The sequence below is a fragment of the Dama dama genome, chromosome 11 (genome assembly GCF_033118175.1).
Source record: "Dama dama isolate Ldn47 chromosome 11, ASM3311817v1, whole genome shotgun sequence".
Lineage (NCBI taxonomy): Eukaryota > Metazoa > Chordata > Mammalia > Artiodactyla > Cervidae > Dama > Dama dama.
In genome coordinates, this window is record NC_083691.1 from 92,986,795 (window position 1) to 93,130,676 (window position 143,882).

A 143,882-nucleotide genomic window follows, 5' to 3' on the forward strand; every position below is an offset into this window, starting at 1 on the left:
GGGTGAGCAGTGGCCTGCCATGGGGACAGGGGCTCTGGCTGCAGCAGACCTGGGTGGTGCAGCATGTGGCATAAGTTGTTTTGGAGGAGGTTGCCATTAGCTCCACTGTAGAGTCACCAAGCAGGCAACTCACCAACTGGAGAACAGTTATACCAAAGAAATTCTCATTGCAAAAGTTCTAGGGCCCACAGCAGATTTTCCAACCTGGGGATTTGGCAAAGGGACTGAGAACCCCCAGGGAATTTGACTTTGACGGCCAGTGGGATTTGATTGAAGAACTTCCACAAGACAGGGAAACAGACTCTTGGAGGGCACAAACAAAATCTTGTGCACACCTGGACCCAGGAGAGAGGAGCAGTGACCCCATGAGAGACTGAGCCACCCCATGAGAGACTGAGCCGTGTGTGTTCAGGAGTCTCTGGCGGAGGGGTGGGATGTCCTGGGAGGTGTAAGTCCTTTTGGAGGAGTTTGCCATTACCCCTACCATAGTTTGGCCTCAGGCCAAAGTACAGGGATGAAACACAGGTCCACCCATCAGCAGAAAATTGTATTAAAAATTTACTAAGCATTGTGTTGTCCACCAAAACAAGACCCAGTTTTCCCCACAGCCAGTCCCTCCCATCAGGAAGCTTGTAGTGTTGGAGAAGACTCTTGAAAGTCCCTCAGACTGCAAGGAGCTCAAACCAGTCAATCCTAAAGGAAGTAAACCCTAAATATTCATTGGAAGGACTGATGCTGAAGCTCTAATACTTTGGCCACCTGATGCAGAGTAGACTCATTGGAAAAGACCCTGATGCTGGAAAAGATTATAGGCAGGAGGAGAAGGGGAGGAAGAGGATGAGATGGTTGGATGGCATCACCGACTCAATGGACATGAGTTTGAGCAAACTTTGGGAGATGGTGAAGGAGAGGGAAGCCTGGTGTGCCACAGTCCACGGGGTTGAAAGTCGGACATGACTGAGTGAGTGAACAACAACCTTCCATCAAGAAGCTCACAGAAGCCTCTTGGCCTCATCCACCAGGGAGCAGACAGAAGAATCAAGAAGAACCACAATCCAACAGTGGAGGCCAGAACAAAAATCACATTACAGAAAGTTAATCAGGGTGAAAAAGCAGTAAGTTATGTCCCATATGAAGGGACAAGATAAAACCACAGAAAAACAACTAAATGAAATAGAAATAGGCAACCTCCAGAAAAGGGACTCAGAATAATGATAGTGAAGATTCAGAATATCTGAAACAGAATGGAGAAGATGCAAGAAATGTTTACCAAAGACCTAGAAGAACTAAAGAACAAACAAACAAAAATTAACAATATACTAGGAGGAATCAGTAGAAAAGAATAACTGAGGCAAAAGAATGGATAAATGACCTGGAGGATAGAATGGTGGAAATCACTGCTGCAAAACAGAATATAGAAAAATGAATGGAAAAAAAAATGAAGACAGCCTAAAAAACCCCTGAGACAATATTAAATGCACCAACATTTGTCTTAGAGGGGTCCCAGAAGGAGAAGAGAGAGAGAAAGGACTCAAGAAAATATTTGAAGAGATAGTAGCTGAAAACTACTCTAACATGGGGAAGAAAATAGGCAACTAAGTCCAGGAAAGACAGAGTGTCTCAGACAGGAGGAACACACCAAGGAGGAACACACCAAGACACATAGTAATCAAACTGACAAAAATAAAGACAAATATAAAATATTAAAAGCAATAAGGGAAAAACAACAGGTAACATACAAGGGAACACCCATCAGATTATCAGCTGATTTCTCAACAGAAACTCTACAAGCTAGAAGGGAATGGCACAATATATTTAAAGTGATGAAAGAGAACAACCAGTGAGTGAGTCAATTTCTAGGTAGGTTGATAAGATGTCCAGGGTGCCCAAGGAGGAGAAAGGGGGCCAGAGCCCTTGAGAAGGAGAAAGGGGTCTGGGGCTCTCAAGGAGAAAAGGACAAACATTTTTTTCTACATTGCTTTGTCTTAGTCAATGTAACAATGTATCTTGCTGGAGGACATGTTTCACCTTAACAAGAACCTTCTGGCTAATCTTGTTAATTTAAGACATTTATTGTGGGAGTGGGTCTGGTAAGACCTTTATATTGTTAGTTCTAATCTCGTTAATTTAAGATGTGTGTTGTGGGAATGGGTCTGGTAAAAGTACATAGTTCAGTTGCTCAGTCAGGTCCGACTCTTTTCGACCCCATGGATTACAGCATGCAAGGCCACCCTGTCCATCAACAACTTCCGGAGTTTACTCAAACTCATGTCCATTGAGTCAGTGATGCCATCCAACCATCTCATCCTCTGTCATCTCCTTCTCCTCCCACATTCAATCTTTCCCAGCATCAGGATCTTTTACAATGAGTCAGCTCTTTGTATCAGGTGGCCAAAGTATTGGAGCTTCAGCTTCAGCACCAGTCCTTCCAATGTTTTTGCTGACTGTATAGAGCTTCTCCATCTTTGACTGCAAAGAATATAATCAGCCTGATTTTGGTGTTGACCATCTGGTGATGACTATGTGTAGTCTTCTCTTGTGTTGTTGGAAGAGGGTGTTTGCTATGACCACTGTGTTCTCTTGGCAAAACTCTATTAGCATTTGCCATGACGTCACCAGACAGTCGACACTGAAATCAGATTGATTATGTTCTTTGCAGCCAAAGATGGAGAAGCTCTATACAGTCAGCAAAAACAAGACTGGGAGCTGACTGTGGCTCAGATCATGAACTCCTTATTGCCAAATTCAGACAGAAATTGAAGAAAGTGGAGAAAACCACTAGACCATTCAGGTATGACCTAAATCAAATCCCTTAAAACTATACAGTGGAAGTGAGAAATAGATTTAAGGGACTAGATCTAACAGACAGAGTGCCTGATGAACTATGGATGGAGGTTCATGACATTGTACAGGAGGCAGGGATCAAGACCATCCCCAAGAAAAAGAAATGCAAAAAAGCAGAATGGCTTTCTGAGGAGGCCTTACAAATAGCTGTGAAAAGAAGGGAAGCAAAAAGCAAAGGGGAAAAGGAAAGATATACCTATTTGAATGCAGAGTTCCAAAGAATAGTAAGGAGAGATAAGAAAGCCTTCCTCAGCAATCAATGCAAATAAACAGAGGAAAACAATAGAATTGGAAAGACTAGAGAACTCTTCAAGAAAATTAGAGATACCAAGAGAACATTTCATGATAAGATGGGCACAATAAAGGACAGTAATGGTAGGACCTAACAGAAACAAAAGATATTAAGAAGAGGTGGCAAGAATACACAGAGGAACTGTACAAAAAAGATCTTCATGACCCAAATAATCACAATGGTGTGATCGCTCACCTAGAGCCAGACATCCAAGAATGTGAAGTCAAGTGGGCCTTAGGAAGCACCACTAGGTTGATGAATCTTTATTAAGCTAGGGCCCACCAAGAGGACAGCTGGGGCAGGAGCAGGGCCTCCTGTAGGCTGGGGGCACGGGAGGCTCGGGGTGGGAGTTGGGGGGGCCCCCAGGGCGATGCCCGGGCGCTCAATGATTCTCGCTGGGGCACAGAGTCAACTGCACCTTCTCCACCAGCCCGGCCCACTGGCGCTGCATGCCTTCCACCAGGGGCTCGAACCAGCTCCTGAGGCGGGCCTGGAAGGCCTCGGCCTGCAGGCGCATCTGGCTGCCCTGCTCCTCGACCTTCGCGTGCACCTCCTCTAGCTGCTGGCGCATCTTGTCCAGGTGGTCCTGGGCCCGGACGCCCACCTCCTCCAGGCACCCGTGCAGCTTCTGGCGCCAGACCTCGGCGCGCTCCAGCAGCGGCTGGCCGGCTGGGGAGCTCAGGGTGGCGGCCCGCGATTGGCCCTGCTCCCCCAGGGGACCGAGGCGCTCGCGGATGGTGCTCACGCTGCGCTCGGCGCCCTCGCTGGCCCTGGCTTGGTAGACGGCCAGGCGCTTGTTCAGGTCGCCAGCGTCGCAGAGCAGCCGCTTGCGCAGCTTGCGCAGGTGGGAGGCCATGAGGGCCGCAGCTCCTCGGCGGTCTGGCCCAGCATAGCCTGCACCTCGCTTTGGTACTGGGAGGCACCACAAGCTAGTGGAGGTGATGGAATTCCAGTTGAGCTATTTCAAATCCTAAAAGATAATGCTGTGAAAGTGCTGCACTCAATATGCCAGCAAATTTGGAAAACTAAGCAGTGGCCACAGGACTGGAAAAGGTCAGTTTTCATTCCAATCTCAAAGAAAGTCAGTGCCAAAGGATGCTCAAACTACTGCACAATTGCACTCATCTCACATGCTAGTAAAGTAATGCTTAACATTCTCCAAGCCAAGCTTCAGCAATGCTGCTTTTAGAAAAGGCAGAGGAACCAGAGATCAAACTGCCAACATCCGCTGGATCATCGACAAAGCAAGAGAGTTCCAGAAAAACATCTATTTCTGCTTTATTGACTATGCCAAAGCCTTTGACTGTGTGGATCACAATAAACTGTGGAAAATTCTGAAAGAGATGGGCATACCATACCACCCGACCTGGCTCTTGAGAAATCTGTATGCAGGTCAGGAAGCAACAGTTAGAACTGGACATGGAACAACAGACTGGTTCCAAATAGGAAAAGGAGTACGTCAAGTCTGTATATTGTCACCCTACTTATTTAACTTATATTCAGAGTACATCATGAGAAACGCTGGGCTAGAGGAAGCACAAGCTGGAATCAAGATTGCCGGGAGAAATATCAATAACCTCAGCTATGCAGATGACACCACCCTTAAGGCAGAAAGTGAAGAAGAACTAAAGAGCTTCTTGATGAAAGTAAAAGAGAAGAGTGAAAAAGTTGGCTTAAAGCTCAACATTCAGAAAACTAAGATCATGGCATCCAGTCCCATCACTTCATGGCGAATAGAGGGGGAAACAGTGGAAACAGTGGCTGACTTTATTTTTCTGGGCTCCAAAATCACTACAGATGGTGACTGCAGCCATGAAATCAAAAGATGCTTACTCCTTGGAAGGAAAGTTATGACCAACCTAGACAGCATATTAAAAAGCAGAGACATTATTTTGCCAACAAAGTTCCAGTGGTCATGTATGGATGTGAGAGTTGGACTATAAAAAAGCTGAGCGCAGAAGAATTGATGCTTTTGAACTGTGGTGTTGGAGAAGACTGTTGAGAGTCCCTTGGACTGCAAGGAGATCCAACCAGTCCATCCTAAAGGAAATCAGTCCTGGGTGTTCATTGGAAGGACTGATGTTGAAGCTGAAACTCCAATACTTTTGCCACCTGATGCGAAGAGCTGACTCACTGGAAAAGATCCTGATTTTGGGAAAGATTGAGGGCAGGAGAAGGGGATGACAGAGGATGAGATGGTTGGATGGCATCACCAACTCAATGGACATGGGTTTGGGTCAACCCTGGGAGTTGGTGATAGACAGGGAAGCCTGGCGTGCTGCGGTTCATGGGGTCGCAAAGAGTCTGACAGGAGTGAGCAACTGAACTGAACTGAACTGCTTCATTCTGTACTTCAAGACCAAGTTTGCCTGTTACTCCAGGTGTTTCTTGACTTCCTACTTTTGCATTCCAGTCCCCTATAGTGAAAAATAAATCTTTTTTGGGTGTTAGTTCTAAAAGGTCTTGTAGGTCTTCATAAAACCCTTCAACTTCAGCTTCTTCAGTGTTACTGGCTGGAGCATAGACTTGGATTAGTGTGATATTGAATGCTTTGCCTTGGATACAAATAGAGATCATTCTGTCGTTTTTGAGATTGCATCCAATTACTGCTTTTCGGACTCTTTTGTTGATTATGATGGCTACTCCATTTCTTCTAAGGGATTCTTGCCCACAGTAGTAGATACAATGGTCATCTGAGTTAAATTCACCCATTCCAGTCCATCTTAGTTCACTGATTACTAGAATGTCGATGTTCACTCTTGCCATCTCCTGTTTGACAACTTCCAATTTGCCTTGATTCATGGACCCTACATTCCAGATTCCTATGCAGTATCACTCTTTACAGCATCGGACCTTGCTTCTATCACCAGTCCCATCCACAACTGGGTGTTGTTTTTGCTTTAACTCCATCCCTTCATTCTTTCTGGAGTTATTTCTCCACTGAGGTCCAGTAGCATATTGGGCATCTATTGACCTGGGGAGTTCATCTTTCAGTGTCCTATATTTTTGCCTTTTCATACTGTTCATGGGGTTCTCAAGGCAAGAATACTGGTTTGCCATTCCCTTCTCCAGTGGACCACCTGTTTGTCTTGGGTGGCCCTACACAGCATCAAAAATATATAACTTGATAAGACTAATGAGTGGGGCACTCCCCATCCCCCTTCTGATGTGTGTGTCAGAAGTGTTCTCTGTCCCTTTTTCACTTTAATAAAACTGTGCTACACAAAAGTTCTTGAGTGATCAACACCGGTCCCTGGTCTTAAACTAAATCTTCTTCAGAGATCATGAATCTGACATCGTTCACTGTAAGCTATCACCAGGAAGACGCTCATTTAGATTTGATGGAGAAATCAAAAGCTTTCCATACAAGTAAAAGTTAAGAGAATTCAGCGCCACCAAACAAGCTTTACAACAAATGCTGAAGGAACTTGTCTGGGCAGGAAACACAAGGTAGTAAAAGACTTACAGGAAATAAACCCAAAACAATTAAGAAAATTGTAATAGGATCATACATATTGATAATTACCTTAAATGTAAACAGATTTAATGCACCAACAAAAAGACATAGACTGGCTCGGCAGACGAAAACGTGTGCATGTACGCACTGCCACTTACCGCATGACTCTGCTTGACCACACCCCCATATTGTATGTAATTATTCATATTGTAGGAATTGGGAAGGGGTTTTGCCTAATGGTTCAGTTGGCAAAGAATCCACCTGCAATGCAGGAGACCCAGGTTCAATCCCTTGGAGGGGAAGATTCCCTGGAGAAGGAAAACGGCAACCCACTCCAGTATTCTTGCCTGGAAAATTCCATGGAGACAGCAGCCTGGTGGGCTACCATCCATGGGGTCACAAAGAGTCAGACACGACTTAGTGACTAAACCACCACCATTTTATATTGCTAGGTTAATCATGTTCCTATTATGGCTTGCAATTGTAATTATCCATTTTTTTTTTGGTATGGCCATTGATTATGAAAACTGATAAACATCTTTTACTTTTTCATTATGTAACTATTACTCATTTAATACCATTGTATCATGATTGGTCAACAGAAAAATAATAGAATTCTGTATCACCAAAACTACTATTTAATAGAAAAACCTGTAATCACTTTTTGAAATCCACATGCATTTCACAATTATCTTGGAATTTTTGAAAAATACAAATGCTCAGGTATTGCTTTGTTTCTCCAAAGCTCCAGATATGTTTCTAATGATCAGTCATGTTTAAAAACAACTGGGCTATATGGTGATCTTTTACTTTTATCTAGTTTGTTTCACTTTTTCTATTTCATATTCAGTGCTCCCATTTCGTTTAGTTTATGTTTTCCAATTTCTCCATCTCTTTTTTTGTTGTTCTTTCTCAAGCTTTTATCAAGTATAGTGGAAAAGCTTTTGTATACATATATACATACAGATAGTATGTATAATATGACATTTGATTCCACTTGTTTGACTTAGTATGAATAGAATGCTACTCTTCTAATTAAAACAATAGATATGCAACAAGCAAGAAAGGTTTACTGTATAGCACAGGGAACTACAGTCAATATCTTGTAATAACTTACAATGGAAAATAATCTCAAAAATAATATATGTGTATGTGTATAACTGAATCACCTTGTTGTGCACTTGGAACATTGTAAGTCAGCTGCACTTAAATAAAATATATATATTGAGAAAAAAATTCCTTTCAATGGCGTGTATCTGCCTGTGAAGTCCAACATCCAGGATAGGCATATCTCAATCTGCTTAGGAATTCATTTGTACACTGACGTTTAACACTTAAGAGCCACTAATGATGGTGGTACAATCTTAGAAATGTAATGAATGCCACTGCATAGTGCACTTAAAAATGATACATTTAATGTTACATGTATTTTATCACCTCCTGCCCCTCCCACAAAGAACCACTCAACTGGACTAAAGTATGTGATAAAAGGCAAATCTATATGTGGATGTGGGACATTTAAATAACTCCCTTTAACCTTCAGAAGGATGATGGGTGGTCAGTTTCGAAGAGTTCTTGGCTTGTCTGCAGGATTTATTACCTTGTGACCTTTTTCTTATTGAACTTTTTATTATAAAAATTTTAAAACACAGTAAAAAGTGGAGAGGATTGAACAACGAACCCACTTTGAATCTGGGTCCCAGCTTTAACAACCATCACCTTTTCCTGTTCTTAATTATATAGCCCTCTAGCTTTCTTCTCTTTCTCTCTTTTGGAGTATTTTAAAGCATTTCACAGGCATATTAATAGTTCATTCATAAACACTTCAATTTTCCCATTCTATTTTACCATTAAGTTTCATAGCTTAAATCTCATTAAAGGATTCACTAGCTGCTGTAAGGATTAAACAAATAAGATTAGGTTCAAAGTCAGCTCAGTTTCTAAATTAGTATTCGACTTATTCCATGTGATAGGTGGTCTGACCTTGAAAAACTTGACCCTCTACCTGAAAAAAATGAACCATGAATATAAAATAAAATTGTGAAAAATTAAAGGCTACAATCACAGAGCCATAAATGTCAAAGGGCAGCCAGCATAAATTCTGTAATAAGACTTGAATCTTGTGCATGTCAGCAGAGCAGGAATTCAGGAGAGTGGGCTGGCTCTCTGAGCCAAGCAGTTGGAGAGGTCAAGATAAGAAGATACCAGGAATGGGTCTGGAATCTGTTGCCTTGGCATTCAACATTTGGTGTTCCTCACAAGATCATTTGTAACTATAAGATTTACAGATCTACATTGCTGGTCTTTGGCTTTCAGATCCTTTGCTGAATACATTCTGTTCATTTCTCTTATAAACTTCTCACACCACTGGTCCCTACCACAAACTCTATTCAGTTCCTTCCTTGTTTCTTCTACCCCAGACTTTCAAGACTCTGCTCCCGCTGAGCACCAGCTTTTCTCCAACTTCCTGGTTCTCTAGTGGGGCTGTGGTGGAGCCCGCCACTGCTGTCTGAAACTGGTGAAATTTACTTGTGTTTTGGACCTGACCTAGACTGTGGGCCCAGAGAGAGAACATGATGGGCAAATCCATGAAGGTGGTGAGGGCTTTTTAGTGACTAAAAAGCAGAGGTAGGAGAAGGAAGAAAAGAAGGACAGGAGGAAAGGATGGATTTGGAGTCTAGCTGAGGGCGTAGAAGAGACTGCTGGCAGAGATCCAGGGCTCTGGGGGCCTGGGGCCCAACTCAGCTAGAACGAAAGCAGGGCCTCATCACTACCAGTTGATGGCCTCCTGGTCTGCCCAGGGTCTATCAGGGAAAATTCAAGCCAAAATTTAAGGCGAGGCAGGGTGAACCGATTCTGGAGGGAGACAGACGAAAGGTGAACTGAGCTGGCAACAGGCTGGTGTCAGGTAGGAGCTGCGCTGTGGGATTTAGGACCCAGCACTTTGTGACATCTAGCTTCCTGTTCTAAACACTTGCATTTACAGTATGATTTTTGGATTTAGAACATCTGTATTACTCAGGGGTTGTTAGCAGTGCAGAACCTCAGTCCTGCTCAGACATACTGAATCAGAAACTTTGGGGTGGGGATTCCTCGGCAGTCCAGTGATTTCACGTTTCCACTGCAGGGGGACCTGGTTGAATCCCTAATTGGGGAACTAACATACTACAAGCTGCATAGCATGGCCAGAAAAGAAAAAAGAAATTCTAGGGGTGGCATTCCTTGGCTTATGGCTACATCACTCTAAACTTTGCTTCTATTGTCATCATATCATTCTCTGAATCTGACACTCCTGCCTCCTTCCTCTAAGAACACTTGTGATTTCATTGGGTCCACCCAGATAATCCAAGATAATCTATCCGTCTCAAGATTCTGAACCGAAGCACATCTACAACATCCCTTTTACCAGGTAAGGTAATTTATTTGCAGGTTCTGGGAATTAGGATGTGACATTTTTGGGGGCCCACTATTCAGCCAACTACAGGAAGCCATTAGAGCAGTGACACAATTTGACACCCACTAAAAAAATAATTTTATTTGTTTATTTTTGACTGTGCTGGGCCTTCGTTGCTGCTCAGGCTTTTCTCTAGCTGGGGCAAGTGTTGGCTTCTCTTGTTGTGAAACACAAGCTCCAGAGTACACGGGCCCCAGTAGTTGTGGTTCCCAGGCTCTAGATCACAAGCTCAATAATTGTGGCTCACGGGCTTAGCTGCTCCTTGGTATGTGGGATCTTCCCAGACCAGGGATCGAACCCATGTTTCTTGCATTGGCAGGCAGATTCTTTATCACTGAGCCACCAGGGAAGCTCTTGACAAACATTTTAAGGGTAATTACGGCTGTTGCTTTAAAACTTGTTTTTTAAAATTTTTGGCTGTTCTGGGTCATCACTGCTGTGTTTAGGCATTCTCTGGTTACAGAGAAGTGGAGCTACTCTCCAGTGGAGGTGTGCAGGCTCTCATTGCGGCGGCTTCTCTTGTGAAGTACAGGCTCTAGGCGTGCAGGCTTCTGTAGCTCTGGTGCACGGGCTTAGCTGCTCTGTGGCATGTGGAATCTTTCTGAACAGGGGTCAAACCCATGTCTAATGCATTGGCAGGTGGATTCTTAACCACTGGATCACCATGGAAGTCCTGGTTGCTGTTTTGAAAATAGTTCTGTGGTGGCAAGAATGGGAACAGGAAAATTAGTTATTGGGTCAGAGTCAGTGTTTAACTTCTCAGGACCTTGTTGTCTGTTCCCATGAAAATGAGCATATGATTCTGTTATGGGCTGAATTTTGGCCCCTTAAATTTCTATGTTGAAGCCCTAATCCCTGATACCTCAGGATGTGGCCATATTTGAATATAGGGCCTTCAAAAATGTGACTAAGCTAAAATGAGCCTGTTAGACTGGGCCCTAATCCCTTGTGACGGGTTTCTTCATGAGAAGTGGAAACTTGGTTGAATGAAGAGACACCGGGGATATACATGCACAGAGAAAAGCCCCTGTGAGGACACAGTGAGAAGGTGGCCACCTATAACCCAAGGAGAGAGGCCTCAGGAGAAACAGCCCTGCCAAAACCAGGATCTGGAATTCCAGCTTCCAGAACTTAAAGAAATACCCAGTCTATGGTATTCGGTTGTGGCAGCCCTAGAGAACTGATGCAAATCCAAATTGTCTTCCTGAAACCAAGATACAGACTTCCTCCTAACCCCTCAGTTTATGACTCTTGCCAGAAAAGGAAATCATGTCAGAAAAGTAGCTGGCAGGTCCTTTATGAAGTAACCCTACGTATATACCAGGGGTAAACATTTAAAACAATCTTTGCTATTTAAAAGATGTTGTTCAAAAAAGGAAAAGAAAAGCCAAAGACTCGGAGAAACAGTTTGTAAAATACTTATCTGATAGAGGCTTGTATCCAGAATACATAAACCATCTAAGGAAGACATAGGCAAAAGATTTGAACAGCTACGTCACATTAGACAAGGTACAGATGACAAACAAGCACACAAAAGAATGCTCAACATCATTAGTAGCTCAGAATGCAAATTAAAACCATAAAGAGCTATCACTATATACTTACGTACTAGAGTGGCTTTTAAAAAACTGACAATACCAAGTGTGTGCAGGAGTTCAGAGCAATAGAAATCTCAGACACTGCTGGTTAGAATGGCCACCTGAGAAAACAGTTTGATAGATATTTATAAGGTTTAAGCATACTCTTATCATATGATCCAGCAATCTTACTCTTAACTATCAAGCCAAGAGAAATAAAAATGCTTTACTGAAGGACCTGGGTAGGGATGCTTATAGCAGCTCTATTCATACTGTCTCAAGCTGGAAGCAACCCAATGTCTCTCAGTTGGTGAGCAGATGAACAAGCTGTGGCATATCCACTCAGTGGAACACTCCTCAGAAAAGAGAAGGAATTATCATTACATGCAACAAAATGGATGATTCTCAAAAGCATTATGCTAGTGAAAGAAACCAGAAAACAAAAACCACACACTGTATACCCCATGACTTTTTGAAAAGGCAAAACTATAGGGATATAAATAGACTGGTGGTTGCCAAGGGCAACCCAGCTACCTGGGTGAATTTTGGAGGGGTGATATATAATTCCATATGATTGTAGTGGTCCTTACGTGACTGGACACTTTTGTCAAAATTCTTTAAATTGTACATTTAAAATTGGTAAATTTTAATAGGAGAATCCCATGGACAGAGGAGACTGGCGGGCTATGGTCCATAGGGTCGCAAAGAGTCGGACATGACTGAAATGACTTAGCATGCACACACACACAGGATTGCTGGATCATATGGTAAGAGAATGTTTAAACCTTAAATCAGTAAAGCTGTTTCTAAACAATATGTGGACATGGTGAGAGGATAACTAAACTATGACTTGGGATAGACACGGTCCTTGTGTTTGAGTTCTTACGGCCACTTCTGTGCGGGTCACTCTACCACAATGGTGGAGCACTGAACCCACAGCTGTCCTCGTCAGTGGAGGGGACATTGGGGTTACTCACAGGCAGCTGTGACAGTATCTTTTTCCACGAGGTGGTTGAAGAGCAGAGGAGTGATTTTAACGTATAAAAGAGTTTGAAAATCATTGGTTTAAAAGACGAGTCTTTAGCAGCAATGTATGTGTGCACACAGGAGGCGCTATCTCTGTGTGTATGTGTGTGTATCTGTCTGTCTCTTCTGTTTGCAGGAAGGAGGCTGAGGGGGAAGGAGTGGAGACAAGTGCAAGTAGAACAGGGAGGAAATCCATGAGATTTTAATATCCTTAGATAATCTGGGCCCAAACAACTTTGGGAGAGCTTAGAATTTGTGGATAACTGGTTACCTTCGGCTTCAACTACCTTCTCTACCATTTTTTCCCCTGTGACTCCAAAGCCTCTCCCCCATTAGAGGCTTATCCCTTCACCTTGGGCTTTAGGCACCTTGCTGTTTTAATGAAAACAACATTTTAATGCTGTTAATGAGAGTTGCTTAAATCCACTGCTCAGTTCCTCAATGTTGTACCCTATTATCATTCACCTTGAATGGATACAAGAACCTACAAAGAAATAGGAGTCTTGTCCCAGTTTACCCAGGGAGTAAGTGGGTAGCTTTGAGGCCTCCAGCTCCAGCATCTCCTGGGCCAGATGGCTTCCATAATTTTCCACTACCCCTCACCGTCCAAGAGTCTATTTCCTTTGTGACCACCAATCAGAGTGAGGAGGGAAAAGGGTGCTGGGGTGAGGGGGACTGGCAACAGGGCACAGAGGTGACCAGGAGAGAGTGACTTGGAAGGGAGGGTTTTGAGCTCCCTACAGTTTCTGCCTTGGGGCATTTGGCTAGGGACTGTGAGGGGCAGAGCTGGGGAAGTTATACCTATGCAAGAGAAAAAGCTGCTAGAAGGGGCAGACGGTGTGACTGTAATTGTCATGAGACCACCTCAGGAAACGGACAACACACGGTGGTCACGAATATGAGACCTTGGTAGAAAACCTCACCATGCGGGAAGAGCAGAGCCTGGAGCTGGGAGACCAGGATTTCTGTCTGGACCTATGCTTATTAAACCTTGAACAAGTTACAGACCCTCTTTCAGCAAACAACACAAATAAACATATTCCAATGTGTTTTAAAAATGCTACACAGGAATGAGATCTGATTCCAAAAATTGGCAAACCTTCATTAGAAGAGCAGTCCTTGTGAACTGAAAGAAATGAATGAAAGAAAGTCTTGCGCCACCTTTCCTGAGGCAACGCGCTGCTGCTCTACACTTGAGTATTTAAAAACGGGCACTTCAAAGATTTATTTGTGACCTCTGATCCAAAGTAACTTGCTGGCAACTCAAGATTCTAACCAGGTCACACCCAGATGTCAGTGTCAGTTATCTCTTGGGTAGCAGAATTACAGAAGAATTCTTATTTTACTTTTTATATGGTTCTGCAATTAAGAAAACAAAGACATAGACATGTGAAATAGTGGGGAGGTTTGGGGGAACTACAAGAGGTCAGGTGTGTCTGGAAGTTGGGGTATTTGCAGAAGGAGATAGGGCAGGAGTTTGAGGACAGCCATGCTAGGGACTGTGCTTATGGATTCCTCTTTTCAAAAGCCCTTAGCCTACTCTGCTCTGGGTTTAAAGCTGTGGCCCTCAAAATGTGATCTCCAGACCAGCAGCATTTGCCTTGCCTGGGAACTTGTTAGAAACACAAATTCTTAGGCCCCAGCTCAGGTTCAGTTCAGTTCAGTTCAGTCGCTCAGTCGTATCTGACTCTTTGCAACCCCATGAATCGCAGGACAGCAGGTCTCCCTGTCCATCACCAACTCCTGGAGTTTACTCAAACTCATGCCCATCGAGTCGGCGATGCCATCCAGCCATCTCATCCTCTGTCGTCCCCTTCTCCTCCTGCCCCCAATCCCTCCCAGCATCACAGTCTTTTCCAATGAGTCAACTCTTCGCATGAGGTGGCCAAAGTATTGGAGTTTCAGCTTCAGCATCAGTCCTTCCAATGAACACCCAGGACTGATCTCCTTTAGGATGGACTGGTTGGATCTCCTTGCAGTCCAAGGGACTCTCAAGAGTCTTCTCTAACACCATAGTTCAAAAGCATCAATTTTTCGGTGCTCAGCTTTCTTCACAGTCCAACTCTCACATGCATACATGACCACTGGAAATACCATAGCCTTGACTAGATGGACCTTTGTTGGCAAAGTAATGACACTGGGGCTAGAGCCCAGCTCTGTTTTAATAAGCATGCAAGTTGAAGCCTGAAAACTACTGGCTTAAAGTGAAAAAAGCTAGCTTAAAACTCAACATTCAAAAAAGCAAATATTATGGCATCTGGTCCCATCACCTCATAGCAAATAGATGGGGAAACAATTTAAACAGTGACAGACTTTATGTTCTTGAGCTCCAAAATCACTGCAGATGCTTGAGCTCCAAAATCACTGCAGATGCTGACTGCAGCCATGAAATTAAAAGACGCTTGTTCCATGGAAGGAAAGTTATGACAAACCTAGACAGCATATCGAAAAGCAGAGACATCACTTTGCTGACAAAGGTCTATATAGTCAAAGCTATAGTTTTTCCAGTGTCATGTATGGATGTGAGAGTTGGACCATAAAGAAGTCTGAGCACCGAACTGATGCTTTCAAATGTGGTGCTGGAGAAGACTCTTGAGTCCCTTGGACAGTAAAGAGATCAAACCAGTCAACCCTAAAGGAAATCAACTCTGAATATTCATTGGAAGGACTGATGCTGAAGCTGAAGCTTCAATACTTTGGCCACCTGATGGGAAGAGCCAACACATTGGAAAAGACCCTGATGCTGGGAAAGATTGAGGGCAGGATGAAAAGGGGGTGAGAGAGGATGGATGGTTGGATGGCATCACCGACTCAATGGACATGAGTTTGAGCAAACTCTGGGAGTTAGTGAAAGAAGGGAAGCCAGGCATACAGCAGTCCATGGGGTCACAGAGAGTCGGACACGACTTAGCGACTGAACAAGAACAACAAAACTGGGCCAGTGCTGCTTGCTCTTGGTGAAGTGGTAAGAAAGAGTCAGTTGCCTCAATCATCTGTTAGCCCACCCTATCGTGTGGGGTCCCATGGATTGTTTTTCCAAGTCCTAGAGAGGTCCTCTTCTCTGACATAAAGGCAGTGTAGATGAAGCCTTGTTGTTGAATAATTAGCCGGGATTTTATTTACAGTCAGAGAAGTGTCTGGGAGGGACAGACCTCACAGTGCTTTTGCAAATTTAGTTGCTTCTCACTTTGGGTTAAGGAAGGTCTGGAAGGAACCCAAAGGAGGTCCTCAGAGGCACTGGGTCATCTAGTTCTGGGGTGTTACCATATGTTCCTTGCTGGTTTTTCTGCTGTTGTTCCCTACTTGTTCTCATTATCCAGGGACAGAGCCTCCCACCTGGGCCTCCTGGCTGAGAACAAAGAGGCCAGGGGTGCATTGAATGTGCTATAAATCCCTCAGGGCCAACAGCTCCAACTCCTTTGACTCTCAGATCCCTCCACTGGAAACAATCTATACTTTATCTGCACTTACTTTACTCTGAAACTCTTACCCAGAAATACAATTATCCCTGTGGATCTTATCCTCCTTACAGTCGAAAGTGCCTAGTATATAGTAAAGAGTGCAGTAAATACTAGTTACAGTTATTGTTATTATTATTTTGTGTTAAATGGGGAGAGAAGAGGTAGAGGGCATCCCAGTCAGAGGAAACAGCAGGGTTGGCTGCATAATTTGCACCATCATCCTGCAGGAGGACTGGGGGCAACAGAGGACGAGAGGGTTGGACGGCATCACCGACTCAATGGACATGAATTTGAGAAAACTCCAGAAGACGGTGAAGGACAGAGGAGCCGGGTGAGTTGCAGTCCATGAGGTCACAAAGAGTCAGACACGACTGAGCGACTGAACAAGAACAATTGAGAGGAGCATTGTTAGCCAGGCAGAAGTACTGGCAGTTGAATTTTAGAAAGATGATAACTTTAGAAATATAAGACTTCCTTTTGGACCCAAGCCTAGCTAGTCTCTACAAGCTCCAAATGTCTTTCACACTCAGAATTCAAGACCCATTCCAACATGTCTCTGGAACCACTGGTTATGGTAAACAAACCTCCTTATAGCCTGGATATCTTTAAAAATAAACAAAGAACAAACAACAAAACCTTCCCCTGCCTTTTGGAAATCCGATTCTCTCCAGAGAGCACTGGGCTGCTCATTCACCAGCTGCCATCTGAGGAGCTGGGGAGCATTGTCAAAAGTCTTCTAGCATTTCGCTGCTCTTCCCCCCAAATTTTTCTTTATCTTCTTCTAAAACCCTTTCTCTTTAGGAACAGTACCTGCCTGTCTTAGCAGTGTGCTCTGTGGTTCCTATTCCTAGTCCTCGAGGTTCTAGAGACCCAGCTCATTGTGCTCCTGCCTAGCTCACGTTCTGGGCCATCTTGCACTACTTTAACCGTAAAGTCGACAGACCTATATCTGGATTCAAAGTTTCCTGATCTAACGATACGTTCAATAGATCTATTAATGTGTTAAATTTTGTACCCTATAAACAGAGAATACACTGTATTTTCCAGAATTCCTGTTTTTTTTTTTTTTTTAATTAAACAGGAAGCAAAACTTATCTTTGCTCTCCAAAGTTTTTCCCTAATATATTAGTCCTCTGCTATCTTTTTTGTTTTTCAGAAACCAACTCTTTTGAGAACCATGTCTTTTTTGTCCCTTCACTGACATTGATGGTTTGGACAGGTGACCTGGATGGCCCCAACAGGGCTCCTTGCTCAGAGGGGCCCCGTACTTGGCTTAATGATCTGCTCTTGCCATCTTTAAATTCTTAATAACTTTATCTTTGAACTTGTGTTTAGTAAGTGATGTCCAATGAGACGATGGAGCATGAACATGAACAGAGAAGATACTCACAACATGTGTCCACCATTCCTTGCTGCCCATTCATATGGCATTCACAATGCCTGATGGGCACATAATTTTATTTTATAGCCCCAGAGGCCATATTTTTTCATTTCAACTAGAACTTGCTTCAAATGCAGAAAAGAAGGCATTTTAAGAAACAGAAACAATTGAGGAACCCTTTCATATCCTTTCTTACTGCCCGCCACTTACTCTGAAAATGATGGCAAAGAAAGCAAAGATTGGTTAACCCATAGTTCCTTCTTACAGTCCTCTCTTACTCATCACTAAGCCTAAGGTAGGTGGAATTGTATACATTAAGAAGTAAAGTTAAAACAGGTGAGTTAGTTTTGTTCTGATAAGATGAAATGCACATTCTGTAGCATGTACCAAATACAAAATATAGATTCTGTAATTTTAGTCATTCTGCATATGAGTTACATGAATTAAATGCTCTTGTGTTCACATTTAAATTGACATTGCACATAAAGATGAACAGTAAAATTCATACTAATAAGTTAAATATTTTATTTTTTGTATTCAGAGTGACATTAAATAGCAAATGAAAAACATCATGGCAAGTCAAGAGAGAATGTGGGGGAAAAGATAGCTTTATCAATTTAGGGTCATGGCCCATATGAATCCTCTTCACCTAGCATCAGGCTCTGCAATTTCAACATTCATTTGGTTGAGTCACAGTCCAGAGATATATGTTTTGGAAAAAGACAGTGTATTATCTTAAGATAAAAACTTGTATATTCATGAAAGAGTTAGAAAAATTGACCTATTTTAGATAAGAATGTTTATTCTAATACTTCTTACTATAGTAAAAATTTGAAACAATGTATATGGAATATAATGTATATGGAATGGAACATCAACTCTTCCCTGGGTCTCAGTCCTACAGATTTCAAATTTGCCAGTCCCAACAATCACATGAGCCAATTCCTTAAAATAAATTCCTCTCTTTATCCACAGACATCCTATTGGTTCTGTTTCCCTGGAGAACCCTTACTAACAGAAGTTACTACACTTTTATTTGCTTGTGCATTTCTGTGACTAAATCTAGACCATGCCATGATCAGAAGGAGCAGGATTGCCCCCTACCCATTCAGCACCTCAGATGCCACTCTTCTCTTACTCATAGACTTGCATCTACACACCTGTTTCTTCAGTCTCATTGACATCTCTAGTCCTGTCATCCTTGTATCTTCTCACCATCCATCTACCCTATTCTGATTGACTCCATTGTCCTTCCCACCTGGCTTAAGCTTCCACAACCTATTATTTCAGTCACTCTCATGCCCAAAATTTCAATTCCCTTAACTTTCCCCTTTTTCTCCAACTGCCCTTGTTGTTGTTGAGGCACTCAGTTGTGTCTGACTCTTTGTGACCCCATGGACTGCAGCATGCCAGGCCTCCCTATCCTCCACTGTCTCCTGGGGTTTGCTCAAAATCATGTCCATTGAGTTGGTGATACCATCCAACCATCTCATCTTCTGTTGCCCCCTTCTCCTCCTGTCCTCAATCCTTCCCAGCATCAAGGGCTTTTCCAATGAGTTGGCTCTTCGCATCAGGTGGTCAAAGTATTGGAGCTTTAGCTTCAGCATCAGTCCTTCCAATGAATATTCAGGACTGATTTCCTCTAGGATTGACTGGTTTGATCTCCTTGTTGTCCAAAGGACTCTCAAGAGTCTCTCCAACACCACAGTTCAGTTCAGTTCAGTTCAGTCACTCAGTCGTGTCCAACTCTTTGTGACCCCATGGACTGCAGCATGCCAGGCCTCCCTGTCCACCACCAACTCCCAGAGTTTACCCTAACTCATGTCTATTGAGTTGGTGATGCCATTCATCACCAGTGATCTCCTTTAGAATGGACTGGTTGGGTCTCCTTGCAGTCCAAGGGACTCTCAAGAGTCTTCTCCAACACCACAGTTCAGAAGCATCAGTTCTTTGGCATTCACCTTTCTTTACAGTCCAACTCTCACATCCATACATGACTACTGGAAAAACCAAAGCCTTGACTAGATGGACCTTGTTGTTAGCAAAGTAATGTTTCTGCTTTTTAATATGCTGTCTAGGTTGGTCATAACTTTCCTTCCAAGGAGTAAGTGTCTTTTAATTTCATGGCTGCAGTCACCATCTGCAGTAAAAGCATCAGTTCTTTGGTGCTCAGTTTTCTTTATGGTCCAACTCTCACATCCATACATGATGGCTGGAAAAGCCACAGCTTTGACTATATGGACCTTTTTCAGCAAAGTGATGTCTCTGCTTCTTAATATGCTGCCTAGGTTGGTCAAAGCTTTTCTTCCAAGAAGCAAGTGTCTTTTAATTTCATGGCTGCAGTCACCATCTGCAGTGATTTTGGAGCTCAAGAAAATAAAGTCTGTCACTGTTTCCATTCCCCCCGCCCCCAACCCCATCTATTTGGCACAAGGTGATGGGACCAGATGCCATGATCTTAGTTTTTTGAATGTTGAGTTTTAAGCCAGTTTTTTCACTCTTCTCTTTCACTTTCATCAAGAGACTCTTTAGTTCCTCTTAGCTTTCTGCCATTAGGGTGGTGTCATCTGCATATCTGAGGTTATCGATGTTTTCCCCAGCAATCTTGATTCCAGCTTGTGCTTCATCCAGCCTGGCATTTCACATGATGTACTCTGCATATAAGTTAAATAAGCAGGGTGACAATACACAGCCTTCACGTACCCTTTTTCCCAATTTTCAACTAGTCCATTTTTCCATGCCTGGTTCTAACTGTTGCTTCTTGACCTGCATACAGGTTTCTCAGGAGGCAGGTAAGGTGGTCTGGTATTCCTATCTCTTTAAGAATTTTCCACAGTTTGTTGTGATCCACATGGTCAAAGACTTTAGCATAGTTGCCCTACCAGTCCCTAACTCTGAATCATCCTAGCCAACTGCTGCCTTCACTCCTTCTCTTCTAGTCTTCCTCTGGGGGATATCAGTATTTTTCTCTTATGGACTTCAATTAATCAAATGACTATAAACAGTAATCTTCTTTACTCAAAGCCTATTGATTTAAATGTAATTACATTTAAAAGATAGTTTGACTAAGCATCAGGATACCATAGCCTAGTCAAGTTAACACATAAAACTAACAATCACAGCGGGGCAGTTGCAAAAACTCACATTTTCATTTAGCAAATATTTGTTGAGCACGAAGAATATGCTGTGTAACGGAAACACAAAGCTGGATAAAAGACATCTTCCCTATTCCCCCAAGGAGTTCATCGTCTCTTAGAGTGAAGTAGATATAGAAGCAAACACATTTGTAATGCGAGGAAGTAAGTGCTATGATGGAAAGGTATATAGAGGAATTATCTGTTTGGGCTTCCCTGGTGGCTCAGTTGGTAAAGGATTTGCCTGTAATGCAGGAGACCTGGTTCAACCCCTGGGTTGGGAAGAGTCCCTGGAAAAGAAATGGCAACCCAGTCTGGTATTCTTGCCTGGGGAATTTCATGGACAGAGGGGCCTGGCGGGCTACAGTCCATGGGGTTGCCAAGAGTAGGACACAGCTGAGTGGCTAACACACACACACATCTGTTTGTAGGATACAAAATGTGATAGGGATCTATTAAGTCAATGAGAAGATCAAGAAGTTGTGAATCTAGACATAGCATGAATCAGCCTCATGGTTGAGGTTGTTATATAGGATGACACAGAACTTGGGCTGGACAAAAAGGTGGTGACTGAACTGCATCTTAGACTTGTTTCAGAGAGGAGACTAGGACAGGTGAAACAGAGAGAGTGATGAATACAAACTTAAGTAGTCTGCACTTGATCCCATGTGTAGTGAGGCTTGATGAAAGTGACAGTGTGGTTAAAAAAAAGACTCCAGATAATATGGATATAGGCACATTTACTAAAGTGTAGGGCTTCTGAGGGTGGATTAGGAGACAAGGGCTTTGAATGAAAAGCTAAAGTTTGAAGTTTATCTTTCAGGCTAGCACTTTTCAAAAATTTTGAAGCAGTGAAACTCTTTTTTTCCCTGAAAATAATCTTAACAGAAGTCCAATATGTTAAATGGATACAATATATCAAATATATCACTGTTTGCCTGGTTTGAAAGCCCCTGATGAAGGTGATAAAGATCTGGGGAGTTGTAAACTCTGATGTCCATATAGGACCACATTGGAAGGGAAAAGGGTGAGAGCTGAGAGGAAGGTTAGAAAGAGAGGAGAGTGTGGACTATGGAGGAGGCAATAGAGATGAAAGGAGCGGGTAGATTTGAAGGATGTCGGAGGATTAAGCAATGGGTGTGGGAGTGGTGGAGGAGAGAGTCCAGTTACATTCAGGAGGGAAGAAGGTGTGGTGGTGGGCTGAGGCTCTTGGCTGCCATCAGGGGGGAGAACTTAAAAACATCTGGTCCAGTTGTATGGCCACTGTCATTATTCTTGTGGTCATTATTTCTTGTCCCCAAAACTGTTCAGTGCTGGGATGTTTTAGAAGAACTTTAGAAAGAAGTTTTTGGATTTATTCTCATGAATAGTGCAGTACTACGTATTTGTTCATGCAGTCTGACAATCTGAGGAAGTAAAAGAACTACATCTGGGCTGTCAGGAAAGTTTTATTTGAAAGACCCAACATAATTCTTGATATCGCTAACACTTTTGTTAAGTCCTGTGCTAAAACTGCCCTTGCAAGTGCCCAATAGTCAAGAATACTTAAAGGTTTGAGATTTTACCTGACTTCAAAGCTACAAGACCGCCTCATGGATGCTGGCAGAAGACACAAGATTCCTGGGTCAGAAACAAAGGACAGCTTATTACTCACAGCAATAGTAGTAGCTACAATTACATCCTTTTTGCATTGGTTAATCAAAACCCAATTTCCACAGGATGACATGAAAAAGCCAAGCAATGCCTGAACATGTAGTGGGTACATTTTAACAGAGGAACCCCAAGTTTGGGGAACTCGGATCTCTTATGGGGCTTTCCTGGTGGTTCAGCAGTAAAGCACCTGCCTAAAATGCAAGAGATGTGGGTTCAATCTATGGGTGAGGAGATCCCCTGGAGGAGGAAATGGCAACCAACTTCAATATTTTTGCCAGGAGAATTTGCATGGACAGAGGAGCTTGGCAGGCTATAGTCCATGGGGTTAAAAATAGTCAGACACAATGATCTTTTATAATGAATAGCAAGCCTACCTTAACTTTGTCCTGAAGGGAGACAATATCCTTTTTATTTTTTAAATTAAAAAAATTTGTATTGAAGTATAGTTGATTTACAATATTGTGTTAGTTTCAAATGTACAGAAAAGTGATTCAATTATTTTTTTCAAATTGGTCCATTGTACTTTATTGCAAGATATTGAACATAATTCCCTGTGTCATACAATATATCCTTGTTGCTTACCTATTTTATGTATGGTGATTTGTATCTGTCAATCCCATACTCTTAATTTTCCCTTCCCCCCTCTCCCCTTTGATAACCATAAGTTGTTTTCTGTGTCTATGAACCTGTTTCTGTGTATGTGGATTTATTTGTATATTTTCAGATCCCACATATAAGGGATATCATTTGTCTATCTGGCTTACTTCAACTAAGTATGACATTCTCCAGGACCATCCATGTTGCTGCAAAAGGCAATATTTCATTCTTTTTAAAGCCTGAGTAATATTCCATTATATGTATATATACATCACTGCTGCTGCTGCTAAGTCACTTCAGTCATGTCCAACTCTGTGCGACCCCATAGACGGTAGCCCACCAAGCTTCCCTGTCCCTGGGATTCTCCAGGCAAGAACACTGGAGTGGGTTGCCATTTTCTTCTCCAATGCATGAAAGTGAAAAGTGAAAGTGAGGTCGCTCAGTCGTGTCCGACTCTTAGCGACCCCATGGACTGCAGCCTACCAGGCTCCTCCGTCCATGGGATTTTCCAGGCAAGAGTACTGGAGTGGGGTGCCATTGCCTTCTCCGATATACATCACATCTTAAGCTAATCATTGGTTAATGGACCCTTTGGTTATTTCTATGTCATGGCTATTGTAAATAGTGCTGCTGTGAACATCGGGTTGCCCATATCAACAAATTTGCCTCATGCTCTGGAGGAGACACCATCTCTGTCTTCAAGGTTGTTTGCTATATAGACATCCTTGAAAAGATATCTGGAATAAAGGCAAGTAGAGCTCTGATCCCAAGATACGCAGAAATGCCAGAGAATGTATAGACTTGTTCCCTGACATGACAAGGCTCAGATAATGATCAGCTAATGGGGTGATTAATTTCCCTTCACTTTCTATCTCTTTCTCCTATTGTATTACTCTTTCTCCCATTGCACCTATAATACACAGGTGACTTTTCCAGTTGACCTAAAAGGTCAAACCTTCTTCTATTACTGGCATTCTTTTTTTTTTTTTTTTCATTTATTTTTAGTTGGAGGCTAATTACTTCACATATTACTGGCATTCTTTTGACCACTATGTATCTGAAGTTGTCTCCTAAAGGGACGTTCAAATGATCCTTCACTGATCAATTCCTCAAGCTACTTTGCTTTGTCTTACTTCAAAGCTCTCACGTCCTTTGTTAGCTTGAAATATGGTAAAATTTGATCAGTTTTATTTACTTAGACTCAAATCTTGAGCTTATAATTAAGAGATGTATAAGGGATGTTCAAAAACACTTCTAAAGATTTTTTTCAAATTTGAGAGAAATAAAATGCATATAGAACTTGGCGGAAAAAGAGTTGTAAAACAGAGCAATACACCCTGATGGAAGATTTTATGAGGTAGTTGGAGAGAGTAAGCTTCACACCTGGAATGTCTTGCTAAATCACTGGTCTGGACATTTTATAATCTCACTGGAATGGAGGTTCTCACTCTGTCACCTTCAGATGAGGGTGAGTTACAGCAACAGCCCAGACTGATGCTCTAAAGGAAGGTATATCCTCAGCCTCTTTTGAGGCTAGAGGGTTAAAGTGGAGGCTGCATCTGGAATTGGTCAACAGCAAATGAACAATCTTCCATCAGGATAATGCAAGACTACATGTTTCTCTGATGACCACGCAAAAGCTGTTGCAGCTTGGCTGGGGAGTTCTGATTCATCTGCCATTTCACCTTCAGCTTTCCCTTTGTTTCTGTCTTTACAAATTTCTCTTGATGGAAAAAACTTCAATTCCCTGGAAAACTAAAAGGTACCTGGAATAGTTCTTTGCTAAAAAAGAAAAAGTTATGGGAAGATGGAATTATGAAGTTGCTTGAAGATAGCAGAAGGGAGTGGAACAAAATAGTGAACTTGCTGTTTAATCAAGTTCCTGATGAAAATGAAAAACTTGTCTTTCATTTTTCCTTAAAAACTGAAGAAACGTTTAGGCCAACCCCATACGTTGAATCCTGTCACTCACTTGCTTAGCACCCTTTGGAACTTGGACAATATTTCCTCTCGTAGCCCTCCAGAGCCTCATCTCACACTCCTTCCTTCACGCTGCCCCCATTCTGTACTTCCCTCAGGGACTTGTCCTTGCCAAACTGTTTCCTATTCTGTTGCCTTTGAGCATGCTGTTCCCTCTCCTGGAAGGCTTTTTGGCTCCACTCTGCCTGGTGGCATCTGAGATGCCATGCACATTATGCAGTGTCTGCTGAGGCTGGCACCCAGGCAGCCCTCGTTCCTAATCACACAAGTCAGAAAGGGCTGGCAGCTTCTCAGTTGCAGAGCACCACACTCTTCCCTCATAGCATGTGTCATCACTTGTATTATATACATACTTCAGTTTTTGCTTTTTAACTGCCTGGAGAAGGGGGTAAGTTCCATGAAGGTAGAAATCATATTTGACATGTTAACCACTCTCTCTGTGGGCTTAATACAGTGCTTGGTATAGCAGGTACTCAATAAATTCCTGTTGAATGGATGGATGAATAAATGAAAGCCAGCAGGGTAAGGGGAAGAGGGTCTTACAGTCTGGGTAATGAAGAATTAAGTGGCAGGATGGCACCAATACTGAGAGAACCTGAAGCATGAGTAACATCCTGGGTCTTTCTCTTGAGAGTCCCATCTGTCAAAGCTCTTAGAATGTGTACTGATCATTTTCTAAATGGGGATAAATATTAACACACCTTTATTATGCTGAATGTGAACTCAACCTGCACAATTCTAGGCCTTGTCTCTCGAGATGATCACCAGACACAAATGGAGAGAGAGATGGGTATATCCCCCCTTTTTTTTGTTTTTTAGCTGAGACATTTATTTATCCAGTATCTCTTTAGCCTGAAAACAAAACCATTAATTAAAAAGACCAACTTTTTAGGATACAGAGCCGGGTTGATATACCATCTGGGAAACTGTGTGTATCTGTGTCAATTTCTGATTACTAAGCCTCTGGAAATATCTTGAGAACTAACTCATGCCTACAGAATAGGCACAAGCTTCTGGTGTCATCAGGACTCAGCCACCACCAGTGGATGGCGGCTCTCTTCCATGTCAACATGACTCTCTCCCAGAGCTCTGTTCTATAACTTAATTCTATTAAACCTAAAACTTCATCCACCCCATGGCTCACATCCCCACAAATTATAGTCACTCTCTGTGGTAGTCATTAGTTCTAGTCACAGAATATTTCTAGTTCTCCAAGTTCACAGCAGGATTGCATAACCTCATCCCTTTAAATTTAGATGTGACCATGTGACTTGCTTTGGTCAATGTAAAATTCAGCAAGTGTACACCAAGAATTGAACTTTGGCTATATCATGGAAAGACAGAGACAGCTTCTGTCAGCCTGGATCCCTAAGTGAAGATGACAGGAAACAGAGGTAATGTCAACCTGTAATGTAATAATTAAACACAAAGATAAAATTATTAAGAACTTCAAGATGACAACAGCAGATCATCCAGCCACGCAGAATCTGCCTTTCCCCCTCCTCTCACACCTCCATTCTGCACCCTGATAGCTTGATGTCCCTTCAAGCTGCTGTGTTCTGCCTTTACTACTTACTTACCTTTTTGGTGCGCTCCATACCCAGAAGGCTGCCCTCTCTTTTTGGCCCCTACATTGCAGGAACATTCTGACCCTTTCCTAGGGGATGACTGCTGAATCAACTCTGTGCTGAGACCTTCCCTCAGGGCTTGCTGACGGCTGGAGCGTCCTCACTTCTTGTCTGCCCTCACTGGCCAACACTGCTCTCAGCAACAGTATGTCAGCTTTGTGTCCTGACACCCACTCTCTAAGGCTACATTGTAGCTGTCTCTGATCAGGGAGGGAGAGCTATTCCTTATGCTCTTGTGGATTTAAAAAAGCAGGTATTACTTTATCACTAAATGCCTAGAGAATCCAAATCCCAGAATAAAAACAGAACCCTCTCTATAGTCTCTTTCTACTTCCTTAAAATTTTTTTAAATTTTTATTTCTTTTTTTCTACTTCCTTTTTAAACTTCCTTTTCTTTGTATCTACAGTCAATAGAAAATTAGAACCATAACTCAATGGACATCAAAGTTTCTGCTGAAGAAACTGGTAGCATTTGATAATTTATCATCATTTAAAATTGTAATTACATTTTATAATGATGTGCATGATATAAAATTTAGTGGGTGTGAAAAGGTAAACACAAAATGTTAAGTCTCCCTCTCCTGCTCCCACTGCCCTTACTTCCTCTATGTCAGGTTCTGGAATAACCTTCTGGAGATCTTCTATGTACTTACAAATATACAAATATTTTCGCTCTCCTTCCCCTCCCCCTACTCTTACAATGTTCTGCAGCTTTTTCTTTACTCTGAACATGCTCTGTAAATAATCCAAAATCTTTGCAACTTTTTATAGCTCTTTATAGTATTCCCTTATTTAGGCAAATCATAATTTGCATTAATAAAATGATGTATAATTTCATACATATTCAAATGTATTTGTGAATACTTTCCTAGAAGTCAAAGGGTATGTTCATTTTTAATTTGATATAATGTCAAATTGCTGTCTGCAGTAATTTACAAGAGTGCCTGTCCCCATACATCTTTGTTAGTATAGTTTCTAAAATCTTTCAAAGTTGTCAATTGATATGAGCTGAAAAATGTATCATCATTGTAACTCTAATTTGCATTTTTAAAATTATAGTGATCTCAACTATGTTTCCATATATTTAGAGCATTTATGTTTTCTTTCCTATGAACTCTTCATATTCTTTCCCATTTTTCAAATAGGAGAATGCTCTTCTTACTGATTTTTAAAGAAGTTTGTTTATAGCAGGTTTGACTTGAGGAATTAAAAATTTTTTTTTAATGTAGCTAAATTCATCTTTCTTTTAAGGCATCTGGGTTTTGTGTGATGCTTAGAAAAGCTTTAATTGGAGGTTACTACAAAATTTTTCCCACAATTTTTTCTAATAATTTTTAACATATAAATCTTCGTTTTATCTGGAATTAATTTTGTAGTAAGCACTAAGCTAAGAATCCAAATTAATTTTTCTTCACTGATCTTCACCCTGATGTTCCAACACCATTTATATATTAGTTAATCCATTTTTTCCTCACTGACTTGAAAAACCACCTTTAACATATACTAAGCCCCTATTTGTCTGTGGATCTGTTTCTGGATCTATCTCTGGTCTGTCTAATCATGATCTAAACTCTCTAACTTCTGTTATTATGTCAAAGGGGTTACTACAGTATTTTAGGCTAGTGTTAGGGGTGCTGCTGGTATATAGCAAAGCTAACTAGGCCATATGGAGACAATTCTTAATCCTGGCCTAAATCGTTCATCATCTAGCTCTTTGCCAACTACAACAAGGGAGCGTCTGACACTTAAGGAGCAATGGGTTAGGGATGTCTAGACACCACATCCTGCTCTCCGTTAAGCTCACAACCACCCTATGAGGTAGGGTGCTCCTTGAGTTATTTTAGTCACAAGAAATAGAGATTCTCTGGAGCTGATTCAAATAATAAGGGGGTCATTCTTTTCCTATATAAATAAGGGGGACATGAATCTCAGCCACCTCATCAGGAAAAGCCCACAACAAGATCTCCCAGGAAGATCTCAAGCTTTTTTCTTTGTAAAGTGCACATCATTTATGTAGTTTAAAAACATAAGCATACACAACTCACCTTCCAAGGTTGAATGCATGCATACTTAATGACTTATAGCAAACATACTAGAGTGCTGGCCTATGACAAAAGCTGGGGAGGAAAAAGTTGCAAGTATCAAGATGGAAGGGTTAAAAAAATGAAAATGAAAAGAAATAAACTGCAAGTAATGGGACTTTTCATGAGCTGATGTGAGTGTGCTATGCATTGAAGAATTGTGAATCATTTGCATTTGAGATTCTTTTAAACATTAAAAGTCATAAGTCTGTTCTCTATAGCTGCATCTCCATTGCTGCTCTGCACATAAATATCAGTAGCATCCTTCTAGATTCCATATATATGATATCTCTTTTTCTCTTTCTGACTTACTTCACTCTGTATAATAGGCTCTAGGCTCATCCACCCCATCAGAGCTGACTCAAATGCATTCCTTTTTGTGGTTGAGTAGTATTCCATTGTATATATGTACCACAGCTTCTTTATCCATTCATCTGTTGATGGACATCTAGGTTGCTTCCATGTCTTGCTGCAATGAACACTGGGGTAAGGGTGGGGGAGAAGAAGAGGGTGAGATAAATGGAGAGAGTAGCACGGATGCATATACATGAACATATGTAAATAGACAGCCAGTGGGAATTGCTCTGTGACTCAGGGAACTCAAACCTGGGCTCTGTAATAACCTAGGGGTAGGGGAATGGGTGGAAGGTAGGAGGGAGATTCAATAAGGAGGGGACATATGTACACCTATGATTAATCCATGCTGATGTATGACAGAAATCAAACCAACATTGTAAACCAATCAGCAATTAAAAACAAGTAAATACTAAAACAACAACAACAAATTAAAAGTCAAAATGTGAAACTCCAGGCAGTTCACTGGAGTCCTTAAGACAGGTCTCCATTTTGGGGGGCAGGTTATACAGGGATTGATTAGAACTCAAAGAGGCAGTGGTGAGCTCTTCTCATAGGAAGACTAGAAAGAACAGGGCAGCCAGGTCTCATGGACACTGAGCTCCTTGTGTCTCAAAGTAAGGTCCATGAACCGGAAGCATGGCTCTCACCTGGGAACTTGTCAGAAATGCAGAATCTCAGATCTCACGCCAGACCTGCTTAATCTGAGTCTGCCTCTTAACAAGATACACAGGTAACAGGAAGAAATCATTAAAACTTGAGAACCTCTGCTCTAGGCTATAGTTTGGGAAGAGGAATGTTGCTTAGGATCCAGTACAACCCAACCTACTGAGCCATTTCTTTGTCCATCTGTGGTGGTCCTCATAGCTTTTACCGCAGAAGGGAAACAAGTTTGAGAGGATTCAGGATGTAGCCTCAAGGAAAGTGATCAGAATACAAAGAAGACAGAGGTCATTGGATTTGGAAAGGACTAGAAGCTATGAGGTCTGGAAGCTACAGGCCAGGGCGTTTGGTAGCTGTCCTTAGGGCCATTGAAGTCTCCCAGGATTCTGCAGGACTTGGAGAAGACAAGAAGACTATATTCCAGGAGCCCAAAAGGGAAGGATGTCAATAAAATGAAAGACTGGGGGTGACCCAGCAGGAGGCCATGAGTCTTAATGGAGTGGGACTTTTACTCAAGGATAGAGCCATCACCGGCCATGGGAATGCCAATCTCACTTACCCACCCTCAGTTCTGAAGTGTGTGGGAAGAGAAGCCTCTAGAGGAGAGCTAGGATTCAGGTAAGGTCCAGTGGTAAAGGACACATTCTGTGGGGAAGTTGATGATGCAGGAGAATTTCCTGGTACAAAATGGGGCTCCACAAGGCATACTGTGGATACTGAGATTTGAAAAGAGAGGTAGAAAGTTAAATGGAGGACAGCAAACTTGGAGTAATCCAAGGAAAATACGTAGGAGGAAACGGCTGGAGGGAAGCCAATATTTGGGGAATAGCATCAGTCAGGATAAAGTGGGTTACACTCCTTAACCCCAACATTACAGGTTGACATTACCTCTGTTTCCTGTCATCTTCACTTAGGGATCCAGGCTGACAGAAGCTGTCTCTGTCTTTCCATGGTATAGCCAAAATTCAATTCTTGGTGTACATTTGCTGAATTTTTCCTTGACCAAAGCAAGTCACATGGTCACATCTAAATTTAAAGGGATGAGGTTATGCAATCCTGCTGTGAACTTGGAGAACTAGAAATATTCTGTGACTAGAACTAATGACTACCACGGAGAGTGACTATAATTTGTGGGGATGTGAGCCATGGGGTGGATGAAGTTTTAGGTTTAATAGAATTAAGTTATAGAACAGAGCTCTGGGAGAGAGTCATGTTGACATGGAAGAGAGCTGCCATCCACTGGTGGTGGCTGAGTCCTGATGACACCAGAAGCTTGTGCCTATTCTGTAGGCATGAGTTAGTTCTCAAGATATTTCCAGAGGCTTAGTAATCAGAAATTGACACAGACACACACAATTTCTAGAGTGGTATATCAACCCGGCTCTGTATCCTAAAAAGTTGGTCTTTGTAATTAAAGGTTTTGTTTTCAGGCTAAAGAGATACTGGATAAACAACTGTCTCAGCTAAAAAACAAAGAACAGTGATGTATTGTTCTGGATGTTTTAGCTGATACTTTAATCTCGACTCCCTGAACTCCCGTGTCTCCTTGAGACATCAACCAGTGTTGCAAGTTGGAGCAGCCAACCACACATTTTCTCTGATGGCTAAAATCCCATCGAGTGATGTCACACTGTCTTCTCTGATATGATTTAGAGAAGCAAAGTTTTAATGTTCTTGGATTGACCAACGAGCAAGGGTCTGTGGCTATTTTGAGTGCCAGCCTACTAGTTCTGCAGAAATATAAATATTAAATCACAAATGTTAACCTCTCTGGGTTCTGGGACTATAGATCTATATAATCTGTTGTGATTAGGCCATCAGTTTATAAATTTCCTGTTTGGATTACTTTGAAGGAAGCAGATGCTAGACCCCAAGACCTTTGAAGCAGTCAGATAGGGGACATTGTTGGCTGTCTATCACATCTTCTTTTCCCTAAAAAACCTGATATTGTTTGGTCCCCCTAGTCCATGAAATGACTAGGGGAAGGTAACCCTGTCATCAGCTCCAGGGATGAGCCCTGACTGATCTAAGCCAGGTGTCTCAGTCTTGGCACTCTTGACGTATTGGATTGGATAATTCTTTGTTGTGGGGACTTTTGTGTGATTACAGGATGTTGGGCAGCATCTTTGCTAGTAGTATTTCCAGCCCTAGTTGAAACAACCCAAAATGTCTTCAGATATTGTCAAATGTCTGCTAGGAGGCAAAATCACCCCCCTAGTAGAGAACCACTGATGTAAATCAGCCATGATAATCTTACTCTTCTTTCAAGATAACTGAGTTTAGAATGGGTATATGGCAATTTGACTAATGAAATTAAGGGAAAAGAAGGCTACTGGGGAGTTTCAGGATATGTTTTATTACCTTATAAGAAAGAGACCCAGGAGGAGACAAGTCCTTTCTCTTTCTCTGGATTTTGTAGCTTGTGGATGAAATCTGGATACGTTGTAGCATGAAGATGAAACAAACTCAGAGAGAAAGACAAAATCAAGAGATTCTCGGAGAAGTGGGGCAAGAGCCCTGATACACCCACCAGGAGCCCAGCCCACCAGTGGGCAGATTTTTCTTAGAAACAACAAGTATTTTTATTGTTAGAGCCAGAGTGTTTTGTTCCTTGCACCTGAAATCATCTGAACTGAAGTCATTGGGGAGAGTGGCACAGAGAGAGGTAGGGCCCTCCCTCATTCCTGCTGGGACAATTGCCTTCTTAATTAAAAGTAATAGATTTCCCATAATGGCAACCCACTCCAGTACTCTTGCCTGGGAAATCCCATGGACAGAGGAGCCTGGCGGGCTACAGTCCACGGGGTGGCGAAGAATCAGACACGACTTAGTGACTAATCCACCACATTTCCCATCATTGAAGCGATAGGACGTTAGGAAGTTTGCTCGGATTTTTGGCAAGTTTATAAATAAACTGAGCTCCTACTGTCTAGAGGACAGGGATAAGGCAGCTACAAAGATAAGGACTAGACGATGCCGGGCCAGGAACAGATACAAACATCAGAGAAGCGCAAACGGGCCAAGCTGTGCTAAGTAGGTGGAGGAGTCAGATTTCAATGCCGAGACTGACGCAGGCTCAGCTGATCCCCCAGCACTGAAGCCAAACCCCCAGGTTTGCTTATACCGTGCTTTTTTTTTTTTTTTTTAACCATTGGCTGCACATTGGAGTCACTCATGGAACTTTAAAAAATATTGATGCCTGGGTTCCCTCCACCGTCCTCGCAAGCTTCTTATATAATTGGACTGCTGTGTGGGCTGAGCATCATTTTTTTAAAACCTCAAACCTTTCACAGTTGGTGGATTCAGGTGTCTAAGCCCCAGTGCTTTCCATTCTAGTGTGTTGCCTTTACACTCGTGGGTACGTTTCTTATTTCTATCTTTGTGTGTGTGTGAATAGATAATTCTTGCACCTGGTGCAAAAGACTACACAAACACACACAAAAAGCCTACACAATACAGTTTCTCTCCCATGCCTGTCTCCCAGTTACCTACGTCCTCTGTCTAGAGGACAGTTTATGACTGTACTACACAGGCGTATGTTTATTTTTGGTTCTTTTTATACACTAATGATAATTTTGTATGCATACTGCTCTATAGCTTGAGTTTTTGACTTAACTGTATCTTATAGATCATTCGATATTAATACCTAACCTCTTTGGTTTTTATTATGTGACGACTAAGTAATACCCATGTATGGATGGGCTTTAATTTACCTAACCAGTCCACAACTGATAGGGCTCAGGTTGGTCCTGCCTGGCCTTACTATGACAAATTATGCCCCAGTGTATAAACTTACATGCATATGTAGGTATGTCTGTAAGAAAAATGGGATCTCAAGATCAATGGGTAGGAGTGCTTGTAATTGAGACCTGTGTTAAACTGACCTCATGGAGGCTTTGTTCTGTTAGCAAATGTGCTGGAAGAAAGAGCACCTCCTAGACTTGCCTGGAGGTCCAGTAGTTAAGATTCTGGGTTTGATCCCTGGTCAGGGAACCACAATCCCACATGCTGTGGTCCGTGCCACTCCCCTCCTCCAAAAAAGAAAGAGTACCTCTGTCCCTGTGGTAAGGGGTGTTATCATTATTTGATTTCTACTGAACTGATGGGTAAAAAAATGGTACAACAATATATTTAAAATTTGCATTTTCACTACTCTGACTGATGTTAATCATCTTTTCATATGCCAAATAGTCATTTGTTCCTTTCCTATGAACTTCTGTTTGTATCCTTTACCTAAGAGTTCTTGATTTCATTTTCTTATTAACTTAAAGAAGCTCTTTATATAGTCACCACTCTTTCAAAGAGCAGTCCAAAGGTGAGAATCACTGTCTTAAGAGTTTTTCCTGTCTCCATCCCTCACATTCAATCATTGATCATGTCCTGTTTGGGCTACTTCATGCTCTTATCACTAATTTCACATCTTGTCTTCTGTCATAAGCCTAGTAGTGGCATTCAGCATCTTTCTCCAGGACTCTGGTCTCACTTCCCACCAATCGGTCCTCCACATTGCTTCCAGCCTTGGTGCTATCCTTTTGCGTGCTGATGGGATTCTATTCCTTCCATTTTGTCTGAGCCTTCTTTGCCTAACTGCCCAGCTTCCCTCCTGCCAATCCCCACTGAAATCTGCTCTCTAGACCAGAGCATTGCATGCCATTCAGAACAAACCAATCCTTTCCATGACTCCAAGACTTGGCATTTGCTGTTTCTGATATGTGGAATTTTCTTTAATCACTGAGTTCTTATCAGATAGAAAACTTGATATTATGAGTGATGTGCTTAGGTAACTGGTATTCAAGATCCACCACATATGAGGCTCTGAACTTTAAAGTCTTTGCATATCGTGTCTCATGATCTCCACTTTGCAGATAAGAAAAGCAGAGCTCAGAAAGTCTTGAGACCACACAGTGTTCCCATGTCAGTTTCAGCATGCTGCCATGCTCTTCTCAGGCAAACTGTTTGGGGGATAAAAGCCCTGTGGCCTTCAGGATAAGGGGATCAGACACAATAGCCCTCACATTTAGAATGGCACTGCACGGGGGCTTCCTGGCAACATTTCATAGTGGCCTTTTCCCCATTTACTGTTGACATTGACTGTATCTGTGGACAGAAACTGGGTTTCAGAGTATTGTGGACAGGGTGAATTTTCCAGCCAGGTCAATTCATTTATGGTTAGTTCTCCTGCTATCATTTAGCCTACTGACTACTTTCTTCTTCCCATTGAATATAAATGTCCTATTTTTAATGTTCACTTGCTTTTTAGACTTCCCTGGTGGCTCAGACAGTAAAGAGTCTGCCTGTAATGCAGGAGACCAGGGTTTGATCCCTGAGTCAGGAAGATCCCCTGGAGAAGGAAATGACAACCTAGTCCAGTATTCTTGCCTGGAAGATCCCATGGATGAAGGAGCCTGGCTGACTACAGTCCATGGGTCACAAAGAGTCGGACACGACTGAGTGACTTCACTTTCACTTTCACGATTTCACATATAAGTGAAATCATACTGGTCTGACTTATTTCACTAAGCATAATACTCTTCAGGCCCATCCATGTTGTTGCAACTGGGAAGATTTCATTCTTTTTTTTTTTTAATGGCTGGGTAATATTCCATTGCACGTACATACATCTTCCTTAACCATTCATCTATGGATGGGCACTTAGGTTGCTTCTGTATCGTAGCTATTGTAAACAATACTGCGATGAACATAGGGATGCATATATCTGTTCAAATTAATGTTTTTGTCTTCCTTGAAAAAGTAACCAGAAATGGAAATAGTGGATCCTATCATAGTTTTTAATTTTTAATTTTTTGAGGAACATCCATACAGTTTTTCACAGCGACTGCACCAGTTAACATTCCCACCAACAGAGCTTGAGGGTTCACTTTTCTTCTCACATCCATCAACATTTATTTGTTGTCTTTTTAATGATGGCCATCCTGACAGGTGTGAGGTGATATCTCACTGTGGTTTGGATTTGCATTGCCTTGATGATTAGTGATGCTGATCATCTTTTCTTGTGTTTGTTGACCAGATGCATGTTTTCTTTGGGAAAATGTCTATTCAGGTCTTCTGCCCATTTTTAAAATGGATTGTTTGTTGAGTCGTATGAATTTTTGTGCATTTTGGATATTAATCCCTTCACAGATATACTGTTTGCAAATATCTTCTCCCATTAACTAGATAGATTTTTCATCTTGTTGATAGTTTCATTCACTGTGTAAGAATTTTTTAGTTTGATGTAGTGTCATTTATTTTTGCTTTTGTTTCCCTTGTGTGAGGAGACATATCCAAGAAAATATTGCTAAGGCTGACACTGCCTGTGTTTTATTCTAGGAGTTTTATGATCTTACACTTAAGTCTTTAATCCAGTTTGAGTTTATTTTTGTATATGGTGTGAGAAAGTGGTCCAGTTTGATTCTTTAGCAAATAGTGGTCTAGTTTTCCTAACATCATTTATTAAAGAGGAGGTCTTTTCTCCATATTATATGCTTGCTTCCTTTGTCATAGATTAATTGGCCATGTAAGTGTGGTTTTATGTTTGGGCTCTCTATTCTATTCCGTTGATCTATGTTCTATTTCTGTGCCAGTACCACACTGTTTTGAGGACTGCTGTAGCTTGTGGTACAGTTTGAAATCAGGGAGTGTGATACCTCCAGTTTTGTTCATTCTCAGGATCATTTTGGTTACTTAAGGTCCTTTGCATTTCCATAGTTTTAGAATTTTAAAAAATTTTAGAATTTTTTATTCTATTTCTGTGAAAAATGCCATTGGTATTTGATAGGGATTGCACTGAATCTACAGACTGTTTTAAACTTTACAATGTTTCACACTTAGTGACTACTGGGTGTGGTGAATGTGTTGCCAAGCTTTGGGCCTGCCTAGCCCCTTTGAACACCCTTCTTAATTTAGGACTTCTCCAAGTTGTGACTCCTGACCCTGTGGGCCTGCTTCCCCAGCTTCCCTTGAATCTAGGGCATTAGTATGTGGCTCAGGCTCTGGCAACCAATTGTAAGATGTCACTTCAGAGGCAAATACCATAAAGAAAGGGGTGCCACACAGATTTCCTTCTAGCAAGGATGCTGACAGATCAATATCTAATCATCAAAGATGGCTGTGGCATATCGCAGCTGTAAAACCCTATGCTTATCATCAGGTGTTGGGCAGAGAAGCCGGAGCCCGGTAGCCACAGTAATAGCATATTCACCAGCAGAGTTTGATGGTATAATCTGCACATTATGCTTAGCTGGCTAGTCTCTGAATTTGATTCTCTGATCCTCCTGAAGATCCTGAAAGGGACCACAGATTCTTCAATAAACTCTTTTTCTGCTTAAATTAGCTTGACGGTGTTCAGTTTGCAACTGTGACAGATAAAATTAGATTGTTGTGTACCCTGTGGCTTCAATTTTTAAATTGCAACTGCTTTTAAATGAGTCTTTTCCCCAATCTCTCAAATTCATACATTACCAAAAAAAAAAAAAATTTCGCACATTACAATTGAACTATGAAACATAAGAAATTTATGCATACCATTAGGGCCCAACATTAAAGACAACACAAAGCAAGTAGTCCTAAACATTTATATTCAGGGCAGGCCCGCTCTCAGTCTTAATATTCTCTAAGTAATCCCATTACTTACAACCTGATGCAAACTTGATAAATCCCAACTAGTTCAAAGGAATATTTGACAAAGAGAGTGGCCTCTTGCCAAAGTGGTCTCTTCCCAGGGCAGCTCCCTGAAGCCTAATGGTCAGGCTCAGGTCAGCCCTGTGTGAGGCAAGAGGCAGCCTTGTATAAAACCTGGCATCGTATCTATCAGACATGCCTTTGCTGACTTTGGCCTGTGGCTCTGTCTCTTCCTCCTCCAAAACTCCATCACATATAAACACACGCATGTTTTGCTCTTGAAAGTGAAAGTGAAGGTCGCTCAGTCATGTCCAACTCTTTGCGACCCCATGGACCATACAGTCCATGGAATTCTCCAGGCCAGAATACTGGAGTGGGTAGCCTTTCCCTCCTCCAAGGTAATCTTCCCGACCCAGGGATTGAACCCAGGTCTCCCGTATTGCAGGCGGATTCTTTACCAGCTGAGCCACAAGGGAAACCCAAGAATACTGGAGTGGGTAACCTATCCCTTCTCCAGCGGATCTTCCCAACCCAGGAATCAAACTGGGGCCTCCTGCATTGCAGGTGGATTCTTTACCAACTGAACTATGAGGGAAGCCTCTTTTGCTCTTAGTGATAGACTTTTCCATTCTGTAATAATCTTTTTATATCTTTGATTGAACAGTTAATCCCTCAGAGGTAAGAAGCACATTTTGTGTTTCTTTTGTATTTCTCACAGCACTGAACAGACTGTCCTGAACATAGCAAGGGTTTGTTTAATACATATTTGCTGATTGATTTCTCTTTGGGTTATGGAATGTAAATTACATGGATGTGTCATGAATCTTCAACGTTTGTGTGTGTTTGTGTGTGGGGATGGGATCGAGGATCAATAAATAATAAATTCCACATGTAGAGTTTGGAGCCAGAAAAGCTGAAGATGTAAGTCCTGGCCTTGAGTGAGCAATACTCTTTACTTTGTCATGCACGTGTGCAGGCTTATAATAATACCCACTCCAAACACCTCCCAGGATTGGGAGCTTTGTGAGATAACAGGCACTTGAAGTACCTTGTGACTGTTATCTGGTCCACAAGAAATGGGACCAGAGAGGGGAGTGGGGAAGAGGCTCTACAATTACGGTGTGGAGAAAGAATTATAGATGACATGACCTGCTGGGCAGATGGTGACTGCAGCCGTGAAATTAAAAGACGCTTGCTCCTTGGAAGAAAAGCCATGACCAACCTAGACAGCATATGAGAAAGCAGAGACATTACTTTGCCAACAAAGGTCTGTCTAGTCAAAGTGATGGTTTTTCCAGTGGTCATGTGTGCATGTGAGAGTTGGACTATAAAGAAAACTGAGCGCCAAAGAATTGATGCTTTTGAACTGTGGTGTTGTGGTGTTGTGAACTTGAGAGTCTCTTGGACTGCAAGGAGATCCAACCAGACAATCCTAAAGGAAATCAGCCCTGAATATTCATTGGAAAAACTGATGCTGAAGCTCAAACTGTAGTACTTTGGCCACCTGATGTGAAGAACTGACTTACTGGAAAAGACCCTGATGCTGGGAAAGACTGAAGGCAGGAGAAGAAGGGGATGACAAAGGATGAGATGGTTGGATGGAATCACTGACTTGATGGACATGAGTTTGAGCAAGCTCTGGGAGTTGGTGATGGACAGGGAAGCCTGGTGTGCTGCAGTCCATGGGGTTGCAAAGAGTCGGACATGACTGAGCAACTGAACTGACTGACTGGGTTTGGTCCCACCTGCCTGGGGCCAAAAGGTTTTGTAGCACTGTACTACTGGGTTTCTAGACAGTATTTCTAGGCAGCAGGCACCCTCATCTCCCACTCCTAGCCAAAGCCATCAAAACCACCTCAGACTTTAAAACACCTAACCCTATTGCCTGACTCCCTAACCTACCTTTACCTTGGTTCAGGTCCTGACACTGTCTTACAGCTTCAGCCTCTTTCTGCCTCTGGTCTCTGACCTCCTTCCTCTGTATCCAATGGAGGGCAATTATTGCTATAAAAAAGCAAATAAGATCACATCACATTTCTAAGAATCTCTGTTGGATAGCTAAACCTATTTATCTGTGGCGTTTCTATATCTAAATGGTTATGAGACTCTTGCTGTCCAGTGAGAGATGTTGGGTATATGAATTGTTACACAAAATGTGGACAATGGTTATCTCTAAATTTTTTGTATTCATTTATCAAACAAATATTACATGCCTACCATGTGACAGGCACCATTCTAGGCCCCGTGGACACGAGCAAACAACACAGGTACAAATCCTGCCTTCTTGTAGTTCACAGTACACAGAATGGTTTGTATTTTATAGGTCACTTTGGCCCATGAGTGAAGAACTGACAATAGGGGTTGGGTGTAGATAGGCATGAATGGAAGCAGGGGGCAAGGCAGGACAACAAGATATTGGCTCCGGCTGAGTTGTTGGTGGCTTGGCTATGGGTCAGATTGACTACTCGCTGACAGACTGGCTGGATATGAAGGTGAGTAGTAGGAAGGAATCAAGGATGATTTAGGGTGGATGATGATGCAATATGCTGAGACAACTGGGAAAGGAATAGATTTGAAAAGACAAGTTGAGTTCGGCTTTGGACATGTTAAATGAGAGATGCTAGTCACTTCAGTGGGAGATGACAAATGGCAGTTGGAGAAATTAGTCTGGAACTCCGGGAGAGGTCCTCGCTGCAGATCTACATTTGTGAGTCATCAGCATGTAAATGATATAATAGTCATGGGACTGGCAGGGAACACCAGGGAGAGAGTGTAACTAGATCAGAGAAGAGGGTGAAGGACAGCCCTTGAATATGCCAGCATTTACCAGTAGGGAAAACAGGGGCTAAGGAACCTGGAGTGAGGTTCGAGGGAAACCAGAAAGGTAAAGCTTCCCTGGCTCAGTAGAGGAAGGTGTGTCCAGATGAGGGATTTGGTCAGCTGTGCCCAACATCCCTGAGAGATGGAGTAAGACAAGGGTATAAAAGAGAAGAGAAAGGACTGGATAACCAACAAGGGCCTACTGTATGGCACAGTACTCCATATTTTGGAATACCCTATCAAAGAATATGAAAAATATACATATATATATAATTGAATATATACAGAATAGTTTATATATATATGTAAATATAAAACTGAACCACTGTGCTATACAGTGGAAACTAACATGACATTGTAAATCAACTATTGTCGCTAAGTCGTAGCCAACTCTTTGTGACCCCATGGACTGTAGCCCACCAGGCTCCTCTGTCCATGGGATTTTCCCAGGCAAGAATACTGGAGAGGGTTGTCATTTCCTTCTACAGAGGATCTTCCTGACCCAGGGACTGAACCCATGTCTCCTGCATTGGCAGGCAGATTCTTTACTGCTGAGCCACCAGGGAAGCCCATAAATCAAATACATGTCAATAAAACATTTTAAATGATAAAAAAGGGATAGGAACAGAGGATTTGACAATATGCATGTCATTGTGGTGACTACGACCAAAACAGTTTTGGACCTAAGCCTGAGTGGAATACAGGGAAGGAAGGGTGAGAACGTGTAGTTGGCAAGAGTATATAGCTTCTGAGAAGTTTTGCTGAGAGGCTAGATCATCGATGTTTTTGTTTTTTTCTGTATATTTGTATACAGCAATTTGTATATTTGTATACAAGTTTGTATATTCTTATTTCCCAAGAATGAACATTTAATACTTCTGTTTTATTATTATTATAGATTGCAGATAGCACTCCCCTGTTTATAAGAGAAGGACAAACTCCCCAGTAGAACATTGCAAACCCTCATCTTCCCTCTTCTGTGATCTTTCCAACCTCAGGCTTGCTGTTCTCCACAATCACTGATCTCCCATAGGCTGCAGTCACTCTTGCTGGCTTCCATCATGAATAAAAGTCTGGTACCAGCATACAATCCGGCAATCCCACTCCTGGGCATATACCCAGACAAAACCGTGGTTTGAAAAAATACATGCACCCCTATTTACAACAGCCCAAACATGGAAACAACTTAAACACCCATCTACAAATGAATGGATAAAAAGACATGGAATGTATATATAATGGATTACTTAGCCATCAAAAGAATGAAATAATGTAATTTGCAGTAACATGGGTAGACCTAGAGATTATCATACTAAGTGAAATAAGTCAGAAAGAGAAAGACAGAGAGAAAGACCAATGCTATATAATATCACAAATACCATGTAATGTCACTTATATGTGGAAGCTAAAATATGACACAAATGAGACAGAAAGAGATTCACATATACAAAGAATAGACTTGTGGTTGCTAAGCAGAAGGGCAAGGGGAGGGAAGTATTGGGAGTTCAGCATTAGCAGATGCAGACTATTATATATTATATGGATAAACAATAAAGTCCAACTGTATACCACAGGGAACTGTACTCAATATCTTGTGATAAAGCATAATGGAAAAGAATAGGAAAAAGAATATACATGTATAACAGCATCACTTTGCCATACAGCAGAAATCTACACAACATGGTAAATCAAATGTTATTTCAATAAAATTTCTAGAAAAAGGAAAAAAAACGTTTGATGCTGGACATTAGCTGTGGCTCCTATTTGTTCCAGAATCCCTAAGCCACCCCACTCCACACACGGCCAGGGTCATTTGGTTACACACTTAGCATCCACACAGTTTCACTCACGCCATCAGTCCCACAGCTGCAGACAAAAGTTCTTTTCTCCTTTCCACTTCCCGGCTCTTAGAATGGCAGGATGGGATAACTAATAGAGAAAAGAATAGGGCCTCAAAGTCAGAGGGACGTGGGTTCCGTCCCTTATCTGTCACTCATTAACTGTGTGATCTTGGGCAAGTTTCCTAAGGGCTCTGTATCCTCATCTGTAAAACAAAGTCAGTAAAACTCACATCCATTCAGTTTTGTGAAGCTTGGCATAAAGTAAAGCAGTAGTTGTGGCGGCTAACTTTGTGTCAGCATTGCGCGGACGCCAGGAGCCACAATAGGTGAGAACTAAGATGCTTCAGAAATGTGACCCGGTAGCAGGGGCCCCTCACATGACCCCGAGATGCCAGACAGTGTCTCTCTCCCCGCCCAGGGCGTGTGCAGGTCCGCTGACCCGTCTTTCCAGTCACCCCACACTCCGGGTCTGTGATCATGCACCCCCCACCCTTGGCTGAGCCTGACGCGGCGTTGGCTCATGCGCCTTTGCGCCGCAGCCTCTTGCCACGGACCACACGTCTCATCCTCGGCGCCTGGCCCCGCCCCCCGCCCCAGGCGCGCCCCTTCAGCTTGCCCACTCCTGGGCTGAACGGCCGCGCCCGCGGGCCGTGAGCTCCGACTGGCTGCGCCGCCGCGGCGGGCGGCCCGTAGGCGCACACACCCTCCCCGCGCAGCCAATGGGCGTGCGCGCGTCACTGACCCGGCGGCCCGCGAGCCGGCAATCCCTCAATAAGCCACATTGTTGCACGAAACTCCAGCACAGGAGTCCCAGGCCGCCGCTAGCACCGCCGTGACACCTAGCCGGGAGGACCCGCCAGCGAGCGCAGCCCACGTATGAGCCGGAGAGGTCCGGTCGCCCTAGTGAAGCCGGACTTCGATTCTTTCTCAAGTTGAGCCTTAGTGATCTTGTGGCTGAAGTTAGTACTTGGACAGTGGGACATCCCAGCAAGTCGCCGGGAGTGACTCTCGGTCTCCTTTCAGCAGTTGCGACTACCAAAACCTGTTTTTAGAGACCCGAAACCCTCCAGCCGGGCGCGCCATCGTGTGCTTTCTTTGTGTGCCTCCCGGACTCACCAATCCCGGCCGCCAAGCCCAGGTACAAAGCGGTCCGACCGCGCCGCTCTCCTACCCCGCACGCGCTCCGGCCTCGGTTTCCCAACTCTGTTCCGTCGGGAGTTGGCAGGATGATTGCCTCTCATCTGCTCGCCTACTTCTTTACGGAGCTCAACCACGACCAAGTGCAGAAGGTAAGTGGGCGCGGGAGGGGCGGCTGGCTCTCCTCTGAGGACCTTACTTTGTCCGCGGGTCTCTTGCCGGGTCCCGGCCGGCTAGGAATCTCCTCTTGGACCGTGCGGGGACCCGCCTTCTCCCCATTCTGGGCAGCGGACGCGGAAAATACCAGGACGGCGGGGAAAATCCCCGGGCTGGAGGAGCCACGTCCGCTAGGCACCGGCCGGCGTGTGCGCGCGTGCGAGGCTCCGGAGCTCGCGCACCGCGCGCCGCTCCCTCTCTGCTGTCCCGAGCGCGCTCGCGCTCCCCCCACCCCCGCCCCTGGAGGAGCGGGCCACCCTGCACGTGGTCTGTGACTGCCGGCTCCACGTGGGAGGAACCCCCCTTTCGCCGCCTGTGTTCCGGCCAGAGCACGTGGGGAGAATCGTGGCGGCTTTGGGGGAGAAGAGTCGGCTCCCGCGCTAAAGACGGCATTTCGGGGACCTACGATTCCCTCTAGCGTTCCTCACGGCCTCGTGGGGAAAGACCACACGGGAAAAGGCTGGGAAACGGGCAGAGGAATTTCGCCCGCCGCGCCCCTTTTCCGGAACTGAGGCGCCCGGAACCGAGGCTCCGCTAGGGACGTTCGCCCCCTCCTCCGCTCGTCCCCCAGCGCCGGGCTCCGGACCGCCCCGCCTCGAGTACCCTAGCCCCGGGCCCGCCTCCAAATGGGGGGCGGACTTCGGGTTTTACTTTTGGTGTTCCCAAAAGTTTCTCCAAGAGGACCAACTCCACAACCCCCTCGTTCCTTTGCCGTCTTCCTGGGGATTTTTGTCGTTCTAGAAAGGAGCTTTTTCCAGTTGTAGGCCTCGACCTGTCTGCCCACTTTCTCTCTCAGCAGTGCCCCCAAATCCGAGCTCTTGGCGCGGGCCGGGTCTTCTACCTAAAACGAACCTCCTGCCTCGCCGGGGAGCCTGGCTCTCTGTTCCTCTGGGTATGGAGTGGGGGTGGGGCTAGCCAGGGCCCCAGGCGCTCTCTGGGGGAGAATTGAGTTTCTGAAATGCTGGAGATTGCGGGATTGGCTCCTGCCCTGGGCCTCAGCTAGGATTTGAGACGAAGGGGTGGGCGGGGGTGGAGGGTGTCCAGATCTGTGAGTCAATGACGGAACGTTGCTCAATTACATACTTGAAATTTCTGTCTTAGTGGGAACACATTTTGGGGAAAATGTTTTAACATTATCTTTCTGTGGGGTGACCTGCTCATACTCTCTTTCTGGTTGATCCTGAGAGCGAAGGAGAGGATGGTGGGTCGCCATCTCAATGTTTTCAGAGCCGTGGCAGATGAATTCCAATATAACATGAAGTTTCCTAGCCTCAAACTGGAGTAGGGAGCAGATGGCAGCTGGTTTAGTTGAGTTTTACTTTGCTTATAAGTGACTTGCTCTCTAACTCAATCCTCGGATGAGGCTCAGCACTTTAATTTAAGTACCTGTCTGTCAGAGGCAGGATCTTAGCCTTGGACTTATTTGCCCAAGAAGTGAGTTAACCCTTGTGGAAGACTACCATTTCTTGGCAAGTCCTAGAATTCAAAGCTTGGTGTTTAGTCACCCAAGTCGTGTCCGACAGTTTGCAACTGCAGGATGTCAGGCTCCTCTGTCCTTCACAGTCTCCTGGAGTTTGCTCAAATTCATGTCCATTAAGTTGGTGATGCTGGGGCTTCCCAGGTGGCTCAGTGGTAAAGAATCCGCCTACCAATGCGGGAGACGCAGTAGATGTGTGATTCCTCTAAATTTAGGTAATTCCTCTAAATTACCTGAGTCGGGAAGACCCCCTGGAGGAGGAAATGGCAACCTGCTCCAGTATTCTTGCCTGGAAAATTCCACGGACAGAGGAGCCTGGTTGTAACCTCATAGGCTACAGTCCATGGGGTAGCAGGGTTGGACACGACTGAACAACTAAGCATGCACGAATTGGTGATGCTATCTTACCATCTCATTCTCTGCCACTGCTTCTTTTGCCTTTAGACTTTCCCAGCATCAGGGTCTTTCTGATGAGTTGACTCTGCATCAGGTGGCCAAAGGAGCTTCAGGTTCAGCAGCCCGCCTTCGGATGAATATTCAGGGTTGATTTCTTTTAAACTGGAGGGTTATTAATTCAGGGGCGGTCTTCTCAGTTGGGTGAAATATTGCCCCAGGACTTCTAAATTTACTCACTCCTTGTACAGAGGATGGAACCTAGGTCCACAAATTTACCCTCCCCCAAGCCAGAGGATGAAAGCTAGGGCTGGAACCGTACTGGCCTGGAATGGGGAGTGGTCATCCCTTTAGTCCCAGATTGTAAAGAGAATACCCAGGATATGTAGAAATGAGTTCTAATCTCTGTTTTGTGGTTTATTAACCACAGGACCCTGAGCAAGTCACTGTGCTTCTTTGGACCGCCAACTTTTTTTTTGTAAAACAAGATGATAAACCTCAAGTTTCTCCACTTTAGGAAGTTGTGATGATTAAGCACAACAATGTAAAAAGTTCTTTATTGTGGTTTTCTCTGCACTTGCAGCTAGCTAGCTACCTTTCAGCCGGTGAAGTGCCTCAGGGACACTTGGGTGTATTTCCTGTAAGTTACCAGTGGGGGCAGAATTGAGTCAGGCCTTAACTCAGCAGTTGTGGAAGCTGGAATTTAGTCTCCCAGTTTAGCTGAGCAGTAAAAAAGTTGGAGAAAAAAAGATGAGAGTGAAAAAGTTGGCTTAAAACTTAACATTCAGAAAACTAAGATCATGGCATCCAGTCCCATCACTTCATGGCAAATAGATGCGGAAACAATGGAAACAGTGAGAGACTTTATTTTCTTGGGTTCCAAAATCACTGCAGATGGTGATTGCAGCCAGCATATTAAAAGACGCTTGCTCCTTGGAAGAAAAGCTATGACCAACCTAGACAGCATATTAAAAAGCAGAGACGTTACTTTGCCAACAAAGGTCCGTTTAGTCAAAGCTATGATTTTTCCAGTAGTAGTGTATGGATGTGAGAGTGGACTATAAAGAAAGCTGAGTGGTGAAGAATTGATGGTTTTGAACTGTGGTGTTGGAGAAGACTCTTGAGAGTCTCTTGGACTGCAAGGAGATCAAACCAGGCAATCCTAAAGGAAATCAGTCCTGAATATTCATTGGAAGAACTGATGCTGAAGCTGAAACTGCAATACTTTGGCCACCTGATGCAAAGAACTGGCTCATTGGAAAAGACCCCGATGCTGGGAAAGACTGAAGGCAGGAGAAGAAGGGGACAACAGAGGATGAGATAGATGGATGGCATCACCAACTCGATGGACATGAGTTTGAGCAAGCTCTGGGAGTTGGTGATGGACAGGGAAGCCTAGCGTGCTATAGTTCATGGGGTCAGAAAGAGTTGAACATGACTGAGCAACTGAACTGAACTGAACTGAACTTAGGTGAGCAAAGCTATTTGATTCCAGCTGCATTTAGGAAATAGGAAGCGAATCAGAGACAGTATTTTGGAAACATCTTTTAAACCATGTCTCTTACATCTCCAGCATTGGCAGGAAGGTTCTTTATCACTAGTGCCACCTGGGAACATAGAGCAGTGACTCTTAAACTCTTAAAAGTTGATCCTTGAAGGAAGAATTAGGAGAGAAGTTTGAAGCTTGAATTTTAGAGTTTTTTGAAAAGGCCTTGATTTGAACTCTTCTGAAATCCCTATCATTTTATATATTCTGAGCTGTAGTCTGAGGCAGGGAAAGTTTAGGTTCATCTGCCCAAAACTAGCCCCATCGGAATCACTTGTCTCCTGATAGACAAGTCCAGTGTTTTGTGCTGTTAGGAGAGGAAGGGTTATTTGCTCACTTTTGCTAATTTGACAGTTTGAAACTCAAGAGCAAACACACATAGCATCTACTGTGTACCAGGCAGTTTTAAGCTCTTTACATCTGTTATCAGCATTTGCTCTTTACATCTGCTCATTAACATTCACAGCAACACCATGAAGTAGATACTATTATCAGCATTCCTGTTTTACTGGTAAGCAATTGAGGCACAGGTGACTTGTTCAAGGTCACTAACTTTTTCGTAAGAGCAGGGAATTGAAGCCAAGCCAGTTGGGATCCGCAGGTCCTTGCTCATGACCATACTGCCTCTGCCTCTGGGACTTGCCTCTGGGACCATTAGGAGACTCCATCCTGGTCTATGTCTGTGTTCACTTTTGGATGCTGGCAGCACCTTCATCCAGCATGTCCCGGAATGCAGCTAGCTCTCCTCTTGGTCAGATTAATGGCACCAGTGCTCTCTGACTTTTCTGGTTGGGATCCCTGGGGTCATTTAATTGCATTTCCTTTCTGATTGCTATACCTTTGTCAGCTGGCCTCTGGGTTACTTCAGAGGCCTCGTGGGGCTTGTTTCTAGTCTCTTTCTAGAGTTGGACTAGATCATTTCGGAAGTCTTTTAAGACCTTGTACTATAACTTTATATGTGGAACCTAAAATATGACACAAATGAACTTCTTTATGAAACAAACAGACTCACAAAGAACAAACTTATGGTCACCAAAGGGGGAAGGGGTGGGGAAGAGTAAATTAGGAGTTGTGGTTAGCAGATACAAACTATATATAAAATAGATAAACAAGGTCCTATTGTATCGCACAGGAACTATATTCAATATGCTGTAATAGGGCTTCTCTGGTGGCTCAGTGGTAAAGAATCCACCTGCCAGTGTAGAGGACTTGGGTTTGATCCCTGATCCCCTAAGACGCCACATGCAGCAGAGCAACTAGGCTCATTCACCACAACTGTGAGCCTCTGCTCTAAAGCCCGGAGCCGCACCTGCTGAGCCCATGTGCTGCAGCTCCTGAAGCCTTCACGGCCTAGAGCCCGTGCTCCGCCACAAGAGAAGCCACAGCGATGAGAAGTCCACATGTCCACATACTGCATCTAGGGAGTAACGCCTGCCGCCTGAAACTGGAGAGAAACCTGTGCAGTGTCAAACAGCCAGCATGACCAAAAATAAATATATAAATTTTAAAAAATGCTTTAAACAATATCCTATAGTAAATCATAAAGGAAGAGAATATGAAAAAGAATATATATAATTTATCTGAATTACTTTGCTGTATACCAGAAACTAACACAACTTTGTAAATCAATTATACTTAAAAAAAAGATTGCACACTGATTGCCCTCTGACCCCAGCTCCCACATCAGCCTCATCTTCTCTATCTCCCATTCCCCAGAGATGTGCATCACCATTCCTCTTGAGTGTCACACCTGTTCACACTAGGTGCTTTTGTGTGGCATTTGTATCATGCCATTGTACACTGGAGTTGGTAGTTTCAGAGAATGGAGACTCCTAGCCGTTCACTTTTATAGCCAGTTTGTAGCCACTAGTGAGGTGCTCAGTGAATGCAAGGATGAAGGAGTAGACCTTTCTGGAAAGAGAACCTGAGTAACTGCTGCAGGAAGTGGAGGAGGGTGAGAGGCAGCTGGGGAGGTGCTGCTACTGCACTGAAGGGGGGTGAGCCGATGGGTGGACTGTTGGATTGTGAGCTATTCCCTCATCCAGGCCTGAGGTGTGGTGTGAGGCTGATCCCGAGAAGAAGGGGTGGCAGGGAGAGATGGAAGGAGAAAGAGGGTGCTTCCTGTCTTCTACCTGCTGCTGCTGCTGCTGCTAAGTGGCTTCAGTTGTGTCCGACTCTGTGTGACCCCGTGGACGGCAGCCCACCAGGCTCCTCTGTCCATGGGATTTTCCAGGCATACAGATAGTTAGTTTAGGCTCTTCACTAGATTAATGAGGGGTAGCTTTCAACTCTGAACTTAGATGAGAGGGGGAAATATCTTGGAAGCAGAAAGGTCTAACAGAACCCCCGAGAGATAAGAGTTTAATGTTTTTTGAGAACCTGCTGTGTGTACAAGGCCCTCTAGATAGTATGTCGAAAATTGAGATTAAGACACCTTTCAGCTCTCTAGTGAGATAAGGCTCCAGAAATAGATACTTTACTTCCGCTGAAGGGTTGTGGCAGTTATTTCCATGGGATGGGGAGTTGACTGGTATTTTTTGAGCACCTACTCTGTGTCATTAATCTTCAGATAGGGGATGAAAGTGTGGGAGCAAAAAGATTGATTAAAACCTTAATGGCTCAGCAGTAAAGAATCTGCTTGCAAAGCAGGAGACATAGGAGATGTGAGTCCGATCCCTGGATTGGGAAGATCCCCTGGAGAAGGGAATGGCAACCCGCTCCAGGATTCTTGCCTGGAGAATCCCATGGACAGAGGAGCCTGGTGGGCTGTATATATAGTCCATGGAATCTTGAAGAGTCGGACATGACTGGAACAACTTAGCACAGGCACACGAAAGATTATTTTTGGCTGAGTTAACTGACATTGACAGGTAGGTACAATTTGGCCCATTTGTTCAACTTTAACTTAGTACTTAGTATCTTAATACTAAGCTCCTTTCCTGCTCAGAGGACAATCGATGCTAACAGGAATGTTTTGTAACTTTTTAAATATGCTTTTAAAATTTATTTAAATATTTTTTGGAAAAGATTTTTACAATGTTATTTTGTAGCTTTTATTCATCATCCATTTGTTTTGTATTGTCAAATTTATATTTCGGAGAATGGCCAAGAAGCACGTTTTTCTTTACCCCTAAATGAGTTCATATTCTCTCTGAGCCTCCTCAGACAAAGCCAATATATATTTTTATGTATCACTTTTCAAAGTTGAACTTTTCTATCACCCTGAAGAGTCTGAGGGCAGGCAGGGGCCCTTTTCCAGGGGGCCTCAAAACAGCACAAGCCGTAAGAGTTTTCTCAAAAACTAGCAGCCTTAGTAAGGAAATCTGGTACATTAAAATAACTCAGGAACCCCAGAAAACTGGCTTCCTTTGTTCAGATACTTCCGGTTTAAAAGATGACTTCTGATAACTGGTTCCTCTTTATCACTGTTAAGTTTTTAAGTCAGCGAGTTTGGTTTGTTTTCCAGCACCACATGTTGTCTGTCTTTGACTTTCCAAAGCGGTTGGGCTGGAGACGTGTCAGAGCAAATCGCAGAGTTCATTGGCTGTGACTTAGTGTCTCACACCATAGATCACAGGTGGCTGTTTCTGCTTGCTTTTAAAGCAGTTCTCTCAGCCTCAGTGCTGTTGACATTTTGGGCTGAATAATCTTGTGAGGGGCTACCTAGTCTATCATAAATAAAGAGCAAGAGTTTTTCTCCTAGTCCAATTTACAGGGGCAAAGCTGTGTTTTTTGTTTGTTTGTTTTTAAACTACTCCTTTAGAGCAATGGTTTTCAATTATTAGTGATTTTGTCCCCCAGGTGTACTTTGGTGATGTCTGGAGACAGTTTTGGTTGTCATAAGCAGGTGGATGAAGATGTGTTATTGCATCTAGTTAGCAGAGGCAAAGGATGGTGCTAAACATCCTACAATGCCCCAGACAGGTGTCCCACCCGGCCCCACCCCCCCCCCCCCAAAAAAAAAAGTTTTCTGGCCTCAAATATCTATGGATTGAGAAGCTACATCAACAGAAGCTGCATTAAATGGAATAGTCTATCCCCCATTCTAGGATTGCAGTGCATCGCTAAATGGTCATAAAGCTACTTAGTAGCTGTGATGAAGACCATAGTTCTTAGCTCTCAGTGTCCCATATCGTGGGGTAGGCATGGGGGGAGTGGCCTTTTACAAAAGGTGAATTTACAGTGAGGTCTGCAGACCACAATAATTAACAGATGTCCATGGCCCCTGGCTGAAGTGTGGGTTACCTGAGTTACTGTTTTTCTGTCTTCAACTGGAAAAATGTGGGCAAGGTGAGCAGTCCAGGAAGCCACGGGAGAGAAGTTAGCTCAGCTGACCCCCAGAGAATCTCACCCTGACTTTCGCTGGGGTCTCCCTGAAGGCCAGGCGTTGCCAGGCTTCTGAGCAAGGCAGGCATGTGAGAAGGTGGCACTACTATCGCTGGGAACAGAGGAAAGGGGCTGTGGGTACCCACTGAGGGACAGTCCAGCAGTCTCGGGGAGGGTCTCCATGGTGACCAGTAGAGCCAGGCTTCCTGGGGTTGAATCCTGGCTCCTCACAAGCCAGCTGTGTGAACTTGGGCCAGTTATTTAACCTCTCTAGACCTCAGTTTCTTCTTGTGAAGTGGAGAGTGGATAACACCTTGATAGGTTCTTTGTAAGGATTTAAGAGAGTGAATATATGTGAAGTTCTTAGAACTGTACCTGCCGGAGTCAACACTCAATGTGTCAGATATTGATGGTGGTGGTTTAGTCACTGACTTGTGTCCTACTTATTGCTACCCCATGGACTGGTTCTGTTCTTCAGCCATCAGATGTGAGTACACAAAGACATTCTCAAATACCCAACTGTGTTGCCCATCTGGGTGGGAGCAGAAGAGGCCCTGTTTCTTTTTTCCTAAGAGCTTTCAGGGCAGGTGGGTTCTGGCCCATTTATGTTCTCTGTCTGATGTCAGGTTAGAGCAGAGGACAGGGAGGATAGAAGGATGGAAAGTTCCTAACGCTGAGGAATGAGGAAGCATCCTCACTGCTTCCTCTGACTTCTAAAAACCTTCTCTTTCCCGGGCAGAGGACCAGTTTTGAACTCTTCTTCTAACTTGCTTTCCTCCTGATCCTCTGGGAAGGAGGTAGCAACCCCATTGGGAGGGTGGGTCTTTGGGATGCCTGGGCTGTTTCAGTGCACCTTAGTTGAAGTGTCCTCCTTGGGAAGTCATGCGAGACACAGTTGCACTAAATAGTCATAGCATTAGTTCAGCCTCTTTTCCTTGTAGAAGCCTGGTCCCCTCCCCATTGGTACCTCCCCTGGAGGGCAGAATTGCAGAGGCTCCAAGGGCAGCTGTTGAGGCCACTTACGCTGAAGTTGGCTTGTGAGATTGCTTGCTCACACTTCCTCACATCTGCCGCAGACTCTGGCTTCCCACTGGGGGAACCACTTGAGGTGTCTTGTGCTATTGAGTCATAGGGCTGGGTCATAGTAGGTTTCAGTCCCACTGACCCTGGAGTTTTAATGAAGTGAATGGTCATTCTCCCATTTTTTTTTTTTTTTTTTTTGGCACATTGACTGTAGAGTCTCTGGCCATCTTGGTTCTCAGCAGAGAGCTCTTTGCCCTTCATATACAGACTCTGGGCTGTCCAGTTTGGCCTCTTCTGACATTAGGGTGCCTGGGGTTCTTGACAAAGCCAGAGAGGACCTCTGTGTGGGACCCACGCTCTGCCTCCCATTCCTGTACAGCCCTTGTCTTGTCTAGATTGTCATGGCTGGACAATCTCCTTTTCCCCGGAAGTGTCATGCTTTTACTTTTGTCTGGATCTCTAAGCACTTCCTTAATAGTCCTTCCCTGGAGCGGCGTTGTTGTTCAGTCGCCCAGTCATATACAACGCTTTGGGACCCCATGGACTGTAGCACGCCAGGCCTCCCTTTCCTCACCATCTCCCTAAGTTTGCCCACGTTCATGTCCATTGCATTAATGATGCCATCCAGCCATCTCATCCTCTGATGCCCTCTTCTTCTGCTGTCAATCTTTCCTACCATCAGGGACTTTTCCAATGAGTTGGCTATTTGCATCAGGTGACCAAAATATTGGAGCTTCAGCTTTAGCATCAGTCCTTCCAATGAGTATTCAGGGTTGATTTCCTTTTAAAATCAAAGATTTTATTTGACTGGTTTGATCATCTTGCTGTCCTAGGGACTCTCAAGTGTCTTCTCCAGCACCACAGTTCGAAGGCATCAATTCTTTGGCACTCTGCCTTCTTTATTGTCCAGCTCTCACAACCGTACCTTACTACTGGGAAGACTATAGCCTTGACTATATGGGCCTTTGTTGACAGAGTAATCTTGGAGTTAATGCAGAGAGTGAGACTCTGGGAAATGCTGGTACCTTCCCACCCAGCCTACTTCCTTCTCCTCAGCTTAGCAGCCCTGTCCTGGAGGCTTGCATATGGCCTATGTTCTTGGAAGGCTTTATTCCCAACTTCTTCCTTCTGGCATCTCCATATTGTCTGATAAAGGAATGAAGCCAGATAAGCTATTGAACAGCTTTAATTTGGGCTAAATAAAGGAATTTGAAGCTGTCACTTTTTTTCCCATTTGAAGGGCTTTTTCCTCCCCAATTTTCCTGTTTCAACCCCTTCTAATGAAGTCTTCCAGCCATTTCCCATCAGCTCTCTCTTCCCCTCAATTCCCAAAGGCCTTAAAATAGCAAACATGTGCACCACTTACTAAGTGCTGGACTCTGTCTAGGAACTTGACCACAAGTCAGGCCACCCTCAGGCAGCCTTCCAGGATAGCCATTATTACTGCCTGTTAGTCAGATGGAGACATCGAGACACAGAAAGGGACAGTACCTTGCTCAGGAGCAAGCCAGCATTCAAACCCGAGGTCTGATTCCAGAGCCCTGGCCTTTAGCCCCAGCATGGGGCTGCCTGGGACAAGTGGGGATGGCCAATTGTCTTTCAGCTTCATGGGGTTATGAGACTGGTGTCCATTGAAAGAGACCTTTAAGCTCATCTAGTCCAAACCCTTCGTTTTACAGTTGAGGAAACCAGGTGTCTTGTGCTAAGGGACCAGCAGGGAACCCCGTTTCACGCCCTGGCCCATCCTGTTTCCTTTCAGCACCATTGGTATAGCATGAGCTCTTCCCATCATTCGGATGTGGGCTCCCCAGGAACCACAAGCAGAATTTGCTCTGTGGCCTGTTCCTATGATAACCCCGTAATTTTTTTGTCCAACCGGATCACTTGAGAGTAAAAGGGGACGTTGTTAACAGTTATGCTGCTACCACAGTGGGCAGATTATCCCGGGCAAACTGGGATATATGGTTGCCCTGCTTATGGTGGGTGTGACGAGGGTGGGTGGGAAGGTCTGGGGCTGGACATGGTACAAAGGGACAGACCCAGGGGGTTTGATCCAGCAGGTGACAGAGGGCAGCTCACAGGAATGGGAATTTAGATGCCCCTGTGGGAATCTGGGCTCAGGCGCAGAGTCTGGTCCCTGGCATAGGGCTGTCCCGAGGAGGCAGGGTAAGGGATCTGGGGTATAGGCCGGGGCAGCCAGGTAGATGGAGAGGAAGCTCTGCTGCCAGGGGCGCATGCAGTGCAGGCCCAGGCCTGAAGAGCAGGGCCAGGCTCTGAGCACCTGGGCAGTCTGCAGGGGCCAGCACTTCTGTTACTCTTTCCCCCCTCTCCGTGGTGCTCCCCTTGCCCTTTTATGTCCCCGTAACATGTGTCTGGAGCACCTGCTGTCTCCAGACACTGAAATAACTCTGAAATAACTGAACTAACTCTGACACTGAAATAACTCTGGTGTCACAAATACGAAGTTGGGAACCTGGAGTCGGTGCTTTCATTCCTCTGGGACCAGTGACAGCAAGAGACGCTTTTTAGTCAAAAGTGTGTTAGTATAACCAGCTGGGAATTTGGGGAAGATATCTGTGATGAGGCCACTTGTATTGGGCCTGAAGAACAACTGGGAATTTGTTAGGCCAGAGTAGGAGTACATTCTAGGTACGGGGTCAACACACAGCTCTAACCTTTTCAAGAAAAAACAAAACAAAACTCAGAATTGTATTGATGTGTGCGATTTAAGTGATTGTGAATCTATATCTTATTGTAGTGAAAGAAACTGCTTATTGTCTGTCCTTACTGTTTCAGTTTGTGATTAGTTGTTGACATATTTGCCTCCTACTGATAGTCTGAGCATTTGCAGGCAGAAGGATCTCCTTTGTCCCAGTATCCTAAGTGCCGGGCGCACTCAGTTTAGCAGTCAGTATGTGTGGGTGGAAGAACTGTTGCAGGGTCATGCACACCTGGGACATGTTATTACTTTGAACTGAAGTCCTGTAGTCTGAGGATAGGAGGGTCCCAGGACAGGGGTCCCAGAGGCCTGTCTCCTGGACCCTGACAGGTGCTGTTGCCTGTGGTCTGTCTGGCTGTAACTTGATGCAGCTGAGAGCAAGAACTGGAAGAACAGGAAACCGTGTGACTCACGAGCCACAGGATCCTGGAGGAGTGGCCTGTGAGCCTCGCTCCACACTCACCCTGCCCTCCAGGGTGTGTGAGTGTGTCGGCTGGCATCTCCCTGAGGTGGCATTGTGCCCCTAGCGGGGGTCTGCTCTGTCCCATCTGAAAAAAGTGTCAAGGCAGATCTGTAGCTTTTGGTTAGCTTCATTTCAGAGGTCAGGAGCCTTAAAGAATCCAGAATCTACTGTGTCTTTTCCTCCCCAACTCATCCTTTTTTTTTTGTTGTTGTTATCTTATCGAGACCATCTGGCCTTGGCTTGGCAACTTTACAGGATAAACCTGCTGCTCTTTGTACAAACTTGGCCCTCCCAGGAGGAGTCTGTGAAGACATTAGTATTAATGAGGTCACAGATAGCAGTTACCTAGCTTTTCCCTGGATGAGCGCACACCTATGCCCCAGGTCAGGGCATTCATCTGGCCTGGATGTTACGGGACCTGTTAGGAACTTGGCCTATGGTTTGGGGAAGCTTCTTCAGACCTTGGTTTCTTTGTCAAAGATTTGCAGCAAAACACTGGCAAAGGAATAATGTGAAAACATGAAATTCTTTTGAAACTAAGTTGCAAGTGTATATATTAGCACATAGAGTCACTGGAAGGCTTTGTGTGGCTGCATTTAGGTTATGGCTTTCCCCTCTGATTTGACCTCTTTGGCCCTACAATGTGCCAAAGACTAGGACCTAGTCAGTACCTTGTCATTATTCCTTCCTTTATTTTTAAAGTGAAGTATAATTTGCAGAGAGAACTGCAAACACTAAGTAACCACCACCTAGATCCAGTAACAAATTATTACCAGCAGTAGCAAGTATGCGTGTGTGTGTGTGTGTGCTAAGTCACTTCAGTCATGTTGGGCTCTTTGTGACCCTGTGGACTGACTGTAACAGGCTTCTCTGTCTATGGGACTCTCCGGGCAAGAATACTGGAGTGGGTTGCCATGCCTTCCTCCAGGGGATCTTCCCAACCTAGGGATTCGACCCAGGGTTTGAACCGGAGTTTCTTGTGTCTCCTGCATTGGCAGGCAGGCTCTTTACCACTAGCGGCAGCTGGGAAATCCCAACAGCAAGTATATCCCCCACTAAATGTAATCACTATCCTGACTTCTACTTGCGTAGATCTGTTTCTGCACTTATTATAAACGGACTCATATGATCCGTTCCCTTTTGTACCTGGCTTCTTTTACTCAGCTTTGTATTGTGAGATTCACCTATGTAGGCGTGTAACGACAGGATGTAACTATACAGCATTCTCGTTGCTGTATAGTACCCTGCCCCTGCCCCTCCAGCCCTGTTTTAACTGTAGTTGCGTTAAAGTAGATGAACCTAGCCAAAGTCCTTCACTTCAAGGGGGCGTGGTCCTTCCTAACTTTCTTCCTAGGAGACTAGGTTATAGAGCCCTGGAGTCTGCCCTAATATATTATTTAATATATATACACCAGATTATATCTTTGGTACAAATATAAAAGGGCCAGGAAAGTTGAAATTCAGTCAGTTGGTTTGCTTGGGGACTAGAAGAATCTAAAACATAGGAATTAGCTAGTGTTCGTTCAGCAGCTCCTGGAGAGAAGGTTCTAGGTACTAAATCAGAAATACTCAAAGACTGGAGAAAGCAGTTTGACAGGACAGCAGTACCTCAGGGTGTCCTTGTGTCCTCGGCCCAACTGTGCTTATGGAGTTGCTTTCTTATCCAATTTGGTCACCTGAATTTGCCCTTCTACCAGGAGGGTGTATCTTGTAGGGATGACTGAGCATTTGCTTGTTCATGTATTATTTATTTTCTGCCTGCTTACTAAAAGGATTAGATGATATGGTTTAACTTTCATTGAAAGGACTTCTAGAATAAGAGTCATGGAACAGGCAGGAATGATTTAAAACTTCGTTCATTAAAGTTGAATACAGAGCCCTGAGCTTCCTACTAGCCAAAGCAAAACCAAAAAACAACAACCGCCAAGACTGACTCTTCCTGAATCAGTTGTTTTAATTTCGTTGGCCTGTATCAGGAAGTGCAGTGACTCTGGGCAGCAAGACTTTCTCTTGACACTAAATCCAGGGAATTGACTGGCCAGTGAACAACACAGCAATTTCATGCAGTGGGGTGATCTTTATGATTCTCCCTTCCTGTGACTCCTTGATTAAAGGTAACTAGGATTAAGTCATACTAATATGAAGGCATTGCATTAGGCAGCTAATGCAGGGTAGTGAGGTGAGTGGCTTTCTGGTCATAAAGTTCATAACCTCCTTTCAGTATCCTGGGCTTGCCCACACCTTCTGAGCCTTTTCACATGATCTCTCTACTGTCTCCATGTCAACATACATCCATTGACATGTATGTTGGATACGTGTTTTCTTAGCCCAGAAGCAATCTCCTCTGAATGCTAGTCTCATAGGCCATTTACTCATAGCTGTGACACTTCCCATGGGCCATTTTACATTAACACCCATCTTCCATTCATTTCAGAAACATTGAGTCTACAATGAGTTGAGTTCTGTGCTATCTTATAAAGTCCTAGAGAACAGGAATCTTGATTTCTTAAAAAAAATTTAAAAAACATTTGTGTGCATCAGTTGACCCTTGAACAATATGGGTTTGAACTGTACGGGCCCATTTATATGTGGATTTTTTTCAGTAATAAAAATGTGTTATAGTTCTATATCACTGCATTATTCACAGTCGGTTGAATCTGTGGATGTGAACTACATACAAGGAGTGCCAACTATGGAGGCTTAGCACCCAACCTGTGTGTAGGTCAAAGACCCACTGTATATATATTTAGAGTGTACAGTTCAGTGGCATTAAGTACATCACATTGTTGTACAACTATCACCACTATCTCTGCAATTGATTTCTTTTAAAATTATATTCTTGTATACTATAGCACTTTGCATGTAATTGATTTTCAACAAAGACTTAAAATGAGAGAAGCTGGGGTCAGGGATTCAGCAACTGAATGATAGAAAGGTATCTTACAGATTTAGATGTTGAAATTTAAGGTTTCTTCGATACTTTCTTTTGAGACCTCTTAAGGTATTCAAGGTAAGATTTATGGCACTTTATGTAACAAACTGTCAAAGTTGGCATATTGTTCTTTTCTGGATGTAAGTAGTTTGATGAGGACCATTTCTTCTCTGGGACTTGTTAGGATGGCCTCAGGGAAGGCCACTAGTCATTCAGTTGAAATTGGCCTGCAAGATGACGGTAGGTTCCTGAGGACACTTGGGGGCAGGATTGTCATTTACTATTTCTGACACTATAGTAAGGGATCTGGGTGATCCAGATTCTGGTTTCAACTCTTGTGACCTTGGTCAAGACTACTCCCCTGACCTCAGATCCGTGAGTTTCCTTTCTGGCTCTCACCTCCAGGCCTTTCCTTTCTGGGCTTCCTCATACCTGGCTGGGGCTGTGTCTGCCACGCCCGAGCCACTTCACACTTTGAATTGGAGCCTCTGCGGCAGTGTCTTCTGCTCCATCCATTCCTTGCATTGTTGCTATGACAGTTTCTCCTTTTAGTGCTAGTCTAGAGGAAACTGTGGGCACTTAAGGAGATGAGCTTTCCATTTGGCTGTGTTGTTCAGTCGCTCAGTCATGCCTGACTCTTTGCGACCCCATGGACTGCAGCACACCAGGTTTCCCTGTCCTTCACCATCTCCTGGAGCTTACTCAAACTCATGTCCATCAAGTCGGTAATGCCATCCAACTATCTTGTCCTCTGTCATCCCCTTCTCCTCCCGCCTTCAATCGTTCCCAACATCAGGGTCTTTTCTAATGAGTCAGTTCTTTGCATCAGGTGGCCAAAGTGTTGGAGCTTCAGCTTCAGCATCAGTTCTTCCAATGAATATTCAGGACTGATTTCCTTTAGGATTGCCTGGTTTGATCTCCTTGTAGTCCAAGAGACTCTCAAAAGTCTTCTCCAACACCACAGTTCAAAAGCATCAATTCTCCATCACTTAGCTTTCTTTATGTGTCCAACTCTCACATCCATACATGACTACTGGAAAAACCACAGCTTTGACTAGACAGACCTTTGTTGGCAAAGTAACGTCTCTGTTTTCTAATATACTGTCTAGATTGGTCATAGCTTTTTTCCCAAGGAGCAGGCATCTTTTAATTTCACGGCTACAGTCACCATCTGCAGTGATTTTGGAGCCCAAGAAAATAGTCTGTCACTGTTTCCATTGTTTCCCCATCTATTTGCCATGAAGTGATGGGACCAGATGCCATTATTTTAGTTTTTTGAATGTTTAGTTTTAAGCCAACTTTTTCACTCTCTTTCACTTATCTTAGGCTGAGCCTGAAGTTACTATTCTCCACCTAGATGGGGGCTTAGTTCTTGCAGAAAAACTCAGGAGAACTCAAGAGATAATTGTTCCTGTGTATCCCTTGAAGAGGAACCAGGACCCTGCTTTATTCCTGCACTGTTATTTCTTGGCTGCTCCTCCTTCATTTCCAAATTCCGTCGCTTCCCTAGTTAGTAACTGTTTGAGTTAGTTTAGAACTCCGGGGAAGTCTAGGAGGTCGATGCCTTTTTCCTGCAAACATAAACCAGGGGCTTAGAAAGGCTTTTGTACCTGGGAAGGCCCCACAGGGTCTTGCTTGTTTTCAGTTGCTCTTTCAAACTTCCCTTGCCGGAACCCACAGTTCTAGAGAGGAGGCAGGCATGGACTAGTGTGTTATGTGAAGAAAGAAATTGACCAAAATTGCCCAACGAGGAATTTCTAATCTTGAGATTGCTAAATAGATGTGTCTAAAACTACTATCTCTCTTTAATACACACCCTTGCCTCTGGTTAGGCAAGTGACCTTCTCATACCTCAACCAAGCCTTGCTTCTGGCCTGCCTCTTTATCCCCAGTCTGGAATGCCCCCTCCTTTCCATCTTTTTTCCTCATAGAGATTTAAAGAGAAGTAGTCCAGGGTGATAGGCCACACGCACACCACGGAAAGAGAGGAAAGAATTTGGGGAAACAGCTCCTGTTTTGCTAACCCCAGTGTGACTAAGTAGGGTTAAGAAATGTCTTTGATCCTCTGAAGGTGCCGCTTGGCACAGGGGAGTCTGGGAGGAAAAGAGGAAAGGGGATAGACAAAAAGGTTAGATATTAATAGATAGCTTTACATTTGTCACCTCATTTATGCTAGTGACTCTGTTGTGAATGCCAGCCCTCCCATTTTCTAGGGAGGAAACTGGGACTCAGATGCCTGTACAAATGCTAGAGCCAGGATTTGAACACTGATTTTTCTGATGCCACAGCCTACAGTTCCCCACCACCACCTACTAAATAAGGGCTAACCTGAATGATTCTACTTTGATAGCTTCCAACAACTGAAACTTTTCCCCAACAAGTTTCAGATTTGTCTTTCCAACTCTCAACACCCAGGATTGATGAAGGATTATTTCACAGTTTAGCCTAATGTCTTAAGTACCAAATTTCAAAGATCCCAGGCAGAAAGTGGTAACAAATGACCTTGAGCAGTGTTGGCTAGAACACAGTCCGTTATTATCACATTATTGGTAAGGTAGATACCAACCCAAGGAAAGGGGAAGATGTCTGAACATCCAGACAGTAATAAAGGTGTCAATTTAATTAGTCTGGAATGGGTCTTTGGGATTCTTAATAGGTCATTCTAACATGTAGCCAAGTTCAGAAACTTTTATCCCAAGTGGCAGAACAAAGACAGAAGTTATCAGAAAGTAGACTTATCTCAGAGAAAAAGCTTTCTAACAACTAGAGCTGACCAACAGTAGAAGCTAACCAATTTTGAGAAGTGAGGAGCCTGTCATGCTTGGAAGCATTCAGATGTAGGCCTGACTATTGGGGTAAGAGGGACAAACAAGATAAACTCAAATGCTGTCTATGTTCAATGGGATTTTGAATTGTCATTACCCCAAGGTTCTCTCTAAGAGTTAGTATTTTTAGCCATAGTGTTACTGTGCTGTGTACATTTGGTAGCTCCTAAATGACATTCTCCTATGACTTTGGGCCTTCGCTGTGTTCCCTTCCTCTGGTTGCACTGTGAGTGAAAGTTGGCAGGATTCTGTCAAGTGCATTTACTTCCTTCCCAACCCAGGAAAAAGGTCTTCCTCTGGAGGCTGCTTCTGTTTCCGCCTCCTGCTTCCCTTGGCTACCCTCAACTCAACGCAACAGTGCTGGCCAAGGCTGGGTGGGCCTCAGTGGTGTGTTAGGAAGTTATAGCATCAGCTGATTAATCATTCCTTCCTGAGTGGCCCTAAGAAACTCAGGGTGGATACATCATCATGTCCATCATTATGGCCCAAAGAGAGGAAGTTTGGGCCAAGGTGCTGTAGTTGCATTTTTCATAGCTGTCCCGTATCCTTTTTCTTGGTCTCATCTGATGGAGAGTAAATCAAAGCACTGAGGTCATCCAAGAAACTGCAGAGCAGAGAGTTCCCACTCAGATGAGGAGGGTCCTCAGGAAAATTGAGGGTGGTAGTCCTAAGGGCCTAGCTTTAGAGCCAGACACCTGTGCTCCTCACCAAGTGATCTATAAAATGGAGATGTAGAAGTTTTGCAAAAGGACAATGGAAGTCATGTCAGTAAACTTGAGGGTGGGTTTTGGGAGGTAAGAAATGCTTGGTAAATGTTTAGCTGCTATAATGGTGATCATCATGATCGTTTTCATCTGTTACTGAACACTGAAGAATGATTATAATCTCTTGGGTAAAGGGCAACATGATTTGAGTAAAGGCTGACCCTTTAACTTGTTAGGTCCTTTTGAGAGTTAAGGATGAGGAGTGTTGACTAGATTTCTGACAAGCCTTATAGCAGCTTAAACATCAAAGTTAAATTAAGCATGACCACAGTAGAATTATGGCCATTCTATCTTGGTCTTTTGTGTACATGACCTCACACTCCAAGAAGGACCTCACACTCCTCACACTCCACAGGGCGGCTCCTTAACAGGGCAGCACCACAGGCTCAGCTTTCCCACAAGGGAACATCTGGAGCCTTTGCAACATCTGGAGCCATCTATGGAGGCGGGAGTGGGTGGCAGCGAGGCTTCTGAGCCTCTCTTCTTTTTGGGAAAGTAGTAAGGCAGGAGCTCCAACTTAGTCACCTGTCAAACCCATGACAACGTCCAGAGATATGTCTGCTGCCCTCAGACCTGCCAGGGCAGCCCTGTGCGTGTCTGTGTGGCGGGATGACTGGTTCAGAAGATGGCCTTTTAGTGGATGTGACCAGCCTGAATGCACTGTAGTGCCATTTGAGCTGCATAGACCTTGCTGCTCAGGGGCATTCATCTAGTGGAGTGGACAAGAGCACAGTGGGCTGCCTGTCCAGCCCTGGCTTAATCTTTTGCATCTGTGTGATTTTGGGCATGTTGCCTTCCCCTTTCAGTTGAATGGAGAAAATAACACCTCAACGGGTTGGATTCAGTGAGTTAATGGGTATAAAACCTTGAGAACAGGTTTTGCTGAAGGGTTTGCTGTTATTACTATTGATTATGAGGTTGTACTTGGATGTGGCTTGGCTTTATTTAGCCTTTGTTTGGTCTAGTGGCTGGGACTTGTACATTAGCACTGAGATGCGTTAAGCCCTAATGTAGTGTTCCTAGGCCAAGCTGGGTGTCACTGGGTCTGAAGCAGGAGACCTCTGGGGTGGTTATAGTTGCTCTGGGCCCAGAGTCTCCCGCATTTTGCCTCCCACTGTGCCAACAGAGAGAGAACTTGTCTGAGCCTATACACTTTTTCCTCCTGGGAGCCTCACGTGTCGCTGTAGGGGAGGCCAACCTCCTAAGGAACACCCTGGCTCCCCAGTATTGTAGGAAGCCCACATCAGTGACCCCGCTCAGGGCAGGGGGCTAGTGCCCCACAGACCTGAGGTACCATGAACCTGAAATTAGGACATACAGTGGATGATTGAAGTCTTTCTGATTTAGACCAAAGGAGTTAGATGTCTACGGTAGCTCTCTAATAAATGCTGGCAGCAAGGGAACTTGGGGATATCCTCATTTCTGCAAATTTTTTTTTTTTTGGTGCGTTGGCCGGGAAACGAATCATTTCTGCAAATTTAAAGCTCTCTATGACAAGCCTCGTCCCTCCGCTGGCTGGGGAGGGAGTAGAGATGTGGCTGAGTGGCTTTCACTGCTCTAGGCCTGCTTTGTCCTTTTCCATCCCATCTGAGGACTGTGTCTGTCAATTTTGTTCTGTTTTAACCACATCACAGTGACGGAGAGGGGTGGGCTGACTAACCACAGTCTCTTCTTTGTCTTGCTTACAGCTTCTTGCAGCATTTTATCCAGTTTCTGATCTTTCAACTTTTGGGATTTTAGAAGAATGATGAAAGATTATTAGTGGTCAGGATGTTTGAAATGATCCGAGAAGGGCCAATCTCATAATTACTCAGGAGAGAGGGATGGACCCCAAATCCCACAGGGAGTTAGGATGTGGCCTGGAAGAGAGAACATGTGAGTAAGAAGACTGACTGTTTCTCTTGCTCTCTGTCTAATTCTGCAACCCTGCCCCACCCAACCCAAAAGAGGGCAATGGGTCTGTTCTTTCCTTAAAGTATTAAACAACTTTTGCCATTTCTCTGGAAATCTCAAGCTTCAAAATTTGGTTAAAAAGCTTTGGTTTTAACTTAGAACCAAAAAAGTTTGGTTCTAAGAAGATCTGACGAAGAAAAAGTGCTGGAAAATAGAATAGTCTATTAATACTAATGAGCCCATTTGTCTGGGAAAGCTAATTGTAAATGTGTATGCTTCTTGGTCAGAGTTGGGCAAAGGACAGGTGGGCGTTTATTTGTGTTTCCCACAGGAGTAACAGGGGTAGTGGTCGTCAGCCAAGCCAAGCCGGTCAGGATTCCCAAGGGAATCCTGAAGTTTGGGGGCGGGGAAGAACAGGGTCTCTTCATCCCCCAGTTTGCTGGTGAGGCTGGGAGTACCAGGTCCACCACCCTTGTACCTGGAGGGCACAGCTGTAGCTTGGTCCAAGGGTCCCGATTCTACCCCCATCTCCGTGGCCAGCAACCCAACCTGGCCTGGACATTGCTGCTGAGAACAGGGATATTGTGGAAACTTGAGTGCCTCCTTGGATGGACTTCTAGCAGATCTTTTTCTGATCGAAGGAAACTGGGAATATCCACAGCCAGAGCAGACGAGAGCCTTCAAGAAGCAGACTGTCTGAGGGGGACTCCTGTTGTTTCTCCTTCTCCCAGAGTTAAATCTGGGAAAAGTTCACATAAATTTATGTTGAGAACAAGATAAGTGAAATGACTAGGGAGAGCCGCCTCTGCCTCTGAGGATGGGGGAGGACCTTTGCTTTACCACATGTATCAAGCCTCTGTCAGTGTGTCACGCACTGTGCTAGGCTTCAGGGATGCAAGCATGAATAAATAGTCATGGTTCTTGCCCTTGGTGCTTATGATTTGGACACTAATGAATATATATTACCAAATTGAGGTTGGTGATGTGAAGGGAAAAGTCTGAGTTCATAGGAAAAAACAGGGAGGCCTGATTGTTTTATTAGGAAGATCAGAGAAGGCCTCTGTGCAGAGAGACCTGAAGGATTGGTAAGGGATCTGTAGATGAAGAGCAGAGTGAGGTGCTGTGTGGCTTGTGTGAACAGTCGTACCGGCAGGGAAGGGCAAAGTTGGTGTGTTGGGGGATGGAGCCAAGGCTGGTCTGCACAAGGAGTGCAGAGGCACCCGGTAAGATGAGGAGGAATGGGAGAGGCCAGGCTGTATGGTAGGGCCTTGGAAGCATTTCAGATTTGGTGCCGATGGGAAGTCACAGAAAGGTTTTAAGCATGGGAATAGTGTAGACTCTGTCTGGGGATGGAAAATGGACGGCGGGAGTAAAAGTAGAATCAGGGACTCTTATTAGTCTAGGGAGGAGGCGACGGCTGCTTGGCCTGTGGTGAGGGGCAATAGGGTTGGCACGATTGGCCTTGAGTGTGGAGGACAAGAGATGAGCCTTTCCCCTAGCTGGCCTTTCCCCTGGTCTTCACCATTCTCCAGAAATAAAATTAGACCATTTTTCTAATTTTAATTTTTAGTTAATTTTTTTTTTTTGAGACAAAGTCCTGTCACAGATTCTGGTTCAACAGTCTTTAATAATAACCTTCTGTACCTAGTAGATTTTACCCTTTTGAGAAGCTGAATGGTGTTCCATGACATAAATGAATACCATAATTCATTTAGCATGTATGTCACTATTCACGTTCCCGTCTTTCAGGTTGACCAGTATCTCTACCACATGCGTCTTTCTGATGAAACCCTTCTGGAGGTTGCTAAGCGGTTTCGCAAGGAGATGGAGAAAGGGCTTGGAGCCACCACTCACCCCACGGCTTCAGTGAAAATGCTGCCTACGTTTGTGAGGTCTACTCCAGACGGGACAGGTACTGTACCCACGGGGAGGGGTCTGAGAGCTCCTTTGCCTAGGGGAGGCTTGGGTGACTTTGCTCAGGGACCCAAAGAACTATACACATCAGTGACAGTTCTTTGGTTTTATGCCTCAGAAGCCAACGCTGGCTAATTTAAGCATGTAGGGATTTGAATGGAAGTCTATGGCATGGGATAGAGGGAAGACTGGGAAAGGAGGCAGCCCTGGCAGTTGAGGGAAAAGTAAATCTTTGTCCTTCCTGCTGGGGTACTGCCATCGGCCATTTGATTGCATCCCCTGGCTCAGTTTGGGATTTTTATACCTTCACAGAGACTGCATACAGTGCGGGTCATAAACAACAAATATGCTTAAGATGATTACGGCCATACGCCAAGGCAGTCACTCTTGAGCCCACCTAACTGGTACATTCCACAGGCTTGCTGGAGAATCATTGCGGTACAGATTGTTCTAGATTGTTTCTTGAACTCCATGAATAAAGACCACTAGAAATCCAAATAAACTTGGGATAATGTAAAAGAGACGTGGTACATAGTAAGGTATGAAAGTCTCTGAAATTGTGCAATTAGAACTTGTCAAGCTTTGTTTTACCCCCTTATTTGGATGCAGTCTGTATTTCATGATGCACCTCCCCAAAAGTGATTTAACTGAACTGGAGAAAAGGGTCATGGGGAGACTGAAGTCGGAAGGTGGGTTCCGGCTAGATTCAGAAACCTTGCATGCATACCTGGAACACTGAGTCTTTCTTCAGTAATACGCACTGGGGAGTACTGAAAGTTTTCGAGAGGTGTGAGCAGAGCAGAGTGGTAACGCACGTTGTCAGCAGCTTGTGTAGAGTGTGTGTGGGGGGGGGATGGGTGGTTAGTAGAGCACGGGGCATGGCCCTGGTGGAATGTAGTGGGCAGAGACCAGAGAGAATTCAGAGATCATACCAGGGTGTGGAGCACAACTGTCCCAGGGTGGCCGCATCCTCAGGGAAGGGAATGGAACTAAGTTGTACCAGCGCTTTCTGCAGACAAACTAGCCACGCAGTTTGTTTCATTTAATCTTCATGTCAACCCTCCATTTTAGAGATAAAGTGTCTCTGGGGCCACGAGGAGTGAAGGGGGTGTGATGGCTACCTGCATATAGAAGGTGAGAGAGAGAGAGCCCCGAGGCAGCTGCCAGGGGAGTGGGGGAACTAGGAAGTACAGAGCCTGAGCCGCCCGAGAGAGGAGACAGGCCAGGAAGCCGATGGTTGGTGAAGATCCGCATTTGCAGAGACACTCCCGGGGTGGGGAAAGTCACGGGATAGGGCTTGTTTATGCACGACGTGCGTTCAGAGTTTCCATCATGTCTGTGTCCCTGAGGCTCACCTTTCTACAGTTCCTAAAAGAAGTATGTGTTTGCTAAAACCTTGGGTCCCAGCGCTGAGGGTGTGACCTTGCTCAGGACTGCTCTGAGTGAGTGTGTCTCAGCCTTTCGGAGAGCTCCTTGAGTGAGGAGCCTCCTCCGGTTCTCATGTATCTCGTGTGCCCTGTGGAAGCGCACGTTTACTCTACCTGCCACTTCCTCTGACTGGCAGCCACACCCGCTTTTATTGCTTTTATTTGACATTCTGATAAATTTACTAGCTCTTTTAGTCCAGGGACCTTGTCTTTGTCTCAGGCACTAGCACTAAGCAAGTATCCTAAATATTTTCTAGATATATGTTATGGGCTAAGGGATTTTTCTGAGCACTTAATGTAGTAATTTATTTACTTTTCACAAAACCCTATAAGATGTGTACAAATTTTACCTTTTTTTTTTTTTTTTTTTTAAGATGAGGAGTTGGGAGCCTGAATGGTCAGATAATTGTCTACAGTCACAGCTAATGAGAAGCTGAGTCAGGATTCAAACTCATAAATGCCAAAGGCTAGGCATCAGGGCTGCTGCCCTTGATCCATGATGTGTGTACGTGCACGCATGAGCTTGTCCACTCAGCGACAGAGCACACTGCACATGCTCAGTTAAAATTTTTTGAAGCTTATTGGGGAGAGCTAGGTATGGGGCCAACTTTTTCTGTTCTTGTTGCTTTCCTGAGATTGGAGCATGGAGATCTCCCCTTGCCTCTTAGAGTTTGAACCCATTGCTATAGTGTGTGGTCACAGATTCTACCGTGCTAATGGAGACAGCAACTAACATGTAAAAGGGATACTGTGTATTACGTTAGTCGCTCAGTAATTTCCAACTCTTTGTGACCCTGTGGACTGTAACTCACCAGGCGCCTCTGTCCTTGGAATTCTCCAGGCAAGAATACTGGAGTGGGTTGCCATTCCCTACTCCAGGGAATCTTCCCAACCCAGGGTTTGAACCTGTGTCTCCTGCATTGTAGGCAGATTCTTTACCGTCTGAGCCACAAGGGAAGCCCCAGCTGTGTACTGGAATGTTTTATTCACTTAAGCAGAGCAGGTGCCCCCTAGAGGACTGGAGACCAGACTGTAGGAAATGGGGTCCCCAGCCCCATCATTTCTCATTTCCTATTTCCTGAGGTGTCCGTGGGCCAGCTCCTCACCCCAGCTGTCTGAGACTCAGCCTTTTCTCGTTTGTAAAAATGAGAGGTAGATCCAGCAGTTCCGGTGTGTGTCATTGTGCAAAGGTCCTTGAATTACTGTAATGAAGGAAAAACCCATAATGTTCATCAGCTGGGCACTGGTCAATTAATGCAGAAAACAGTCCTCTGTAACCCAGCATACACCATGAGACAGTTTTATCTAAATTCATGGTAAGATCATATATATATGTGTGTACAGGTGTGTAAAGTCTCAAGGACTTGTATTAAGTTATTGGTAGGGTTTGCCTGGAATGTGAGGTTGGCAGTGACTACATATACGTGTGTATGACAACTCAGCAATTCTACTTCCAACTATACCTTAAACAAATTTCTATATGAACTTGAGGAGACATGTCTGAGAATGTTTATGGCAGTGCTGCTTATAATTTATAACAGTGTATTGGGAACCGTTTATAGACTGTCCATGATGGGATACTATACAGCATATTACCCCCCAAAAAGTGTATAAATATGGATACATCTGAAAAAAAAAATGAATGAAAACAGCAGGATATGTACCTCACAGTAGTCGAATGTAATTAAAAAAAAAAAAATCCCTTCAAGCATTGCTATATGTTGCTCATGCACACATCCTAAAATTGTTAGGGTATAAACTGGCAAATATGTACCAGATAAATGATAGGGTTGCTTCTGGAGAGAAAGAAAATTGAACTGGGGAGGGGAACATGAGGGAATATACTTGAACGTGGTCAACATCAAGGCTTTGAGTGTTATGTTTTGTTAACTGGGGGCTGTGAGTTCTGGAAGGTGGCAGTGAGGACTGCTAACTCTTCAGTCAATAAAACTTGCCGAAGTGAAGATTCTTCTTTGTTATTGACACCCCAGGAAAGTGCTGAGAGGAGAAATGAGGGAGAGTTGTATGCAGGACCGCTGCCTTTCTCCAGACACAGTCACAGAGCCTGTGAGGCTTGGCTGATGCGCTTGCTTGCTGGTCAAGGCTGCAGTCCAGACACTGTTGCTGCTGGCGGCGACTGTGCTTCTCTGCTGCAGAGGGCTCGAAAGTGAAGTCACTCAGTCGTGTCTGACTCTTTGTGACTCCATGGACGGTAGCCTACCAGGCTCCTCCATCCATGGGATTTTTCCAGGCAAGAGTACTGGAGTGGGTTGCCATTGCCTTTTCCAGGGGGTCTTCCCAACCCAGGGATTGAACCTGGGCCTCCCTCATTGCAGGCAGATGCTTTACTTTCTGAGCCACTAGGGAAGCCCGCAGAGGACTAGAGGCGTTGCGCAAGTGGTGCCTGATCCAGGCTAGCCTTCTTCAGCACCCGGATCAGCCCTTTCCCATGTTACTTTTCTAATCTGGGAAATTAAACCTCAGATCTAAAGCTGTGATCTAGAGGGATGCAGTCAGTGGCTTTCTAACTTTTCTGGACTACATACTCACAGCAAGAAACTCATACATAGGAATGTTGATAGACAATGTTGATAGACAAACTCATAGAAATGAGTTTCAGGAATTAATGTTTATTCTTAAATGTGACACAAATCTATTATCTTCTACACTTTAGAACTGTCTGTAGTCAGGACTTAACTAATTTTTTTTTTCAGCTTGCAGTGTGAGAGCCACTATCTTAAATGCTCCTCACCCAGTTTTGTCCTGGTCAGGCCTTTGTAAAATTGGCTGTTTCTTGCCAGGGGTAAGATGTGGTTTCAGGGCAGTGTGTGGCAAGGGGCAAAGATTAGAATTCTAGGTTTAAAAGAGTGTGAATTCAAGTGGTAGGCTTTCGAGTAGCTCATTTATGCCCCATTCCTCCGTTTCTCATTTGTAAAAAGGAGACGCATCAGAGGGTTGGCTCTCAGAATTAAGGGGGAGTCATCACGTAGCTTTCTGTGTGCTGTAAACCCAGCCCTCTGCAGCCACGGCAGCAAGATGCACGCCCAGCACTGATTTTCGTTGCTCAGGGAGCATGTGTGCGGGCTCATCCCCATCATGGGTGGTCCTGCATTTCGGAGCACGGACCAAGTTCCAGCTTTCATAAATCAGATCTTAGCTATCTAATGGTAATCAGAGGCCTGGTAAGAGAATGTGGGAGAGACTTCAGGAAGTTTCAGGCCATTCATTTATGATGGAGGCCTCCATTACACCCAAGAAAAAAGAACCTCCAAATTATGGTTTGAGTTCTCTGTGAGAAGGAGGGGAATGTCAACAGCCAGAACCCCGTGGCGGCTGACTCGAAAATATCTGTGCTTCATAGGTTGTGTAGGCCATGCAGTGCAAAGAAACATAATTGGGACAGATAAAAATGAAATATTTATAAATGATCCAAGGATATCTTTGTTGTTGTTCTAGCTGCTAAGTTGTGTCTGACTCTTTTGGAACCCTGTGGATAGTAGTCTGCCCCTGTTGACTCAGTAGTAAAGAATCTGTCTGCCAGTGCAGGAGATGAGGGTTTGATCCCTGGGTTGGGAAGACCTCCTGGAGGAAGAAACGGCAACCGACCCCAGTGTTCTTGCCTGGGAAATCCCACGGACAGAGGAGCCTGGCGGGCTACAGTCCATGAGGTCACAAAAGAGTCGGATACAACTTAGCGACTAAACAATAACAAAAATATCTTGCTTGGTGACTGAATTTGGTGTCAGCAGGGTATGTATATGAAAAATGCTCCTGATTTGTTTTTTTTCTCTAAGATAGTTTTAGGAAGTTGAAAGACTAACATAATGAACATCCATATACAGACTTCCTAGAGTCTACATTTATATTTTAACCAAATCTGTTTTTATCACATTCCTCTATCCTTTTGTCTCTCAGTCTAGCTTGTTTTATTTGAGGCATTGCAAAGTAAATTATAGAAATCAGTTCATTTCAACCCTAAAACTTCAGCGTACTCATTATTAACTAGAGGTCAATGTTACCCTTTTATCTTTTGATGTAAAATTTCGTACGAGATGCAAACCTTAAATATCATCTGATGAACTGACAAATACATGCACCTATTTAATACAACATCTATCAGGATAGAAAACATGGTAATCAGCCCAGAAGTTCCCTGGTGCACTTTCCCAGGCAGCTCCTGTCCCCAACCCCCAGAAGCAGTCCCTGTTTTAAATCCACATGTATTACTAGTTTTTCTTGTTTCAGAACTTCTGTTATATACAATCATACGGTAGTTACTCTTTATACAAGGCTTCATTTACCCATCATAATGCAGGCTTTATCCATGTTGTGTATATCAGTAGTTCCTTTTTGGTTACTGATTCTCTGGTGTGACTGGAATCCTATATGACATGAATTCTATGGACACCTGGGCTGTTTCCAATTTTCCCCTAAGGTGAGGAAAGCTACTATAAACATTGTTGCATAAGCCTCTATGTGGAAATATGTTTCCATTTTCTTCGTTTTCTTGAGTAAACAACTAAGAGTGGCATTTCTGGGTCATAGGGTTTGGGATGTGTTTTAATTCATAAGAAACTCCGGGACCAAAATGGTTTGAATTTTGGTTTCCAAAGTGGTTAAGCTATTTTATACTCCCAGCAATGCTGTATGAGAGTTCCACTTGCCCCAGTAATTACTGTCTGTAACTCCCCCTACCTGTTTTGCTTTTGGCAGTGCAGAGTTGAATAGAGAAACTGTTTACTTGTATCTGCCAGGAATCTCACCATCTTGAGCTCCCAGTAGGCAGCCCTAACCTAAGCTTGGCTGTGCATGTGATTGCACAACCCCAGATACAGCCCGACTGGGATCTACTTATGCCTCACAGGGATATGGCTTTCAGGGGCAGTTTCATCTTGAGAGGAAATGCAAGAATAATTGATATCATTTCATGATCACCCATGATGTCTGTTTATGTAAACAATCTATTTTATGCTCCATGCAAACTCTACAAGAGAGATATTCCCAATTTAAAAATAAGACAGCTAAGGCTAAAAGAGATTGCCAAAGTCACCTGAGTCCGTTAGTGACAGAATTGGACTTTAAGCAAAGGTAGTCTTGACTCCAAGGCCACAAGATTCATGCTTACATCGGCTCATGTTGCTGAACAGAAGTTTCTAAAGCAAATCAAATTATTGTCTTTTAAAATTGACCGTAAACATGGATTTGCTTTGTACCATTATAGTAAGAAGCTCAAAAAAAAAAAAAAAAAAAAAAAAAAAAAGCTCAAGTAGAACCCAACTAAAAGTCTACAAATGTTCCAGCATTCCAATTAATTATTTGTTAAATAATTTACATTTTTAGCAAGTTCTTTTTACCCCACCCAGCATTCCAACTTAGAAACAAGCAATCTTTGTAGTGTGTCTTTATTGCCCTTGTTGTCTTAGCAAGTTTGTTTAGATACAAGCATGTCTTAAGGCAGAGTAGATGAGACGGTTGGATAGTATCACCGGCTCAATGGACATGAACTTGGGCAAACTCTGGGAGAAGGAAGGGGTAGGGAGGCCTGGGGTGCTGCCGTCCGTGGAGTTGCAGTCGAACGTGACTTAGCAACTGAAGAACAACAACAAGGCGGAGTAAGATGAAGGTTTTGCTCTATTGATCTGTTGATACTTCCCCACTTACCTGAATTGTGAATTGTTCATTACAGATGAGTATATCTCTACCCTCTGAAAAAGTGAAAGTGTTAGTCGCTCAGTTGTATCTGAATCTTTGCGAGCCCATGGACCGTAACCTCCCAGATTCCTCTGTCCACGAAATCCTTCTCTAGGGGATCTTCCCAACCCAGGGATCAAACCTGGGTCTCCTGCATTGCAGGCAGATTCTTTACCGTCTGAGCCACCAGGGAAGCTTCAAAAATACTGGAGTGGGTAGCCATTCCCTTTTCCAAGGGGTCTTCCCAACCCAGGGATCGAACTCAGGTCTCCTGCATAGCAGGCAGATTCTTTACTGTCTAAGCCATCCTCTAGCTAGACTTAATTTCCTCCAGAGCAGGGAATGATGATGATGATGAAGAAACTAGACTCAGATTAGGCAACTAACCTAAGTTGCATAGTGAGCAAATTGAAGCATTGGGATTTGAACCCAGCCAGCTGTGTTTCAATGCCTGGGCCGTTAGGCATATCGCTAGTGCTGCATTTGTGTTTATCTGCCCCCAACATTCTGGCACAATGCATCCATTCTTGTGTTAGTAACTTAGGCCTAGCTATTCAGTTCATTAATAGCGTCCCCACTGAGTCTGGTCCTCTGTGGGGCAGCCGTATGCTGAGCTACCCTGTGTCCCATCTTTGAAGAGTGAAAGTTATCCTGGGGACATAAGGCTTGAACAGATGAAATGATTACTCAATGATATGGGGTCACATAATGCAAGCACATGATGTGATAAAGAGAGACTAGACTGCGATAGGGTACATGGAAGCTGGCACGGAACCCTGTCAGGGGCTCTTATCTTGGTTACTCAGCATTGTATCAACAGCTGTGTAGTAAAGACATAGATCAATAGCTTTCATACATGCAGTTTAATAAGTGGATTTATATGGTACCTACAATATAAAATGAAGATTGTATTGCTTAGCCTCCATATAGTCATATAATCATATAACTGGAGTTTATTAAACATTTACATGTGCCAGGCATTGTGCCAAACACCTTACGCCTTCATTGCATTGATCCTTGACCAAAAACTATGTGTGTCTGTTTGTCTTTATCCCCGTGTCCTAGGGAGAGATGGGGAGGTGCTGGCTAGATAGGATATTATTACTGTCCCTTTTTAACAGATGATGAAATCCCAATGTCAGATTTCTAATAATTTGCCCAATTATATGGCTAATAATATGGCTAGATGTTAAAATGGGATTTGAACCCAGGTTGGCCTGCCTGAAAACCTTTACACACTCAGTGCCTACACATTATTGTAGCAATCATATTTGAATCCTTTGAAGAGTGGTTTCACATCTTTCACAACTAGTATAACAGCTCTGAGTTTCTTAAGAAACATTTCCTGAGTATAAAAGTACCAGAGTGGTGCTCTCTGATGATATTTTGGCAGTTCTGGGGGGCACTTAAAAAATGTTATGTGCCCCAGGCCCTTTAATTGGAGTAGGGACCAATTATGCTTCTCTATTGATACATTTTTGCATTCAGCATCCCAGTTGGTGTGCTATAATGAAGTATCTGAAATCTTGGAACTTAAAAAGAGACTGCCAGATGTGGTAATGACTGTGGTGTTTCCAGGTATGTAGGAAATACGTGCCTTGAAATGTTTGTCTGGCAAAGTTAGTTTTGCTGGCTTATATACCCAAGACCTGGAGATTTTTAGTTGTCATCTCAATTGGAGTCCATGCCATACATTCTTAGAGCAGTCCGTCATGGCACCATGCCACCTTCTAGGATCCTCAGAGCTCTGGGAACACAGCATCGAAGCTACTTATTTAAAGAAAGCTTCTGGAGCTTGTGGTTCTGAAGAAGACGGTTTAGTCATCTGAGGAAGCCCTAGGGTCGGGAGGTGGGCCCAGTTTTCAGCCTTAACAAGGCAGGGCATTGCCACTTCTGAACACAGTTGCCTTTGACTAAAGGGTACTGCTACTTAAAAATTCGGAACAAAACCAGACCTGTTCTATTTGCAAGTCACCTTTTATGCACTGGTTGGCACACTGCTCTGAGCTCCCTATGGGAGGGGCAGGTGGTGATCTATTTTAATCAGTGGCAAGTACCTGGTGATTGAAAATAAACCGTTGGGAAATCCAACTGGCTCTCATCCCTCACAAATTACGTGGACATTGGGAGTGGGTGACTTGAACAATGCAGGAGTTATGGCCTGCTCAAACACATTACTGATGTCCCATCAGCCGTGATGATGGTGAGTATCACGTTCAGGCCGTTAGTTACTCAGATGCTGTTTTAGGCCTCTTCAGCCTTTCCCTGGGATGGGTGAGTTCCCAGGAGAAATTGAAATCCCTTTATCTTGCTGACCTTATGTATTTGATAAGAACCTCACTGAAAGTGGGGTTTCCCTGGTGGCTGAGACGGTAAAGAATCTGTCTGCAATGCAGGAGACCTGGGTTTGATCCCTGAGTCAGGAACAGGCCCTGCAGAAGGAAATGGTAACCCACTCCAGTATTCTTGTCTAGGAAATCCAATGGACAGAAGAGCCTAGTGGGCTACAGTCCGTGGGGTCACGAAGAGTCGGACACGACTGAGTGACTAACACTCGCTGAAAGTGGGCACAGTGGTAATCCAGGATGGGAAATGAGTCAGCAAACAAACTCTGCCAGAGGGGAAAACTTGAATCTTAAACCACTGGGCAGTTTGATGGAGGGTGGCAAGACCTAATACTCTATTGCTAGTTCCCTTTTTTTCTTTTTTTTAATTTATTGATTTGTCCACATCAGGTCTCAATTGCGTCATGCTGTGGCACATGGACTCACTAGTTGTGGCCCTCGGGCTTCAGTGATTGTGGCATTCAGGCTTCCCAGCTACAGTGCTCGGGCCCTGGAGTGCGCGGGCTTAGTTGCCCCATGGCATGTGGGATCTTATTTCCCTGACTAGGAATCGAACCTGCATCCCCTGCATTGCAGGACAGACTCTTAACTGCTGGCCAGGGTTCAGGAACAGGGAAGCCTGGCTGGTTCCTCTTCACTATGAGTTATTTTCTTCTGATAGAGGGTTGTTACCCCTTCTTTTGTCTGTTTTCGGAGGGGCATGCTCTTAATTAGGAGGTTCTTTGTCGGAGAGGACTTGGGGAGTGTCCAATAAGTTGGGAACAGGAGTTTGGTATAATTGTGTGAGATAGCACCAGTTTGTGGCTAGCAAAAACACCTGCCTCAGAAAGCTTTAGTAGGTCCTGGGTTCCTGTGAGGACAAGGGTGTGTCGCTTCTTGCCAGTGGATGTCTGTCCGCCACTTCCCACTCAATTTTGAGATCATTAGGCCCAGAGGGATGGGCCAAGTTACTGATAGAGATAAGGGTGTTTTTGCTTTTTTTTTTCAACACTTTATAGTTTGTTTGCTTCCATCCTAGACTCTGCGTCAGGTAATCCTCAGCTTCAAGGAAACAGCACCATGAGAAATATGGGTGAGGCACATAGGGGCTGGTGTGGGTGTTGGGGTCAGATGAACTTGGGGTCAAATCCAGCAGGCCTTTACCCTGGAATGATTTTAGCCAAGTGACTCAACGTCTGAGCCACACTCTCCCTTCCTTCGCCACCCCAGCCAGCTCAGAGCCTCTGGGTTTTATGCTCTTGACATTGATAATGAAGAATCCCACCCTCCCATCTCTTCCCACCCCCTGCTTTTTTGGCCGCACCACACAGCTGGTGGGATCTTAGTTCTCCAACCAGGGATGGAACCCAGGCCCTCAGCAGCGAAAACTAGAGTCCTAACTATTGGACCGTCAGGGGAGCCCCATAATGAATAATTCCTTATTTGAGGATTTATAATTTTCTCATGAGCAGCCTCCTTGCTCACTACAATAGAAAACTTTGCTGGAAAACTAGACCTGAATTTAAATCTTGGTTTTAGTTTTTCTTGACTTGAGCCTTGGTTTTCTTATCTGGAAATGGGGGTCATTGATGATTAATGAGATTATGTTTATAAACATCACTTAACATGATAATTTCTATTAAAAATATATACATGTTGGGCCTTAAATTAACTGAATCTCCTCCACACCTGCCTCTGTCTTTTCATTGTTTTATTACCACAATAATTCAGATGCAAGTAGGGAAGTCTGAGCTGTGTCCCAGACACCAGAGATGAAGGGAAGGTTCTGGGCTCCAGTTTTTCGAAAAAGTCACATGAGAAAGTATAAGATGAATTTGATCTTTCAAATAAACCTATAGTGAAACCTCGCTTCTTTGATTTTTTTGTAGTGGTGGTGACACCACTTAGAAGTAACTGGAGAGAGAGACTTATAAAGGAGAGTGAATGCAGACATACAACTGGAAAAAAAATTGCAGATATACAACCAATAAAACTATTCTTTTTAATAAACAAAGAGCTCTTTTACTGTTATTAATAAAATACAGAATACATATGTTTAAAAGGCAAGACATGTGAGTAGGAAATTCATGGAAAAAAGAATTTACACTGCCAGTCAGTAATTCAAAATGTCTAATCTACACAAAGTAAAGAAGTTTAAAAAATGAGGTGCCTCTCTGACCAAGAGGTTGGCAAAGATTAATTGTATGTGACATAGGACACTGGTGACAGTGAAACCCATTTGTTGGATTATCTGGAAAGAATTTTTAGGAAGATAATTTGATAATATCTTTGGTTTTCCTGGTGGCTCAGATGGTAAAGAATCTGCCTGCAATACAGGAGACCCAGGTTCTATCCCTGGGTTGGGAAGATCCTCTGGAGAAGGAAATGGCTACCCATGCTATTATTCTTGCCTGGGAAATCCCACGGACAGGTCACAAAGAGTCAGACACGGCTGAGTGACTAACACACTTGGTGGTTAAAAACATAAATCCTTAGAACCAGCCATTCGAATCCTTTTCATAGAATGTGTCAGCCAACAGTCTTGTCTGTTTTTTAAGTAATTTTATTCATTTCTTTATTGTTGACTGTGCTGGGTCTTTGTTGCTGCGAGAGCTTTTCTCTAGTTGTGGTGAGCGGGGGCTCCTCTCTAGTTGGGGTGGGGGCTTCTCATCGCGGTGGCTTCTCTTGTTGTGGAGCCCGGGCCCTAGGTAGGGCGTGCAGGCTTCAGTAGTTGCAACATGTGGGCTCCGTAGTCGTGGCTCCCAGGATTGAGAGCACAGGCTCGAGAGCACAGGCTCCGTAGTTGTGGCGCAGGGACTTAGTTGCTCCGTGGCATGTGGGATCTTCCTGGACCAGGGATCAAACCTGTGTCTGCTGCATTGGTGGTCAGATTCTTTACCACTGAGCCAGCAGGGAAACCCTGTTTGGTTTTTTGTTATTGTTGTTGTTTGTTATTTTTAGTATTGATGTATTTATTTGGCTGTGCCAATTCTTACCTGTGGCACATGGGATCTTTCAGTTATGGCACGCGGGATCTTTAGCTGCAACATATGGGATCTAGTTCCCTGACCAAGGATGGAACCTGGGCCCCCTGCACTGGGAGCATGAAGTCTTAGCCACTGGACCACCAGGGAAGTCCCTAGTCTTCCCTGTTTTTATAGTATAAATGTATCTAAGGACACTCAGGGCTTCCCGGGTGACTCAGTGGGTAAAGAATCCACCTGCAATGCAGGAGTCATAAGAGACGTGGGTTCAATCCTTGGGAAGATCCCCTGGAGGAGGGCTTGGCAGCCTACTCCAGTTTTCTTGCCTGGAAAATCCCATGGACAGAGGAGCCTGGTGGGCTCCAGCCCATAGGGTCTCAAAGAGTCAGACATGAGTGAAACGACTGAGCACACACAAGGACACTCAAGTGACATTAATAATGGTTGCTTTGGGGATGTGGAGAAGAAAAGAGATGTCTGCTTTTCATTTTTTCCCACTTTTGTACTGTTTGAACATTTTATTTTATTTTTGTTGTTTGAATATTTTAAAAATCAGATGTTAAAATTGTTTTCTAGACATACCAACTTGCTTAACAATAAAATAAACCTTACCTCTGGTCTTAGGATCTTCTTAAATTCTTTGTTTAACAAATGAACCGTCAATGTGCAGATGAAATATGAGATGTTTTCTTAATCCATTGCCTCATACACCAAATATAATCATTCAGCAGAATAATCTTGCTGGGCCTCACTGGGTCCTACGCCCTGTGGCTGTGTACTTAAGAAACCAGCTATAGGTTTCTCCTGTAGGTTCTCCTGCCCCAGAGCCTTGCTCTTACCCATCCAGTCTGACTGTCCCTGACCCACAGATACCATCCCGTTTCATACCACATCACATACCCTCTGCTCTGCACTTCTAGGATGTCTGGAAGGTAAACAGTGTTGGTAGGACTTGGGCCAGGAGTAGGATAGGAGTAGGCAAGAATTAGAGGGGCTGAGAACTAGGAGAGGAGCTGCGTAATCAAAGAAGCAATGACAGTGACGGCAGTAACTGCTTATTGATGATTAACTGGGACCTGTATATTCAGTTTTAATGTGTTCTGTATTTTGTGTAAGCTCATGAGCCCTGGGAAAGTCAGCATTGTGAGCCCTGTTCTGCAGGCGAGGTGACATGCTCAGAGAGTCCATACAGGTACTGAAGCAGCTGAGCTGGAATTCAAAACAAAGCCTGCTGCTGCTCTGTGTGAGCAGCTCACGCGTGGTGGGGAGGTGGGCACTAGGGAAGGGGTCCATTCACTGTCTCAAGGGGTCACCTTAGAATTTAGCTCCAGGCGTCCAGATGCTGGGCCTGTCTCAGAGATATTGGACTCTGGAAGGACTAAAGTCTTCGGCTGTGTTAGTTGTGATTACGTATGTTTGTGGAGGGGCATCAGGCAGGAGAGATGAGGAGGAATGTCTGATCTGGCGGAGTCTGAAAAGAATGACATTCCTTCTTGGGAACGGAATTGTCAGCGGTACTTTATTATTTGTGATCTCCCTTCAGTCCATCAGCAAATACTGCAAAACCACCATTCTTGATGGAGCTGTCCCCTCCAGTGAATCCGGCTGGGCTAGCCTTGAATCGTGACCAACCAGGGGCAGCCTCGGCCGCCTCAATCCCCCGCGGTCGCCGATTCAGCAGATTCATGTATCCTGGGCTGCAGAATGCTGAGGCAGGCGATTCATCTTTGATTTTCCTTTTCATCCCCCATGAGAGCCTCACATAGTTTTCCCTACAAACTGGCTGACGTCCCACTACCAGGGGAGGCTCAGAACTGGTATGCCTGGAAAAGTCCCCCATGGCCACAAGGGGAGCAGTCTCTCTAGATGGTGTTGAGGTTGCCCTAGCTATCTGGCAATGGTGGCCAAAGGGCTGGGGGACTGCTAGATGCCATGGAAGGGACAGAAAATTAGTACCCCCTGAGGAGGAGTGCTGAAGTCACTGGCAAAGATTCTGGTGGCTTTTCTTAGACAAATGTCTTCAGTCTCCCCTCAGAATGTTGCTTTTACTTTTTTTCAGTCTGAGAGGCAGCCCTGATGCTGGGCCTGGGAGATGCAAGTGTGAGTATCAGGCTGTGTTTGCCAAGAGCCTGGATGGAAGGTTCTAGTCCTCTGTGAGTGTGTTCTGAGTTCTTGGTATTGTGCTGGGTACTTGAGGCGTGTTACCTGGTTTTCCCCTCACCTTAGCCACATCAGGTAGGAAGCTCCTGCTCTGGAGATGAGACAGCTGAAGCTCAGAGGCTCAGGAATCTGCCATGGCCCCAGAGTGGCTGGAGTTCTGGTGTGGGTAATGTGGGCGCCAGAGCCAGTCTCTCTGTTACCAGCAGGACCAGGGTTGTGTGGAGGTAAGGCCCCATGTAATCTCAGGGGGATGATGTCCACTTCAGGCTGCCCCTCTGGATGGTAGGGGCTGTGTTGGTAAGTGCCCTCAAGGTGCTGGGCAGATGCTGGCTTTTCTCAGGACCAAACAGTCCTTGCTGCTGAGAGCATGTGGGTCAGAATAAACCCTTGTTTCTCTTAGTCAGAGTGCTTCCCAAACCCTCTGGTCCATTCTCCCTTACTTCAGTGGCAAGTCTCCCATCAGGAGAGGGGCTGAGTATTGACAAACATGCCAATAAGTGCATCCCCACCCCCCACCCCAGAAGTGATCGTGTGGCAGGGCCCTGGAAGGCTGTGGAGCAGGCCTGGTTGAGGAGACTGCTCAGGGGACGAGTCCACCTTGTTCCCAGTCCTGGCCTGCCCCCTGAGCCCCAGCCCCGGCCTGGCCTCCACGCCTCTTCAGCACTTCCATTCTGTACCGTACAATGGTGTGTGTCCCCGCAGCCCCTATTGTCATCTGGAATCTGGATGTTTCCTGTTCTCTGCTTATTTCCTGGAGGGACTGGACTATGCCTTCCCGTGACACCTGGAGCCCTCGACCCACTTGTGTCTGTGGAGTCTCCCTCTCTCCCCTCTCGCCCCCGCCCTGTGGCTTGTCTGAAGGCAGGACTCTTGTCTCATATACTCTTAGATCAACATTCTCTCACACTTGAGTAAGCCTGGGTTTTTTGTTTTTTTGTTTTTTTTGGCAGGGGGCACCTGCTAGACTTATTTATGAGGCCTCTTAATTTATAGTTAGCTGGATCCCATTTTACTCCCTCATGTGACTCTCATTCCTGCTGAGGGATTTTGCCGTCACTGTGTACAAACACTAAAGACTGCGTTTTGTTCAGAGGTCCCAACTTGGCAAAAGGCCCAGGGGGGCCACAAGCTTGTAGCAGTGTGTTGGGTGTCCTGGGGGCATGAAGAACAAAACTGAGGCCTGGTCTCTTGATGGGCCCTGTGAGCTCAATGGGGACTTTGATGAAAGCCCTTGGGAAGTAGTGCTTTTGTGAGGGGGTGGGCACCCCATCATTGGATATGAAGCTGATTCTTCATGTGTATCCTAAAAGTAATATACAAGTGCTTAGCATTAAGAAAAATAATAAGGCAGTACATAAAAGTGCATAGAAAAAAGTAAGACGTACTTTTTTCACCCACATCTCATCGCCCAGAGAATGACCAGTGTTGATGGCAGGATTCTTGGGTTTTAAGTTTTGGTCTCTGTGAAACAGTTACGCCTTGTCTTTCCTGAACTAATAGTGGCCCTTCTCTCTGCAGAACATGGAGAGTTCCTGGCTCTGGACCTGGGAGGGACCAACTTCCGTGTGCTTTGGGTGAGAGTAACAGACAATGGACTCCAGAGGGTTGAGATGGAGAACCAGATCTATGCCATCCCCGAGGACATCATGCGAGGCAGTGGCACCCAGGTATGAGCCTTCTCTTGGGGTGGCCACGGGGCTCTGGGCCCTATAGGAGCGGATAATGCTTCTTCTCTGTGGTCTTGGAGGGAGGAGACCTCGATTCCCCTCTTTGCCGGATGATGCCTCTCAATGCCTGGAGGCTAGGTGGGGGCCTCCGTCGGGAGAGGTACATGAGGCCAGAGAACATATGCACGAGACCCCAGGGTCTGGATGTGCTTTAGTGGGAGGGATTTTGATTTTTGGTCTCATCTGAGCTCTGCTTGCATGCACTGGTGATTGAGGAGTCTGATATCAGGAGGCTGGGCCAGTATACCTGGATACCTATGGTTAGTGGTATCATTGAACAGCAAGTCAGGAGAATACATAATTGTGGCTTCACACTGCCACCTGTCACGGTGATTGTTCTGACTCACCATTGTTAGCCTAGCAAAGCATGAAAATGGAACCTGCTTCTTAACCTTTTTGGTTATTTGCTCTCCCTCTTTTTGACATTCTAAAACAGAAGAGGTTTTACACACAGGGATGGGACCCTGTTGAAAAAATCCAGCTTTGGGGTGTCTGTTCCACTTGGCACTGCAGTGGGCTCTGTACTTCCACACTGGCCCCAAATCCTGCTAAGTCATCCCCACATCTCTGTGACCCCAAGTCACGCGTTGTACTCAGCATATACAATAGAAAGAGTGGTTGGAGAAGAAATGTGAAATCCAAGTAAGAGTTGTCTCAGTAACAGCTAGAAGAGAACAAGCAAGGATGGACTTGCCATCCCAATAGTGTCTGAACATGTGTTGAACATCTGCTGTGTACTGGGTCATGGATCCTTGCTGGGAATCAAAGTCCTGGTCTACGCTTTCTGTTATTCAGATCCAACTGGACCACCAAGACACACACATCGGCCCACAGAAAGTAATACATGTTGTGCCGGAGGAAGAACTGACAGGTGTCAGGCAGAGTAAAGGCGCTTTGTATGGATTTCTTCTTTTTATCTTCACACTAGCCCTAAGGCTGGGTGCTTCTATTCTGTCCACTTTTAGATGTGGAACTGGGCTTTGAAAGATTGAGTGACTTGGCCTTAGATTACAGGGGAGGGAGGGGCCAGAGGCAAGGCACAAAGCCAGATCCAAATGACCAGAGCCTGTGTTTGTCTGATCCTAGGAGGCTCCATCTGCTCTTTAGGCCCCATGATGTGGTCTGTGGGAATGGTGCTTCCTGGAATTAGGCAGTATGGTGGTCTAGGGTCCCTACTGCCTGCCCCTGCTTCCAGAGTAGAAAGCACTCCCCAAAGGGGCTAGTGCTAACTCTTGGGGGCTCTCTCCCTCTCAACAGTTCCCCCAGGAGAGCCTTCCTACAGAGGGCACTCATTGCCACCACACCGGAAGTATCTGGTTGGTTGGTGGGTGATGGCCACAGGTTCAGCCATTGTTCTCTGTTTTTCGGTATCCAAGGACAACGGTATTCCCTTTCACCTGCTCTGCAGGTAAAAGAAGCTTTCTTGGGATGTTCTTTCTCCTCCTACTCTAGCTGCTCTCAGTTCATGGAGCGGAATCACCAAAGACATTCCTGGATACTAGCACAGTTATAGGGATCACTCTTGAGTGCTGGCTATTCCTGCTGTGTTTATTATACCTCATATGTACTCAATAGAAGTGTGAATGGAGGGAGGCGATATCTAAGGAAGGGGCTCATCTCGCATGGTCATCTCTTGAACCTTGGAGCTTGGAAGAGGTGGAAACTTCTCACTTCTAATGCATTATTCTTCCCACCACACCTGACCACCTCCTGGGAAAGAAATTTCAGACCATGAGTAGGACATGTAGGGGAGACAGTTTTAGACCCTTTGTGTGTCCTTGGGGATGGCCCTGAGGGTAAACCTGCTTTCCTTGTTTTAATGCTGGAGTTGGGCAAGGGAGTCTCTGGGACAGTAGGATTTGAGCTCCACTGAGGTTGTCATGTGGCTCCAATATACAGAAACTAAACGTGTTAGTCCAACAAATCTATGAAACCCATCTGAAAGAAATTATGACTCGACTGCAATATAAATGCTTCCAATAGATTTTAAAAATGCTGTATAAAAATGAAACAAAGAGTGCTCGCTTCGGCAGCACATATACTAAGGTTGGAACGATACAGAGAAGATTAGCATGGCCCCTGCGCAAGGATGACACGCAAATTCGTGAAGCGTTCCATATTTTTAAAAAGAAAAAAAAGAAAAAAAAAAAATGAAACAAAGAAAACTAGAAAATACAGGTGCTCATTTCATCCCAAGGAAGGGAAGGAATGCTATCATTGTAAAAATTGCAGAAAACACTTGGTAAAAAGATTGGAAGGAAATTCGTAGTGGCTATTTTAGTGGTAGAATTATTGGTGGTTTTCCCCCTATATTTTCCTTTTTCTTTCTTTTTAAAATATTATCTATCAACCTTTAATTATAGGAAAACAAATGGATTTAAAAATAAAATTTAGTTAAAACCATGACCAAATCACCATACTCAAAACTTGAAAAGGCTTTTAAAGATCTGTGAACCCGGGTAGTATGAGTCCTGGACAAAGTCTGTCTCATGGCCCATGAACTTCCACTTGGGAGCAGTGAATTACAAATTTTAATAGCAGCCAGTTTAGATTTTTTTAGTGTTTCCTGTGAGAAGGGGAGTGAGCAGAGTCTCAGACCAATAAGGGAAAGGAAGCCTTTCTCCCTTCATAAAATAATGCCCTTTGAGCCTTTTTATGGCAGGAAAGTGTTAGCTCTTTCTCCCAGTATCTTATCCTTAGATCATCAGCTAACAGAAAAGGAGATAGTCTTCCTTTAAAGGAAGCAGATGGTCTCCTCCTCCCCTCTTTTAAAGAGCTGCAGGTTCTTCTAGCCCAACACTGTCCAGCAGAACTTTTCAGAGTGGTGGAACGGTTCAGTATCTGCCCTGTACTGCGAGGCAACCACTAGCTACTTGCAGTATTGAGCACTTGCATATGACTAGTGTGACTGAGGAAGTGACTTTTTAATTTTTAAAAATTCTAATTAATTGAAATAGCTACAGATGGCTGGTGGCTACTGTATTGGGTAACACATTATCTAATGCCTCTTCACTGCCTCTCTTTTTTTCCTGCCTACCCATGTTGGTAGTACAATTGGAAAGAGCAATGATCAGGGCTGGGAGAGGGGAAACCATTTCTCTTTCTTCAAACCCTGCCCCTATCTCTGATGATTGGCCTTATCTCTTTGCACAGCTTCTGTAACTTCCTTTTTTTGGGTAAAACTATTGTACTAAAGATAATTTTGATTAGAGTACCAGGAAGAAGGTGCTGGGAATTTGTTTAACCCTATTGTAAATTGTGTCACTCATCAGCTTGCCAACAGAACAGAACTTGCTGAATATCTATCCAGAAACCCTATTTCCACATTAAAATCCTTGATCTCTGCTCAAGGGAGAGGCACTTAGGCACTGGGGATCCTCTTAGTGAGAGAGCTCTGTCATTACCCAGCATATACTCTTGAGAAAGTTTTGGCTTGGAAATTGAGTGTTTCGGCGTTACCTGAGGTTAATTTTACACATGATCAGACAGAGACAGGATCCACTGGGAAGTTCAGTTAGAGCCAGCCCCCTTCTAGAAGGGGCTGGCCTTGTTTTCCTAGATTCTTCCCACTGACTGAGCATACCCCAGACATCTGGGGGGCCAGTGCACCTCTTAACCTACCCTGTCACCCCAAGCCTCTCAGTCCGTTTGTAAATGCACATACTTTGGTGGTTTAGTGCAGTGGTTCTCAAACCGCTGCTTCAGGATTACTTCGAAGGCTCTACCACCACCACCTTCTGATTCGGGAGGTTTCAGTTTGGACGTGATGCTGTTCCTGCTCCTGCTGCGGACTATACTTTGGGAGTCCCAGGACTAGTGGAATCTTCCTTGTTTCTGCCTGGAAAAGAAAAAGAACATTGTCTTCCTTTATTCCTCTTGGCTTTTAGATTTTGCCATCTGGTCAACCTGGCTCTTTGAATCTGCTCAGTCTTTTGGACCTTTGCTTACTTTTTGCACCAGAATGTTCCTAGCCTCAGCCTCTGTGTCGAAGGGGTCACCAATTTCTCTTTGAGGATATTGACTGGTGAAGAAGGAAGCCAAGGGGCTATGGGCTTTGGGACCAATTGAAAGTGGATGATTTCTTGGACTTACAATTTTTCTTAGGGGCTTCAGATCCTGCCTACAATAGTTATGGTTATGAGGCTGCCCATCCACAGACCCTATTTCTTTATCAGTGCTCTTTGTGACTCACTTAGTTTCTCATGTTGAAGTTAGAAAACAAAGATAACTTCTTGGAATTGCCCCCAGAAGGCTGGTTTTCTAGAATGGAGGATAGATCTAAGAGTTACTTTTGTTAAGTTCATTTATAGAATGCCAACAGAGAATGTCCCGTCCCCTCCCGCAGTCACAAGAGACTGGGATGCTAAAATACTTGTTGGCAGTCAGATGGGTTGCCCTTTCTGGTAAGATAATCAGCTGTGCATCCGTGTCAAGGGAGGTTCTGACAGAGCCACTAAAGGGTATTCTGTTCCTAGGGCTTGTGATGACTTTCCGACTAGCTCTGGCTGCAATTTTCCCCTGCCTAATGTGGTTATTTTGATAACTGCATTGTGGTTTGGATAAATGGTCTAAGTGGAAGACAAAATTTAATAATCACTAACTAGTGTTAAGTCCTTATATGTGTTGACTCATTTAATCCTTTTGGTAACTTGTGAGCAGGTCCAGTTATCACCCCTGTTTTATAGATGAACAAATTAAAACTTCAGAAGGGATACACATCTTGCATGTACTCAGCCATGCTAGGTCCCTTTCTGAGCCCCAAATCCGTGCTCTTAACCTCTATCCTTTCTGCCTCACTGCTCATCTTCCTCTGTTGTGCCCTTAGCTGTTTGATCACATTGCTGAATGCCTGGCCAACTTCATGGATAAGCTACAAATCAAAGATAAGAAGCTCCCTTTGGGTTTTACCTTCTCATTCCCCTGCGTCCAAACAAAACTGGATGAGGTAAGATGAATCCTTCAGACATTTTTGTTGCTTCATTCTTTGGAATGGGAGGACTGGAAAGAACTCTGAGCTACTTGCTACTATGGTGATGGAGCTTGCTCTGATGGATTACATGGACAATGTTTGAGTATTGGGAGATCTGTCCTTCTAAGAGAGTGTGTGTAGGTGTATGTGAGAGGGATGGTAAAGAGGTTTTGGAGAAGTGGAGAGTCTTAATCACTGTCCCCTCAGATGACTAAATGCAGGCCGACATACATTGCACATCAGCCTTATCCCTCTTAGGGAAACAGGAGTGAGAAATTCAGGGACTCCTTTGTTCTAAAGTGTCATAATAAACATCCTTGAAAGTTTACAATATTAGGATACAAGAATCCTATTTTGGCAGTTCTATAGCCTGCTTCCTGGGGACAGTAAATCATTCGTTTAACCTCCTTACTTGGTCTCTAACATAGTTTCTCCTTCATAGGCTAATAAGGAAGACCTGTATAAATTCAGTCATGACTTTAGTTTAGCCCCATGGCAGAGGTCTTCTAATGATGAGGAGTATGGACTGAGTTTTGTGGGAAATCAATATTCGTTTGTCCTTTTCCAGAGTTTCCTGGTCTCGTGGACCAAGGGGTTCAAGTCCAGCGGTGTGGAAGGGAAAGATGTGGTTACTCTGATCCGGAAGGCCATCCAGAGGAGAGGGGTGAGTGGGGGCAGCCGAGGGAGATGCAGGGGCTTGGGGTCTGGAGGCCCTTTACATTCTTTTGAGTCCACTCTGAAGGCTTGCCTTGTCTGTCCTCAAATCGGCATGAGGATTTTTTGTGAGTCTTAAGGAGAGGTTTTCTTTTCTTCTTCTCTGTTATGTTACCCCAAAAAATCTTTGTTTTTTCCCCAACTTTATTGAGAGTTAGCTCAATGTATAGTATGTGTGTATATATATATATATAGATAGATAGATAGATAGATTACATTATTATATATTATATATATATTATAAGTTTAAGGTGTGCTGCATAATGACACACCTGTATATTGAGAGACAATTAGCACACCAGTGATCTTATATATGATCAGATGCCTTTGGGCTCTTTAGATTAGCATGATGGACAAGTGATCTTAGCCTTGGTAAAAGAAAAACCCTCATTTTCAAATGAGACGTTTGGGGTTTATCTTGGTATCAGGGTGGAATGGGGCAGAGAAAGGACATGATAAAGGTCTAGTCACAGAAAGGCAAGACCTACTGGGAGGGAGGGAAAGAAAGAGAATGAGAAGAAGACAATGACAACAAGACAGGCTCTTCTTTTTTTTTTTTTCCTTTATTTTTATTAGTTGGAGGCTAACTACTTTACAATATTGTAGTGGTTTTTGCCATACACTGACATGAATCAGCCATGGATTTACATGTGTTCCCCATCCTGAAGCCCCCTCCCACCTCCCTCTCCATCCCATCCCTCTGGGTCTTCCCAGTGCACCAGCCCTGAGCACTTGTCTCATGCATCCAGCCTGGACTGGGATCTGTTTCACACTTGATAATATACATGTTTCGATGCTGTTCTCTCAGATCATCCCACCCTCACCTTCTCCCATAGAGTCCAAGAGACGGGCTCTTCTTAGCGTAGTAATGGCTGTGAACTAAACTGCAGGCCTGCTGTCAGGGAAGTCCTCTATGATGAAGACCAGTGGGGTGGGAAGTGAGATGCTGCCGTGAGACTGGATCTGGACCCAACTTCCGGCTGTAGCCCTGCACTTGAGCTGTGTGTCTTATTACTCTTCATCGTCACGTCTGTAGTCTTTCTGTGACAGTGAAAGTTAGGGCCCCCCTTGTATCCCTGCAGGACTTTGATATCGATATTGTGGCTGTGGTGAATGACACCGTTGGGACCATGATGACCTGTGGCTATGATGACCAGAACTGTGAGATTGGTCTCATTGTGGGTACGTGAACTCTGGGTGTGAGCATTGTGGGTGTGTGAATGCAGTGCTGGCCGATGGATTGTGGCAGTGGGCTGCCAAGAGAGGAGGAATCCTTGGCCTGGATCTTCTTTTGTACTTCCTGTCAGAAGATAATGGTGTGGTCACTTTTGAGGGCTGAGCCAGGACTTGAGGAGTTGTGGGTGGTAGTGGGTGGAACCGTGTCGAGATGCCCCAGGAGTCTGCAGGGAGGAATCCCAGTCACACTGAGCAGTCTGAGGACAGTTTTACGAGGGAGATGGGGGCCGGGGGCTGGGGGAGGACAGTGTGAGTGGGTGCTGAGCATTCTCTTGTTTTGTCCAGGCACGGGCAGCAACGCTTGCTACATGGAAGAGATGCGCCACATCGACACAGTGGAGGGCGATGAGGGCCGGATGTGTATCAATATGGAGTGGGGGGCCTTTGGGGATGACGGCGCGCTTGATGACATCCGTACGGAGTTTGATCAGGAGATCGACATGGGCTCTCTGAACCCCGGGAAGCAACTGTGAGCGGCCCTCTGTGTGCAGTGGGCTCAAGGGTTGGGCTCAGCAGCTGAGGTGGGGGCTGGCCAGGGCTAGGGGGTGGTTCTTATTTTTACTTTGCAGCTTTATATATAGCCCCTAAAGTTGCCAAGGCACCCACTGCTTATGGAAATGTGCTTATTACCTATATTGTGACTATCAGTTGTTGAGAGCTGTCTACAAAAGATAGAGCAAGTGGACAAACCAGATTATGGCTAATAATCTGACTCTCAAGAGTGGTCATTTTAGAAGATCGTATTCTAAGTGTGCTGCCCTGCTCTTTCTCTCTGCCTTCAGTCTGTACGTTGTCCATAGAAACAATTTTTGCACCACATAAGAAAAGCCATTTTGAGATAACAAAGATAAGGTATCTGAAAGCTCATTTCATAGCTCCTACCTCTGTCCCTGCCCAGGGCATGAGGCTGAGAGTTGGCTCCTAATTGCTGCCTATTATGAGCTAGGCTGAGTGGCAGGAGTCCCAGGGCCTCTTGCTATAGCTGTAGGCAGACTCAAGGCCTGTAGAAAAGTTGGTTAAGGAGCCCCTTTGGCCGCCTTCTCTGGACCTGTGGTCCAACCAGGGTCCTTGAGTGGACTGGAGGAGGGGCTCTAACTTTTTTTTTTTGGTCCCTGGGTGCTATATTCTCCAACCTGGTCAGACTTGGTTTTTAGTTACTTTTGATTCTTACAAAACGTTATTTCAGTCTCACAAGCGTTTGCCTAATGTCCTTATTAAAGATCTTGAAACAGGGATTGCCACAAGCTCTAAAGGCAATTACAAAACGTTTTGAGCAATCAAGTCCTCTCTGGCCTTTTTTTGAGCCTTGCGGGATCTTAGTTCCCTGGCCAGGGTCTAAACCAGGGCCCTCAGCCCTGAAAGCTCAGAGTCCCAACAACTGTACCACCAGGGAATTCCTAGGCCCTCTATGGTCTGACTGGTGCTGTGACTGTTGTAGGAGATCTAGTCCTTATCCCTGCTTGGAGGGGAAAATCCAGCCTATAAACCAGCTTTATAAGAGAGGCTTTTGCTTTCCAGCGGGGGTGTCCTTGCTTCCTCAAAGCACAGCTTATTTAAGTCACAAGCTTCTCTCACATATTCAAAAGTGAGTCCATTCATAGAATACTGGCTGTGTCTGCCATGGCTGGTGAGAAATTGATGGACAGAAAAAACTGCTCAAAAAACAAACAAGCAAAAAAGGCTGGGAAGACATAGTACCAATGCATCAGCTGTCCCAGAAGTTATTGCTGGGCTTGAATATGAACTTTTTTCTCACTGGTTGTATTTCTAAATAAATGTGTTCCAAACACTGACTGAAACTCTAAAACCTGAGATAAAAACTTTTACCACTCACACTTCCGAGCCCCACTGGCCCCCTCCATTACCTCTCACAGAACCAGCTATTTTGGAGACGGTACAGAGTAGACACGTGAGTTCCTTACTGCTGAAGCTGGGCTGCCTCTCAGGCAGCGTGCCTGTGCTGGTGCTTAAACATTTTAAACATACCTCCTGTTCAAGCAGTTTTACCAGCTCTCCACTTAGCTCTAGTTCTGCCATACCTGTTTGTGGGTCTTGGGCAAGTCACTTCCTGAGGGCCCGGCTTCCTTTCTTGTAGTTTGCAGCAGGTGACTTCGGAATTTCTTCCACACCCTGCTCTGGGCCTTCTCTGAAGGCCCTGTGTGCCTCTTCTCTCTAGGACCTAGATCCTTTCTCAGATACCATGAAAGGGCCTTTTTTTGGCTAGAAAGAATTGTAAGGGCTTGGTTTCTCCTGTCATTTATCTAAGCCAGAAAGACTGCCTTATGGAGACAACAGTGTCACCTAGTGTTGAAAAAATAAATTACCCAACTTGCCTCTCGGCTATCTTGTCACCTTCCTGCTCAGAAATGGCCAACATGTCTCACTTCCAGATTCCCCAAACCAGGTGACACTTAGAGCTCCTTCTCATCTGTCCCGACCTGTCCTTCTATTCTTGTCCAATCCCTCTTCCATCCCACGTTGTTCTGTTTTCTCAGGAAGCCACAAATTGCCTGCAGGGAGAAGGAAGTTTGAAGTGACGAGTTGCTAGCCCTGTGCTCCCAAATTTAATTAGAGTGACTTTTTTTTTTTTTTCTGCTTGAAATAAATACTGAGGTTTTACATAAGAATTCATTTAAAAACAGCATTTCCTTGCTAGAGAAAAAGTTAATTAAAAATTGCTACCCTACCACATAACCCGCTTCCCCTCAAATTCAAGCTTTGGTAGAGTGTCCCACACTCCCTGGATGTTTGGTTTGGCTGCTAAAGGACCCTCCTTCTCCATAGTTTAAGGCCCACCCGCCTGCAGAGACAGCCTAAGCTCCCAGTGCCTCCAACCCCATTTGTGCCCGCCTGTCACTTCGATTGGAGAAGGAAATGGCAACCCACTCCAGTGTTCCTGCCTGGAGAATCCCAGGGACGGGGGAGCCTGGTGGGCTGCCGTCTGTGGGGTCGCACAGAGTCGGACACGACTGAAGTGACTTAGCAGCAGCAGCGGTCACTTCTCTACATGTCTCACTCCTGGTCAGTGCCACACAAGTTTGCTTAGCTTTGTTCTGCATAGGCACCATGTGTACGTGCTGCTTCCGCAAGGACGTGTCAAGTTTGCTGGCAGCAGAGACTTATTTTGTTTGTATTTTGTTTGTATCTCTCTCTGCAGATTTGAGAAGATGATCAGCGGAATGTACATGGGGGAACTGGTGAGGCTTATCCTAGTGAAGATGGCCAAGGAGGAGCTGCTTTTTGGGGGGAAGCTCAGCCCTGAGCTTCTTGCCACAGGCCATTTTGAGACCAAAGATGTTTCAGATATTGAAGGGTAAGCTGTGGGTCCTTTTCTGTTTGCTGGGACCTCAGAAGGGTGGACAGATGGCTGGGGAGTGAGGAAGAGGCACAGGCTGTTGACCCTTCAGATGTGGACAGCAGGAGGGTCTCACCCAGCGAGAGGCTTGGCCTTACATGGCAGGCCTGTGGCTTGATGTCACTTGCCAGATATTTTCCACTTGTGTCTGTTTTGAATGTGCTGACTACCAGAGTGACTCATGGGGAGTCATGGGGAGAGCTGGCCCCCATACAAGGACTTTCACTTTTACACTCATGTTCCTGTGTGGCACAGGGACCTCAGCTTTATGCTAGAGGCTCCCTGTTGACCCTTTAATGATTCATTTTCATCTACTTCTCTTTTCCTGGAGCCCTGGTATTTCATACCCTTTTGTTGTTTAGTCGCTAAGTGGTGTCTGACCCTTTGCGACTCCATGGACTGCAGCATGCAGACTTCCCTGTCCTTCACCATCTCCTGGAGCCTGCTCAAACTCATGTCCATTGATTCAGTGATGCCATCCAACCATCTCATCCTCTGATGCCCCCTTCCTCTCCTGCCCTCAGCCTTTCTCAGAATCAGGGGCTTTTCCAATGAATTGGCTCTTCATATCAGGTGGCCAAAGTATTGGAGCTTCAGCTTCAGCATCAGTCCTTCCAATGAATATTCAGGACTGATTTCCTTTAGGATTGACTGGTTTGATCTCCTTGCAATCCAAGGGACTCTCAAGAGTCTTCTTCAGCACCACAATTTGAAAGCATCAATTCTTCAGCACTCGGCCTTCTTTATGATCCAATTCTCACATCTGTACATGACTATTGGAAAAACCATAGGTTTGATTATATGGACCTTTGTCTGCAAAGTGGTATCTGTGCTTTTAATATGCTGTCTAGGTTTGTCATAGCTTTTCTACCAAGGAGCAAGTGTCTTTTAGTTTCATGACTGCAGTCAGCATCTGCAGTGATTTTGGAGCCCCAGAAAATAAAATCTGCCACTGTTTTCATTTCTTTGCCCATCTATTTGCCATGAAGTGATGGGACCTGATGTTATGATCTTTGTTTTTTGAACATTGAGTTTTAAGCCAGCTTTTCCACTCTCCTCTTTCACCTTCGTCAAGAGGTTCTTTAGTTCCTCTTTGCTCTCTGCCATTAGGATGGGGTCATCTGCATATCTGAGGTTATTGATATTTCTCTTGGCAATCTTGACTCCAGCTTGTGATTCATCCAGCCTGGCATTTCACGTATGTACTCTGCATAGAAGCTAAATAAATAGGGTGACAATATATAGTCTTGATGTACTCTTTTCCCAGTTTTGAACCAGTCCGTTGTTCTCTGTCCAGTTCTAACTGTTGCTTCTTAACCTGCATATAGGTTTCTCAGGAGGCAGGTAGGTGGTCTGATATTCCCATCTCTTTAAGAATTTTCCACAGTTTGTTGTGATCCACACAAAGGCTTTAGTATAGTCAGTGAAGCAAAAGTACATATTTCTTTGGAGTTTCCTTGCATTTTCTATGATTCAACAGATGTTGGCAATTTGATCTCTGATTCCTCTGCCTTTCTTAAATCCAGATTGTACATCTGGAAGTTCTTGGCTCCCGTACTGTTGAACCTAGTTTGAAGGATTTTGAGTGTTATCTTGCTAGCATGTGAAATGAACACAATTGTATGATAATTTGAGCATTCTTTGGAGTTGCCCTTCTTGGGACTGGAATGAAAACTGACCTTTTCCAGTCCGGTGGCCATTGCTGAGTTTTCCAGGTTTGCTGGCATATTGAGCCCAGCACTTTAACAGGATCATCTTTTAGGATTTGAAATAGCTCAGCTGGAATTCCATCACCACCACTAACTTTGTAGCGATGCTTCCTAAGGCCTATTTGACTTCATCTCTAGGATGTCTGGCTCTTCGTGAGTGACCACACCATCATGGTTATCTGGATCATTAAGACATTTGTGCGATTCTTCAGTGAATTCTTGCCGTCTTTTTAAAATCTCTGCTGCTTCTTTTAGGTCCTTGCCACTTCTGTCCTTTATTGTGCCCATCTTTGCATGAAGTGTTCCCTTGATATCTCCAGTTTTCTTGAGATTTCTAGTCTTTCCCAGGCTATTGTTTTTGTCTGTTTCTTTGCATTGGTCACTTAAGAAGGCTTTCTTCTCTCTCCTTGGTGTTCTCTGGAACTCATTTAGTTGGGTGTATCTTCCTTTTCTCCTTTGTCTTTCACTTCTCAGCCATCTGTAAGACCTTCTCAGACAATCATTCCCTACTGGCGATTTTCAGAAAGGGCTCTATCCTGACTCCTGTTTCATAACAGAAAAAGAGGTCCTTGGACGGCCCATTAGTTCCAAAAGTTAGAGTTGAGGCCTGCATTTTCACAGAGCAGCGGGAGTGGGAGTGAGCATGGCCTGATTTTTGTTTTTCAATCAACGATATCTGAAAAGTTGGACTTGGTTTCCTGTTTTTTTTCCTTTTAAACTGCAGCTTTTTTTATTTACTTATTTTTGACTGTGCTGTGTCTTCATTGCTGTGCAGACTTTCCTCGAGTTTCAGTGAGTGGGGGCTGCTTTTCATTTCTGTGCATGGACTTTTCATTGTGGTGGCTTCTCTTGCTGTGGAGCGTGGACTCCTGGGCTTCAGTAGCACGTGGGCGAAATAGCTGTGGTTCCTGGGTTCTAGAGCACAGGTTCAGTAGTAGTGGCACACGGGCTTAGAGTGTCTGTGGCATGTGGGATCCACCCAGACCAGGGAACGAAGCCGTGTCTGCTGCATCGGCAGGTGGATTCTTTGCCACCGAGCCGCCAGGGAAGCCCTGGTTTCCTCTTCCTGAGACTTCCACTTATCACTTGAGGAGGCCTTGTTTCAGGCACCAGATGGTGGAGAGGAGATGATTTTGGGGCTAACAGGAGCGGTGAGACAGTCCCAATGACTTTGTGTTTAGTGGGATACTTGAATGAACTGTACCTGCTTGTTAAACTTGGAGGAGATGACAGTGCTCGGTATTTGTGGACACTTAGTTCCCCTAAGAAGAGGGCTATTCTCAAAGCATCAACCCTTGACCAACATCTCTAGATGCAAGTTTAAGCAGTGCCAACTCCATTGTGAAGTGCAACCGACTGACTGCTTGATAGAGAGAAAATAGGGTGGGCTCCACAGCTGGGTTCCTGTGGTCAGAGATAGTTGGTGGCAGGGACAACATTCCCACTGTCCTGAGATGAGCAAACTCATATACACACAACTTGGCGTGTAAAGCCCCAGGAACAGGGCCTTGTCCTCCTGTAGTGTGTGCATAAGGAATCTTGGTTGTTCTCACTGGGGAAACGGGGGCACCTGAAGGACTGTGTGTATGGGGGGCGGCGGGGGGGAAGGAAGACCTCAGCTTGTGCCTTCCTCGCCTCTTTCTTCACCCCACCCCTCCATGGGTGGGCAGAGCAGTGAGGCGGGTGTCTGCCTTCCCTGGGACATGGCACTTGCTGGGGCCGAGGGCTCTCTTTGTGGGCACACATCTTCCCTCCCACCGGCTATGGTAGCTCACATGCTGTTTCTGTCCCCCAGGGAGAAGGATGGCATCCGGAAGGCCCGTGAGATCCTGGTGCGGCTGGGCCTGGACCCGACACATGAGGACTGCGTGGCCACTCATCGGGTCTGCCAGATCGTGTCCACACGCTCAGCCAGCCTGTGCGCTGCCACGCTGGCGGCCGTGCTGCGGCGTATCAAGGAGAATAAGGGCGTGGACCGGCTGCGCTCGACTGTCGGGGTCGACGGCTCCGTCTACAAGAAGCACCCCCAGTGAGTCAGCACGCGGGGCCTCTGAGAGGCCTGACCCCGCAGGGACTCTGCGTTGCACTGTGGGGGTGGTGGCGATGGACCACGGCGTCGAGGTTCTTTGTGGAATGAAAGCTCCCCGCTGGGCAAGTGGGAGCGGGAAGTGTGTTTCCTCGGCATGGGTGGAGGCTTTCCTCGGAGCTCTCCGGGCTTCTAGGGGCTCTTTCCTTGTACTTTCTCAGTTCCAGCTTTATCTGGCTCACCTGGGTATTGAATTAATCCTGCCCTGCCGTCTATGTTTTGATCCCTTGGTCATAAGTGCTTAAATATTCAAATCTCAGTTGGGACTTGAAAGATATTTTTCTATGGTACCCACTTAGCTCATCATTTTCACCTAATAAGAACGCCAGGTCAATGCCCTTCATTAACTGAAGGGGAGTGTGAAGGGTCTCAGCCCTTCCATGCCCTAGGCTCCTAGTCCAGTGCTTCAAAAACTTTAAAGTGCACACAGATTACTAGAGGATCTTGTTAAGCGGCAGATCCTGATTCAGAAGGTCTGGGTTCAGCCTGAGATCCTGTGTCTCTAGTAGCACCCCGTGATGCTGCCAGCCCATGGGCCACACTTGGAGTAGAAAAGCCTTGGAGACCGTGGTTCCAAGCAGCCACCACACAAATCCTCAGCTGTTCAGATATCTCTGGGGTTCTTGGCAGAAATCAGTCAAAGAGAGGCCGAAGTCTAGAAGATCATTTTGACGTTTCTGTTTTTGGGTCTTTCCTAGGCAGCATGTGCTGAAATGATGAAACATGAATAGTAGTTGGTGTCAGAATCACCTGAGGCTGATAAGTTGGGCCGAGGAGCTGGGGCCTGTGAGGAGGGGGTCTTCTTTGAGTTTGTGCAGGAGATGGTGGCTTCCCAGAAGGGTCCTTCCCTTTTCACAGGGTGGTTGCGGTTAAATATTTTGAGCTTTCATACACAGTGACCCCCAACCTGGGAAAGAGTAGGGAGAGAGTGTTTAGGGTGTCATTTGGGCTGAGGTGGTGAGCTACTGCCCCAACCCTTTGTACCACTGGCCCTTCCTGTGGGCAGCCCACTCTTACCCCACCTCTGTGATCGCAGTTTTGCCAAGCGTCTTCACAAGACCGTGCGGCGCCTGGTGCCCGACTGTGACGTCCGCTTCCTCCGCTCTGAGGATGGCAGCGGCAAGGGGGCCGCCATGGTGACGGCGGTGGCCTATCGGCTGGCCGACCAGCACCGGGCCCGCCAGAAGACCCTGGAGTCTCTGAAGCTGAGCCGTGAGCAGCTGCTGGAGGTCAAGAGGAGGATGAAGATAGAGATGGAGCGAGGTCTGAGCAAGGAGACTCACGCCATTGCCCCTGTCAAGATGCTGCCCACCTACGTGTGTGCCACCCCTGATGGCACAGGTACGCAGCAGGGCCGCCTCCCAGCCCACAGGGCTCAGTCACTCCAAGAGGACTCCCTCAGCCTTCGCATTAGGTGTTCAGGTCAGATTGTCGCACGTGCTTCTTCAGCTGTAGTACTGGGAAATTCTGGTGTCCAGTGAGCTCGACCAAGGTACTCCTGTGCTAAAACTCAACAGTGGTCGTAGTAAGTACTTAATGAATGCTTACTGTGTGTCCAGCGCTTCTCTAAGCATTCCACATGTATTAATTCATTTAATCTTCAACTCTTAACAGACACTGATAGTTAATTTTGTTTGTCAACAAGCTATTATGTTTTACACAAAGCCTAGGCACAGGGAAATTAAGGAACCTGCCCAACTTCACATAGCTAGAAGATGGTAGAGCTGGGATTCAGTTCTAGGCATTTTGGGTTCCAGGGTTAGATCTTATAAGGTCAGGGGTTGGCAAACTAAAATCCATGGTCTAAATCTAGCCCACTGCCTATTTTTACAAATAAAGTTTTATTAGTACACAACCATGCCCATTTGCTTGCATATTGTTTATGGCTGCTTTGTGCTACCAGGGACACGTTGTATTGTTGCACCCTAGTCCAGCCAGGTCTCGCCCCTCTGTAGAGGGGAATGCAGTGCCTCCTTGCAGCTGCCTGAGGGTTGCATGGAAACTGTGACTGAGGCATGTGGTGCATTGTGACTGTCCTCCAAAGGAGGGTTTTCTCATTTAGAAAAATTTCCCTTCAGTTTTCTTTAAAGAGTTGGACTCCATTGTTCCTTCTGTCTTCTCTATTCTGGAACCTTATGTAAGGTGGCCTTTGATTTTTTTCTGGAACCTTATGTAAGGTGGCCTTTGATTTTGTACAGGTGGCATGTTTGGATATTTTGGAGTGTACCGTATCACCATTTCTGTGTTCTGGAGCTCATTGTAATTCCTGGGATCCCTCAACTCGAATTCATTTGAAAACCACAAAGGAGCCAGGAAATCTCTAATCCTGGGGTCCTTATTTTCTTTATCATTAGGTGGAGCTTACTGTCTATCATGGAGAAGGAAATGGCAACCCACTCCAGTATTCTTGCCTGGGATATTTCATGGACAGAGGAGCCTGGCGGGCTACAGTTCATGGGGTTGCAAGAATCGGACACGACTTAGTGACTAAACCACTGTCTATTATCCCGAGGTTGTCCAGGCCTCCTGGGAGAGCTCCCCGTTAGGGGAAAGTGACTGTCACTCTCTTTAGCCCAGTAAATTATCTTCCTGGGCTTATTTTCCAGAGAAAGGAGACTTCCTGGCCTTGGACCTTGGGGGTACCAATTTCCGGGTGCTGCTGGTGCGTGTACGGAACGGGAAGCGACGCGGAGTGGAGATGCACAACAAGATCTACTCTATCCCGCAGGAGGTCATGCACGGCACAGGGGACGAGGTAAGACGGGCGCACCCCTGGGAGGGGCTCCAGGAGGCTCCCCCTTCTCACCCGGGGGGACAGTGCTTTCTCTGCTTTCACCCGTGGTCCTGGGGAGGAGTAGGTGGGCTACCCAGAGCCGGTGTTCAGGCCCTGCTGGGTGCAGCCTGCCCTGGCCTGCCCACCCTCCCGCCCCCACCCACCACCCCACTCAGAGCCCACCTTCTCCTTACAGCTCTTTGACCACATCGTCCAGTGCATTGCGGACTTCCTGGAGTACATGGGCATGAAGGGTGTGTCCCTGCCTCTAGGTTTCACTTTCTCCTTCCCCTGCCAGCAGAACAGCCTGGACGAGGTAACAGTGCTTTCCCAGAGGGCTCTCCTGTGGGCTGTACTAACTTGAACCAGCCAGGGTTTTAGAGCAAGGGAGAAAGCTGACCCGAGAGGAAGAAAAGAAGGGCGTTAGTGATCAGTCATGGGGGAGGACTTGTTGATGGGAATGAGCAAGTCAGAGCTGGTGAGAGTCAAGTAGGTAACAATCTTTGGGATAATGATGACAATGCTAATAATATCAACAACTGACATTTTTAAAAAGTATTTTGTGCAAGGTACTCTGCTAGGTTTCGTCATTTAACCCTCACAGCAACCATATAAGGTAGGTGTTTGTGTGCTCATTTTGCAGAAAGGAAAACAAGGTCTACAGAGATGCCAAGTATCTTGCAGGTCATATGGCCATGATTTCATTCCAGTTTCTTGACACATGAGTCCATGCTGTCAGTTATGCTCAGCTGTCCCTGAGGCCCCTGTTTTGGGCTCAGGACATTTCACTCCATCTTCTGTTTGGATGTCATATTTCCCGAGTGTCACCTTTGCTTTTTATTCCCTGTCAGCTTGCCTTGGATGAGTGAAGCAGGGAATAAAGATCTGGTGCTCTCACAGCAGACCTTATGTCACTTATGAGTTTTGTAAACGCCTCCTAGGCCTCCCCTCTGAGAGCTAAATTTACCGTGTGCAATGCTGGCACAGGTCAGGTGTTAGGAAGTCCTGGTAAATCCCTGCCTAACCCAGTGTTTCCCAACATCTGTTAACATTTGTCCAGTGTTAACTAGTCTAGGATTGCTTTCGGTTTTTCCAGCTTCTTTGTCTCAACATATTGTTTTTTTCGGTATTAATGCATTGGTTTTCAAAGCCTTCTCATTTGCATCAGTTTACCAAAAGTACTTATCAAACATGTATATAAATATCTATGTGATATTTAATGAAACATTGCTTATTATAACAGTCATTAGAAACAAACTAAGTTATTCAGCAGTTGGGAAATAGTTAAGTCATGAGTAGTTCACTGCCTCATATTAACGACTAGTGTTTTGGAAGGAATCTCAATGATTTGGGAAAACACTGGTGGTAAGACTAAAATAATATTTTTAAGAAAAGTATAATCTCTATAATACGAAATGTATAAAATGTGATTAATAGGAAGATAACAAAATTCCAGTTTATATGCTTCTAGACTTCTATTGAAATATTTTTAACAGATTTTCAAGTATACTTCTTCTACTGAAATATTTTTAACATACTTTTCAAGTATAGCATGTATATATATATATATATATGCTTATATGCATATATATATATGCTTATATATTTATCTGGCGGCCCCCAAGACATGTCAGCTGTTTCTTTTCATGCCTGAATTGTAAAATTCCAGGTCATTGTACTGCATTTATGCCGTATGTTCTAAGTTTCTGTGAGCAGCAGGTATTCAGTCTAGAACTGTGAAAGCTAAGAATAAGAGAAGCAGAAGCTGGGTTCTGTCTTTGTTCTGTCTGTAAGTTGGGTTCTGCTCTGCTGAGATCAGCCTGTTGACGGGGACATCAGCAGGTTCTGAAGCCCAGAGGTCTCAAGCCGCCTGGCTTAGCTGGAGGCCATGGGCAGCTCTCCCCAGCTGTTGGGGCCTCTGCATGCCTGATTATTTAAGGACCATTTACAGTAATGTTATTTCAACATTCCGAATGCTTGGAAGTGCCAAACACAAAATTTCATCAGAGATGTCAAGCTAATTTGTAAATAAGAAAATCAGAGTAGTTTGGATATAGGTGTGTAAACTAGGTCACTACTGAGATTGAACTTGGTTTTTCTGAGTTTCCTGGGATCTGAACACAGTGAGACTTGTGATGTCAAACTCCTGGGCCGTGAGAAACCAAGCAAGTCTTGGAGAAACCATGCCAGTGGGTGGTAGTGGGCACATGGCCCTTTTGTGGGTTCAGGCCTCTCAAGAGTGGTCTGGGGGTCCTGGATGCCCATTCTCTGATGGACTGAAGCAGCACAGAGGGAGCCGGGGAACAGTATATGAAACAGTCGCCCGTATTCCTCATGTATATCCCTCATATATCTGCTCCTGAAAGGCCCTGTAACTCAGCAGAGGTACTTATTCACTTCGTTGTGGAGTCTGAAAATTCAGAGACACAAACCGACCCCTCTGTGTGATGTTCAGGGCAAAGTGTTTTTCCTGGTGAAGGAAACAGTTCCTTGGCAGGGGCAGTTGTGTGGTGCTTATGAGCCCTTCCGTTGGAGTTGGTGAGCCTGGGGGTGAGTGCCTCCTCTATTCCAAGCTGCAGGCCTTGGGCACTTTACTCCAGGGCCAGAGTTACCTGTAAAATGGGCATGATAATGATAAACTTTTCATACAGTTGCTGTGAGGATTAAATGGTGTAACACATGTGTTGTGCTTAGCCCAATACCTGGTGCATAGTCGGCCCTGCTAGTAGGTGAAACAGGTTCAGAATAACTTGTGGGTGAGGTGATTGGTTTTCAGAGGGCTCTGATAACCTGTGAGGTTGACAACTAGAGAATGAGCCAAGAGTCCTTCTCTGATATCCACCTCCCTGCCCATGTGTGATTTTTAGAGCATCCTCCTGAAGTGGACGAAAGGCTTCAAGGCATCCGGCTGCGAGGGTGAGGACGTGGTGATGCTGCTGAAGGAGGCCATCCACCGGCGGGAGGTAGGAGAGGCGCAGTGTGAGGCTTGAAGGGTCTGTGGGTGCAAAAGCGGGGGGACTGCTAAGTGCAGTGGTGTTGGTCACAGGGATAGTTATTCTAGTCCTTCAGCAGTTTGTGAGTGTCCATGGTCTGTCAAGCCTTGCTCTTGGCAACTGGGGATTCAGGAATGGCTGCAAGCTCTCGTTCTGTAAACAAACCGTAAGCTAATGTCAGGTGCTTTTGTGCTATGAAGGAAAATGAATTTGGGTGAGGACAGAGTGAGTGGGGCTGGGGAAGTGCATTCTTTTAAATAGTATAACCAGGGAAGGTCTCTGAGGAGGTGACATTCGAGCAGAGCATATAAGCCCTGCTATATAAGCTTTCAGTTCAGTTCAGTTGCTCAGTCATGTCCGACTCTTTGCGACCCCATAAACCACAGCACGCCAGGCCTCCCTGTCCTTCACCAACTCCCAGAGTTTACCCAAACTCATGTCCATTGAGTCGGTGATGCCATCCAGCCATTTCATCCTCTGTCATCCCCTTCTCCTCCTGCCCTCAATCGTTCCCAGCATCAGGGTCTTTTCAAATGAGTCAGCTCTCTGTATCAGGTGGCCAAAGTATTGGAGTTTCAGCTTCAACACCAGTCCCTCCAATGAACACCCAGGACTGATCTCCTTTAGGATGGACTGGTTGGATCTCCCTGAGGTCCAAGGGACTCTGAAGAGTCTTCTCCAACACCACAATTCAAAAGCATCAATTCCTCAGCCCTCAGCTTTCTTTATATAAGCTTTATACACATCTAAATCTTCCTTGCAAGTGTCTGAGGGGCAATATTGTGGCTAATTTGGGGGTTGGGACCTGCTGTTGTTCTCAGGAGTTTGACCTGGACGTGGTTGCCGTGGTGAATGATACAGTTGGGACTATGATGACCTGTGGCTATGAAGACCCTCACTGTGAAGTCGGCCTCATTGTTGGTGAGGACTTGGGCTGTCCTTCCCCTGTGGGGTCACATAGCCTAGGATGGGGGGAGACGGTGCCGAGGGAGGCCCTGACTGACGTCTCTTGGTTGGCAGGCACAGGCAGCAATGCCTGCTACATGGAGGAGATGCGGAATGTGGAGCTGGTGGAAGGGGAAGAGGGGCGGATGTGTGTCAACATGGAGTGGGGGGCCTTCGGGGACAACGGGTGCCTCGATGACTTCCGCACAGAATTTGACGCAGCTGTGGATGAGCTCTCCCTCAACCCTGGCAGACAAAGGTAGGTGCCCAGCTGCGTGTGGGCTCTGGTATGTTTATATCAGAACTGAACAGTGATGAGTCGCCCACAACAGCAAAGCGCAGGATGCTCATTCTCTTGAGATGTTAACAGGAGAGATTTCTTTGGAAAGGGCTTCTTGTCAGATACATCTGGGAAGTTCTGGGTTGAGTCCTTTTTGTCCTGCTGAACTGTGATGGTCTCAAAGTCCAGTTGGGAAAACAAAATCACAACAGTTATATTGCAAGGAGAATTGGAGTTGGTCACACAGGTTTTAGAGGGATGAAAAGATCAAAGGGGTTGCTGAGTAGCACAGAAGTTAGTATACATGTACGAAGCAGCTCCTACTGTGAGGACTGGACAGGTGAGATCAAGTGTTAAAGCCTAGGTGTGTGACTTAAGGAAAAACAGACAGTTGAACCACTTGTTGCATCAGGGTGAAGAAGCATTGCTGGGGCAGGGCAGGTCGGACCAGAAAGCGAACAGGAGCAAGGCTTTCTCCATCCATCCTGTGTGTAGCATCCTCTGTTGTCATACTGGACAAGGGGGCAGCCCCAGCATCACCAAGCCCTTGGTGTGGTGGGGTCCCATTAGGAAGAGGTTGAATGTAGTGTTTCCTAATTGGATTAACCAGGGACCATACTTCTGCAGAATATCCCTTGCAAACATTTGTCTATAGTAGAGGTCACAGATTAAAGTGCCTCCAGGAACCAGCCAGACATTAATGAAAGAAAACAGGCTGGAGTAAGACAAGATTAAGCGATGATGGAATCTTGGTTGAAGTTGAGAATGTTGATATTTTTAAAGGCACTATGCAGAGCCAGAAGACCCTCAAGCTATTGAGTAGTCATATTTAGTTCTCTTGGCCAGTTTAGTTCTCAGCTAGTGCTAGTTATTTAAGCAATAAATGATTAGGTTAAAGAGAAAGCATGCTAAATTCTCAGCAACATCAGGGATTAAGATTCAGCATCCTACCCTTCTGGAAGTGGGGTGGGGTTTGGTGTAAGTTCCTTCTTGAGAAGTCAGGAATAAGCCTTGGAAGGAAAATGAACCCATTAAATGGAGTCAATTCAGGGAATCCCCTTGGGTCTCAGGACACATTTTACTGAACGCTATGAGTCAGTACATGTGGACGCCAGGAGTCCTGCCTAAGTGAGTCAAATAGCATTTCCTTTTCCACCAACGGGAATCTGTATGCTCTCTACCTTCTAATGCAGTGGAGGCTGGTCTGTCTCAGCACATCCTACACTTTTTAACCTCCATGAACGTTACCTGCATTGCAGGTTTGAGAAAATGATCAGCGGCATGTACTTGGGCGAGATTGTTCGTAACATCCTCATCGATTTCACCAAGCGTGGGCTGCTTTTCCGTGGCCGCATCTCAGAGCGGCTCAAGACAAGGGGAATCTTTGAAACCAAGTTCCTGTCTCAGATTGAGAGGTGAGAATTTAGGGCCTGGAGTAGGATGGACCGTATATCCTTTTCGTGGACAGACTAGCTGGGATTTTCACAGTTCAGGTAAGATCAGGGTGTGGCTTACATAAAGATCAGTTTAGGAGCTAACGTGTTTATATCTATATAGTGTTGTTTTAAAGCACTTTATGAACAGTTGGCATTTTAAGGGAAAATATGTGATATTTCTTATGAAAAATCATGATTTTTTTCATAAACTGGATCAACCTGTGCAAAGCAGTATTGCTGGTTCTAGGCCAATTTCAAAAGTAGAAAGAAAGATAGCTGCTCACAGAATGTAAATGGGAATGCACAGCGGAAGATAACTCACTAAAGCACCTGTGCTTGGCAAGAAGGATCTTCTTAACCGCTGGCTGCAGTAATAAGGTGACCAGGATCAAGTGGCATCCTGTGGGAGGCCTTCTTCCTCCAGTTTAATGGTGGGGAAGAGAAGTCTGCTTTAAATTAGAATGCTGAGTTTCAGAGCCTTCTGAAAATTAGCGCTGTGTCATTAATGTTACTCTCAGGCATATTGAAAAGCAAGAACCGGACAGCCGACATGAGGGGGGCCCTAAGTTATCTGCACCGGTAGACAGAATACTGTTCTAGATTACATGTCTCTTTTTTTCTATAAATAGAGCACAAGTAGATCTCAGACCGCCCAGAGTGGGGAAGTAGAACAGGCATCTAATGTTGGTTGTTGGTGCTTGTCCTGCTGGCCTATGAACAATGAGAGACTGGACAGGAAAGGGCTTTGCAACTGAAAGCTGTCGTGTATTAGCATCATCACTGTCTTTGCTATTTCCAAATAAGTGGAATCATGGCCAGTGAATTTCCTTTTGAGTATCAGTTTTGCAGCAGCAGTGTGCCCCTTGCCTGGGTAAAGTGGCAGAGGGAGCTGTCTCTTTGTGTTCCTGTCTATGTGGGCCAGTGTGATAAGCGCTAGTTCCCGAATTGAGTTTAAAAATGGAACCATCTCTCACGGACGGTAGCCTTTACCCCTAGCCCTTGGAAGTCCAGGTTCCCCAGAACTGCTTCTGATGAAGGAGCCAGGCCCTGGAGGGGCAAGCCTTCAGGCCCTCTCGGTACGTCACTGACCACTGGCCGTCTCCTCTTGCCCCAGCGACTGCCTGGCCCTGCTGCAGGTCCGTGCCATCCTGCACCACTTAGGGCTCGAGAGCACGTGCGATGACAGCATCATCGTCAAGGAGGTGTGCACCGTGGTGGCTCGACGGGCAGCTCAGCTCTGTGGTGCAGGCATGGCCGCCGTAGTGGACAAAATCCGAGAAAACCGTGGGCTGGACACCCTCAGAGTGACAGTGGGTGTGGACGGGACCCTCTACAAGCTACACCCTCAGTGAGTGCCTGACCTACACTCTTCCTACCCATCTTTCTCCCACATCTCTTCATTCTTTCCCTGCTTTCCTTTCTCTCTCTCTTTATTTTATGGCAAATTATCAGACGTTCCAAAGAGTGTGTGTAGCGCATGTATTATAGTTTAAAGATTAATAACTAGAAGTAGGTCTGTGTTTTACCATCCAGCTTGGAAGCCCCCTGTGAGCTCCTCCCAGTTGCACCCTTCATTTTCCCCACCATGAGTAAATGCTGAGGTGTAAGTCTATCACTTTTTTTCTCCCATATTTTATGTATGCGTCTACAGTGTTTATTTTTACTTAATTTTTTTTGGCTGCACTGAGCAGCATATGGGATCTTAGTTCCCGGACCAGGGATCGAACCTGAGCCCCCTGCATTGGAAGCGCAGTCTTAGCCGCAGGACCACCAGGGAAGTCCCAGTTTGACTTAATTTTGAATTTACCATAAGGGGACTCATATGGCATCTTTTCTTTTGTGACTGGTTTTTCTCACACTGCATGTATGGTTTTTAGATGCATCAACACTGAAGTCTGCAATCATAGTTCATTAATTTTCAGGGCTTGTAGCCTTTGAGTGACTAAGCTATAATTTATCCTAATGATGAATATTTGGGTTATTTCTAGATTTTGACTATTACAAACAGTGCTTCTGCCAATGTTCTAGTAAATGTATGCTGGAAATCTGGAGCATTTTTTTCTGTAGTCTAGGGTAGGAGTTGGCAGATTATAGCCACAACTGTTTTTGTAAATAACCTTTTATTGAAACACAGCCATACCCTCCTGTTTATCTGTTGTCTATGGCTGCTTCCAGCTATTAACAGCAGACTGTGACCCACAAAGCTCAAAGTGTCAATTGTCTAGCCCTCTATAGAAACCTCATCTCTAGTATGGAAATACTGAATTCCCTTTTCTTTTTACTCTTTTTTCCAGTCTTTGTCCATCTCTTCCCCCTTTTGTCCTCTCATCACTATTTCTCTTCTCCTTTCTTCTCTCACTTGCACATATTTTGAATAAATTGTTTTAAAATCAGGATATACCTCAGTCTCTTTCCCAAACAGAGCTGGGCCCCTTGATCCGCAGAAGGTAGGATGGAGAGACTCATTGATTGAATTGTCACTGTGTCACCATGATTGTTTCAAGGAGTTGAGAAGCTTGCCCAGAGTCCACAGTTAATGCAAAGAGTGGACCCTGAGAAGTTCTAAGTTTCTCTTATTGATGTTCAGTGTCATTGTGAAAACAGGAACCTCAGTCCCAAATGAGGGTTGGGAGTGGGACAGAAGTCCAGCCACTAGCATGGGAGCTTGATGTTAGGACCTCTGTTCTCAGCTCTGCCAATGGGGAGGAGCAACTGGACCCTGCCTTCGTGGGCAGATAATGACAAATGGTCTCTTTCTCTAGTCCCAAATCAGGAAGAATCTTTGATTCTTGTCATCTCCCAACAACACCCTCCTAAATCTGCTCCTTTTGCCTTTAATGAAATTTGGGGTCAGACATGAGTCTGATATGAGTTAATATCTCTGGAAAATGGAATATCACGTGTATGGGACTTGGTCCTCCCTTCTAGAACTGATAAACAGGCACTTCTGCAAGGCGTGCATAAATGACTGCTCTTTTAAGAACACAGCTGGCCATAATCTCAGGCTTTTGTCCTAGAGTTGAATATTAACTTCTCACTTAGCTTCTCTTGCCCACTGTGACATAGAATTTGGGCATGTTGCTAGTCTCTCCAAACCTGAGTTTTCTGAAACACAATACATAGTGTTTAATATGGTAGCTATCATCCTCTTCTCCATCTCAATTATTTCTAGGTTTCTAGCATCATTTCTTAGGGCCCTATCTTTCAGGACACAAATCTATCATGACTAAGATATTTTATTCTGTCTTCCTCCCAACTTTTTCAGCTTTGCCAAAGTCATGCATGAGACGGTGAAGGACTTGGCTCCAAAATGTGATGTATCCTTCCTGGAGTCAGAAGATGGCAGTGGGAAGGGGGCAGCTCTCATCACTGCTGTGGCCTGCCGCATCCGAGAGGCTGGACAACGGTAGAGCCCCTGCAATTGGAAGGACTTCCTCTGGTTTCCCTTCTTTCCTGCTTTAAATTATAAGATGCCATTCCCCTTGTGTCAGAAACAGACCGCTTGGCTTTTCCTTGCAGAGAGGACCTCACTGGACTAGGTTTTGTCTCTGTCTACTCATTGTAGAGTTTGGTACCCAAGCCTTGGCCCTCCTGAGATAAATACAATTTGAAGTAAGGATTTGTTCACACTTGTCACAACCGTTACCACTGATTTTCTTAAAACTCGAAAAAAAGATTTAATCTTTAGTAATCCCCCTGGCCAAATTCCATGTCCCTGTATAATCCTACAGGATGGGGACAATAATAAAAAATGTTTGCTTCACCTTGAAGCCTGACCGTGACATTTCTAGGTGGAAAGCATCCCCCAGCTTGAAGGTTGGTGCTATTTCTCCTCTCAGAGAGCTGAGAGGTTTCCACTGACTTGAGCCCGATTCTCCCATAGGCAGGGGGGAGGGGCAGCAATGGAGGGGAAGTCCATGGATAGCCATGTGGCAGCCCCTCTTCAACCTCATCTATAAGCATTTGCCTCGTGGGTTCCAGTGGGTGCTGTTCCTGGAATCAAAGCATCCTGCGACTGATCAAGCAAAACCAAAGCCTAGAGTCCTAGGAGTGGGTTCACAGGTCATCAATAAGCAGTGGACCTTTGGGAGCGGGAAGACTTTTTGGTCTGTTTTAAAATTTTTTCCTGCAGAAGTGGAAACACTGTATTTTCATTTTAATTTATATTTGAAATGTATTTAGTTCATGAAGTACATCTGCTCCTTCATCTTGACACTGTATGATCCTCTGTATGTAACGTATTTATATGTTAATTTGCTATGTCTATAAATACACAGGGTCTCAATAGATCAATGTAGTTAAAGGATGGAAGATGAAGATATACTGATTGGTTACTAGAAATACCTCATTCATCTCCAGGAAGAGAAGGAAAACATCATTAAAGTGAGCGAATGGTCAAGCAGCTCCTCCTTTCCCTGCAGACTCAGAAACTTGGAAGGTGTCTGGGGATAGTGTGAAGGAGGTTGGGACTATGGACTGAAGAAACCACACCAAATGGTTGCTCAGTCTAGAAACTTGTCTGGCACAATATTACATGAGACGTTAACAAAGGAAACGAATCATTTCAAATAAATTGCTTAGCAATCTTCATTCTTAGGGCAGTTAGTAGTATTTTAAACCTCTCTAACAAGATAAAGGAAGCCACCAAAAATATTTGCAAAATGGTCTAATCGTTGATAGCAAACCAAAACCAAACTATTTGTCAAACATACAAAACTTCAGGGACAACACATTTGGTATGCTTCTAGCAAATTTCACCCTGGGTTTGTTTTGTAAATGTTCTATAAGAGGTATTGTCCACAGACTTCCTAGGCTGAGCTGTTTTTACAAGAAGTATTTATTTCAAACTGCTTGGGTGGAGAGGGGAAGGGACCTAAAACCTTCCTTACCCTACTTTTTAGAGTGCAGTTAATCCTGAATCTGAGAGCCCACTCCTGCCCTAAAATATTAAATCATTTTAATATTTTTATTAAACCCGAATACTTCATAATAAAGAGGGGAAGGCTTTTTAACAATGTTGAGTAGGATACAAGGATCAAAATAAAAATGGAACGACACAACTCAGAGCACCCAAATTTTGCACATTTATCAAACTTGTAGTGAGAACAGTGTCTAGATTTGTGTATCACTAAGGGATGCCCAAGAAATAGAAGTGAACTTTAACTTTTAAACTTGAAAAATTAGGCACCGTCTGTGAAATTGCACATTTTTAAAAGGTAGAGCTGTGTGTGTGGCTTCTAAAACGGAATGCTGGAAAACGCATTTTGAACTGTTGTATTCCCACAGATAGGTGATAGTTCCTTGCTGACGCTGCTTAGCCTGTGTAAATATATTGACTCTCAATCTCTGACTGTGATGTGCTCAATAGCAGATCATCTCACACCCTTGAGCACTCAGTCTAGTGAAGATGTTGTCATGTACAATAAAGAACTAGTTCGATTAACTGTGTGATGTTAACTATTATTAATAAATTTTAACATTTTTCAAATATTCCACGTGTGATTCATGAGACTTTTCAAGAGTTGCAGTCATCTTTAAAGCATATTAGTATTTTCTAACCCATCTGAGTAATTGCTGAATGTTTTGATTTTGACTATACGTGCTTGACAGGCGTGTGGCCAACACTTGGCCTTGATCCCAGATATTTCTCACCCCAGAAACACAGTGCCAATGGAATGGGGAGCTAGATGATTTTTCCTAGGCTGTGTTTGAGCCCCTGGATTTCAAGCACCGCTGAAACCATGGCTGGTGTGGCAGTCTGCTGTTTTAAGCAGTTTGGCTGAGATGAGGCAGAACCCTCAGGGACTCTGGCTAGACTCTGTAGGTATATATGATTCACATTCAAGATATAAAGTCCTTACTTATATGAACTCTAAAAAGCACTTGCCTCTATCCTCTCCTTACCATCTTTTAAAACCCTTTCCTTAATAAGCAAAATACAAACCTGGTAAATAAACTTCTTACAAGTTCTTAGTGATACCCACTGATGATATTGACATGGCCCTGCTTGACAATAACTGAAAAAGGAACAGATAAAGGCTAACAGAATAATAGATAGGCAGAACACAAAATTCAAACTTGCTAGTGGTGAAGGAAAAGAAATTAAAATTAGACCCTATTTTTCTGACTTCAAATTGGTGAGCTTATAGGAGCATACTTACATACTATTGGTAGAAGTGCAAGGTACAGTCATTTAGGAGAGGAATAGGCAATGTCCATTAAAAAAAAAACAGGGTTCTGTATACTTTTCTAGGAATCTGCAAGAGGAAATACACATAGTTGGAGACCAAGATTTATCTTTAAGGGTATTTGTGATTGCATGACTTAAAATAACAAAATAGGGGTCTGCCTAACTTGTACCAGGATCTGGTCAGGAAGACAATCTACTACAGTTAATTCAAACAGATTTTAACACAGGGACTTGGTTACAGAGGTAATAGTAGAGCTGAGAAGTTCCACAGTGTAGAGGAGCAACCCAGAGATTAGCAACATAAAACATCTCCACTTCTATCCTGATGGCTGGGTCAGAAGCTAGAACCACAGTGCTGGGGTGGGAGGTGGTTAGAAATAACTGACTTCTTTCTAATTTTCTGCAGTGTCTCCCATTGACCCTACTTGTGAGGCAAATAGATTCAAGAGATTAGATTTGATACAGTGCCTGAAGATCTATGGACAGAGGTTCATAAAATTCTACAGGAGGCAGTGATCAAAACCATCCCCAAGAAAAAGAAATACAAAAAGGCAAAGTGGTTGTCTGAGGAGGCCTCACAATTAGGGGAGAAAGGAAGAGAAGTGAATGGCAAAGGAGAAAAGGAAAGATATTTGCATTTGAATGCAGAGTTCCAAAGAATAGCAAGGAGAGATAAGAAAGTCTTGCTAAGTGAATAATGCAAAGAAATAGAGGAAAACAATAGAATGGGAAAGACTAGAGATCTCTTCAAGAAAATTAGAGATACCAAGGGAACATTTCATGCAAAGATGGGCTCAATAAAAGACAGAAATGGTATGGACCTAACAGAAGCAGAAGATATTAAGAAGAGGGGGCAAGAATACACAGAAGAACTGTACAAAAAAGATCTTCATGACCCAGAAAATCACGATGGTGTGATCCCTCACCTAGAGCCAGACATCCTGGAGTGTGAAGTCAAATGGGTCTTAGGAAGCATTACTATGAACAAAGCTAGTGGAGGTGATGGAACGCCAGTTGAGCTATTTCAAATCCTAAAAGATGATGCTGTTTAAGTGCTTCTCTCAATATGCCAGCAAATTTGGAAAACTCAGCAGTGGTCATAGGACTGGAAAAGTTAAGTTTTCATTCTAATCCCAAAGAAGGTCAATGCCAAAGAATGTTCAAACTACTGCACAATTGCACTCATTTCACATGCTAGCAAGGTCATGCTCAAAATTCTCCAAGCTAGGCTTCAACAGTACATGAACTGAGCACTTCCAGATGGACAAGCGGGATCTAGAAAGGGCAGAGGAATCAGAGCTCAAATTGCCAACATCCAGTGGATCATAGAAAAAGTAAAAGAATTCCAAGAAAACATTTACTTCTGCTTCATTGACTATGCTAAAGCCTTTGGCTGTGTGGATCACAACAAACTGGAAAATTCTTCAAGAGATGGGAATATCAGAGCACCTTACCTGCCTCCTGAGAAACCTGTATGCAGGTCAAGAAGCAACAGTTAGAACCAGACATGGAACAATGGACCTGTTCAAAATCAGGAAAGGAGTACTTCAAGGCTGTGTATATTGTCACCCTGCTTCTTATATGCAGAGTACATCATGTGAAATGCTGGGCTGGATGAAGCACAAGCTGGAATCAAGATTGCCAGGAGAAATATTAATAACCTCAAATATGGAAATGACACCACACTTATGGCAGAAAGCAAAGAGGAACTGAAGAGCCTTTTGATGAAAGTGAAAGAAGAGAGTGAAAAAGCTAGCTTAAAACTCAGCATTCAAAAAACTAAGGTCATGGCATGTGGTTCCATCACTTCATGGCAAATGGGGAAACAATGGAAATAGTAACAGACTTTATTTTCTTGGCCTCCAAAGTCACTGCAGATGGTGACTGCAGCCATCAAATTAAAAGATGCTTGCTCCTTGGAAGAAAAAGCTATGGCCAACTTAGACAGCATAGTAAAAGACAGAGATATTACTTTGCCAAAAAGGTCCATCTAGTCAAAGCTATGGTTTTTCCGGTAGTCATGTATGGTTGTGAGGGTTGGACCATAAAGAAAGCTGAGCACTGAAGAACTGATGGTTTTGAACTGTGGTGTTGGAGAAGACTCTTGAGAGTCCCTTGGACTGAAAGGAGATCAAACCAGTCAATCCTAAAGGAAATCAGTCCTGAATATTCACTGAAGGACTGATAGTGAAAATAAAGCTCCAATACTTTGGCCACCTGATGCGAAGAACTGACTCATTAGAAAAGACCCTGATGCTGGGAAAGATTGAAGACAAGAGGAGAAGGGGACGACAGAGGATGAGATGGTTGGATGTCATCACTGACTCGATGGACATGAGTTTGAGCAAGCTCCAGGATTTGGTGATTGACAGGGAAACCTGGCGTGCTGCAGTCCATGGAGTTACAAAGAGTTGGGCATGACTGAGGGTCTGAACTGAAGATGCTCAGAAGAAAGTTATCTCAGGTTTCTGCACTCAGAGAACCTATAATCCCCTGGGCCACCCATACTGACAGATTTCCCTCAGGCTGCTCCCTTTACAACTCCCACCTCCTCTGTAGGGTTCCTCACCACTGGGGAAATCTGTTTCCTTCAAACAAATGGACAGTGCACCCAGGTTGTATCTGGCTTGGAAATAGCTTTTCCAGCCTCTGCCAGCTTGTCTTATCTTTCTCTTGCTTCTTTGTTGCTGCATTTTCTTCGGTTTGGGCCCCAGGGGCAGTAGGTTAGATTACTTAAATGCCCATGGCCCGTGCCCCGCCCCCCCACCATTCAAGACATTTTCTAGTTTTTGCAAGGACCTTTCTTGCTTTTTTATTTTCTTATCACCTTTTATCCTTTGCCCATTCTTCTCTAACAAGTGGCAATCATGTTATTGTATTGATGTGCAACTTATTTGTGTGTCTTGTGTGTGTGATTTTTAATTTATAAAATGCTGTTGGCTAAAAAAAAAAAAAAATCACTTTTTGCCTAAAACAAAACAAAACAAAACAAAACTCGTGGATGCTGCTTTTGTGCGCATTTGAGTCATTACTTCCAGTTACTGCATAAAAATCCTATTGTGTGCTTTCCCCCCTGTGCTCCCAGTAATAGACTTGTGGATTGACTCAGCCCAGCTATACAAACATCACTGCAACCAGCAGCTTTGCACATTAATTATCTTTGTAATTATTTCTCTGGGCATGTACCCACGCAGGAGCAGGAGAGCTGGATCATATGTTGTGTATTTGCTTAATTTGATCCTGTCTTGCCAAATTACTCTCCTAAAAGGCTACCCCCAGCCATTAATAACCCTAATGGCAAATTATCTTGTTCTCTACATTTTATTAATGTGCTTAGTACAAAGTGAGATAATATGATTGTTTTAATTTACATTTCTCCACTATGACTTTCAACAACTCTTTTTATGTTTACTTCAGTTAATAGCCTGGTCATTTTCCTTGCTGATTTTTCAACCAGGGTTCTTTCTTTTCTTTTGCTGATTTGCTGGAGTCTCTTATTTAATCTAGATTATCAGTCCCTTATTGGCTTCAGGTATTGAATGTAATTTCTCCCAATCTATTAATTTTGTCCACTGTATTCTTTGTTGACTAGGAATCCTTTTGGAAAAACCAAACCCATCAATTCTTTTTTACTTTGTTTTATAACTTTGACCTTTCTCACCTTTATCCTATTAATATTGTCTTCTATTAAAGTTATTAATAGTTTTACTTTTTTTTAAGGGTTATTGTAAAACCATTAGAGAGTCCATCTTTCTATGTAATATCAGGTAAAGTGCAGTGTTTCTTTTCCTTTGTGTCCTTAGTAAGCCTACTCTTTCTCACTGATTCATAACTCTTCTTCTGAATATATTAAGTTCCTGACGGTATGTTTCTGAGGACTCCTTTCTGCGCCATTGATCTATTTTGTTTGTCCTTACACCACTATTTGTCACTGAACCACAGACGTTTTCTATTACCAGGACTATCTAGAGTGCTTTACCTAGCAGGGCAAGTCCTTCTTTTCTTTTCCAAATTTGTGCTACTCGTGGTCCTTTATTCCCCCATATAAATTTTAGAGTAAGTTTATCAAATCCCAGAAAAGAAAAAGCTTAAATTTTGTTTAGAGTTGCAATGAAATTACTGATTTGGGGGGTAGAATTGACCTTTTGAATATTTATAAGAACATAGAATGTCTCTCTGTGTACTACAATCTTTTCTCAGAGTTTCAAATTTTCTTCTTATAGAGGCTTTGTGAATTTTGTTGATACCTAAGCCTTTGACTGTGTGGACCGTAATAAACTGTGGAAAATTCTGAAAGAGATGGGAATACCAGAACACCTGACCTGCCTCTTGAGAAATCTGTATGCATGTCAGGAAGCAACAGTTAGAACTGGACATGGAACAACAGACTGGTTCCAAATTGGGAAAGGAGTACATCAAGGCTGTATATTGTCACCCTGCTTATTTAACTTATATGCAAAGTACATCATGCAAAATGTTGGCTGGATGAAGCACAAGCTGGAATCAAGATTGCCGGGAGAAATATCTATAACTTCAGATACACAGATGACACCACCCTTATGGCAGAAAGTGAAGAAGAACTAAAGAGCCTCTTGATGAAAGCGAAAGAGGAGAGTGAAAAAGTTGGCTTAAAGCTCAACATTCAGAAAACTAAGATTGTGGCATCTGGTCCCATCATTTCATGACAAATAGATGGGGAAACAGTGGCTGGCTTTGTTTTTTGGGGCTCACTGCAGATGGTGACTGCAGCCATGAAATTAAAAGATGCTTGCTCCTTGGAAGGAAAGTTGTGGTCAACCTACACAGCATTTTGAAAAGCAGAGATATTACTTTGCCAACAAAGGTCCATCTAGTCAAAGCTATGGTTTTTCCAGTAGTCATGTATGGATGTGAGAGTTGGACTATAAAGAAAGCTGAGCGCCAAACAATTGATGCTTTTGAACTGTGGTGTTGGAGAAGACTCTTGAGAGTCTCTTGGACTGCAAGGAGATCCAACCAGTCCATCCTAAAGGAGATCAGTCCTGAGTGTTCATTGGAAGGACTGATGCTGAAACTGAAACTCCAATACTTTGGCCATCTGATGTGAAGAGCTGACTCATTTGAAAAGACCTTGATGCTGGGAGAGATTGACAGCTGGAGGATAAGTGAACAACAGAGGATGATATGGTTGGATGGCATTACTGACTCAATGGACATGAGTTTGGGTGGATTCTGGGAGATGGTGATGGACAGGGAGGCCTGGCGTGCTGTGGTCCATGGGGTTGCAAAGAGTTGGGCACGACTGAGTGATTGAACTGAACTGAGACAGTTTACACTTGTGCATGATCCCTGATTTTTGTTATATTTTCTGGTTGATTATTGCAGGGATTCTTAGCCTTGGCACTGTTAAGATTTGGGGCTGGATAATCTTTTTCAAAAGAAGGTGTCCTGTGTGTTGTAGGATGTTAGTGCTATCCCTGTCTTACACCATCGAAGCCCGTAGCAGCCCTTCCCTTTGATATCTGAAAATGTCTTCAGACATTGCCAAAATTCCTGTTGGAGTGGGATTCTCACATAAAACACTAACACTTAATGTTTTGTCCCAGTTTTTGTACAGGACATGTTTAATTATGAATTGCTTATCTAAAATTCAACTTACACTGGTGTCGTTTTAAAATTGATTTGTCAAATTTATCAATCCTACCTGCAAGGCAAAATCACTCTTTGTTGGGAGGCACTGGTGTAGAAAAAAGTTAGAAATTTGTGTATGTTGACCTTATTTCTAATAACCTTGCTTAATTTTATTATTAATTGTAATAGGTTGTTTGCTCTGTTGTTTTTCTATGCAGATTATCATATTTTTAAATAAATAATTGCAGTTTTATTTTTCCCTTCAAATCGCTAAAACTTTTTTCTTTTCTTAACGTATTGATTAGGATCTCTAGCACTGCTATATAGTAGCAGTAATAGTACATTTTTGTCTCCTTCCCAATCTTAAAAGAAATGTGCCTAAATTTTCTCCATTAAGAAAAAATTTTGATGTCAGTTTTGGGGTACTGATTTAAGGAACTTCTTTTTTCTATTCCTAGTTTGCTCAGATTTTTTAATTATAAAAACTTCAATAGATGTACATTAAAGGCTTTTTCTGCATCTATTGAAAGAGATGATGGTTTTTTTCCCTTTAGCCTTAACTGTAATGAATAGCACTATGCATTCTCTGGAAAGTCTTCCTTTATTTCTGGGGTAAACCATATCTCTTAGTATATTATTGGATGGAGATCACCTGGCATTTTACTTTTTGCATTCTCATTCATAAGTGAAATGGGGCCATCATTTTTTTTCTTTTGTATTGTCCTGATTTGCTTTTAAGTAAAAATTACATTAACTTCACAAAAAGGCTGGGCGGTTTTCTCCCTTTTTTCACTTACACAGGTAAACATATACAGAATTCTGCATCCTTTGTGCTTCAATAGTTATTTACTCATGGCCAATTTTATTTTGTCTATACCTCCATTTTCATCGCCTTTCATATTATTTTGAAGCAAAGCTCAGATGTTTTATCATGACAACTATAAATGCTCCAGTATTTTTTCAGTCTACCCATAATGCCAACATCTCCTCCCCAAATATTCACAATTTCTCAATGTCAACAAAGACCCAGTGTTTAAAGTTCTAACTGTCTCATAAATATCATTAAAATTTAAAAAAAAATCAGAATCCAAACAAAATCTATATATTGGGCTTGGTTGCCTGTTTTCTAATCTCTCATAACCTCTGTTCCTTTCCAACTCTGTTTTCACTCTCTTAGGAAGAAATCACATTGCCTAGGGTTTCCCAAGACTGCATCTCTAGATCGATCTGTCCTCTGTATTCCTGTAAATTGGTAGTTTAAACTAAATTCTTAATCAAATGCAGATTTGGTGTCTTGGCAAGACTGCTTCAAAGTGGTTATTGCATTATTCTTTTATTTTTGTTAGTCTGTAATTTCCCCCCTTTTCATTGTATATATGTCTATTTTAATATATAATGTCTCTTTCTCACCTCTTTCCTTAACCAATTTTGCCAGAATTTTCATTTATCTTTTCAAAGAATTAGCTTATGAATTTTGTTATTTTTTATTTTTTTCCCACTCATTGCTTTTCACCATTTATTTTTTCCTTCTTGTTTCCTGAGCTTGCTTTGTTGCTCCTGTTTCAGCTTCTTAAGTGAACTGGTTAGCTTATATTTGAAGTTACAAATTCTCCTCTATCTACTAAGCCCCACAAATTTTAATACATTGCCATTTCATTGGAATTCTAAGTAATGAGTAATACGGTATATACTTTTTTTTACCTTATAATTTTAGTACTGTCATTTAGTTTCCAGTATTGAAATTTATAAGGTAAAATATATATGTGTATATATATATTTAATTAGGGAATAATTATTTTACAATCTTGTGATAGCTTTGGTTTCCCTGCATCATACCTTGAACTCCCAACTCCCACTCTTTTGTGATTGATTTCCAGTTTTTTGGCATTATGGTCTGAGAACATGGTCTGGTTGATATTCAGTCTTTGGAATTTATCAAGTCTTGCTTTGTGACCTGGTAGATGGGCAATCCTGTAACCCTTCAAGAAGTGACTAAAAACTCTGTATTCTCTGGTGCAGAGCATAGAATGAGACAAAGAGTACTCAGGCAGAGTGACTGTGGATATGTTCTAGATTGACATGTTACTTATGAGTTTCTAGGTGGTAGAATTATAGGTGGCCTTTGTTTTTTTCTTAGACAACAGTTTCTGTTTGTCTGTTTCCTAATGTTCTTGAAATTCGTGTCAGCAATTTCACATGGCACCTACTGCCCCAGGTTGGTAAGAGCACTGGTATGGACAAGGATTACATCTGCCACTATAGGTTGTATGGATGACTCATCCACCTTTCCTGGCCTGCCATCCTGCTCTGTAAAATGTGGAGATTTAAGCTCCTCACCCAGCTTGAACATTTTTTGTCTGTTATTTGTAAGCACCATCTGCTGCTCGTGTGGTTACCTGAAAACCCTGGCACTGTGGCGGTCACTGCAGGAAACCTCACAAATCTGGCCCACAGGGTCCCACCCACAGGCAGTGGGGCCAGGAAGGAAGTCTTCCTCTCTGCATTATCAATAGATGATGTGACCTTTTGCTTTCTATCATTCAGTGATAAACATGTTTCTTTCTCCCATCATGGTCTCTGATCTCCAGGCAGCAAAACCATTTCTGAGGAATGCAGACATGAATGGTGCCAACTGGAATATGGAAATAGACAGGAATCAGTATCCTTGACTGAACTGGGACTTCAGGTCTCCTGAAGGACAAACCTATACTCTTTGTTTTATTATAAAAACGTTTTCCTTTTAAATAAGCAGTAGGAAATGCCAGAATCATCTGCAGCCACCTGCTGACCCTTGGGACTGGAGAGGGTGTATTTGTAAGATTCCATTTTTGGTTTACTCAGTTATGCCAGGAATATCCTCATCTTGGGGTTTAAGAATTGCCCCAGGGGACCAGCTCTGCCTTCATGGTCAAGCAGGATAAAGCAATGCTTTCCTTGGCAAATTTCTACAAATTTCTAGGCCTTATATATTGCCATCAGGCCATTTCTCCATGCTTCACAAAGCAAAAACATCAGGAAAATGGCATTTCTACAAGTGTATTATTTAATTTATATACATTATGCATGAAAGTGTTGGTCACTCAGTCGTGTCTGACTCTTTGCAACCCCATGGACTGTAGCCTTCTTCTGTCTATGGAATTCTCCAGGCAAGAGTACTGGAGTGGGTTGCCATTCCCTTCTCTAGGGATCTTCCCTACCTGGGGGATTGAATCTGGATCTCCTGCATTGCAGCAGATTCTTTACTGTCTGAGCCACCAGAGATGCATGAAGCAAGTATGAATTTGCTTCACAACATTTGGATGCAAGAAATGTCACAGTACTGAAATTAGCTCTGAACACTCCCTCACTAAGAGAATGAGATGTCCAATATCAAGTACTATTGGGATAGTTTCCCCCTCACCAGGATGAAGTGGGGGTCCCTGGGAGGGCACAGTCCAGTGGCATCTGAGAAAGGCCTCCAGTCTTTAAGAACACTGTGGTTCCCCTACTCTAAGCCAGCCCAGGTGGCTTGTTGGGGAGGCCCTGCTGCCTGGAGACTCCCGTGTTCCCTGTCCAGGAACCCATCCCACTTCACCCCTGACACTGCTCAGATGCTGCTGAAGAGATGACAGCCCAGAAGGCCACACTGGCACTCCATCCCTGGGCTGTCAGGAAATCTGCTTCAGAGACATCCTGTGTGATTGGTCACATATGAAAACTGCCGTTGCTGCAGAAACTCCCCCACCGTTTGCTTTCTGTGATTCCTGTCCCCAAACTCACCTTTGACTCTCTGATTCACCTTCAAGACTGGTCACCACTCACAGCAGTGACCAAAACCATCCCCAAGTAAAAGAAATGCAAGAAGGTAAAATGATTGAGGGGGCTTGCAAATAATTGAGAAAAGAAGAGAAGCAAAAGGCAAAGGAAAAAAGGAAAGATACTCATCTGAATTCAGAGTTCCAAAGAATAGCAAGGAGAGATAAGAAAGCCTTCTTAAGTGAGCAATGCAAAGAAATAGAGGAAAACAATAGAATGGGAAAGACTAGAGATCTCTTCAAGAAAATAAGAGATACCAAGGGAACTTCTCATGCAAAGATGGGCGCAATAAAGGGCAGAAATAGTAAGGACCTAACAGAAGCAGAAGATATTAAGAAGAGATGGCAAAAATACACAGAAGAACTGTACAAAAAAAAGGTATTAATGACCCAGATAACCCAGTGGTCTAATAACACCTAGAGCCAGACATCCTGGAATGTGAAGTCAAGTGGGACTTAGGAAGCATTACTATGAACAAAGCTGGTGGAGGTGATGGAATTCTAGGTGGGCTATTTCAAATCCTAAAAGATGATGCTGTTTAAGTGCTTCTCTCAATATGCCAGTAAGTTTAGAAAACTCAGCAGTGGCCACAGGACTGGAAAAGGTTAGTTTTCATTCTAATCCCAAAGAAGGGCAATGCCAGAGAATATCTAAACTACTGTACAATTGTGCTCATTTCACATGCTAGCAAGGTAATACTCAAAATCTTTCAAGCTAGGGTTCAACAGTATGTGAGCTGAGAACTTTCAGATGTACAAGCTGAATTTAGAAAGGGCAGAGGAATCAGAGATCAATTTGCCAACATCCAGTGGCTCACAGAAAAAGCAAGAGAATTCCAGAAAAACATCTACTTCTGCTTCAATTACTATGCTAAAGCCTTTGACTGTATGGATCACAACAAACTGTGGAAAATTCTTAAAGAGATGGGAATACCAGACCACCTTACCTGCCTCCTAAGAAACCTGTATGCAGGTCAAGAAGCCACAGTTAGAATCGGACATGGAACAATGGACTGGATCAAAATCAGGAAAGGAGTACATCAAGGCTGTACATTGTCACCCTGCTTGTCTAGCTTTTATGCAGAGCACATTGTGTGAAATGCCAGGCTGGATGAAGCACAAGCTGGAATCAAGATTTCCAGGAGAAATATCAATAACCTCAGATATGCAGATGATACCACTCTAATGGCAGAAAGTGAAGAGGAACTAAAGAGCCTCTTGATGAAGGTGAACGAGGAGAGTGAAAAATCTAGCTTAAAACTCAACATTCAGAAAACTAAGATCATGGCATCTGGTCCCATCACTTCATGGCAAATAGATGGGGAAATGATGGAAACAGTGACACCTTATTTTCTTGGACTCCGAAATCACTGCAGACAGTGACTGCAGCCACAAAATTAAAAGATGCTTGCTCCTTAGAAGAAAAGCTTTGACAAACCTAGACAGCATATTAAAAAGAGTAGACGTCACTCTTCCAACAAAGGTCCATCTAGTCAAAGCTGTGGTTTTCCCAGTTGTCATGTATGGATGTGAGAGTTGGACCATAAAGAAGGCTGAGTGCTGAAGAATTGATGTTTTTGAATTGTGATATTTGAGAAGACTCTTGAGAGTCCCTTGGACAGCAAGGAGATCAAACCAGTCAATTCTAAAGGAAATCAGTCTGGAATACTCATGAGAAGGACTGATGGTAAAGCTGAAGCTCCAATACTTTGGTCACCTGATGTGAATAGCTGATTCATTGGATAGACCCTGATGCTGGGAAAGTTTGAGGGCAGGAAGAGAATGGGGCAACAGTAGATGAGATGGTTGGATGGCATCATCAACTCCATGGACATGAGTTTGAACAAACTCTGAGAGAGTAAAGGACAGGGAAACCTGGCGTGCTGCAGTCCATGTAGTCACAAAGATTTGCACATGACTGACCCACTGAACAACAACAATGGGTTTTGTGGTAGTTGTGATAATATTTAATAGCTCATGAAATCATCTTTCTAGCCCCTGCCTCTTTTTTCTGGAGTAAATAAACACACACAACGGGCATTACTCCTAAGGGGCTGTGAGACTCTTCAGATGTATCATTCTTGGTTATATAAAATCAAAATACCGTGATTTTTAAAAATATTTGGCAAATTTCAATTATCTGGAGGATAGTTTGTTACTGACAAGGGGAGCCTTTGGGTAATTAATACAAAAGCAGTTGAATATCACTAGAAGTTTGGTACTTTTCTATCATATGCCATTTCATTTGTTCTTGTCAACCGCAATGCCTCCACTTCGCCCCCACAAATTATAGCAGAAGTGATTTGCCCAAGTTGAGCTTTGGTATAGAGGGATGCTGTGTCTGAGGATCATCACCAGTCTCTCAGCATTATATTTTTTTGGAATGATTTTTAAAACTATATAAATGGATGCAAGAAAGAATGAAGGATAGATAACAGCCCCATAGGAAATAGAAGGGTGATAAAAGTAAAAAACCCAGGCACATGGACACGAAAGCAAAAGGACTCTAAAACACTTTGGAGGGAAGAGGTGGGCAAGCAGCTCCACTTTTACGGAGCTCACTAGGTTCTGAATTTATCCTTACACTAAGTTAGGGCAGAAAAAGTGCTACCAAAGAATGAAAACTATAAAGAATTAGAAAATGAGATTATTATTGATATGTACTATTTAAGAAAAGAAGGGCATAAAAAACAAGAGCATAAATTTTGACATTGAGACCGTTTTTTAAAGGATTATTAAAATCAGGACATTTTACCATTTAAGCTCGTCAATAAGTGTAGCCATTTTCCCTACACATCATATAAATATCCCAAATACCATCTAATACATGAAAATTACATATTTATAAAGTATATGAGAAAACTACTTTATGAAAAGGAAGATAAAAACTTTTGTCCAAATATATTTTATCTCCATGAATATAAAGATTAATATATTGGTGGCTGAACAACAACAGAGACAAATAAAAGTGGAAGCACTTTTATTTGTACAAATACAAAGTACAAAACATATGAGATGCAGCAGAAGCAGTTCTAAGAGGGAAGCTTATAGCAATACAATCTTCCCTCAAGAAACAAGAAAAATCTCAAATAAGCAACCTAACCTTTTTAACCCAGCCATTAAAAAGAATGAAATCATGCCATTTGCAGCAACTGGATAGACCTACAGACTGTCATACTGAGTGAAGTAAGTCAGACAGAGAAGAAGTATCATATGACATCCCTTATATGTGGAATCTAAAAATAAATGATTTCAGTGAGCCCAGACTTTTGCATCTTTGATAAAGTCCTTAACCTGAGAGGTTTGATTTTAAGTAACAATAATCTTTTGATGTTCCAACTACCTGGTCTTTTTGCAAAAACTCCTATATAGCCAAACAAGGTCAGTCTCTCCATTTAGACCATATTTGGGTACATGGGACTCAAAATTTCTTGCTTAAATGCTCCAGCCTCTTCCAGAGCTTCATGAGCCTCATCCCCCATCTGTCTTGCCTATGGTGAGCTCAGCTACATGTTAGGGGTAGCCAAAGGCAGTGGGCTTTTGGGTAGGATTTAGACTTGCGGGTTGAGGTCTGCTTCAGTGCCTGCTGGGCGGGGGTGGGAGTGGCAAGTGAAGGTGGGAGTGTGGGCCAACTGTCTCCATGTTTATGCTTTCATAGTGGCAGGTATGGGTCCAGGGTCCCTTTGGGAAAGGAAATATACTATTCATTCCTTCCTACCAAGTCACCCCTTTCCACCCTTTCTCTTCCTCTAGGGTGGATTAAAAGACTTCTTGCAGAAAAACACATCAACCAACATATGAACAAAAAACAAGATCTCAGATTATACCTACATTGCAAATGAGTGCAACCCACGCACCCAAATGTTGAGCATTTAGTGGACCACCCACCAACATGCCTTTGAAGGGACACCCTTAAGAGGTCTGGGGGAGGGTTGGCCTCTGAAGGGGATGAACAGGGACTGATACCTGCCTAAGGCTGGTAGGGAGAGAAGACATCTCAGAGGGGAAGGTTATCAGAAGTCAGCCTTGTTGGCATCTTGGTGCTGGCCTTTGGAAGGCTCTCCCTCTAGGACAAGGGTCTGCCACCTATTACTCCGTGCACAACCTCCTCTTCAAAAGTAAACTGACTTGGAAACCAAATGTGACAAACAAATGCTGTGGAGCTATTCTGGCTGAAACAGGGTTGGAGAGTAGGGTGACTATCCTGCTTGGTGACCCTCCCACCTGCTCCTGAGGAACAAGTTAGAAATAAGCTAGATGAGAGAAGCACTGATCAGGCTGCACCAGGCTGTTCCAGGCCCTGAGGGCAGGAGGTCAGGGACAAAGTGAGGGCAAAGTAGACCAATGCTGGGCCCAGGACAGTCTCCCACTTTCCTCAGGGCCAGAACACACAGGCAGCTTCTCCATGTTACCATCAGCTCAGTTCAGTTCAGTCGCTCAGTTGTGTCCGACTCTTTGCGACCCCATGAACCGTAGCATGCCAGTCCTCCCTGTCCATCACCAACTCCTGGAGTTTACTCACACTTATGTCCATTGAGTCGGTGATGCCATCCAACCATCTCAGCCTCTGTAGTCCCCTTTTCCTCCTGCCCCCAATCTTTCCCAGCATCAGGGTCTTTTCCAATGGGTCAACTCTTCACATCAGGTGGCCAAAGTATTGGAGTTTCAGCTTCAGCATCAGTCCTTCCAACGAACACCCAGGACTGATCTCCTTTAGGATGGACTGGTTGGATCTCCTTGCAGTCCAAGGGACTCTCAAGAGTCTTCTCCAACACTATAGTTCAAAACCATCAATTCTTCAGCACTCAGCTTTCTTTATAGTCCAACTCTCACATCCATACATGACCACTGGAAAACCCATAGCTTTGACTAGATGGACCTTTGTTGACAAAGTAATGTCTCTGCTTTTTAATATGCTATCTAGGTTGGTCATAACTTTCCTTCTAAGGAGTAAGCGTCTTTTAATTTCATGGCTGCAATCACCATCTGCAGTGATTTTGGAGCCCAGAAAAATAAAGTCAGCCCCTGTTTCCACTATGTCCCCATCTATTTGCCATGAAGTGATGGGACTGGATGCCATGATCTTAGTTTTCTGAATGTTGAGCTTTAAGCCAACTTTTTCACTCTCCTCTTTCACTTTCATCAAGAGGCTTTTTAGTTCTTCTTCACTTTCTGCCATAAGGGTGGTGTCATCTGCATATCTGAGGTTATTGATATTTCTCCCAGCAATCTTGATTCCAGCTTGTGCTTCCTCCAGCCCAGCGTTTCTCATGATGTACTCTGCATGTAAGTTAAATAAGCAGGGTGACAATATACAGCCTTGATATACCCCTTTTCTTATTTGGTATGATGTTACCATCATGTGCCTTTAAATAAGATAATATAAGAAGGTCTCTGTGATGTGCAAAGAAGTAAACATTGGTGACATCCCAGTGAAAGAGAACATGTGGATACTTGTGGCCTGGGTATTCTATATTGTCATCTACCCTAATCCTTTTGTTCAGACTCCTGTGCTGGTTATGAAACCAACGTCTCTCAGCTTACACCCACACATTTATACTCTACTGTGTGGCACTGGGGCTACAACTCTGCAAACTATTCTCGTGGCCAACCAACTCCAGGTTAGGCTCTGTCAGCAAGGCTGGAGGAAGGAGCAGGGACTCTCTCCTTCCTCACAGAGCATACTAAAGCAGACAGCTCTTTCGAAAAGCAGTGTCTTCCTGTTTTTTCTACACTGCCAGCGCCAGCCTCAGAGATACAAGGCAGTTGCCTCTCATTGGAGGTCTGGGTTCCAGCTCTGCTGGGCCCCTCTGCCAAGCTTCTGATTAATTAGGACCCCAGGCTCTTTCTTTTGCTCTCCAGTCCCAGCCGCCTGCTGCAGTTACTGCCTCTGTGTTTATCTTGACGATCCTCTTTTGCCTTTTCAGCCTCCAGTACCTGTCTAAGTTAAATTCTTTCTGTCAGAATGACTGGTGTGGTTTCTGTTTTCCTATTGAGACCTGATTGGTAGACACTCCTGAGAAGCATCACTTGGGGAACAGATGAGGGTGTAGCCTTGCCTGGCTGGGCTGCTTTGAGAAGCCCAGCTGCAGAAACTCTGCCAGCAGCCCCAACTAGTCAACCTGTCTGGTAAAGAAACTCTCTTGTCACTGGAAAATCCCCTAATATAATGCAACATTTATAAACAAACTCACTCCAGGAGGGAAGGTTTAATTTAAGAAAGCCAGTAGGAGCCCTAAGTCTTTTCATTTCAATCAAAACTGCTAGAGTCAGTTAGCTTCAAAGTTGGTCAGGTGGCCCCCAAACTGCCATCTGCCCAGCAGCTGTCCTGTCACCAAGGAAACCACAAGTCAGAGTGGAAAGCAATGAACAGGGGCCCCCGGAACCAGCCTGAAACTTGATTATCTGGCAAGTTTGTCATGATCAACTAGGCCAAAGTGCAGCATCTCTTGCAAGAATGATTCCCTTCAATTCTCCTGCCTCAATACACCTGACTTCTGTTTCCCAAATTGGGAATGTGCCCACCTTTGAGAAAGATGTGTATGAGATAACAAAGGGAGTCATTTGCTTCCTCAATAACAGATGAGGCAGACAGTCTGCTGCACTAACAGGGCTAGTGTCTTTGGGACCCCCTCTCTACTTTCCCAGGCCCCAGTGACTTCCAGTTATCTAGGCCCCTGAGTGGTGGCCATCAAGTCTCCCCGTCCTCCTCATGCAGTAGCACCAGAAGAGCAGCTCTGTAAAGCCCCTTTCCTCTGTCTGAATGGATGTTTGATGTCACCACACTGCAAATAATTAAATAAGCTTCTATCTTATTAATGACTGATAACTTCAAATGTGACAAGAGGACTCATTCGTTTAATAGATCATTCCAGAAATATTCACTGAGCACCTCCTGTGTACCAAGCAGTAGGCTGGGCATTAATAATAATGATTAATCATGTATTAGTGCTGGATGGAACCAGTAGACACTAAATAGGACAGTCAGGGAAAGCAGTTCTGAGAAGGGGAAATCTCAGCTGTATTCCAGACATCTACTGCTATGCAACAAATCACCCCAAAACTTAGTGGCTTAAAACAATGGTAGCACTTGTTTTGCTTACTAATCTGTCATTTAGGTGGGGGTTAGTAAAGCATGTCTCTACTCTACCTAGCATCAACTGGAGCAGCTTGGGGGATGGGGACTGGACTTACCTGAAGTCTTCCTTATTTACATGTCTAGTGATTGACGTTGGCTGTTGCCAGGGACTGGAACTGGGGCAGTCAGCAAAAATACCTTCCTATAGCCTCTCCATGAGGCTGCTTGAATGATGGTTGGATTCCAAGGATAAGCCTCCCAAGAGGGAGAATGAAGTTGGAAGCTTTATCACCTTTTTCAAGCTAGTTGTAGCAAGTTATACAGAGTTACTTCTGCAGCATTTTATTCATTGGAAGCAAGAGGAGGGAAAATGAGATTCCACTTTTTAAGAGATTAAAGTCTAAGAATTTGTAAATGTGTTTAAAATCATCACCTAAAGAAGAAATCATTAGGAGAGCATTCCTGGAAGAGGTCTTAGTATGTGAAGGCCCTGAGGGTGGGAAAACCTTGGTGTGTTCAAGGCAACAAAAGAATAGCAATGCTAGAGAGCATGGTGAGCAAGACAGCATATGTGAGATGAGGTCAGAGGTGATCAAGCCATATGAAGCAGTTATATGAGTTTGAAATTTATTCTGGGTACAGGGGAGCCATTAAATGATTGAAGATTCAAATTCACACCTTGGAATAATCCTCCAGTTGCTAAACAGAGCATAGATTGAGCCAATGTTAGAACAGGGAAAACCAGTTAGGACACTATTGGAATGGTCCAGAGGAGAGATGATGATGACTTGGGTAAGAATGTTGGCATTGGAGATGAAAAGAAGTAGAGGCATTTGAAAAAAGGTGAGCAAAATAGAAAGAATTTATTAACAGAATGGGCATGAGGCTGAAGGAAAAGAAGGTAGGTAAGAAAAAGGATTCTTGGGTTTAAGGCTCCGGCATCTGTATGGATAGCAGAACCATTTGCTTGGAATGCTAGGAGGGGGGAACTCACTGATATGTGTGAAAGGTAAAATCTAGAGTCTATTTTTAAGCATTTCAAGTTTGAGACATTTGAGAGATATACCAGTGGCAAGGAACAATGATAGCTGGATACACAAGCCTGAAACATAGTGGAGAGTGTAGGGCTAGAATATAAATTTGGGAATCTTTAACCTATAGATGGTATTTAAAGCCATGGGCCTGGATGAGCTCATTTAGGGACCTAGAGTGAGAAAAATAGTATGAAGGTTTAGCCCTGGGAAAAGTAACCTACAAAGGAGGCTGAGAAAGAGTGGCTAGAAAGAGAAAGCGGGAAACTAGGGTACTGGATGTCATAGAAACCAAGAGAGGCAGTTTAGAAAGAGGGAATTCAGAAATAAAGAATTGATCTAAACGACCTTAAAGCTCTTTCATATCTGGATGTCTATGATTTTATGAACATCTCAAATCACTTCTAGATTGGAAATTCTGTGACTCAATTGCATCTTTGGAAAAACAAACTTCCCGATGAATCATTGGGTAACTCCAAAGGCTATAAAAATTAATTCTTGGCAATGAGGAATTTTGTATCTTGTCCTTAAAGTGAACACAGGTAACATCAAGTCTAGAACAAAAATAAGGATCCTTGGAGAGAAGCTTAGGCAACAGTACAAGTGGAAAAATATAAGTGGGGTTATCATCAGATAACCTCTTTCCAGTAGGGCTCATTTAGTCACAGTAGACCAGAGGTTGGGCACAGATGACAGCTCCAGTCTTTGGACAGGGGCCTGTGTGAGCCCAATCCTTGTTTTCTGCCCCTGAGGGCACTCTCCAAACCTCTACTCCACAAGTAAGGTTGACCTGTTGCCTTGAGGCGCCCCAAGATTTGTGCCCACAGGGTCCTCTGAGGGCTGGGCCCTGGTCTGGGGGGGGGGGCAGCCTGACAACTGGACTGCTCCCACTGGCTGATGTGATTTTGTATGAGATTGGGTCACCAGAATGGCACAGACATACTGATTTGGGTGACTCTCATCAGACACCGGGCACTGGGCTGCTGATGATCCATGCCAATATTGTGACCTGAGCTGCATGTGTGTGCCCACCTCAGCTCTTACCCATCTGTGTCCAACCATAGTTCATCTATGATTTCTAGCTCTCAAAGGCATGGGACAGTGGCAGGCATCCTTTACCCTGCATACCCCCTTGCTACTGGGAGCTTTCATCCCACGCCCCCATCAGGCTTCACATCACACATGAGTTCTCCAGAGGTGACTGTGAATAACTCCTCTGAGGGCTTTTAAGACTATTGCTTTGCAATGACAGCAGGCTCTTCCAACCAACGTCCTGTCTTGCCTCCAAATGATACGGTGATAGTATACTTTCCCAGGTCAGTCTTCAGCTATGCCTAAGGAATGGGCATTTCTGGTGTTACTGGGACTGTTTTTCTTGCTCCATTCATGTCTCCTTACCTCTCTTCCCTTTTAATGGTTGTGTGTTTGAAAGCAGGACTGTAGACAACACGAAAATGATCATATTCTAAAAATGCAGTGGTTATAGCCTAAAGAATTCAAGAGAAAAGGTGATTTGAAGATATGTTGTTATACATTAATACTATAAAAATCCAAACACAAAATTTAATATAATCAGAAACTGGATTATCATTCATATTTTCATGTATATAAAGCTTGGAGAGGCTTGCATTTTTTGGTAGACACTATCTGAGAGAGTATGCATAGGTGCCACAATTTATGTTCGCAGCGTCATGAGTAATGATGCAACCAGCATTAAATAAACGGTATTAGAGGACTGCAGAGGCCCAAACAGCGGGCAAAAACCCCAAACCCAAAGCCATATTGTTTCAATACAAACAGGTTTCAGAGAGCTCTGACATTGTCAGCAATTGTTATTCCTATTGTGTTGCTGCCTTTTTCTCATTGCAAGAGATATAATATTAGCCTAGACATGATAAATAGATGTTTCCTTGCACCTCAACAGGAATAATTGGTGCCTGAACTCTATGAAGAGTCTTTATGTGCCTTCTTAATACAACAAACAAATCCTCTATTGATGAGCCTAAATCTTCACTGATTTAGAATACTAGCACTTCACAAGGCTTTTGGCATACATTTTAAGATCAAATTGTTTAGACAGACAAGAGCCCTGAAAAAAATATCTTTCCAAGTTTCTGTACACCAGGGGTGGCCGTGGTCACTGAAGATCTTGAAAATGCAATCTCAGTGGATGGTGGTATTAAATACTTCACTGGAATAAGTGCAAGAGGGAGCGAAAAAACGTAAATTGGAGATAATGAATATAGATAAGTTTGCAAAAGGTTGTTTTTTTTTTTTTTTCAAATAAGAGCAAAGAAATGAGGCAGAAGTTGGAAGGGTGTGTGGGTCAAGAGCAATTTTTTTAGTAGAGATGTATGCTAATAGGAGGGCTTTCCAGGTGGTGCTAATGGTAATGAACCTGCCTGCCAATGCAGGAGACATGAGACACGGGTTTGATCCCTGCGTTGGGAAGATCCCCTGGAGGAGGACATGGCAACCCACTCCAGTATTCTTGCCCGGAGAATCCCATGGACAGAGGAGTCTGGTGGGCTACAGTTCATAGGGTCGCAAAGAGTTGAACATGACTGAAGCGACTTAGCAAGCACTACTAACAGGAATGGTTCAGCAGAAGGAGGAAAAGTAGATGCTGTAGGAGAGGGAAAGAAAGAGACTGAGAGGAAGAGAGAGATGCCACAGTGACTTCCTTGAGAAAGCAAGAAGGGTTGGAAACCTAATGGACAAAGGTGGAGGGAATGGCCTTGGAGAGAAGTACTGACATTTCAGTCTAGTAGTAGCTGGGAAGGCAGAGTACCTGGCTGTAGGTACTGTCTGGTGAGCAGGTGTGGAGATGAGAGTGGGCAGAAGCTCCAATCTCAGTGCTTCTATTTTCTCTGTGAAATAGCAACCAAGGTCATCAGCAGAGAGAGCCAAGGGATTGTGAAGGGGTGATATGTTTGAGGAGTAAAAAGAAGGTGTCAAATACTCATCTGGTGAGTAGGCAAGTGAGCAGAATGTGGTGGGATTGCTACCTGCTCTGATTTTCACTTGAGACTGACCATAAGACTTGGAAGACCAGTTTGTTTTTCGTTGTTGACGTTTTGCTGTTCTCTCAATCTGCATACAGCTGCGTCAGTGTCAGTGCACAATAGACATAAGACTGGATTTAACTCGGGTTGATGTGTCATGTACAGATGTGAGAACTGAATCATAAAGAAGACTGAGTGCCCAAGAATTGATGCTTTTAAACTGGAGAAGTGGTGCTGGAGAAGACTCTTGAGAGTCCCTTGGACAGCAAGGAGATCAAACCAGTCAATTCTAAAGAAAATCAGTCCTGAATATTCATGGGAGGGACTGATGCTGAAAATGAAGCTCCACTACTTTGGCCACCTGATGCAAAGAAGTGACTCATAGGAAAAGACCCTGATGCTGGGAAAGACTGAAGGCAGGAGGAGAAGGGGAGGACAGAGGATCAGATGGTTGGATGGCATCACTGACTCGATGGATATGAGTTTGAGCAAGTTCTGGGAGTTGGTGATGGACAGGGAGGCCTGGCATGCTGCAGTGCATGGGGTCACCAAGACTTGGCCATGACTGAGCGACTGAACTGACTGAACTGGTGTGCCATTATCAACCGATTGCTTCATAGTACCAGATCCACCTTCATGGCTTGCTGGCTAGGTCGGAAGGTTTCTCTTTCAGCCACATGATTATGATTTTATGCTATATCAGTAGCGTGCATTGGAGGACAAAAGGGGGCATTTCTTGGTCCCACTATGCCTTTTTGAGAACAGGTTATTGTAGTGCACAGTGGCCAGCAGTGTGCAGCACCTCTCCTTAGGCATGTTTCCGAAGCACCCCAGAAGGTGAATTCCCATGAGTCCAGCCACGGGGCACTTAAGCGACTTTACTTCTCAGGGAGTCACGGCTGCGCCCTCCGCAACAAGACCTTGATCGCAGCTCTGGTGGGATGGGGTGCTCTTTCGTGTTCATTTCATCCCTGTGTTTTCTACCTCAGCGTGGGAGCATACATGCAATTCCTCTGTTCTTTACAGTTCTCTTTGCACCTTAATAGTCAATCCCCTATTATAGTTACGAATTTTTAAACTTCACTGTTCAAATTCTGTGTGCTTTATGAGGTTTTATCACAGAAAGAGGGAAGAATTGTTAAAATATTGTCCATCACTTTTCTTTTCCCTCCCACATTTTTATTGCTTCTATTTTAGTCTCCTCCAGTAGCATATCAACTTGTTCAAGTTTCTCCCATATATTTCTATTATTGCTGTATTTACTTTTACAATCAAGTTTCTCAGAGGAGGCAAGATGGCGCGTGAGAGTCATAAGGCACAGTAAGACAGATCCCCAGACCCCAGAAAACGTGAGACTTGTGCAGTAAGCCTCGACAGGTGCCTAGAACTCGCTGCAGTGCCCAGACGCGTAAGGGGCGGAGTCACGCGCCCCCTAGAGGGCGTGGCTTCCAGCGCGCGCGGGAAAGGGGCCGGCGCCGCCTGCGCGCACACAGTTGGCGGCCGCGCGCAGGACGCTCAGGGCCGGGATGGCGGCGGTGGCTCCTGGAAGCGGGGCTTCCCGGGAGGAGGAGGGTACCGGTGGGGACGCAGCCACTCCGCAGCCCCCAGCCCCGACGAGTGCGCCCGGAGCTCGTCTCTCGAGGCTGCCTCTGGCTCGAGTGAAGGCCTTGGTGAAGGCGGACCCCGACGTGACTCTGGCGGGACAGGAAGCCATCTTCATTCTGGCACGCGCCGCGGTGCGGCTTGGGCACAATGGGGCGGGGATGGGGGGCCGCGGTGCGTGGCGACGGGCGGGGCTCGGGGCTCTTCCGAAGGGCGGGGCTTAGCGATCCTTTGGTCGTGGTTTGGGGAGCGGCGGGAGCGTAGGGCCGGGTGTTCTGAGGGCAGGGAGGCGAGAAAGGTGCTAGGGCGGATTCTGAGATGGTGAGTCTAGGAAGGGAAGACATAGAGATACAGTAGTTGTACTGGTTTGCTAACACACCTACCTCTTCATGAGGGCCTGGCGACTTTATGACTTGCGCCTCTAGTCTGACAGAACTTGTAGGAGTCTCAAGTGAGTGAGTGGGGTGGATGTACAAGTGAGGGAGGGGCGGATACATCTTGAGCAGTTGCGGGAGGGGGAAGGGGAGTAGACCTTCTTGAAGTGCGGGAAAACCTTAAGCTTCCCCGAGAACCTCCCTTTCACACCCCCCACCCCCCACAAAGAAACACGCACAAGAATTGTACTGGAACTTGTGCATACAGTTCTCTTTGTTTTTTGTTTTCAAATTTTCGTTTGTTTATTATAACTTTTTTAGTTTTTTTTTCCTGCTTATTTTCTTCACAGGAACTGTTTGTGGAAACCATTGCAAAAGATGCCTACTGTTGTGCTCAACAAGGGAAGCGGAAAACTCTTCAGAGGAGAGATTTGGGTAGAGTGTCACTGCGGTATCTTGAATCTGGAGGCAGACAAGGGAGGGCTGGGCTGGGCTGGGCTGGGCCCGTCAAGGCTTTCCCTTATGCCAGTTGAGATGGCATCACTACAGGGTGAGAGGTGCCCCAAGTCTCTTCCTCTGATGTTTTCTGTCGGGCTGCCACAGTGCCAGAAAACCCTGCTTTTTTAATCTGTATGCTTTGGGTGGCTGGAGAGGTGCTGGGACAGAGAACCAAAGGAGTCTAGGTGTTGCCAAACCTGACTTATATAGATCACTTTATACCTTCTGCCACGTTGTACCAGGCATGACTTTTTTTTCACGTAATTGTTTGATTTTTTACTCTGCCTTGTAGCTAGTAACACTAGAACTTGTGTAAACTCATATACCTTAATCTCACTTGCCCTGCTATGTTGCCAAACTCTTCTCTGATAACTTTCAGAGCAAAGACGTTTCCCTTTGTGAACAGTATTTACCCATGCTTTTCTTATTTTCTTACTCTTTTTTTGTTGTTTTTTTTTTTAAATTTTAGTTCCCTGACTGGGGATCGAACCCTTGCCCCTTGCATTGGGGCCCAGAGTCTTAATTAACCACTGGATGGCCAGGGAAGTCCCTTTTCTTACTCTTGTAAAGAGATAGCTGATGTGTAGGATTTGGTGGTGGAGTAGATTTGGATTTCAAGAGAGCAAGGGGCAAATTTTTTAAATTCCCTCACTGCATAAAGCCTCATGCTGGTCATTGTGTGGGTTGTGCTTTTGTAAGAGATTGATGCCCAAGTGACCAAAGTTATTCAGATGTCCCTTTACCTTGTGTTTCAGATAATGCAATAGAAGCTGTGGATGAATTTGCTTTTCTGGAAGGTGAGTTCTCTATTAGTAGGTAATCTTTTCCATCTGTCTTTCCTGTGCTAATGATCTGAGTTCAAAACCTTATAAAACGAATGGCCTGGTTCTTCTTTTCTTCATGTAGGAATAATTTTTCTCCCTGTTTCCTATTTAAGATAGGAAAAACAAATTCTAATTCAAATTCCCTTGAATAATTAGAACTTCCTGCTGAAAACTGCTTAACCATAGAAAATGGGAGGGACTGTGAAGAACCCAGTGGAGTTAGGTAGATTCAGAAATTTGATTCTTACTTTGATTGCCCTCCTTAGATATAAGTCTTAGCCCTCATCATAATGCTGGAGATCAGAAATGATTGTCAACATTTAAAGGGTTGTTTCTTCTTCTTGTTTCTTCTTCAGCAGTCTGTGTAAAGTAATTATTTTGTTGCTGTGAGATACTCTTCTGGCCTGTGTTACTTTTTCCTTAGGAATTTCAGGTTAACTCCTGTTTTCTGACTAAATCTCATCATAGAGATAGAAAATATTTGCAGTTCCTCATTTTAGCTAGCTTTTCTCAGAGCTCTCACTCCTACTGAATTCCTCAATCTGATCGGCCTACTGTTTCCTACATGGAATCTGACTGAAGAGCTCTGTGAAAGCTGTACCTTCAGTCCATTCCCACCTTCACCATACCAGGATGTTCTCCCTACCTCCCTGAAGCCTTGATCACTTTCAGATATCTTTTTTTGAATTATTTCAGTTTTTTTTTTTTTTTTACACTCTGTTCTGCAACTGTAATCAGCCCTGTAATCTCTGGCCCTTTCGGTTGTTGTCACTCAGTCACTGAGTCATGTCTAACTCTTTGCGACCCCATGTACTATCGCATGTCAGGCTCCTCTGTCCTCCGCTTCTAGAGTTGCTCAAATTCATGTCCATTGAGTTGGTGATGCTATCTAACCATCTCATCCTCTTTCGCCCCCTTCTCCTGTTGCCTTCAATCTTTCCAGCCTCAGGATCTTTTCCAGTGAGTTGGCTCTTCATTTCAGATGGCCGGAGTATTGGAGCTTCAGCACTAGTGCTTCCAATGAGTATTCAGGGTTGATTTTCTTTAAGATTGACTGGTTTGATTTCCTTGCTGTCCGAGGGACTCTCAAGAGTGTTCTCCAGCACCGCAATTTGAAGGCATCAATTCATTGGTACTCAGCATTCTTTATGGCCCAACTCTCACATCTGTACATGACTACTGGAAAAACTGTAGCTTTGACTGTATGGATATATTACTTTAAATGTCTTTTAAGATACATTCCTATGGCTAGCTTTAAGCCTAGATTATTGAGTATTCTCTTTAATTTGTAGATCTTTTTTTAAGCCTCTTTTCTGCATACTCACCTATCTTAAAAATAAGTTGTTGGCTGTCTACCTGAGGTGGGCACCTGCTTGTGATTGACATCCTGTCAGTTCCTCAATCAGAAATGTTTGGAGCCTAACTAGCTGTTTATTTTTAAATATGGAATGCTTCATGAATTTGTGTGTTGTCCTTGCTCAGAGGCCATGCTCATCTTCCCTGTATTGTTAAATTTTAGTAAATGTGCTGCTGAAGTGAGCACTTCTGTTTATTTTTAATTACCATCGTTTCAAAGAGTTGAGCAATTTACTTAAGTTTCTGTCTTAAAGACATAAGAGTACCAACCTGTGGTGCCAGGATGATAAATTGGAGGGTACTAGGAATAGAAGTGTAGAGAACTTACGAAGTTTTCCACTTTAGCCTATACCATGCATAATGCTTGGCTTGGATTTTTAATAAATGACAATTTAATAAGTGGTTTATGTGTTCATTTTCGTCTTTGGATTCAATAATCTCAGTAATTCCTTTTGGCTGGTCATTTTAGCCCCCTAGGATTTAGTCAGTATTATATTATTTTGTACTTGGTAAAGTAAATGTTCTTTAGAACAGTTTAACATAAACTTTAGAAAGTTTATGTCCTTAGATGTGTATGTTCTAAGTGGAATTATTTTTTTTAATCGAGTCAGTATATATCCATGATTAAAAGTCAGATAGTTACCTTGTGACTTACAATGCAATGCAGCTGCTGCCCCTCATCTTGTCATTATTTGTTTTTAGCTTTTCAGATGGTTTCTTATATTTTTGAATAGTATGCTTTGTTGTTGGTTTATCAACTCTAGGTGTTGTCTTTTGACTTCCAGCGATGATAAATGAAGTTTTGGTTAACCTATACTACCCCATCAATCCTTTCCCTCTTTTTTGTTTTTGGTAGTTTTATCATTATTTTTAGTTCCTCTGTTACCTTTATAATTTATGTAGCATACTAAAATATGTATTTTTTGTTGACAACTCACTTTGTAAGGTAGGACTATTAGTGCACTTATTCCTTCCTTCCCCATTATTAGCTTACTTCTAGCTCTGACTTTGTGTCAAGGCTGAAAACATACCTCCTTATCATAATTAAATCTTCCATGCTTAATAGGTTGAGTTTAGAAGTTGAAAAATAGTATTATGAACAGTCTTCCTCTAACCTCTCTGTCCTTTAATCTCTTACATAGGACCCCTCCTTTCAGGCAACTGTTTTTCATCTCTTTTGTAATCTTCTGGGTATTTCATGCAAATATGTTTATGTGTGTTTGTGTATGTATTTTCTAAGACCCTTCCCTTATGAGAGAATGTAGCTTAGAATATGTATCTTTTGCTTTTGTGGATTCTGTCACACGTCCTGTATACCTGATTCACATTTCTACCAGGAGTGTATGACAGTTCCCACTGCTCCTCATTCTCACCAATACTTGGTATTATCAGAGTTTTATTTTTGCAAGTTTGGTAGGAACAACATTGGTGGGACTTTTTATCATGAAAGAGTGTTGGATTTTGTTAAGTGCTTTTCTTGCATCTATTAAAATGATCTTGTGGTTTTTAATCTTTTCTTTTGTTAATGTGAATATTGAACTATCCTTGTATCCCTGGAATAGAGTCCACTTGATTGTGGCATATGATTCTTTTTAATATATTGTTGGATTTGGTTGATATTTTTTGAGAATGTTTGTGTTGATATTCATCAGTGGTATTGGGCTGTAATTTTTTTTTTTTAGTGTGTCTCATTTTGATATCAGGGTAATAATGATGGTCTTACTGTAGAATGAATTTGGGAGTGTTTCCTTCTCCAGTTTCTTGGAATAGTTTGAGAAGGATAGGTATTAGCTCTTGCTTGTATGTTTGGTAGAATTTCTCTGAAGCTGTCTGGTCCTGGACTTTTCTTTGCTGCATATTTTTTGACTACTGGTTCAGTTTTACTTCTGGTGGTCCAGCTATTCAGATTATCTTTTCTTCCTCATTCAGTCTTGGAATGTTGTCTGTTAGTAGAAATGTATCCTTGTTAAAATTTTCACTATTCATTTATTCTTTTCCCTAGTTCAGTTAGCATTCTTATTACTAATACTTTGAACTCTTTATCTGGTAAATTATTTATTTTTGTTTCATTAGTTGTTCTTTCAGGGTTTTTTCCCTTGTTCTTTCATTTTAAAGAAATTCATTTTGCTTAAGATTTCTATGTCTCTGTGAAATTAGATGAAACAGTCACCCATCCTGGTGTTGAAGGGGAGTGCTTATTTGGGAGCATCTCTAAGGTCTGTGTGTGCTCAGTGACTTTGATGGGAGAGTTGGATTTTAAGTGAACACAAGTCACACCTTACCTCAGTGTGCTGGCAGCTATCACTTTAGTAGAAGGTCGGGCTGGACATGGAGGGGCCAGACCCAAAGGGAGGTGTGACCTGGGTCTTCTTCACTCATCAGTTGCCAACACTACCCTATCATGAGTGATGTCAGGTCCCAAATTGCTGGAGCAGAAGCCCTTAGAGGAAGGTCCAGCCTGGCTCTGTTCATGTTGAGTGCGTGTTCTTTCTTCCTCCAGGCATCAGCACTGTTGCTCCAAAGGAGTGCAGTGCTGGAACCAGAAGGGCTAAATTGGGCACCTGTGGAGGCTGGGGGCTGTGCTTGGATGGTCCTGGCATCAGTTGGAGCTATAGGCTGCTTGTGAGCTCCAGCTGCTGGGAACCCTGGAAATGGGTGGTGTTTCCTTGTTTGGATGCTGTGCTAGGCTTGAGCCTGCCCTGGCCTCCACACTTGTGCACATTCCTCAGCAATGGCAGCCTTTGCCCTAGTGGAGAGCTGTCCTGTGGGGCAAGAGGACCAGAGTGGGGGCTTGACACGGACTGGGGTGCGTGCAGGGGTGGCCCCAGCACCGGTCAGAACTCCAGATCACTCCTGATTGGGCACCCTGTGACCACCAGTAGTGGGCTCCCTTGTTCTGTTCAGATGCCCTGCCAGATCCAAGCTGGCTCTGTCCCCCACGGCTGTGAGTTGTCCTCAGCTGTGGCAGCCTTTGCCCTAGCGTGGAACTGCACTGTGGAGCAAGTGGGGCTGGAGGAGGCGCTTGACGTGGGCTGGGGCACGCACTGGGTAGTCATGGCTTCAGTCTGCTGCTTCTGCCTTGTTTTGGGAGTAAGCACATGTGTGTGTACATTCGTCCTGAGTGGAGTCTAGGTTTTTTTTACAACCACACTGTCAGTCTCCCTGGATTTCAAACCAGCTAAGAAGGACTCATCCTCCCTGAGTTAGGCCCCAGAGCTGGGGTGCCCTTGTTGTGATTCAAACTGCTCAGTACCCAGGGAGAAGCTCCAAACCGTGTGATCTGCCTTATCATCTGTATCTACTCCTGGAGTACAGGTCCTGACCTGACCTGACCTCTTCCCTTCCCTTCCCTTCCTAACTCTGTGGGGATCTTTCTCACAGCTTTGGTTGTACAGGAGTTTTTCTGCCAATCTCCAGTTAGTTTTCAGGGAGAATTTCTCTACATGCAGATATATTTTTGGTGTGTATGATGTGAATTGTTTAAAAAAAAAAATGGGCTTATAGTCTTTGTCTTTAAGTGGAGCATTTAATTTAATGTAATTAATGATATATATGGATTAAATACCATCTTATTTTGTGCTTTCCTTATTTTATGTTTTTTCTATTTTTTGCCTTTTAAGTATAATTTATTCAGCATTCTCCCTATCATTTTGGGAGTTACAATCTCTTTTTTGTTATTCTACCAGTTACTACATGCATCCTTAATTTATCAGAGCCTAATGTTAATACTTTTCCCTTTATCCTCAAAAAATAGGGTCTTAGAATCCATTAGCTCAATGTACAAGTCCCACATCCCACACTCATGCTGTTATTGTCACCTATTTTGTCTTTGTCACATCACATAAGGCATTATTGCTATGTTATATAGGCAATCATGCATGAATTTACCCATATATTTATACTGTCTTTGCTCGTTTTTCCTGTTAAATTTCTGCTCCTCCATTTGTGATCATTTTCTTTCCAAAATAAATCATAAAGGGTCTGGTGGTAGCAAACTCTTTTTCGTTTTTGTATTTTGGGGGGTCTAAAAGCACCTTTTTAAAAGTTTTTTTTTTTCCTACCTGCTCTGGCTCACTGATTTACTTCCTTTATTGAAAGATATTTTGCTGAATATAGAATTTTAGGTGGAACTTTGTTTTAGCATGTTGAAGTGATCATTCTTCCATTTTGGGGCTTGTATTATTTCTTTTGAAGCTAATTACCCCCCCCCCCTCCCTTTTTCTGGTTTTGAAGATTTTCTCTGTCTTTGATTTTTCTGTAGTTTCACTCTGATGTATCCAGGAATAATTTCCTAAGTTTGCTTAGGCTTTTTAAATCTATGGATTGAGGTCTTTCATCTCTCCTGGAGAAGGCTCTTCCTCTCTCCTTTCTCTTGTTCTTTCTGCTTTCTCTCTGGGATTTGCATTAAGCATATGCTAAAAGTTAACCATAATTTTGCCTTTCCATGATGTATTCTGTGTAATTTTCCTGACTTTACAGTTTATAATTCTCTCTTCTGTGGTCTTGTCTCCTTTAAACTTTTTCTCTTGAGTTATTAGTTTCAGTTCTTGTTTTTGTAGTTTTTAGTTTTTGTGAATTTCATTTCATTACTTTTCAAATCTCTTTTGTCATTTTTTATTTGTATTTGCTACAGATGTTTTGAAGCTTGTCTTTCATTTCCTTACCCATAGTATGTGCACTTGTTTATCGTCTGTGTCCAATCTAATATTCAAAGCCTTTTAAGGCTGATTTACTTACTTTTCTGTTTTTATTGTTTCTGTTGGTACTGTATCATGGTCTTTTTTTCCCTATATGCCTAGTTATCTTGGTGTATTTGGTCATAGTATTTGAAAAAGTTATTTGTTGGATAATCACTTGAGGCCTTTATAATGAGACCTTTCTCCAAAGATTTTTATTTGCTTCTGCAAGGCACCTAGAGGCAGGTATTGGTGCAGGACCTTTTTCTTGAATCCAAGACTTGAGGATTTCTTGATTACTCTGTTGATATAATCTGTGATGTCAGGTCTGTGAGGGGACTGATTTAATTCTAGTTCAGCCTTATTCTGAGGGTGCAGCCTTTTGGGAATCCAGCTTTTAAAGGGGATTTAAAGAGGGGGCAACCTTTATCCTTTCCACTTGGAAAGGATATCAACCTTTCCACTTGGGCACATTCTCATATTTGACTCTTTATCTCCTTGGTCAGATCACAACACAATTTCTCAGCTCTCTTTTGGATTGGCAGATTCTCCTGAGGTAAAAGCAGTTTTGGAGGCTAGGTTTTCTTTGTGTTCTTGCCTTCTCTAGGTTTTGGATTTGCCTTTTCATGAGGCCTGTTTAATGCCTGAAGGATTTTCTTTTTAAAAATATTTTAAATCAGCTGTATCAGTTTGATCTCAGCAGGAACTTCCCATTATCAAAAGCAGAGGCTATTAAAAAATTTGAGGTATTCCTTCTTTGTTTTGTTGTCCTTACGTGTTCTTTCCCCGAGTTATTCTTTTTACTTTCCTTTTACTAGATAGGCGTTCTTCAAATGCCTTGTAATTTTTATTCTATTTTAGAATGTGGGAATAAGAAGGCTCTTTGGAACTTGTGTATGTATCTGTATGGAGGGTGGTTTTTGCCTTGCAATTTTATATTAGTGTGGGTAGAGGTGGAACCAGATGTTATGTTGGGGGCCTCCAGAGGCCAGAATTGCAGAAAACTTGACTGTGGGAAGCTAGAATTTTCAGAAGCTACACTAGTTCCCCAGATAATTCATTTAGTTCTTTAGAAGAGAGCCTGCTGATTTTGTTTATCATCTTTTTCAAAAGATTATAAACTCTACTTAGAGAACTTACTTATTTTGTATCACTCACCCCTTGTGTAGTCTCCACAGATGCTCATTAAGTAACACAACTTTTCTTAGCCCTTTTCCCACCACTGATTTGAATTGTCTAGACTCAGCTGCCCACCCTCATAATGACATGTTTTTTCCCCAAGGATTTTTTGGATGGGTATTTCTCAAAATTAATATTTTTGTCTTAGAAGAACTGCTAGTACCAAATCATCTTTCACTTTGCCCATTTTGCTACATTCATCCAGTTCTTGAAGCACCTTGCTTTAAACATTGCTCTTTGTGTTTTTAGGTACTTTGGATTGATTGCTGAGCTGGGCAGTTTTGTGAGCCTGTACCTGCATCCTTCAGCTAGACCCTCTGCAGGCCTCAGCTTTGAAGAAGAGTCTTTGAAATGTTGAACTTACACATTTTTTTCTGTTCTATGTTCACCTAAGCCTGAATAAGCCTGTTAGCTTTAATCTACAAGGTCTTCCACTACTTGGGTCTTCCATTTCTGGCCTGGATGCAGCTGCTTGTGGTAGAAATATAGAAAGTGGTTTGTGTAGGTTGGTTAATAAAGGATAAGGACCAAATAAAGGTTTCTGATCAACTTTAGCATTGTGTGTTTTATAAACTTGTCTGTGCTCTTGCCTCATGACTGGAGAGCCACCATGCCTAGCCATAGATCTTTCTGATCTTCCCTGATAGCCATTATAAACCTGTCTTTCATTTATTTGTTCATTTTCTTTTTTTTTTAGCACATTAGCAAAATGTGACTCCAGAATTTACGGGATGTCACTTAAGGTCTTCAGAGGTCAAATAAATGTGATCCTAGATATAAAATCAGTTAAAATATTTTAATAGCTTTTGTTGTCGTTTAGTTGCTAAGGCATGTCCAACTCTAGCCCACCAGGCTCCTCTGTCCATGGGCTTTCCCAGGCAAGAATATTGGAGTGGGTTGCCATTTCCTCCTCCAAGGGATCTTCCTGACCCAGGGACTGAACTTGTCTCCTGCATTGGCAGGTTCATTCTTTACTATCATTGAGCCACCAGATGCAGGCTGTAGTCCATGGAGTTGCAAAAGAGTCGAACATGACTTAGCGACTAAACAGCCACCATACAATTTACCCATTTAAAGTGTACGTTTAAGTAGATTTCAAGTTTATTCACAGATACATACACCTATTGCTATAGTCAATTTTAGAACATTGTTAAGGGAATTATAGGTGGTATTTTATGTCTGGCTTCTTTCACTTAAGATAATCTTTGTAATGTTTTATCTTATAGCATGCTTCAGTACCCATTCCTTTATTTTTAAAATTGTGGTAAAATATACAGAACATAAAATGTGTCATTTTAGTGATTTTTAAGTATATAATTCTGTGGTATTAAGTATATTCCCATTGTAATCACCATTATCCATCTCCAGAGCAATTTTTATCTTCCCTTACTGAAACTGAACTTATTAAAAAATAATCCCCTATTCTTTCCTTCCCCAGGCCCTGGCTAAATTTTGTGTTTTGATGGAAGGTGTGGGTGTCATAGGAGGAAGGAGGCAGAGTACTTAGAGAGTAGCGGTTAAGAAAAGCAGCAGGAAGCTTTGAACAGTGGAGCTTAAGTATTTTTGGATCATGAATGAAAGGTACAAAGTCTAAATCTCCCTAGAAAATGTACAGATGCTTAATCCTGTAATGTTACAGAAAAGCTGCCTAGGTAGTAGAGAGCTCTTGTATACTCCTCAGCTAGTTCCCCATTTCTAACATCACATTGCCAGGTACACTTGTCAAAACTAAGAAACTGACATATCACTATTACCTGAAGTCCAGGCTTTTTGGGTTTCTTTAATTAATATTAATATCCATTAATATCCTCTTCCTATTCTAATATCCAATCCAATACATTGCATTTACTCTTCTCCCCAGTCTCCTGGTCTATGACAGTTTCTCAGTCTGTTGTCTCTTCATGACTGTGATAGCTTTCTGTAGCACTGGGGAGGTATCCCATCAGGGGTTTGTCTGTTTTTGTTATGATTAGTTCCAGAGCTTTGCATATAATTTCAGGGGTTGCACAGGCCCCTGAGGCCCTTACATGAGCCTCCTATTTTATTACTGCAGCTGCTGCTGCTGCTAAGTCGCTTCAGTCGTGTCTAACTCTGTGCGAACCCCTAGACGGTAGCCCACCAGGCTCTGCCGTCCCTGGGATTCTCCAGGCAAGAATACTGGAGTGGGTTGCCATTGCCTTCTCTGTTATTACTGCAGATAGGAATTTAAAAGGGAATGCAGGGCTCAGCTGTTCAAGGGGGAAGTCCCTGCGGAGTTAGATCATTTTCTTATTTCTCCTGGGACCCCGACTCCGTGCCAGTCTATAGGTCGGCCTCAAGCCCCTCCGCTCTGTGGATCCCTCCCCAGGGACCCCCATCCCAGGGG

General features: G+C 43.9%; 2 protein-coding genes, 1 long non-coding RNA gene, 2 other non-coding genes and 1 pseudogene across 5 annotated transcripts; 3 read left to right on the forward strand and 3 right to left on the reverse strand.

Annotated features, from left to right (window-relative positions):
• Positions 1–3,518: 3,518 nt before the first annotated feature.
• On the reverse strand, positions 3,519–9,168 carry LOC133065345 (apolipoprotein E-like; annotated as a pseudogene).
• Positions 9,169–10,156: 988 nt separating this feature from the next.
• On the reverse strand, positions 10,157–39,200 carry LOC133065617 (uncharacterized). Its single transcript, XR_009694918.1, has 3 exons — positions 39,105–39,200; positions 22,192–22,246; positions 10,157–10,744 (listed from the first exon to the last, which is right to left on the reverse strand). It is a non-coding gene; the product is annotated as an uncharacterized LOC133065617 (long non-coding RNA).
• Positions 39,201–42,631: 3,431 nt separating this feature from the next.
• HK2 (hexokinase 2) lies at positions 42,632–109,790 on the forward strand. The gene is made up of 18 exons (XM_061155828.1): positions 42,632–43,152; positions 65,327–65,489; positions 81,596–81,744; positions 86,630–86,749; positions 87,342–87,437; positions 88,570–88,669; positions 89,009–89,192; positions 91,881–92,036; positions 95,583–95,816; positions 96,910–97,214; positions 98,480–98,628; positions 98,843–98,962; positions 101,514–101,609; positions 102,461–102,560; positions 102,660–102,843; positions 104,124–104,279; positions 105,415–105,648; positions 107,566–109,790. The coding sequence occupies exons 1-18, from the start codon at positions 43,090–43,092 to the stop codon at positions 107,708–107,710; spliced, it is 2,754 nt and encodes a 917-aa protein (XP_061011811.1). The 5' UTR covers positions 42,632–43,089; the 3' UTR covers positions 107,711–109,790.
• LOC133065654 (U6 spliceosomal RNA) lies at positions 83,822–83,928 on the forward strand. The gene has a single exon (XR_009694926.1). It is a non-coding gene; the product is annotated as a U6 spliceosomal RNA (small nuclear RNA).
• Positions 109,791–132,484: 22,694 nt separating the features above from the next.
• POLE4 (DNA polymerase epsilon 4, accessory subunit) lies at positions 132,485–142,071 on the forward strand. Its single transcript, XM_061155829.1, has 4 exons — positions 132,485–132,744; positions 133,335–133,419; positions 134,238–134,279; positions 141,767–142,071. The coding sequence occupies exons 1-4, from the start codon at positions 132,535–132,537 to the stop codon at positions 141,778–141,780; spliced, it is 351 nt and encodes a 116-aa protein (XP_061011812.1). The 5' UTR covers positions 132,485–132,534; the 3' UTR covers positions 141,781–142,071.
• On the reverse strand, positions 135,744–135,849 carry LOC133065682 (U6 spliceosomal RNA). The gene has a single exon (XR_009694950.1). It is a non-coding gene; the product is annotated as a U6 spliceosomal RNA (small nuclear RNA).
• Positions 142,072–143,882: the final 1,811 nt, after the last annotated feature.

What these genes read in the sequence shown, in the direction of transcription:
- HK2 (XM_061155828.1), top strand. Translation starts at nt 43,090, where the DNA reads ATGATTGCCTCTCATCTGCTCGCCTACTTCTTTACGGAGCTCAACCAC. An exon ending in TGCACGGCACAGGGGACGAG is followed by an intron (nt 98,629 to 98,842) that starts GTAAGACGGGCG and finishes TTCTCCTTACAG; the next exon opens with CTCTTTGACCACATCGTCCA. An exon ending in TTCCTGTCTCAGATTGAGAG is followed by an intron (nt 104,280 to 105,414) that starts GTGAGAATTTAG and finishes CTCTTGCCCCAG; the next exon opens with CGACTGCCTGGCCCTGCTGC.
- POLE4 (XM_061155829.1), top strand. Translation starts at nt 132,535, where the DNA reads ATGGCGGCGGTGGCTCCTGGAAGCGGGGCTTCCCGGGAGGAGGAGGGT. An exon ending in TCATTCTGGCACGCGCCGCG is followed by an intron (nt 132,745 to 133,334) that starts GTGCGGCTTGGG and finishes TTTTCTTCACAG; the next exon opens with GAACTGTTTGTGGAAACCAT. An exon ending in TCTTCAGAGGAGAGATTTGG is followed by an intron (nt 133,420 to 134,237) that starts GTAGAGTGTCAC and finishes CTTGTGTTTCAG; the next exon opens with ATAATGCAATAGAAGCTGTG.